This window comes from Nelumbo lutea, chromosome 4, assembly GCF_056320005.1.
Source record: "Nelumbo lutea isolate HS-2025 chromosome 4, American lotus-T2T, whole genome shotgun sequence".
In the NCBI taxonomy this organism is placed as follows: Eukaryota; Viridiplantae; Streptophyta; class Magnoliopsida; order Proteales; family Nelumbonaceae; genus Nelumbo; species Nelumbo lutea.
The window spans coordinates 81,244,234-81,351,595 of NC_142687.1; the positions used below are offsets into that span (position 1 = coordinate 81,244,234).

A 107,362-nucleotide genomic window follows, 5' to 3' on the forward strand; every position below is an offset into this window, starting at 1 on the left:
TTCAAAACCATGACCCCTATTATATATAATTGTATAATAATATCCAAGGTTTTAAATTTCGCAACGTATCAGCCCGTATTGGTTGATGCTATCATTTTGAAAGAGTTTCGATACACAACATTTATAATTAGATGGTTTTGTATTTTTTCGTCTGTATCGACCTCCCAAAATGGGTTGATACAAATTATGTACCAGTCGAATTTAATTTCCCTCACTTTTTTAAATTTAAATTTAATTTATCTCTTCTCTCTCTCTCATTAATATAAGTTTTAATTAAGCCTTAAAGTTTGAGACAATCATTAAATGCTAATATTATTTATATTTGAGTTACCTTTATGTCATTAAATGTTATTTGAGTCAAATAGCTTTTTTAAAATTGCAAATCAAAGGTTAACAAGTTTTGAAGCCAAGCCATTTTCTTACAACAATAATTAATTAACAATTATGCCAACCTTAATTGCTTATTAAAACAACATGTTTTTTAATACTGAAAGTAGTCTTTATTGCCTTGGTGGATGTTTTCCAACAAATGCTAAAATTTGATTATTAATATTTATATAATAATAAGGTGAGTACAAATTATATTTATTTATTAAAAATTAAGGTATATATTAACTTGTATACATAATAAATATTATCTAAATCTATATATAATACATATTAACTAATAAATGATTTCAAAAAAATATTAACTAATAAATATTAGTATATATATACACATACATTTTAGTTCTTCTATTATTTTTCAATGGTTATTAATTATGTCATGATACTTTAAATCATTAAAGAATGGTTTTTATGTTTAAATAAATTAGTTATAATCACATAAAACTCATTTTTATAACTGTTCATATTTTTTAAAGATTTTTTTTGGGATTTTCTAGTGTATCCATGTGTATCTTGATTTTTTGCCTATATCTATGCGTTTCCAAAGCATATCTTGATACATTTCCTAAAATTATCTTTCCGATACACCTTGTGTTTCTAATGCTTTAAACCTTGATAATATCTATAAAAAGAGGGGGGGGGGGCAGCCTAGTGGATGAGGCTCCCACGAATGTTGGGTATAGGGAGGGATATGTATGTGTGTGAAACTTAGGTTTTAATCGAATTAGATGGGTTTAAATCCACATCTAATATGATTATTAATGAAATGTAATTTTAACATTCAAGTCTAGGATAACTAGATTGTGAATCGGATATTGGACTTTTGGAGTTTATTGACAGCCCTAATCATTAGCAGTAAGACAACCCTTATCATTAGTAGTAATCTGATGGGTGCTCATAATCAAGCCCAACCCAATTCATTTAAATTGTCCCAATAGGTGATTTTAACCCAATTCCTTTATGCATAGCATTCTAAAGATATCCAATTTTGTAGATATTTTGCATGGAGTATCTTCACCCACAAAGAATTTGGGTGTTTATAGAAGCGCCAACACAATTTCATAAGTAAGAGATCTATTTCTCTTAGTCAAATCAACCAAACCTAATCCTCCATTATCCTTAGATTTGAGCATGCTCAAGTGCTCAACCATGATTTGAGATATCACCCCTTCTCTCTTTCCAGCTTTCCCCACCAAAACTCACTACTTAGGGGGCGTTCTTTTTTAAGATTTTGAGAGGGGGGAAGTTGGTCAATGGGATTTTGGTTCCCATTGACTAAGAATCTCATATTCTCTTTTCATATTTATGTGGGGACTAAGGAAAGTTTATTTTCTTAGGTATCACTTATCCGGGTAAGTGATACTCATTCCTTATGTGGGTAAATTACTTTTTTCACGTAGAGGGAAAATTGCCAACACTTGAATGGGACAAAAATGCCCCTTTTAATAATGGATGTTTATGGTTAAATGGTCATTGCATTATTTACCTGGGAAATAAAAGAACATGGGTAAATGCACTTACCCGAGTAAATAACTTACTGAAAAGTGATCAAGGCCTTAGAGAATTTATATCACTAGCTACCTGCTTTGGCACTAGGCACATCTACAAGTGATACATCGACACAACTTTAACTGATGATTTGATAAGCACTGTATTGGTAATTTGCAATAGTGTGTTAGATTGTTACCATTTCATCTTGGTTTTGATCTTGTCCACGAGAAATTTCCCGTCAATTGTAGAGGACTTAGTATAGAACATGAGGCCTCCCAAGTAAACGTTGTGTTTTCCTTGAGAGGGCATTCTTTTTTTGGATTTTGAGAGGGGGGGGGGGAAGTTGGTCAATGGGATTTTGGTTCCCATTGACCAAGAATCCCATGTTCTTTTTCCAGATTTATGTGGGGACCAGGTAAAGTTTATTTTCCTGGTGGGTACATAACTATCCCACCTAGGGGGAAAGTTGCCAACACTTGAATGGGACAAAAATGCCCCATTTTAATAATGGATTTTTATGGCTAAAATGGTCATTGCCTTATTTACATGAGAAATAAAAGAGCATGGGTAAATGCACTTACCCGGGTAAGTGTTTCCCAGGAAAAACTTACCCAGGTAATTGCATTTACCTGGGTAAATAACTTACCAAAAAACAAACGGGGCATGAATAGCAACTCCCAATACAGATTGAATTTGTTCATGAGTCCTTTGAGTGTTAGGAGCAAAGCAAATAGCTGATTTTTGGAGTTAATTTCCTACCTTGACAACTTGCAAAAGGACTGAAATTGATCTTTTAAGCACTGAACTTTAGCCATGGAACATTTTCCAATGTTGTCAACAAAGAGCAAGTGATTTATTTTCAGTCCTATCTTGCCAAATTTGACACCATGGACTTCTCTGTTCTCTGTTTGAGCCCCCTTAGAAGGTTTGAAGAAATTCCCAACGCATCCACAAGACATAACAACAATACTAGTGGTGCAATGCAATTATAAATCAAATTGCAAAACTGATTTGAGAATCCCAATGCATGCAAAACTTTGAGCACAAAATCCCATTTAAGTCTATCGTAGTTTTTACTTAGATCTAATTTCAACAAAAAAAAAGCCAGTTTTACCTTTCTGCTTCTTCATGCTATGGATTACTAAGATCCATTCCCTGATTACTAGGGTCTTTATCCACAATTAATTCAACCACTACACTGTTTAACTCAAGTACAAGAATCAGGAAAAGTGAAATTACATAACTTTAGAACTTAGAAGAAGTTCACTTGTTTTACACTTGTGGCTTAGCTCATTTTGGGCTCAATCTCATTTCAATAGAGCCCACCAAAAAGTTTATTAAGGCCCCATTTGATAACTCTTTTTAGATGTCAGAACTTCAAATTATATATTTTCCAGATGGCTAGTGTCGTTTGTATTGCATCTAAATGGGTGATCTGAAATGCTTTTTAAGATCTGAAAGCCATAGACATTGGCTCGACTCTTAATGCGCTCATACACGTTTAAGAGGTGGCCAAAAGACGTAAATACCTCAGCATTTTTTTTGGAAAAGACGTGGAATGCCTCGTTTTAAACCAAACCCTAAACATTTGTGTTCTTCTCCGCCAAAGAAGACGAACAACGAACAACCAACCTTCGAACCATTGATCCGAGTTCCCCTCATCGTTTTTCCTACTCTCTGGTGCTTCTGTCTCTCTTTCTGCTAGTGTCGCTAGGGAGATGACAAGTTCCAATTATCCCTCCTTTACCTTGCCAAGATTCGATTTTCCTATTTCGAGTTCATGAGGAAGAAAGGATGTGGCCTCTTCGATCACATTTAGCAGAACCCAGTTTCCTTAGACCATGATTTCTCCCATAATTTATAAATTTTCTCCACCTGAATCAAATGAGTATCAATTATTTTCTTCTTTGAATGCTTCTCTAGTTGACCCATCTGAAGATACGAGTCTCTCAAATCCAAGGTCGACGACAGAAATTCCCAAACTTGAAGTACGGAGAAGGTGCTTTATTATTGTACTCGTTTATAGTGGTTTCATGCATTAGAATATTCGATTCTCTTTGCACTTTTGGTTTTTCTTGTTCTCAAATTAGATTCAAAATTACTGCTTGATTGTGTATACAATTATACCAATTTGCATTATATTCTGATAGAATTATTTTAAGGAGAATGGGAGAAGAATAATGGACCTGGCACACTGAAAATCAAATTTGTATTCATTAATTTCAATTGTTAATTTACTAGTTTGTTCGAATAGAACTGTGAAATAGAGAATATGAATAGCTTTATTAATTATTAATTAGTAACCACTAATTTTTATTGATTATTTTAATTTTTATTAAATTTTAATCATTTTTGTTATTTTTTAGTAGTGATTAATTACTTTTATTAATTTAATTATGTTATTTATTATTTATTTTTTGTAATTATTATTTATTTTATTAATTTTTTGTATGATTTCAATATTATTTTGAATTTGATAAATTATTTTATATGAAATAGTATAAATTGAGCTCAAATTTACTAAATAGTCTATTTCATGGGTAAAATAGTAAAATCAATACATTTCAGATGTTAAAGGTTTGGTCCAACACAAACAAGCTTAAGTATTCAAAGCCTCTAAAAAGTAGAAAAGCATCAATGCCTCTTTTCAGATTTCAAACACTGAATATCTTTTTAACTTTTCAGATTTCAGATTTCAAATTTATCAAATGCCACCTAAGTAAATGTCTGGTAAAAATTCAGAAAGCCAAATTTTCACGACCGTCAACCTCTTGTGGTGCTGGTTTGGGAGAGCTTTCACATAGCGGCTTCTAGATTTACAAGGTGGGTCCCATATAGAAAGCCTCAGGCCCTATTCATTTTTTCAAGATGCCATTTATTTGAATAAATGCATTCACTGATGTTCTTTTGATTCCTAAATAAGTTATACATTAACCTTTTTACCCATAAAAAATCATTATTAGAATGGGCAAATTTATCCTATTATGTTTTTCCAAATTTCCCTTACCACTTGGGATCAACAAGTGATAGATTTTGATAAAAAATTGGGAAAGCCTCAATGTGTTTTTGTTGAATTATGAAATCGACTATTCGTTGATATGAGTTTCAATAACTTATTCAACATGGTTCAATAAAAGCAACATGATCAAAGTTGAAGCCCTCCCAAATGGCCTCTTAGTTCCAATATCTTCATTGAAATAGCTGAACCAAAGTTAAGAAGCATAAGCCCTCCCAAACATGCCCAAAAGCTCTTGTTGTTTATAGTAGAGATATGGGTGGGTCTTCATCAAAGTTTGGAAGCGGCCTACCCCTTGTATGGCCCATTCTCTTCCCATCTTGGTCGGCATCATTGCTAAGAGTTGTTCCTGAGATGGCAATGGAGCGGGTTTGGGGAGGGTTTGTATATTTTAGACCCTATCCACCTCCCAACCTTACTTACCCCAAAGTCTGTTGTGAATTGGATTTTGAGAATCCAAACCCTCCTTACAAATGAAATTGCAAAACCTTCCCTACATTCAAGGGTAGGGTGGGTTGGGTTTAGAACCCATATCTAATTTCTTATTATTTATTGTTATTTATAAGCAAAGAAATAAGTAAAATAACATGAACAAACAACAAAATTTCTTATTATTTGATTAAGACATATAAAAAACATATAAACTATCAATTATCCTTTACATAAAATTCAAAATATCATTAAATTCAACACCTAATACATAAAGTCCATTTGCTTTCTAATGATATGCGGGTTGGGTTTGCCTAATACCATAATCTACTTATAACCATACAAGTTCTAGAATCCCAAAACATATTCTTGTCCCAAAATTTATCTGTCAAGTAAAAAAAATTAAAAAAAGGGAGTAAGAGGATGTACCCACGCATAGGATAAAAATTGCCATCCCCAATAAATTTAAATTTAGGTTCAAGTGAAAAGATGATTTTGCATAAACTACACCACACGTTTGTAATATTTCTGTAGGTCATCTTTAGTGACAAATGTGGGACCACTTGAATCGACACTACCTTCATGTCTGTTTTACAAGGCGTTTGTAGGTCTTACAAAGGAACATTTTCATATGCTTATTAGCATTGCTTAGAAAACATGAAATAAAATAAAGGATCATTTCATAAAACACCCTTTTATAACTTCATGAATTTATTAAAAGCTATCATATAGTTTGTATTTTACTCAAACACCCCCCGTAATTTGCAATTGATTTACCTGCCCTCCCAGACGATCAGTTCGCTGCGTAGAGCGTAATTCAGTCTGATTCTGGCATTTCTGGTTTAAAGCAAAAGAATTATAGAAGCAGAAGGTTTAGCACGACCAAAGGAGATCACAATGGCGAGTGATATTCCTTTGGACGATAAAGCAAAGAGAATGCGAGATCTGCTTTCGAGTTTCTACTCTCCAGATCCTTTAATGGCTGCCAACGCCGCTTCTGCGAAACAGGGCTCATTAGAGGCTATTAATACCACTGCCTTCGATCCCGATCAATACATGAATCTTCTGGTACGCGCAAGCCTTCGATATTTCCTTGCTGATGTTTATCTATTTGATCTCTCATTTGGATCTAATCTTGAATTCCAACAAGTATGACCTTCTAGGTGGAAGTACGGATTTATCTCCGTTTATTTTGAAACTAATGTAGAAACGTGGATTTTTTTTCTTAAATTTCCGTTAATAGTTGAAATTCTAGTTGTAGTTGATTGCAGCTCTAAGCTTGTAAAGGATCGTAGAATCAACTTATTGCAAAATAATTCGAAATTTCTGTTTCCTTAACGAAAATGAGGTGAATGAGGTTTTTAGTAGCTGATGGACTATTGAAATATGTGGTGATTTTCCATGAGATGTAGTAACCTTTTGAGCTAATTGCAATAGAGCTATTTATGCACATAGCTTCTTTGGACTGCTCTTCACTAAATTGTTAGGCATCGTTGTTGGAAAGCTACGGGAAAGGGCTATACGAAAATTCTTTACTTCATATAACTATCTCACCGAAAGCCATTGATCCGGAGATTCTAGTCTAGCAAAGACCAAGCCTTCGCCTCCCTAGAATTTTCACCTTTCAAAAACATTATCAAAGTTATTTGGCTTTGTCACAATCTAGTCATCGGAGCAGTTGCTCATGCCTCATACATGTCTTTTAACTTAATTATATGCAGTGACTTCGCCAAGATGCCAAACATCTCAGTATTCTCTCTCTCTCTCTCTCTCTCTGATTGGTAACAGAGAAATAAGGGTTCTAAGAACCCAGCCAAGTTCGTCAGACCTCAATGGAGAACCCACAAATACCCTTTCATATTTTCCATAAATCATTGTTCTAATGCTGGAATTCCTTTAACTGAACTAAGTATTATTTTTTTTACATTTTATTCCAAATATTTGTTTAATTTTCCATTGATGTTGTTGCTGCCGTATGCTCTTTTTCTTTCACTTTCTTGGGGGAGGGACTTCTCATGGAAATTAAATATTTACCTATCTTTTAAATTATTCAAATAAAACTTTTCTTGTATATTCTTCACCAGCAATGAGATATAAAGGTGTTCTCCAACACTAATCGAGTTTGTAAGGGATGAAAATGTAATGATTCCTCCTTGGAGCTATTCTTGTATTCTAACCCATTGTCCAAAATGCATAGAATCTTATATCTTGAGCTGAACCTCAAGAGGCAGACTTAAAATTTCATGTTTCCAAGTGCTATATGCAAATAAAATGTGTTTGACATCTTGATGCTTGACTTATTTCACAATTTTTTCTATGCATGCATCTTGAAGCTTAACTTATTTCACCTTGAGGCTTAACCATTGTCATACACTCATTGAATTACCTTTAGCGTCATATGTATTGACTCAATCTTAATGAATTTTGGGTGGCTTGGGATCCAAATAACTTGTTTAATAATTTGATAAGGCCATGGATTCTTACCCAGGAAACTCAACCAAGTCAGCTCAGCTTGATATGTTTTCTTCATTTTATCCATGTTATGTCCACACTTCTATTGTTTTAACTTGTGGCTTTATGTACACTTATTTAGTTCTTGACTCATGAGTTAACTACAAGTCATTGAGTATACTCAACCAAAAGGATCTTTCAAGTGGAATCCAGTTGAGTTCTTGCCTTCAAAACAATGGTTTAGGTGATAACTTAAATTGTTATTGTTTAAACCCTTTTGAGGCTCCATTTCATGTATTTGTTCTTTTGGTATGAATCTAAGTTTTGGGGTTTGGGTTGTAAAGTTTTTCCCCATTATTTGGCAACCATCTATTGGAATTGAATCCTGAAATAGGACTACCTTGTAAGATGAAATGTTGACCAAACATTATGTGCATTTAAATATGTTCATTGAAAAGGAAACCCTAACCGTCTTTTCTCTTGCTTCTATTTATTTATTTATTTACTTCTTTGGTCTATATGATGATTGAATCATTTACATTACCTTTTTTTATATGCACATATGTAGACTGAACATGGTAATTATTCATTGGTTTGTTTTTTTTTACATTTTTTTCATACTTTTTTACCCTTTCATTGATACTACATTTCCTTGTTGGAAATTTTTAGGTTCAAAAGTCAAACTTGGAGGGGCTTCTTAAAAGGCATGTTGAAATGGCAGCTGAAATCAAGAATCTTGATACTGACTTGCAAATGCTAGTATATGAAAATTACAACAAGTTCATTAGTGCAACAGACACAATTAAAAGGTAAAGGTGATGCTTTTTCTTACGTCACATTAACACTTCTTGTTCTAAATTTCTACCCTTTCAAAAGAACAAATAGAATCCTATACCAGAAACAATGAAGAAGTAGAGAGCATGGAATCCTGCATTAAGTTTGTAAAGGGCCAAGAGAAGCAATGAAATATCAACTATGGCAGTTGTTTTGACTGGAATGAACTATAACTGAGCTGTTGGAGATCCATGGTCATAAAAATCAGCTGGAGTTGGGGGTTGTGAATTTAACATATGTATTAGTCAAACATCTGTAATTAGATTTGATTAAGGTCTTTTCTGTGGATTAATACAACAGTTGGAGTTGACAAACCAACCTTTGTTTGATGGTTAGAGATTGGTTTGATTAAGGGCTTTTTTTTTAATGATTTTTTTTTATAACTAAGACAAATCCATAGGTGACCCATAAGATACTCCAACAAGGACTCTAATTACTAAAGCAACTCTAATAATACTTTCCTAATCCTACTAAAACTAACTTACTTTATAGACACCAAAAATTACTCAAAATAGTAATTATGAGAATTACTATAAATAGTCCAAAAGTTATCATATATATTAATTTTGAAACGATAAATTTCTTGAAAACTTATTCCTAAGACTTCCACAATTTTAACTTTGATCAGCAGTCTAGAATGGAAGAGGAAGAAGAGAAGAGAAAAACATAGCAGAAAAGAGAAGAAGATTTGCCAAAAAGTGTTAGGGACAGTGCCCTCCTTGACTTATATATTAAGGTGTTAAAAAATAAAGGGATATTACAAGAATACCCCTGATTACAACTTGTAGAGAGGATGGGTCGAATGGCCCATAGGCTGTTCTTATTTCTTTATGTTTATATTCTTTTTGTTAATGGACCTTTATGTTTCTTTGTGTTAGACAGTTTTGAATGCCCTTAGCTTCAATCAAAATTGATGTACTTTATGAGTTTATTGTAAATGAATAAAAATGCATATTTGATTCATGTTCCCTTGGTATGTTTCTGTGTAATACCCTTAAACTGGACACTTATTGAGACTCGTATTAGTTTAGAATGTTCACAGCCAGTGGTCTGGGGAGACCTATCCCAACAAGGCTGACACTGTGGTGCCACCAAGTCGGTTGGGGTGGCTTGTCTTAGCTACCGGGGTGAGACCCTAGGCACATACAGTGTGGGATTAATTGAATCTTTGAACTGAACCAGATTTCCAGTATTGCCCTGGACCTTGGAGATTGATGGACAAAACTGGAAAGTTACACCCGACCCCTAGACTCGATTATGATACTGCACTAGGTGTCGGATTGGTCTGTCTTTGATGTACCAATCAGTGAGATCCTTAGCGAGGGTCAAAACCTGGGTATGTTGGGACAATCCGAGAATTCATCTGAGTGGGTGATCATAGTGACAGGATCAGCCCCTTTGTCGGACAAAGGTAATGATCGGGGATGCACTCTCACTGTTGGAAACCAAGACTGCCGGCAGCCGATTTCAACCGTTGAAATTTGTTTTGCAAAGTATATTTTATATGAGATATAAAAGTATATACATTATGGTTTCTAAAATGTTTGCAGAAGGTTTTAATTCCCAGGATCCATATAAGTGGAGAGTGCAACACTGTTCCTTGCAGCCGAGGGAGAGGTCCTCTCTTGTCGGGCAGTGTATGATTATTATGGGCTGAGAGGTTAAGTGTAAGACCATTGAGGATAATACCTGATGGGATAATCTTGCATTTGCCCACAGTCCCTGGGTGTTACAAGGTGGCTTGGCTCAGGAACCACTTAGGGTAAGTGTTGGGCCCATAGAGCCCATTTGATGGGTTTCAGGGGGTGCACTGTCTTAACAGTGTATTCGACCAGACCTTGTAACAAAGGTTGGGCCGAACCCATGTGGCTGATGTGTAGATCAATGCTTGGGTCCCACGCCATACAGGAAAGCCCAACTGGGCAGCAGTTAGGAAGGTTAAGTGAGCACATAAGCTTAATGGGCCTAAAGCCCATTTCGAACTGGGCTATTTATTTAGTTAATTAAATGGACAAATTCTGAGATAGATTAGCAGATAGGATAGGGTCTTAACCCTATCCACTTAGAGAGTCCAGATCTGAATGTGATTCAGATCTAGAAACCTCCTAATGGGATTAGGATAAAGCTAATCTAATCTGCAGATAAGATAAGGGTTTATCCTTATCACTAGAAGAGAAGGCTGATCCAAATATGATTTGGATAAGCACCTCCTAATGGGATTAGGAGCTGATCTTTTTCAAGTTAACAAAAAGAAGGAGGGGGCGGCAGCCTTGAGAGAGACCAAGAAACACATTAGATCCTCTTTAGTGCTGAAATCAAGAAGAGAGAATTCTGCACCCTGTGAATACTCTCTTTCCGCCTCCCTGCTCTTGCCGCCCTGTTTGTTAGTTCGATCTCCAGCTGTGGGAGAAGTCAAGATTGGATCTTGACATCAGTTCTTTGAGAAAGGATTGAAAAGGAAGCTGTGCTCACGTTCCATCCTACTGTTTCTTGCAAAGGACAGAGTTTTGGGGGAAGAACACTGCTGATTCTGCTCCATCCTGCACTGCGCCATTTTCAGTGGGAGCAGTCTTTGGATCTTTCCTTGGGCATGAACACCTTCGTTGGGAGATATTACTTCTCCGTATCAGGTATTATTCTCTCCCATTCCTTTTGGTTCAGATCTGGTTCAGTTTAAGGTTTAAGATTGATCATTGAAAATATGATTTTCTAAATAGGGAATGTGATTCCCAGTTGAAGGGAGAGAAAATTTTTTGAAATTTGCCCTTTATTCCGCAATCTTTGGGCGTCCATGGGATGGATCTCTCATCCTTTCACTTTGTTTCTTTATGTTCTCGTTTAATTAGTTAATTGCCCAATTAAGGGCTTGGTTGTAATTATATTTTTAATGAAAAGGTTAGGGAAGGGAGAGAGGTTCGAACAACTCTTCTCATAAACCCTATTACAGCCAAACTCTTCTTCTTCTCTCTTCTTTTTCTTCTTTCTTTGCTGCTGATATCTACCTTGTTTTCATACCTTTTAAATCAGTCCTCTCATTCTTTTGGACTGTTTTTCTTCTTGGTATCAGAGCAGGCTCCTTTTTTTTCCCTTTTTTTTTCCCCATACATAGTGTGTATGGAGAGCTGAATCGAATGAGTGATTGAAGAAAGTATTCAACCCAGTTGGTAGTGGTCTTTTGGAGAAAAGGAAGCTGTCTTGTTCATTATTTTTCAGTCCTTGGAGTTTTTGCCCAAAGCCCTAATCAATTGGAGAATTCTGATTGCGGGCCCCACAAGGAGCTTCACCTTGGTGCTCAGTGACTGAAGGGGTTCTCTTTCTTTATCTTGAAGATCGATCCATGTCTTGTGTAGTTCTATGAAGCCTACAAGGAGCGGCTGCAATTTTCTTATTTATCTCAAGTTCCAAGTGAGACGCAACTGGAAATTAAGACTTCATAGAGGTTGGTACTTGGTGTCTGCCTTTTCATGTCTTCCTTGTTTATCATTTGAGTTGTTTGAAGTTCTTTTGGAGTTGTTTGAGGAAGATGGATGTCTCTGGAATTGAGAATAAGTTTGGTGCAAAGTTCGGACAGGTTCCAGGAGCACCCGTAGACTCTTTATTAGCTGTGACCACAGTCAAGCTTAATGGGACTATCTAGCATGGTCACAATCAGTAAAGATACATATTTGTATCAGAGGCAAGTGGGGGTATCTCTCCGGGAGTAAGAAAGCACCACCAAAAGATGACCCATCTTATGAGGAATGGTTGCAAGAGAATTACACTATTATTGGATGGTTAGTGAATTTGATGCAATTACAAATTAGTCAACACTATTTATGGATGAATTCAGCTAAGAAAATATGGGATAGTGTTGCTGAAACCTATTCCCAAAAATTGAATGTGGCCAAGGCATATAAGTTAAGGAGTGATGTGAATAATCTAAGGTAGGGGGAGAGACCTCTAGCAGTATACTTCTCAATGCTGAAATCCTTGTGGCAAGAGATAGATATAATGGAAACAGTTGTTTGGGAAAGCACAAATGATGCTGAGAGTCTGAGACATACAAAAAATTAGTTGAGAGGAATAGGGTTTTTGAATTCTTGATAGGGCTGAATCCAGAGTTTGATATTACCAGACGAAATATCCTAGCTAAGGATAATGAATCTTGGTCCAGGTTCAAGGGACTATCCCAAGTGACCATTTTGCTAATATGGGGCTGAAACCTAAGATGATTCCAAGTAGTTTAGGCGGTTTAGGGAAGAATGAGGTTATATGTGAGTACTGCAAGAAACCCAAACATACAAAAGATAAATGTTGGAAACTACACTCAGAACTTCTTCCACCTTGTTTTCAAAAGAAGGTTGATAATGGGAAGTTAGGAAGTGTCAATACAGCCACAGTCTTAGATAATGACAGGTGTTTCACAGATGAGATGACTGTAGTGAACAGTTAGCTGTTATGAAGGCAAAAGTATGGGAGGATTATCAACCACCTTGAGAGTGTAGCCGCCTCCAACTCTTCGGGCAATCCAATTACTTCTACATTTTCACATTTAGGCATACATGCTATTGCCACCAATCATGCAACTATCTCAGGTAATCGTAGGATCCCTTGGATTATTGACTCTAGTGCTTCTGATCGTATGACAAGCATTTCCACTATGTTTAGCTCTTATGATTTGCTTCTTGGCCATGATAAGATTACCCTAGCCGATGGCTCACTTGCTCCTATCTCTGGCAAGGGAGTCATCAAGGCTACATACTCTCTTTCTCTTTTTTCTATCCTTCACGTCCCTAGACTAAATATTAATTTGATGTCCGTGAGTAGCCTAACTAAATCCTTAAACTGTAGTGTAACCTGCTTCCCTTCTTATTGTGTTTTTCAGGACACGAAGTCTCAGAAAGTGATTGGGATTGGCCGTGAGGTGAATGGAATATATCTGTTGGATACTCCTGAACAAAGCCAAGGATAACTTGGAAGAGCTGCTTTTGGATCTACTTCTTCAGAGTCTTTTAGTCGTGTTATGTTATGTCATTTTTGTTTGGGTCATTTATCTTTTTCTGCTTCAAGTCATTTATTCCCACAATTGTTTAAGGGAATTAACTTGTCTAGCCTTCATTGTGAGTCCTGTGAGTTATCAAAGCATTGTAGAAACAATTATCATTTGAGTAATAAAAGATCCTCCTTTCCTTTTCATATTGTGCACTCTGATGTGTGGGGGCCATACCACTTACCCTCTATGGGAGGTTATAGATACTTTATCTTGTTCATTGACGATTTCTCTTGGTATACTTGGTTATTTTTTATGAGATCTTGAGATGAAGTTCCTAAGCTTGTGAGGTAGCTCTATGAATCTGTTCTTACCCAGTTTGATACAAGAACCAAAATATTCAGATCCGATAATGCAAAAGAATACTTTGAGACAAACCTAACCTCTTATCTCACTGATTTTGGGGTCATTCACTAGAGTTCTTATGTTCGTACTTTGGAACAAAATGGATTATCTGAGAGGAAGAACTGTCACATAGTTGAAGTTGCAAGAAGCATTTTGTTTGCCTCACATGCTCCTACAAGATCCTAGGGGGATGTTGTTCTCACTGCAACCTACCTAATCAATCGTATGCCATACAGAGTATTGAGCTTTAAGTCCCTTTTTAACCTCCTTTATCCAGATAAGGACCATTTTTCTATTCCCCTTAGTGTCTTTGGTTGCACTTGTTATGCACACATTTCTAGTACCCAAAGACATAAATTTGAACCAAAGGCCCATAAGTGCATCTTCTTTGGTTATGCCTCCACACAGAAAGGTTATTGATGTTTTGATCCTAGCACTGGGACTCGTTATGTTTCAATAGATATTACTTTTGTTGAGTCCACTCCTTTCTATGGTTCATCTCGAGGGGAGCATTGTTCATAGGGGGAGCATTTGTCATAGTTGTTTGGACTCCCCCTTCTTGTCCCTGTTGAGTCTCCACTTGAGTCTCCTTCTATTCCTGATGAGTCAAAGGGAGGAAGGAGGAGAATCTCAAAACAAGGTTTATAATAGGAAAAAGAGACAGCCGTGTCTACTACAAAGTTCAGTCAGGAAGAGGGGAAAGGAAAGGAAAGGAATGAAGTTAACAAAACAAGGAAGGGGGTAGGAGAGGAGGTAACTGTGCACTCCCCTCAAATTGTTCGAACTGATTTAGAGGTAATACGCGATGGGGAGGTTAATATAGAAAAGTTGGTAGAGAGGGAGGTTTAGATTGGGAAATTACTTGGTTAGTCTTCTGGGGTGGGGAAGGTTTTGCCAAAATTGCGTTTGAATAATAACACTTTTAGTGCCTTTATGAAGGCACTTCTTAAACATAAGCTCTCAAACTCTCTCTCTCTCTCTCTAGCATATTCGAGCATGCCTTTATGAAGGAGAAATTGAACCCATCTAGCCCCAGTGCCTTATTTCCATTTAACCCTTTCAGTGCCTCCTTAGTTTCTTCTAACCCAAACTCCCTCTCTAGCCAGCTTATTGATGTATCTTTCAGCTTCTTTGGAACTAACTCTCCAATACCAATCCAGTTCCATCTTCTTGAAGAGTAAAGATTCTTATAGAAGCCCACCACCTTCTCTTGAATTCCTACTCAAGATTCTATCAATTCATCCCACCACCTGAATCCTTGAAATGAGGTTCCTTCTTCTTGCATTACCATAGGAATGAAAAAAAGCTGTGTTTCTATCTCCCACTTTCAGCCATGTCAATCTTGACTTTTGTCTCCAAGACTCTTCCTCTCTTAAAATTAATCTTCTCAGTTCTGAATCTAACCTTTCCCTCTCCAATTTCTCCTCTCTTGTAGTCGTACTTTCCTCTTCTAATTTGTCAAGAATAGCCATTTTCTCTAAGATCTCCTTCTTTCTTCTCCCTACCTCCCCGAAAATTGACAAGCTCTAGCTCTTTATCTCTCCCTTCAACGGCTGCAGTTTTCTGATCAGTCTAAAACCATCTGCCCCTTCTACTCATCCCACTTATCTTCCACCTACTCCAGAAAATTTGGATGATCTAGCCACCTGTTCTCAAACTTAAAAGGTTTAGGTCCCGAGAACTCCACAACTTGCCTAAGTAGAATTGGTTTGTGATCAAACAGGAAAAAAGGAAGAGCTTCTTGACACAGATCTCCCATGTGCTCCTCCCAATCTCCTGAATAAAGGAATCTGTCCAATCTAGTGATTTAAAAGGCACGCCTAGGTGCACAGGCAAGGTGCATTTTAGGGTAGGTACCTCGCCCTAGTCATAGACGTAGCACTTTCAAAAGGTGCATGCCTAGTGTGCCTCGGCATCCGCTTGATGCGCCTTTCGACTTAGACCAGGCATGCGCACCTTTTGAAAATTTTATGCTTTTTTGATTTTTCTGAACCTAGCAGCTGGGAGCCCTCGGCCCCCCGACGACGCCTCTCGAGGCAAGCCCAAACAAGTCCATGTTATTGTCTTAAATTCTTAATTTTCACACAAAAATAATGATTTTATAATTTTAATTTCCTTTTAAGAAGATATTTTATTAAGATGAATGAATGGACAATATTGCTAATGTTGCTAATGAACAACATTAGCAAAAAATAATGATTTTATAATTTTAATTTAAGACCCTAACATGAACTTGTTTGGACTTGCTTTGAGGAAGTGGCACAAAGGCGGTTCGTAGAATCAGGAATGTAATATGTTTTGCATCACATTAGCTACTTGAAGTAATGCAATTGAGGAAAAAAAGAGATTATGGGTTTTACATGCTTGAAAATGTTTTTTATGTTTGTTTTATTTTTAAATTTTCATTTGAATATGCTTTACATGTTATGTTTATGTATTTTAATTTTAGATAATAGTTTTTAAAACATTTATTTTAAATTTTAAGTTTATATTTTTTATTAATATTATGCTTAATATTGTTTTGATTTTTTTTTGCATTTTTCTGACTTTTTTTTAGTTTTTAGCATTTTTTTTTGTATTTTTGTGCCTTGCTTCAAAAAGGCACGTGCCTCGGGTGCAAATTGGCCCCCCTGTACCTTTTTTGCGCCTTGCACTTTTTTTTTTGAAAGAAAGATAACCGGATTTCATTAAAGAAAGAACAGGTGCATGAGAAAATGTACAGAAGAAAAGGGGAGGATCCCCAAGAGATTACAAAGGAGGAAGCTTATCACTATACAAGTGATCCAAAAACACGCCACACTTGGCTAAGCCATCTGCTATTTGATTTTGCTCCCTTGGAATCCAAACTAAAGTAGCATTTAAACAGTCCAGAGAGTTCCTAGCCTCTACCAAATAATGGCTCAATCTCCAAGGTCCCCCCTCCTTGTTTCTAAGCCACTTTATGGTATTTTCTAAGTCACCGGCAATGGTTAAGTTCTGAATTCCCAAATTTTTTATTATTCTGATTCTAGTGAGAGCAGCCATCACCTCAGCCTTTGTGGAGTCAGCCAATCCAATTGGACCACTGAAAGTCCAGCATATGTTGCCCCTTTCATTTCTTACTGTGCCTCCAATGCCAGCTAAACCAGGGCTACCTAGAGCACTTCCATCAAAGTTAAGGGTCTTCTTATCACTGAGAACAACCATTTGTCTCGGGATTGTTTGACGAGGGTGTGAAAGAAAGAGAAAAGAGTGAAGCTCTCTGTTGAGATCATTGATGGAGATTCCTTCGTACAAGTCTGAATTGACTGTCCAGAGGTTACAGAGGTATGGTATATCAGAAATTAATTCTTCAAGGGGCCTATATTTATTTTCAAAAAGAGACGTTTGTTTCTTTCATCCCAAAGTCTCCAAGTCACTGCATGAAAAACAGATTGCCAATAAATTTTTTCCCTTTTGCTTAGTCCTATTCCTCGCCACTGTTGCAAGAAGTCTTGAATGTGCTCTGATATAACCCAATTATAACCTGTCATTCTCAAGAAATGAAGCCAGATGTTTTGGGTGAATTTTCAGTGAAGCAAGATGTATCTGCTGATTCACCATCATTCAGACCTAAGATGCAGACATGAGGTGAGATAGAGAGTCTTCCCAAATGTTTCTTCTGCAGGAGATCAATAGTATTTAATCTCTGAAAGCAAGCTTCCCATACAAAAAAACAGACTCTGGTTGGGATATGGCTGCACCAAATCTTTTTGAAGGGAAAGGAGGAGTTAAGTTCACCTGCAGTCAGAGCCTTGAACATAGACTTAGCGCCTTGCACTTTTAAAACATTAGTCCAATCTCCTCAGAATGGGAGGAGATTGGCCATTTGTCCAAGTGAATCTGCAAACCTTCTCATTAAACCATTTCTTCTGATAAAATCTGCAAACCTTCTCATCCCTACTCTTTCTCTATCATCCCTCCCCCTCCCCCCCGCCTCCTGGTCTTACCTCCTCCAGCTCCTCCCAAAACTCCACTCTTGCTGCCTCTCCATTAGGACCATAAACATTCGAAAGTACCCACTACCAGCCCCCATCTACCAACCTAAAAGTAGATCGATATTGAAAACACTCCCCTTTTTTCTCCAATTTTCTTTAGGCTTCTTGAATCCCATATTACCACCGAACCCCCAGAGAGACACACCGCACTCACCTCTGCCCAATCCCCACTATTATCACCCCATATCTCATTTTTCTTGCAGCAGCACAACTTCAGGCTTAAATTTTCTCAACATATTCCTAACTATTGTTCTTCTCTTACTTTCTCTCAAACCCCTCACATTCCAGGAAACCAATTTCATCTTCTGTATTCTGCTTTGTCCCCTACCCCCCCCCCCCCCCCCACACACACACACACAACTTCCTTGTATTTTCCTCTATACTCCTCGTCAACTAAATCGTCCTCCCTCCCTGCCCCTTCCTCCCAACTGTCTACCTTCCCCAATCTTTTTTTTTTTTTTTATTTCTCCCCTTCTGCTTTCCTCGAATTTGGCTATGGTTTTCCTCAATATTCCTTCTCCACCCAAGAACAACCCAAGGGATTTTCCTATCTTCACCTGTCGCTCCACTAGACTCTCAATATCCACTGTTCTTTTTTCTTTACCAGCTATACTCTTTACTTCTTTTGTTTCACCCTTTGCCATGCTGATTCTCCTCCCCTCCCCCTGCCCTCCATCAACATGCTCTTGTACCACAGACTCCTTTTTTCCAGAAATCCTTCTCCTATTATAAACTCTATTAGCTTCCTCCCTAGATATTTTCCTTTTCGACCCTTCTCCTGTCTCCTCAATCTTTACGGACTCCTTTCCCACACTAACACCAACAAGGCCTACTTTATCTCCAGGAGGGGAAAAGAGAAAAGAGGAGACACTGGTGGATGGAAAGAAGGTTCCGGTCTTACCTCTTCACTTGTAGGAGTAACTTTGAAAGGGATTCTGCTGTCATTTACCACAGGTCCTTCAGGGGGGGTTCACACACTCCCTAATAATTGTTCATCTCTCTCCTCCACCACTGTTGGGCTGCTACTCATCAGCTTCTGTATTTTCTGAAGGAAGGAGGGAGCCCTCCAAACCTGGCTCCTTAAACCTCTATTTACTGCTATTCAGACTCAATTCCTTTTTTTTTTTTTATAAAATTGTGTTTAGGACGCCCTCTTTGTCCTTTGAGCTGGAGTCGAAGCTCTTGCTTCTATCTTCACCTTGAACAACGACCTTTGTCCCCTTTTTGTATCTCGATACCACCCAAACCCATTCACCTTCTTCTTCGAGGATTAGCATTCTCTTTTGATCAATCTTCCCAATGCTACCTGCCCCTTTTTTCGTAGATAAAAGGCAATTCCCGAAAATACGTCTTGTCCCCTGCCTCTTTAAAAATCTCAATCTCTTTTTAAAATTATCGATAACCTTTTAAACCGGCAATTCCTCTCTCCTTTATTCTCTCCCTCGCTTCTATCAACCAAATGCTCCCTGGTTACTCCCGATACTCTCCCACTCCCCTTTGACCTTTGGCCTTCCTCCAGGTCATCTGCCCTACCCCCCACCTGTTTAGTCCGACCTGAACCTTTGAGCTCTGAATTGTTCACCTGTTCTTCCCTACTACAGGATGCTGCCACCTCAGTCTCTTCTGCTGCCTAATCTTCTTCTTCTCTCTCTCTCTCTTGATCGACCCTTTTCTTCTCCGACTCCCCAGTTCTGCATCCTTATCTCTCCCCAACCTTCCTCACTCTAGAGGCTTTTCCTATCTCCCCCTCTTCAGTGAAATCAAAGTTGCTCGAAGTGCCTTTGCTTGATCCGCTGCCAATTTCTACATGCTTGAGAGTGATGTCTGCACCTTCAACAATTAAATGCAATTCATACAACTTGCCTGCAAATTCCAGAAGCATGCTTCCTGAACATCACCAGGACCTTTAACCTCAATCAACAATCTTGCCATGTCGAGCTTCTCCTAGGTCCTATTCCTATCGTGCCCTGAAAAAATCTTCGAACGTCAATATGCTCCAAGCGTGCAGAGGTATTCCTACTACTCCGATCCAACACAAGTATGAACTTCTCTCTGCAATTAGCTCGCTAGCCACCAGATACCACCAGTCTAATCTCTAATCAAATTCCCTCTCCCTTGTCTTCTTGAATTCCAGAACCCATTCTGCCTCTTTACTATGGAACATGAACAAAATAAGTTCGGCGTTTAATCTTCTAACCCCCATCACCTTCTCTTTCCCCCATTCTAATGCCGCCCAATTTCAATTTTATCATTTTCCCAATCTTTCCCCAACATTCTTCCCACCAAGTTTGCATGAAGAACTTTCATCCTTTCCTCCATCTTACTTGTCTCCCTGACGTCAACTGATACCTTCATCTTGAATTCAAACTGAACTCTCCTTTTCAATGTTAGAAGTGTCTTAAAAGAAATCCTCTTGCTTTTAAAGTGGGCTATGGAGTTTGTGTCACCTACTCAGTGAGATAAAATTCCTGCATTCAGTTGAAAAACAGCCCACTTGATGTATGGAACTGTTTGAGATTAGATGCAAACCAGAAAATGAACAAACAAGAGAGGAAGAGAAGAGAGAGCTGGCGGCAATGAGTGTTAGAGAGTAAGAGGTTCGAACATAACCTTTCTCTAACACTCTAAACATCTTATTAATAAGTTAATCTTTGACAAATTACAGAGAGGTCCTTGAGTGAGCAGGAAAATACAAAAAACAGAATATTACAGAGTATGGGCCCAGAATAAGGCCCACAACAGAGAGAAACATAACATAACATGAAATGACAGTCTATGGGCCATTTGGCCCATCTTCTCTACACTCCCCCTCAAGCTGAGCATAGATGTTAATCATGCCCAGCTTGCCAGTGTCATGTTGAAGCCTTGCCTTGGAAATGCCCTTGGTGAGAAAATCTGCCAGTTGTCCTTCAGAAGTAATGAATGGAAGACACACTTCACCGGAGGAGACTCTTTCACGAATAAAGTGTCTATTAACCTCAATATGTTTGGTTCTATCATGTTGTACCGGGTTGTGAGCAATGTTGATGGCAGCCTGATTATCACAGTACAACATCATGGGTTTGTCATGATCTACCCCAAGTTCTTCCATTAAGGACCTTAGCCACAATAATTCCGAGACTCCATGTGCCATGGCTCTATATTCTGCTTCTGCGGAGGATCGAGCCACAACTGTTTGTTTCTTACTCCTCCAAGAGACAACATTACCAGCCACTAGACTGCAATGCCCTGAAGTAGATCTTCTATCATCAATATTTCCAGCCCAATCAGAATCAGTATAGGCTTCAAGTTTCAGATGACCATGTTTGGCAAATAGAATTCCTTTTCCTGGAGAGCCTTTCAGATAGCACAAAATCCGTTCTGCTGCTACCATATGGGTATCTCTAGGAGCATGCATGAACTGGCTAATGCAACTGACAGCATACGCGATATCTGGCCTAGTCATGCACAGGTACAAAAGCTTCCCAAGAAGTCTCTGAAAGACCCCTTTGTCTTCCAACAAAGTTCCATCCGAAGCTGAAAGTTTGTGACTCATATCAATAGGAGTTGCAGCTGGTCTTGCACCCAATTTTCCAGTTTCAGACAACAAATCAAGGACATATTTCCTCTGGGAAATAAGAATCCCATCCCTGGATCTGGCAACTTCTATGCCAAGGAAATATCTCAACTCCCCCAGATCCTTAATCTCAAATTCTGTACGGAGGAAAGACTTAAGGCCCAGAATGCCAGAGGCATCATCACCAGTCACTATAATGTCATCAACATACACAATGAGATACACTGCTAGAGACCCACTTTTCTTCACAAAAAGAGTATGATCTGACTGTGTCTGAACATAGCCGAATTTAACAAGTGCAGCTCTAAATCTCTCAAACCAGGCTCTAGGAGATTGTTTGAGGCCATAAAGAGATTTCTTCAGTTTACATACCTTTCCTTGCATATCTTTCCCATACATTCCTGGAGGAAGACACATGTAGACCTCCTCACGTAAGTCACCATTCAGAAATGCATTCTTTACATCTAACTGATAGAGAGGCCAATCAAAGTGAGCTGCCAGAGATAAAAGAACCCTCACAGATGTCATCTTAGCAACAGGGGCAAAAGTCTCCAGATAGTCAATTCCATATGTCTGTGTGTAGCCCTTTGCAACAAGTCTGGCCTTGTACCTCTCAATAGTCCCATCTGCCCTGTATTTAATGGTAAAAACCCACTTGCATCCAACTGGATCCTTCCCTTCAGGCAAATCCACCACCTCCCAAGTACCATTTTCATGTAGAGCATCCATTTCAGCCTGCATGGCATCTCTCCATTCTGGAATCCCAAGAGCTTCTGATACAGACCTAGGAATGGGGTTAGAAGCAACTGAAGAGAGGTAGGCACAATATGAAGGGGAAAGTAGGTCATAAGAAAGGTGTTTGGAAATGCAGTGTGCAGTACACTTCCGCTTTCCTTTCCTAACAGCAATGGGGACATCAAGATCTGGGAAGGGGGATTCCAAGGGAGCTGAAGCAATACCTGTTATCTCATCTGTGATTGGGAGGGTATGAGCCTCATCTGTTGTAAGGGAAACCACTTGCTCATTTCTGGATCTCTGCCTTTGATACACTTTGGGATTATGGGTAGGACGAGGAGGTAAAGAAATAGGAGCACTAGGACAAGAGGAATGAAGTGGCTGATCCTCCTTTGATTCATTTTGTGAGGATACAGATTTGTCAAGAGACTGAACTGGGACAGAAAGGGGAAGAGCAAAAACTTGTGACAGACTCTCCCCCTGTTGACAATGTCCTTCCTGAGAGGAACCAAAAAAAGGAGAAAGTTCATCAAAGGTAACATCCATAGAGACATGTCTGGTGCCAATCTTTGGATCAAAACAACAATAACCCTTTTGTGTGGGGGAGTAACCGAGGAAGATGCATTTGTGGGCTTTTGGTTCAAACTTGTGTCTCTGCACACTTGGAATGTGAACATAACAGGTACAACCAAACACACGAAGAGGAATTGGGAAGAGATCCTTATCTGGATGAAGAAGACTGAAGGGGGATTTAAACCCTAAAACCCTGGATGGCATACGGTTTATGAGATAGGTAGCAGTAAGTACAGCATCACCCCAAAATCTTGTGGGAACATGTGAGGCAAATAAAAGGCTCCTTGCAACTTCAACAATATGTCTATTTTTTCTCTCAGCAACTCCATTTTGTTCAGGGGTTCTAACACAGGAGCTTTGGTGAATAACCCCCATGTCAGAGAGATACAAGGATAAGCTCTTCTCAAAATACTCTTTTGCATTGTCAGATCTGAAAACCTTAATTTTGGTACCAAATTGAGTCAAAACAAGCTCATGAAATTGCCTCACAAGTCTCGGGACTTCGTCTCGGGATTTCATTAAGTATATCTAAGTGAATCTAGAAAAGTCATCAATGAACAGGATAAAGTATTTGTAGCCCCCCATAGAGGATAAGTGGTAAGGCCCCCACACATCAGAGTGTACAATATAAAAAAGAAAAGAGGATCTTTTATTGCTCACAGGGTAATTTTTTCTACAATGCTTTGACAACTGACATGACTCACAATTGAGACTGGACACACTGACTCCCTTAAACAGTTTGGGAAGCAAATGACTTAAAGCAGAAAAAGGTAAATGACCCAACCGACAATGACAACATAATTTGACTGACTGACTCTGAAGAAGTAGAACCAAAAGCAGCATTCTTGGGATGATCAAAGCATTGGCCAGGGGTGTCGAGCAAGTATATTCCATTCGCTTCATGGCCACTCCCAATCACCTTCCGAGACTTCAGGTCCTGAAACACACAGTGAGAAGGGAAAAAGGTTACACAACAATTCAATGACTTGGTCAAGCTACTTACAGATAACAAGTTGGTATTTAACTTAGGTACATGAAGAGTGGAAGATAAAAGTAAAGAGCCTGTAGGCTTGACAGTTCCCTTGCCAGAAATGGGGGCAAGAGAACCATCAGCTAAGGTGATTTTGTCACGACCAGGAAGCAAATCATATGACACAAACAAAGTGGAAAGGTTGGTCATGTGATCAGAAGCACCTGAGTCAATGATCCAAGGGGTCTTGGGATTACCTGAGGTAGATGCATGGTTAGCAGAAGCCCTTATACCTGAGTGAGCAAATGCAGAGGTGGCTGGACTTCCAGAAGGGTTGGATGATGAAGTTACACCTTCAAGCTGGCTGATCATCCTTCCAAACTTCTCATAATCAGCTTTCATGGCTTCCAATTGTGCACTTGCAGACTCAAACTCTGTATCTGTACTTGTGGCTGTATGTGCACTTCCTGTCTTTCTACTGTCATTCTTCTTCTGGAATCGGATAGGGACAAGACTGGGATGCAATTTCCAGCACTTGTCCATAGTGTGTTTCGGCTTTTTGCAATATTCACACACCACCTCCTTCTTTCCTGTGCCACTGGGGGCTCCTGTAACCCCTTTGGGTTTGATTCCCATATTTGCAAAATGATCATTGATACTGACCCCTTGAACCTGCACTTGCCTCCTGCTTTCTTCACTGCTGACCAAAGCATATGCTTGAGACAATGAAACATCTTCCTTGGACAAGATGTTTTGCTTTGTAATGTCATATTCAGAATTCAGCCCTGTCAAGAACTCAAAGACCCTATTCCTTTCAACCAATTTCCTATATGTTTCAGCATCCTTAGGGGTATCCCATGTCACGGCCTCTATCAAATCAATCTCTTGCCATATAGATTTTAGGGCTGAGAAGTATGCTGCAAGTGACTTCTCCCCCTGTCTTAAATTCTTCACATCACTTCTCAGTTTGTAAGCTCTGGCAACATTCAACTTCTGGGAGTAAGTTTCTGCAACACTATCCCAAATTTCTTTAGTCGAGTTCATCCACAGATAATGCTGACTAATCTGTGGTTGCATTGAGTTCACAAGCCACCCAATCACTGTGTAGTTTTCTTGTACCCATCTCTCATAAGATGGATCATCCTCTGGAGGAGCTTTCTTGCTCCCAGAAATAAAACCCCATTTTCCTTTGCTACAAATGTGGATTTTCACTGATTGTGACCAAGCCAAGTAGTTGGTCCCATCAAGCTTAACTGTAGTTACAGCCAGCATAGAATCAGTTGGGGTTCCCAAAATCTGTCCATATTCAGCAGCATTCTTGTTTTCAAGGCTTGAGAAATCCATCATGTAAAGGCTCCAATTAGGATTTTTAATAGGTTTCTCAAGGTACTGGGGTCTTGATGAGTTTAGTTTGAGCTGAATAGGCAACAACAACTAGCTCACAGAATCAGTTCAGACTTGATAACTGTGACAGTCCAGTTCGGTGGTAGTTTTTTTTTTTTTTTTTTTTTTACTGTTTCACCCTTTAAAGGACACCCAACAACCTCTAATCACAAGGTATTTCAGGTTCTCAACAGCCGTTGTCCCAAAGAGAAGAAAACAGGGCCATAGTCCTTAAGAGTCCTTTTGTCGAACACTCAGTGTGCAGTAGTTAACAGCCTACTGTTAACTAGAAGAAACCACTTCAAGGTGTTCAGTATAGGTCCAAGAAGAGGCTGGGATGAAGATGAGACTAGTGCCACTTAGTTTTAGATCAGTTTCAGCAGTTCGGCAGTCCAATAATCAGCCGAATAGCACTTCCAAAACAACCCAGAAAAACAGTCCAGCAACAGTGGGCCGAATGTATGGGGGCTTTGAATGCTTTAATAGTCCTCCCAAACAACAAAAAATAACTCAGCAAAGGACTGAGAAAAGACTTACAGCAAGAGAGTCTCTGGTTTGAACTATAAACCAGGGCGAACACTTGTTCTCTGAGATAACTTCGAAAGTCCTTTTCTCTGATTTCAAATCAGGCCAAACAACTTGCTCTCTGATTCTTCCTGGTCACCGAACCCTTCTCCAAGTGTATAGAAACTTGGGCACCCTTCAATGACCTCCAAGAACCAGGCGGATGACTGTAAACTTTCAGCCCTAGAACCTCCTCATGTAGTTGGCTGAACTAGAACCACATGAGGGACACGCCAAGCAATGGCCCGCTCTGATACCAAGTTGAAAAACAGCCCACTTGATGTATGGAACTGTTTGAGATTAGATGCAAACCAGAAAATGAACAAACAAGAGAGGAAGAGAAGAGAGAGCTGGCGGCAATGAGTGTTAGAGAGTAAGAGGTTCGAACATAACCTTTCTCTAACACTCTAAACATCTTATTAATAAGTTAATCTTTGACAAATTACAGAGAGGTCCTTGAGTGAGCAGGAAAATATAAAAAACATAATATTACAGAGTATGGGCCCAGAATAAGGCCCACAACAGAGAGAAACATAACATAACATGAAATGACAGTCTATGGGCCATTCGGCCCATCTTCTCTACACATTCCTTTGTCCTTTGTTTTTAAAGTGGATTAATAGTGAGGATAATTCTCTATCTGATAAATTAGCTAGACTTGGTGTTGCAAGGGTAGGGAATGTGTAGTGAATCCCTATTGACAATGTAAAGCTTGTACAGCTTGGAGGATGGGCTTGTGTATTTGTTGCTGGTGTTTTTATATGGCATGTTTTACTTATTCTAATTTTAGTAGAAAAACATTTACCAGCTGAGCTGTATATTTCAGATAAGGCTTTGTTGCAATGATATTAATACAAAGATATTGGCAGTTACTTTTCAAAAAGAGAAAATGGGAAGGAAAGTGATATAAGATTTTTTTTTATTTTTTTTCTGAGAAGAGGTAAAGTAATATAAGATTCTTAGTGGGTGCATCATTACTTGGGGAAACTTGTGTACACATGGGGTACATGATACTAGATTGGGCCTTTACTTTGGAGGAATTTATGAAGTCTATATTGGGAGGTGTGGGTGGTATTTTGCATGTCATGTTTATATGCCTATTTCGTTGTAAAGTGAGGACATTATGTTTCTCTCTCTCATATGTTATGTTGTAGGGTTAAATGTGGTTGACTTAAGTGACAATCGAGAAAAGCAGGTCTTACCTCATGCTTAGCTGTGCTTTAAAGGCAAGCCTAAGTGCAAAGGCAAGGCACATTTTAAGACATACACCTCACTTCAACCTAGGTGTAGCTCCTTTCAAAAGGTGTGTGCCAGGTTTACCTAGATATGTGACTAGGTCACATCAAGCCTTGGCCTAGGGGTGCACCTTCTACAATTTTGCTTTTTGGGTTACTTTTTGTACACATTTTTGTGTGTTTTACACACTGTAATGGTCTATGAACTTCTAAATTACCTTGTATTTTTTGGTATGTTTCTAAGTTACCTTTTATTGGTGATTATGCACTTGTAATAGTTAACTTTTAAAAGAAAAAAGATAAAACATGTTGAATAACTGAAGCCCTAATTGTTGCAGATATGATCTCAGAAAGCACAATTTCCACTGACAAATACAAATGTTTTTTCATCCCTAATCCTAAATAGAATGAACTGCTACCAAAATCATAAAACTAACCCCATTATATATACAGGCCAAAAATTATGGCCAGTGGCACTGCCTCCAAACGCCCAGCATGCACTTGGTTAGATTTGCCTGCCTCAAGGGCCTTAAAGAGATATCAGTGTAGAGGCTTCAATATCATAGGATTAGGAAAGCAAGAAGATTAACATCACACTAACAACTTGAATTAACACAACTTTTTTAAAGAGAGAAATAGAAGGATTTTGAAGAAAAGCTCGAGGAACAGATCAAACTGCAATGTTTTATGGAAGAAGGATTGTGGAATGGATTCTCTTATTTCCAGGATTTGAAGGTGTGTCAAAGGGTCTTGGAGATGGTTTTTGGTCTCTTTTTGAATGGATTAAAGAAGTGTATTGTTTTTATGGATTTTTTTGTTGAATTTGTATTGCTGGAGAAAATTGTGGTGACACTCTTATGGAGTGGTCTGCTATTTGTGTTTTCAAGATGTTATTCAGTAGAAGTAGATTGAGTAATATCAACCTAAAACTGCAGTTTGGTTTCTTATCTCCTTTTTCTGTTACAGGATGAAAAATAATATTGTAGGTATGGAGACAAACATGGAGCAACTCCTTGATAAGGTGGTTAGAGAATTGCTATTTCACTTGTTGATTTCTATAACTAGAAAAAACGTTCACCTTTTCTTGGCCTACCTCTGCAGATTATGTCTGTGCAATCTAGAAGTGATAGGGTTAACACATCCCTTCTGGAAAAGAGAGAACATATAGAGAAATTGCACCGCACCAGGAACCTTCTAAGGAAAGTACAGGTATAAATTGAACCATAAAATTATTTGTGCCATGACTGTTTTGTAGGTCCTGTAATAAGAAATTGTTCGAATGACATAATCCATGTAAGAGTTCACCTAGGACATGCAAAGTGGAGGCTATGTGCCACTATGCAGAAGTTATTGGTATCAAAATCTGGTGTTGCTTTAAGGAAGTTCTGTATTTTTATCCACATGCTGCATCAGGGCTTATCCTTAGATAAGACATCACGCTATGGGGTGTCTTTTTCTCATATCTGATATTTCATGCAAGTTTTGACCTGTTGGCCATGTATGAGTCACTAGAGATTTCATGTTTTGTGGAAAAGAGCAGTTCATTTATGATCTTCCCAGTCGACTTGGAAAGTGTATCAAATCAGAAGCTTATGCAGATGCAGTCAAGTTTTTTACTGGAGCCACACCAATTTTTAAGGTTAATTTTTTTTACTTGTTTTTCCTTTTTCCCCCTTTGCATTCTATTTTTGTTTAACTTAAATTTTCTCGTTCATGAGAAAGATAGTTCTTATTGTTTTCTTCTCTAGGCATATGGGGACTCATCCTTCCATGATTGCAAGAGAGCATCCGAAGAGGCAATTAGTATAGTTACAAAGAAACTTCAGGTACACTCTTTTTTGGGCTTATTTTACCTCTTTATTGGGAAGCAGTCAAAATTTGGATTAGCTTTAATCAGAAGTTATGTTCTTTTCCCCACTATAATTGATTTAACTATTTCCTTTGGATGCAAGGGTTTGCACATCTATCAAGGCTTCTGCCATAGTTGCCAAGGTGACGCCTAGGTGACAAGGCGCCCTTGGAGGCTTGCCTCGCCTCGCCTAATCGCCAAGTAGTTTTTTATAGCGTGTCATAAAAAACTTTTATATTCTTAATTTTTTTGAGGTTATAATTATAAAATAGGCATTTTTAAACTAAAATATTCATTTTTTGTGTTTATATACTAATTTCTTTTTATTATTTTCTTATTTGTTAGGGTTCAAAACCTGAACCAATAAGCAAGGAAGAACATAAAATGTTGTCCAATCAACACATTTTCTTATTTTTCTTTACTAATTTTGTGTGTTTATATACTAAAATGTTGTCCACCTTTTCTTTTATTCTTTTCCTATAACAGAAATAGGGGTTCAGCCCTTATATATATTTTTTAAATTTTCTTTTCTTTCTTCTTTTTCTTCTCATGAATATGTTGGAATATGTTGATTTTCTATACTTTAACATGAAGTTTATACTTTTCTTATGAAAATTATGGATATTTATTAAGGAAATATGGTTATGGAACCTAGGGATCTACTATAGGATACGTGTTTTTACTTAAAAAAAATCCATTGCCTAGGCGACACCTAGGCGCCTAGGCGACTAGGTGACAAGGCACCCCCCTGTCGCCTAGCCTCACCTTGGTGCCTTGAAAACTATGGCTTCTGCTTCTAACACGGTGCAATGAGCAGAATTATCAATATTAAATAACTTGTACAAGAAATTATAGTACTTGGGAATTCAGTTTAGCTTCAGGCATGCAGCTATAAACCCTTGTTTGTTTAGGAGTTATGGGATAAGATGTAAAAATCAGAAGGAAACTTTGATAAGATGGCAATGTGTATAGGAACAGACTCCATTTGATGGTATCCTTTGAACAGTTATTTTTAACATTGGATGTTATAGATGAACTTTTTATTCTCTCAAGGGTTATACTATTGAAGTTCATTCTCTATATTCTTCACCATAACCTCCACACTTTTATTTTAGGATGACCAATAAAACATAAACAGTTGTTAATAAAAAGAACTTTTCTTTTAGGATGAGCACATTACAATTTCATGCCTCCTTTTCCTTTTCTTTTGTTTTTTTCCATCTCAGGAGAAGCTATTCTCAGATTCTGAACCGACAAATGAAAGAGCAGAGGCTGTATTGCTTCTCAAGCAGTTGGACTTTCCGGTTGGTACTGAACATTTTGTATATGTTTCCTGTTAAGATTTTTGGAACACTTAGTTTATATGGACAGCATTCTACTTAGTACAGAATATAAATGGATATATACATGTTAATAGTTAAATAGAATATAGGGTTAATTACTTGCTATACCCTGTGGTTTCACCAAACTACTTAAATATTACCTAATTAAAGCATTTAATTTGTTAAGATTGATGGAAAAAATTGAAGGACAAAATATCCTAAATTAAATTTTCAAAACATGCACTTGACTGACATCATTAATCTTCCTCTTTGTTGTTTCTGGACAAACGAAATCGCATACATTTGATCATTGGACTCAGAGTTTCTCTACCCTGTCAACATCCAATCTCCGGCGCTTTCGATGGTAAAGTTGTAAACAAAATTACATCAAGAGGGGACCCACTCCGTACTTGAGGGGTCAACAAGGATAAAGAAACAGAGGATAACACAGGAAGAATAACATTTGAGGAATAAGGGATAAAACAAAAGGATATCATATTCTGAATGCCTAATATAAATTTCAAATCTTCGATAATACAATTTATCTTCCAAGGCACCACCGCCCTACAGGAACCTTTAATTGCATAGATAACCATTAGACAGTTGCCAAAAATTCAGATCAATGAAGCTTGAATCTTCCTTGCCATTTGAACCGCATGCCAATGAACCCATGCTTCCACCACAATGGCTTCATCCCCATTCACTGGCCCAGCACATGCCTCAATAAAGACTCCAGCTGTACTCATAGCCAAGCATGCTGTACCTGCTTTTATGTCATTACACACACCATCAAAGAAAACAGACACCTCCGCTGAAGGTAATTCAACACCAATAGAGTATCCGCTGCAGCATTCACATTACCCAAGTCTGTGTAAACAATAAACTTGCTTCCACCTGATTTACCATGATGAATGAGAACTTGATAAGCGGAACTGTGGAAGGGCCCCAACAAGGAAAATGTATTTTACATTCCCAAACTCTCCCCACTCTTCTCCCTGCTACTAGAGGTACAACAAGTAGCACTGTGACTTCTACACCCACATCTTGAGCTTTGACTACCACGTGCATGACTAGATCCTTGTGGAGGCAATTCATGATGACAGATGGGACATGAATTGTGCTGAATCATGGGACAATACAACCAGGGTGACAAGTATAGTTGCATGGCAACTGTTGTGTTTTTGAGCCTAACTACAGACAGGGCAATACAAACCAGTACACAAATGCTTATTCAGCATTGCATCGGTGGAGTTCTGAGATGCTGGATGTTTGAAAATGGTTCGATTGAGTTCCCTTTTAAAATCACCAAAACAAAGATCAAACCTGAGCCAGGCAAAAACTAAAGCAAGAAAACTAAGAAATCAAATCGAATACAGAGAAGATGGAAAAATGTGGGGGTTTGCAAGAGCAGCATTGATTTGGTCTATTTGGGAAGAGAGAAATGCAAGAGTTTTTCAGGAAAAGGATAGAAGCATACAAGAAATCAAGGAGTGTGTGGCGCCCAGGGTGATACATTGGTTAAGTGTAGACCAGTCTGACTTTAGCGTGGCAGCCAAGACTGGTCTCTTACTCTACTAGCCCAGATAAACCTAATTTGAGATATAATCGCATGAGGTTAGGTGAGGAGGATTCTGTTTCAGACTGGGTAAGTGTAGATGATGAGTCACTAAAAGAGGAGTTGTATGTTGAAGAGTCCAGCTATGGTAATATACAGAGTAAATGTCCAAGGATTGGGGAGGAAGATGACCCAGGATTAAAGTTACTGTTTGAAGAAGAGGCTTATACACCTCCAGGAGAGTTGGTTCTGCCTATAAAGGAGTTGGAAAGAAAGAAAACAGGTTCGGGTGAGGAGAAAACTGAAACAGGGAGAAAAGGGGATTCGATCCTTTGTAAAGACCAGGGAATGGGTGCTTGTACGCTGTGTGTTGGCAATCTGGTTCCTCTGAGTAGAGCTATAAACCGCCCGTTTCCCACTGCAGTCAATCCAGGTCTTGATTTCAAGGGTCCTATTCCCAGCGAAAGTCAAACAAAGGGGGTTCAGGCTATTCCAGCAACTCATATTGTGTCTTCTTCCTCCCAAGGTTTGGATTGTTTCAGGTTCAGTTTTTGGTTACTAACTCTGTTTCCCCAAGTCTTGCATGTGTCTGGCCTATAGGTGAATCCAACCCAGCTATAAAGTCTACCAATTCATTTGATTAAGGGAAAGTGACAGAGGTAGTGGGGGAGAAATTTTGAAGCAGAAGAGAGAGAACTAGGGGACAAAATTTGGGAGTTGATCTTGGAACTATTTAGAATCAGAATGGAAGAGGAGCTGAATGAGAAAGAGGGTAGGGTTGAGGAGGAGGTTATTCAAAATCCCAATACAGTGGAGAAAAGTGGATACAGTGGAAAACCAAAAGGACAACGGAAAAAGAAGAAGGGGTTAGGTAAGAAACTAGAAGGTGGAAGAGTCTGGTAAGAAGGTAGGAGAGCTTTCTAAGAAGAGGAAGAAAAAGCTGAGTGAGGTGGAGAGGTTAAAGAGTGGGGTGGATTATGATAAAGTAAGTGGGGGTAGGAAGGATAAAAAAGGGAGTAAAGAGGGTGGTTTGGTTGGGGCAACCTGAAATGTTTGTCCATGAAGTTAATAAGCTGGAACGTAAGGGGTTTGGGGAGTTCAAAGAAAAGGCGAGTGATCAGAGACTTCTTGAGAAGAGAAAAGCCAAATGTGGTCTTAATACAAGAATCAAAATTGACTGAGGTGGACAAGAAATGGGTGAGGAGTATCTGGTTAACAAGAAATTTGAGTTGGGCCTTTGCACAGTCGTGGGGATCTTCAAGGAGAATTATTACTTTGTGGAGAAATGAAGACTGGGAGTGTGAAGAAGAATTAATTGGGAATTTCTCGGTGTCAATAAAATTGAAGAGAGAGGAAGATGGGTGGGCTTGGGTGTTAACTGATGTCTATGGCCCCACCTCTTATAGGGAAAGGGAAGGTTTCTGGGAAGAACTAGCAGCTGTCAGGGGTTTGTGAGATGACCCTTGGTGTTTGGGTGGGGATTTCAACGTAATAATATTCTTGAATGAGTCCAATAACCCCAGTCGTAGGATTACATCTAGCATGAGGAAGTTTAATCTCTTTGTGGAGAAATTTGAATTGTGGGACCTCCCCCTTCAGCAAGCAAATTTTACTTGGTCAAACTTCTAAGAAAGGCTTACCTGTTGTTGTTTAGATAGGTTCCTCTTTACAGTGGGTTGGGAAGCTGAATGGGGGATTTTAGGTGTTACAGCATTGTCGAGACCTGTTTCAAGTCATTGCCCAATCAGGTTGTCTCAAGAAAGAGTGGATGGAGGCCCGTGCCATTTAAGGTTTGAAAACATGTGGTTACCTCATCTAGAGTTCTAGCTAATAAAAGAATGGCGGGAAGTGGACCAAGTGGAATTCCGATGGATGGGGTATAGGTTTTACAAGAAACTACAACTCTTGAAAGATAGACTCAAGATTTGGAACAAAGAGGTTTTTGGTAGAATAGAGGAAAGGAAAGTGGAAATCAGTCGGAGAGTGCAGGAGTTAGATGGACTAGAAGTTGAAGGAAGGCTGGGGGAAGAGGGTAGGGTGGAAAGATGGAATTTGAAACAGGAATTGGAAGATCTTCTTAGGAAGGAGGAGATAAGTTGGAGGCAAAAATCTAGATGAAAATGGCTAAAGGAAGGGGACATTTATACAAGGTTTTTTCATTCGTTGGCAAATGGGAGGAGAAGGAAGAATTTTGTTTCAAAATTGGACTGGGATGGGCAATTGTTGACAAGGGAAGAGGATATAGCTCAAGCTTTGGTTAATCACTTCAAATTAGTGTATGACAACCCAGGGAGACCTAGTGAGCGCTTAGAGGACTTGGAGTGGAGGGTGAAAGATAGTGTCTTATTGGAATCTTTGGAAAAAAGATTTGAGGCCCAAGAAGTGAAAAATGCAATCTTCTCCATGGATCGATCTAAAGCTCCTGGGCCTGATGGTTTTTTGATTGCCTCCTATCAAGATTGTTGAGAGATAATTAGAGAGGATTTGTTGGAGGTTTTTGAAGAGTTCTATGAGAGGCAAATTTAACTTGGGAGCAAATGCAACTTTTATTGCCTTGGTTCCTAAGAAGAAGGACGCTCTCTAACCAAAGGATTTCAGACCTATAAGCCTAGTGGGAACCATGTATATGATCATCTCTAAGGTCCTAGCACTAAGATTAAAAAAGATCCTCTCGTCTCTAATTTCACCGTATCAAGGGGCCTTTGTAGAAGGAAGACAAATTGTAGATCAAATACTTATTGCCAATGAATGTGTTGAGATGAAGAGGAGGAGAAAGGAAAAGGGGCTGGTTTGCAAATTGGATCTTGAAAAAGCATATGACATGGTGGACTGGGATTTTTTACTAGAGGTTCTCAAGCAGAGAGGGTTTGGGGAGAGATGGTGCAGATGGATAAAGGAATGCATTTCTTCATGTCATTTCTCAATATTGGTGAATGGTGTAGCTAGGGGTTTCTTCCCTGCAAAGAGGGGTATTAGGCAAGGAGATCCATTGTCCACATTCCTCTTTACCCTAGTAGCTGATGTTTTGAGTGCCATGATTTCGAGGGCTGATGCTAACAATTTGACAAGAGGTTGGAGGATTGGTAGGGAGGAGGTGGTGGTCACACACTTACAATTTGCAGATGACATCATCTTGTTTTGTGACGGGGAGGAAGGGGAATTATGGAACTTAATAGTCTAGTGCTTCAATTTGAAAGGAAGTCCAATCTTAAAGTGAACTAGGGAAAAGTTGTGTGGTAGGGCTCAATTTAGGGGGGGGGGGAGAGGAGGTGGATTCCCTAGCTAGGATTTTGGGGTGTGAAGTGAGGGGTTGGCCTTTACAATATTTGGGGCTACCACTGAGAGGGAACCCAGTGGTTGAGAGTTTTTGGTACCTTGTGATTGAAAGATTCTCCAAGAGGTTAGCAAATTGGAAGAGGAATTACATCTCTTTAGGGGGTAGGATAACCTTAATCAAGTCAACCTTGGCCAACCTGCCAGTTTATTTCCTGTCTACCTTTAGAGTACCAATGAAAGTAGCTAACCAGTTAGAGAAGATAATGAGGGTTTTCTTGTGGGAATCAGGGGATACTAAGAAGGATCACTTAAGAAACACGGCTCGGCTGGGGAAATGGATTTGGAGACTACCGATGGAACATGACAGACTTTGATCTAGAGTGATTGTTAGTATTTATGGATTGGCAGATAACGACTAGGATGCAAGACTCGACCCTGGGGCTTCTCAGTGTTCTCCTTGGAAAGCTATTTAAGGTATTTTGCCTCTTATGCTCCCTTATTTCAAATATGATGTCTACGTTGGAAATGAAGTCTTGTCTTGGAAGGCATTTGGGTTGGTGAAAACTCCCTTAGAGGTAGATTTTACTCCTTGTCTAAAAAAGAAAAGTGATCTCTTCAGTGTTTGTTGATAACTCTTGAGATTTGGGGTCGAGAGGAGGTCTAAAGGATTCTGAAATGGCGATGGTTGATGATTTGATCACTCAATTAGGGGAAGTCTTTCTTGATCAGTCTTGTAGAGATAGCAGAATTTGGAAACCCCATCCCCTTCTGTTTTTTTCTATTTCTCTTCTTTCTATAACATTTTACTTTAGACCTCTAACCTTCTAGGGAACTTTCCTTCAAAGGAGGTGTGGGGTAGCCTTATACCCCCAAAAATTCAGGCCTTTTACTGGGAAGTGGCACTCCAAAAAATCAACACCTTGGGTTTATTGCAGAAAAAGAGGCCAAATATGTGCCTCTCCCCCCATGTTTGTTGTCTCTGTTTGGGTTCTGGTGAGACAATTTTACATTTACTAATCTCATGTCCCTTTGTGTTCTTTATTTGCTCTTGGTTCTCTTCTCTCTTTGGCTGCAGTTGGACTCCCTCCTCGAGCGTGGTGAACCTCTTTGATCCAGCTTTTTGCAGGCAACCAACGGTTCATGGAAGGATTATGTGGAGAGCCACAGCCACAATAGCTGTTGTATTGTGGTCAGTGTGGGAGGAAAGAAATAATAGGATCTTCAAAGGTAGTTGTAGATCCAAGGAAGAGGTTGTGGAAGGAGTAACTACTAAGGTTATCTATTGGTTGAAATCCTGTGATCTTTTTAAGGATTTCTCAGTTGAAGACGTTTATAGAAGTTGGGGTATTGTGGCATCTACTACTACTTCCAAAGCTATGATTCAGGAAGTTTGGTCCCCACTGGCACAACAAAGGGTGAAACTGAACTTTGATGGAAGCTCTATAGGTCATCCAGACCCATCTGGTATAGGAGGTGTTTTCAGGGATAATGAAGGCAAGATAATGGCTTTGTATTCATGTCTAGTAGGAGTTGGAGATTCCTTACGAGTGGAAATTTTGGCACTACATCAAGGTGTAAAACTGGCCAAACAATTGGGGCTACAGCAGATCAGCAGATTGAGATAGAGGGGGACTCCAAATTGGTAATTAGGTGGGTGCAATCAGCGCAGCTGGGAATTTGGCAATATAGACAGCTGATAAGGGAAATTCTTAGCATAACAAGGGAGGTGGATGTTTGTTTCAAGTGGGTAAGGAGATCAGCAAATGGTTTTGCTGATGCCCTAGCAAAACAAGGGACTGTAAGGGAGAGACTTTATTGGGCAGTGCTGTAATGCTTGACGTTTACTGGACCAACCTTTTCTAATAAGGGTTTACTTCTGTATTTCAGTTTAATTTATCTCTAATGAAAGTTATTGTTTCTGATCAAAAAGAAAAAGGAAACCTCCAAGTTCACTGTCTTTTTTCCTTTTCCAGCACAGATCCAGAGTAATCCACTTTTTTATTTCCACCCAGAAAAAAGGAAGGGTCCATGGAAGGGTAAAACTGGAATTATGATAAAGTATAAATCACATGATATCACATGTAAACAGCCCTAAATGTTTCACTAACAGGGGGCCTATTTTTTTCAAGTGGAGCCATCTAACAAGGTATATTTTGGGTAGTTTTAAAAACCGCAGGGTATATTTAAGTAATTAACCCAAGAATATATCAATGAAAAAATAGTTATATAATTACTTTGAATAGATTCATCGTATTCTATCTTACTGACATTATGCACACATGTATAATTAACCACAGGGTTAATTATGTTGAGATGCTTTTACCTGTTGCTAAAATTTCATTTGCTTATGTTATTATTTGCATTGTTTCTACTTTTCATTAGCTTTTACTTTAATGGAATGTAAAAAATGCATTTTTGCATGGTGATTTGAATGAGGAAGTGAGCATGGAGCAACCATATGTAGGTTCTTCATAGTGCATTTATTCAAAGTTTGAGTCTAAAGGTCTACATTATTAGAAAGTGCTTTGATGCTAATTTAGTATGGGAAATGCAGCTTCAATGGTGAATCAAATATCTTGTGGTAGTGAACAGGATAACTGCATAAAAGATGAAGCGATAGTGAATCTCGATGGAGAAATTAGAGATAAACTGAGATTACTGGATCACAACTTGGCTGGTCACTTCGTAAATTCCGACCCAGATATGGAGAAGATTGAGTGGGCTGATGCTGAATGGCTACCTGAAAAACCTTTTCGGGTAAGAAGGCTGAATGTTGGTTTCTTTTTGTTCAATTTCAAAAGTGAGGGGGAGGCAAGCAACATCCTGATGAGAGAACAGAATAAGATTCAAGAGCCTGACCTCAGAATTGGAAGATGGAATCCTTTAATTGGAGCAATTAGAGATATGGGTCCTTTAAATATGGTGTGGATCATGGTCTTCAGGATTCCCCTGCAAGCGTGGAGCTTCCAAACCTTTAAGGCCATGGGAGACATTTGTGGAAGATTCGGATTTGTTGATTCTAGAACAATTTCTTGGAGAAACCTGATTGCTGCTTGTATTTTAATCAAAGTTGAAGAGATTCACCTTGTTCCTACTTCCATGTTTCTTTGAGTTGCTGGTGAAATTTTCAACTTACGACTGGTCGTAGAAGGGTCATACCAAGCAAGATGGATTGAAAATATGGAGATGTGGAGTGAGGAGACTAAGAAGGTCTGGTTGCATTCTGGCGGTTTTGGAGGGAAGACGAATAGTCATGTCGAAGGGGGAGTGTGAGGTTGAAGATGAGGGTATTTTTGGAAGTAAAAATATTATTGGTGTGGCTAGGGACTTTTCCTTGGGCCACATAAAGAATAATGACAGTAGATATCCGAAAAGTTTTAAAAGTTCTACAGCAGAAATCTTTTCTTCCTGAACAAACTTTAGAGGTCACAGGAAAAAGCAAGAATGGTTTGCAGCTGCATTCCTTTTGAAGTGTGCTGGGTTCTATGGAATGAAAGAAACAGTAGACTCTTTGATGACAGATCAAAGAACACTGAAACACTAGTAGCTCTGGTTGGGAAGCTACTAGCGGATTGGGTTTGGGTGCTACCAGATTTTGATCAAATTGGCAGATCAGAGATGGGGGAGAATTTTTGGAATGCTCTTGAAATTCAGTTGTTGTAATTTAGATTAGTTTCTGTACTCAATTAGAGTTGGCCTTGTTGTGTGTGAAGTGGTGACACCTTGTCACCAATTGTGTTGTATTTCACTCTTTTTGAATTAATGAATTTTCATTTCCTCTTCAAAAAAAAAAGTTAGTTTTATTAAATGCTAGTGGTGTTAGGGCAGAGGCTAACTCGGTGGGACACATGGAAGAAGAAAAAAAAGAGAAAGTGGGGGAGTTGAAAGAGAAAGAGGATTCTGGACTTTCAGAAGACCAAGAGGTGTCTCGGGATGGAAAAGGCATTGAAGGTCTGAATGTGGGTCGAGTTTCAAAAGCCAAAATCATCAACAATGCTGGAGAGATTTCGAAGATGCCTCGCTTCAAGTTGAGGGTCTTGAACAAGAGTAAGTTCAAGCAGAATCGAAGAGTTGGGTGTGTGTTTCAGTCTGAAAATCCTGGGAAGTGGATTGTTCATGCGGATCTTGAGGAGATCGATCAAAGTCACGATGAAAGTTTTGATCTAAGGAAGCAATGTGGTGGAGGGAAGAAGGAGAAGACAAGCTCTAGCCAACAAGCAGGTAAGCTTCTTTCTTTTGGTGATTTCGTAGTCGGGATCTCTTCCTTTTTTTCACAACAATGGAGTTTGGAGATGGAGAACCAAGGGGCTGTTTGTTTAGAAGGTCAGAAGGGCAAGGAAAGAATGGTAGGTAGGGCTGTCTGTGGAGGGGGTGGTGACAAGAGGTCAATTGATTCTTGCTGTGTTGAGAATGCAAAAGAGGTTTTGGACAAGGACAACAAATGTGACTCATCTATAGAGTTCGAGGATTTCCAAAAGTTGGAAATTTCAGTCAGTAGGATTGGAGTCCATTTAGGTCGAAGAAGTGTGAACAAGGAAGGAGACGTCGTGAAGAAAGCCAGAGAGACAAACAAGTTTCATTTTGTCCATGTGTCAAAGGTTTTCTCAAGGCTAAAAGATGGATTGATTGAGACGGAAGGACCCTCCAATAAATTAAAAAAGTCTACAAGAGGAAGAGATTAAAAGTCTTAGGATTGAAGAAGAAGGATGATGAAAGGATGGGGGAGGAGCATCAAGCTGTATTAGGGGAGATAACGTCGATCCCGACAAAGGAAGGTCTAGAGGTTAGGCCATGGTCAGGGGATAAGAAGGAGAGAAGTCAAGCTGGTGAAAGTAGTCTCATTTTGTCTCAGCAAGCTGATGATGGGGGATAAAGTTGAGCTTGAGAGCCTGGTGGACAGGGAAGAATTGGCAAGAGTTTAGGGCATTTCTTTTGGGGAGGTGGAGAGTTTGCTAGAAGAGCTATTGAAGCATTTGAAAAGGGTAAAAGGGGAGAGAGAGAGAGAGAGAGAGAGAGAGAGAGAGAGAGAGAATAAGAATTTGCGACGGAAAGAAGAAAAAGTTTGGGACAAGGATGATGACAGAAATGACGAGGTGTTTGAACCTGAAGACTTGCTATTTTTGAAGTGAGGGATTCTCTGTTTTTCTTTTTGTTAGTTTTGGTGTCTTTCTAATCCTTCTGTCATGGTAGTTGGGTCAGGTGTTTTCTTAACACCCCTCTTCAAGTTGTATACTGTTTTTTATTTTATCAATAAAATTTTTATTTTTACTCTTCAAAAAAACGAAAATTTTTCAGTGTCTATGTTGAAATTGCATCTTTTATATGGTTTCTTTCTGTGTTCTGTTAACATATAATTTTATTTCATTGTTACACTCTCGTAAATATAAGTTAATATTTTGTAAACTTTCACCATCTTTCTTTTATGTAATTTGGGATTATGATGTGTATTTGGTAAGGAAGGGGCTATTACTTGATTTAATGGTAAAATCTCAGGCTGACAAGCATGAGAATGTGAGTTTGAGTCTAGGAGTGGCCACTTTATGCAAAAATTGCCAAAGGATAGGATTATATCCAGTCCACCTCAGATAGATGGGACCAGGTAAATGGCCTTTACCTTTTTTATGTGCATACCATAATGGATTTGCCATATATTTACAGGTGGATAGTTTGAAAGCAAAGCTACTTGGGAATTTAGAGCACTTCCTTGTGGACCTTCAGCTTGAATCTAGAGAAGCTGTGACTACTGCACTGAATTCAGATGAGCCTTCTGAACTAGGAAATGCTCCAGCTGTGCCACCTGAGGCTAGTATAAAAAAGGTATAATTGTTATATTCTCCGATGCTTTTGCTTTGGACTACATATGGCTGTGCAATTAAACTTAACATTTTAGCTTATTTGTATATAATCCCTTTACATGTCCCTCCTGTGTTTACATCATTTCTAGAGCAATTATAATTCCAACAACAAACAGTCAATTTGCTTCAATAAATTCTTTCATGTATCACCAACATTTGGGAGAAATCTCATGAATAGCTTTAAATCATCATCATTACATTATGAATCATTCAAGGATTTCCACACTTAATTCTTTTGACTTTAATCCTATAAGTAAACATTATTGGCTAACATTAGTTAATCTTATATCATATCTTTGTTGCATTAAATTTCCATTTAGTTGATAACCATGGTTCGTTAATTTGGTTTTATGCACTTGGGCTTCCATTGGTCAGTTTGGAGAAGCTGTCCATGCTTATCAGACAATATTTCCTGGTTCAGAAAACCAGCTAATCGAACTTGCACAGGAACTATTTACCAGGTACATGTGTATCTTTGGCATTCAGTCCCCATTTTACTTGGAATGCTATTTCGTTGTTACTCCTATCAACACTGGAGCATCTGAAAGAGCACTAGCTTTGTACTTACATTCAATTTCTTCTTGTTGTTGAAGGCATTTTGAAACCATTCAGCAGCATATCAAGAAAAAGGTTTCCTTATCTGATCTTTTGGCAATGCTACGTAAGTAATTTTCAATGATAATGTACTGTCACACCATAACTTAAACTTCATGGTTTTGGCATTGCAAAGTCCTTAAAAATCAGTCTTCTATCATCTATTATCATAACAACTATTAATCTAATAGATATTTAGTTCATAAGTTATTCCCAAATTAGTTCCTATTTTACAAGCAACAAGATCAACAGGATCTGATTAAAGGTATGAATAGAAACTCCCAAGAATGGGAGAACAAGAAACCAGAGCATGCTGACTCTCCCATACCCTATACAAACAGAGCCTTGGCCTCAGCCAATATAGTTCTTTCCTTTTTTTTTTTTCTTTTTGGTTTTTGGTTGCGAACTTGTGACGGTAATTTATTGGCAGTACTAAGACCATATCAGTTGGAGTGCTAACGTGAAATGTTGCACCTAAGGCTATCACAATCGACTTGTCAATTATAACATTTTTTTTATGAATAACAGTACTGAATTTATTAAACAGTATAAAAGTTAGTACAATAGAGAAGGAAACCCAAAAAAGGCTAGCCTCAGCTAACCACCATACAAGAATACATTAACCCCTGGCCCACTTAGCTCCCTGAATATGTACCTCCTGATCTTCCTTTGTCCACCCAATGGCTGCCTTTGAATCCCCTTTCAATTTCAGTCTCTTTCAATTATAACATTTGAACACTTCTTTTCTATACTCAGAAAATTGGGAGGAGTATTTGGGGGGAGATGGTGTAAGAAGCATTACCATTTTTTTGTCAGTTTCAGTTGAAGAAGAGAAGAGACAAGAGAGTCACATGAAAATGGATGGGTGTGTTCAGTCCACACACGCCAAGAAAAAGATATATATAACCAGTAGTGAGAAGTTCTCGAATGAAATGGCAGTCCACCTCTATATGCTTAGTCCATTTATGGAAGACTAGATTTGAGGCAATTTTGATCGCACTCATGTTGTCAGCAAATAAAGGAATGGGAGCGGAGTGATCAATGGTCGAATCATGAAGGGCTTTAAGCCAGACAAGCTCACTGCAAACAGAGGACATGGCACAGTATTCAGCTTCAGTAGATTATTTGGAGATTGTCTGTTGCTTCTTGCACTTCCAAGAGATGAGGGAATCACCTAAGAAAACACACCAGCCAGTGGTGGACCATCTGGTGTTAGGAAAGACGAGAAGAAAAGTCCATGAAATAAGGTGCCTCTAACATATCTGATAATTTGAAGCACGACAGAGAAATAAGGTTGTCAAGGAGCTGATGCAAACTGGCTAATTATCTGCACAACATATGATATGGATATGTTTGGCCAAGTCATAGTAATGTAAATAATGCTTCCGACAAGTTGACAATATAATGTAGCATCAGGAAGGAGTTGTCCATCATTCTTGCTGAGTTTTAGGTTGAGTTCCAATAGGGTATCAACTTGCTTCGAGTCAGAGAGATTGGCCATCTTAATCAAGTCACTAGCCTATTTGTGCTGATTAACAAAATATCCTCGAGCACTTCTGGTGATTTCAAGACCAAGAAAGTAGGTCACAGGACCAAGATCCTTCATTTTGAAGGATTGACTGAGAAGTTGCTTCAACTGAGTGATCCCTTCCAAGTCATCACCAGTAATAAGTATATCGTCAACATACACTAGTAGAAGAGTCACTCCTTGGGGATGGTGAAGAATAAAGAGGAAATAATTTGAGCCACTCTGCCGAAATCTTGCTTCAATAATAACCCCTCTAAACTTTTCAAACTAGGCCCGTGGGGCTTATTTAAGCTCATACAAGGACTTCTTTAGTTTGTAGACTAGAGTAGAATCATCATAGTAGCCTGGAGGAGGCTTCATATACACTGTCTCACGGAGATGCCCATGAAGAAAGGCATTCTTGACGTCCATCAGATGAACAATCCATTGTTTAATAGCAGTGATAACAAGAATAAGCCGAATAGTAGTCAACTTAGCCGCTGGTGCAAACATCTCCTCATAGTCAATGCCATGTTCTTGTTTGTACCCTTGTGCAACAAGGCGAGCTTTATATCCATCCAAGCTCCCATTAGAATTCAATTTGACTAATTACACCCAACAACTGCCAATAATGGAGGCATTTTGTGGAAGAGAAACAAACTCCCAAGTATCATTTTCCAATAGGGCCTGAATTTCCAAGTCCATTGCAGCTTTCCAATTACCAATTGTTGCAACCTATTGGTAAGGCTTGGGGATATCTGTGAAAGACAAAGTAGTAGAAAGGGAACTATGTATAGCAGGATATCCATAGCGATCAGGAGGACGAATAACTCTAGAAGAGCGTCGTAAAGGAGTGGGAATAGGGGGTGAAGGATCGCTTGCATGAGAAGTAGATGTGAATGGTACAGGATCTGAGGATGTTAGAGGAACAAGTATCGGGGTCGATGAAGGAGGAGGAGGCATAGGCGTTGGTGCAGCTGGATACTTCTTGTGATAGACTTGAAGAGGCAAGACCGAATCACCTATAGGAGTAAAGTTATGTAGAATAGAGAAAGACGGTGCATGTAATTTGACAACATATTCAAAAAAGGACAAATTCTCAAGAAAGATAACATTTCGAGATATACAAAGACAACGAACTTTAGGATCATAATAGAGAAATCCTATATGTTCTATACTGTACCCCATAATGGAACACATAGCTAATTGAGCAGTAAGCTTAGTGCGCTCATGGGGAGGAAGATGTACAAGGCAAATGCAACCAAAAACATGAAGTGTAGAGTAGTTTGGAGAACGATGGAAAAGACAATAGAAAGGTGATTGATGACCAAGAACTGAAGATGGAATGATGTTAATGAAATACATAGAAGTGCTGGCTGCCTCCACCCAAAAGGTAACAGGAACATGAGCGTCAAGTAGAAGGGATCTCACCATACTCAAGATGTGTCGGTTCTTGCGTTCAGCAACTCCATTTTGTTGAGGAGTTCCTGGACAAGATCTTTGGGATAGAATACCATATTTCTTTAAATAGGTATGAAATTCTCCATTTTCCCTATCAGAATATTCTCCCCCCGAGTCAGAATGTAGAATACGAATGGTGGCATTGTGTTGGGTCATTATCATGGTGTGAAAGTTCTGAAAGGTGGGAATTACTTCTGATTTCTTCTGGAGGAAATAAATCCAAGTATATCTAGTGCAATCATCAATAAATAAAGCAACACATTTGTATCCAAGTCTAGATATAACAAGAGACGACCAAACATCATTATGTATTACTTGGAAAGGAACAGTAGCATGCACAGATGAAGATGAAAATGATAAAATATGACTTTTACTAAGACCACAAGTTATGCAAGATTTATCAATATTCTTAGAAACAAAATTAACAGTAGGTAAACAACCAGAAGAAATTAAGTGATCCATGTTCTCAGCATGTGTGTGGCCTAAACGTCTATGCCATAAATGCCACACATTATTACAATGAGAATGTAACACGTCACTAGTAGTAGAAAGAAAACAAGAAGATTGGAACAAAGGTCTCTTCTCAAACCCAAGAGCAAACAACCTCCCAAGCCTACTCCCCTTCCCCTTCACTTCCCCAATGCGTTGATCCTATATAATGAAAGAATGGTAGGATCCATTTGATGGATGCCATGAAGGGTGCGGAAAGGGTGGGCGAATTTAAAAAAATTTCCTACCTTCTTCCAACTGGGAATCATATTCCCTAAATTTAGAATACATTATTCAAGGATTCTACTTCAACCATAATCAAACCAGATCTGAACCAAAAGGAAATAGGAAGGATTATACCTGATCCGGAGAAACAATATCTCCCAAAGTTGGTGTTCACGCCCAAAGAAGAAACCAAGATCCGCTCCTGCTGAAGATGACACAGCTGTGGATGGAGCAGAACCAGCAGGGTGCGTCCTACACACTGGATTCTTCGCAAGAATCCTCTGGAAACCTTGAACACCGAATCCTTTTGTCTTTCTTGCAAGACTGTTGTCAAGAACTGATTTCTTTACTTCTTGTTGCTGCAAAGATCCAATCTTCCAACAAGGAATGGCGGTTACTGGAGGAGGAGAAGTCCAGGGATGAAGAGGGCATAACTGTCACTTCTCTCTAGAGCCTGTGAGAGATCAAATCTCAATTCGTAGGAGGTGTCTCTTGCATGCACAAAACCCTAGTTCAAAATCTGATATTTCTGTTAGGGTTTTCTCCTCTTTCTTCTTGATTAAGAAACCTCCCAATATTTTTGGGAGTTATCCCAATCCATATCAATATTTGGATAGGGGATAATCTTAATCCTATCTGCAGATTAAGTTAATTAACTCCTGATCTTATTAGGAGGTTACCAGATTCAAATCTAATTTGAATTTGGTCTCTTAGAGTGGATAAGGTTAAAGACCCAATCCTTTTACTAACACTAATCTCAGATTCGCCCCACGAACAAGTGATCATATCATCCAGTTCGAAATGGACTTATGGCCCATTAAGTGTTCAGTGTTTAACCAGTTTCCAATCTGCTGCCCAGTTGGGCTTCTTTGTATGGCGTGGGACCCAAGCATTGATCTACACACCAGCCACATGGGTTCGGCCCAACCGAATTCACTGAAAGACTCAGTGACCCCCTTGAGCCCATCACATGGACCCTATGGGCCCAACACTTACATTAAGTGGTCCCTGGGCCAAACCATCTTATAAAAACCCAGGGACTGTGGGCAGGTGCAAGATTAGCCCATCAAGTATTATCCTAAATGGTCTTACACTTAACCTCTCAACCCTTAATGATCAAGCACTTCCCGACAAGAGAAGACCTCTCTCTCGACTGCAAGGAACAGTGCCGCACTCTCCACTCACATGGATCCTGAGAATTAAAACCTTTTGCAAATCTTTTGAAACCGTACATATATATATATATATATACATATTAATTTTGCAAAACAAAATTCCAACGATTGAAATCAACTGCCGGCAGTTTGGTTTCCATCAGAGAGAGTGCATTCCCGATCATTACCATTGTTCGACAAAGGGGCTGATCCTGTCACTATGACCACTCACTCAGATGAATTCTCAGACTGCCCCAACATGTCCAGGTTTTGACCCCCACTAAGGATCTCACTGATTGACACATCAAAGACAGCTCGATCCGACACCTAGTGATGTGTCATAATCGAGTCTAGGGGTTAGGTGTAACTTTCCAGTTTTGCCCATTTGTCTCCAAGGTCTAGGGCAATACTGGAAATCTGGTCCGGTTCAAGGGTTCAAGCAATCCCATACTACATGTGCCTTGGGTCTTACCCTGATGGCTGAAACAAGCCATCCCAACACTTGGTGGCACATCAGTATCAGCCTTGGCAGGATAAAGCTCCCCAGACTTATCCAATGGCTGTGAACATTTAAAACTAACACAAGTTTCTATAAGTGTCCAGTTTTAGGGTCTTACACAGAATTATACCAAACAACATGAATCGAACACGCACATTTATTTATTTCCACTAAATAACAAAAGTACATCAAAACCAATTGAAGCTAAGGGCATACAAGACTGTCTAACAGCTCCCACTTGCACTTAGGTCCAATCTGGTATAAGCCGAAGTCTCATACTTTCCACGTGTTTCTCAAACACCTTCTGTGTCAGTGGCTTAGTCAATGGGTCTGCCACATTATCCACTGATGCTACCTTCTGAATTAGGACGTCCCCTCTACCAACGATCTCTCGCAGTACATGGTACTTCCTCTCGATGTGCTTTGACTTCGAGTGGGCTCGAGGCTCTTTAGCCTGGGCGATCGCTCCATTGTTGTCACACAAAAACGGGATGGGTGATGTGCTGGATGGAATCACTCCTAATTCGTGTATGAATTTCTTCATCCACATGGCTTCCTTGGCAGCCTCACTTGCGGCAATGTACTCGGCCTCGGTTGTGGAGTCTGCAGTGGACCCCTGTTTGCTGCTTTTCCAGCAAACAGCACACGATCCTATCGTGAAAACATACCCAGATGTAGACTTTCTATCATCTGGATCCGACTGGAAATCGGCATCGGTATACCCCAGAACTTGTAGTGAACTACCATCGAATACCAGACAAAACTCTTTTGTCCTTTGAAAGTATTTAAGTATGTTCTTCACAGTAGTCCAATGCTCCTGCTCTGGGTTGGCCTGGAATCTTCTTACCACACTCATCACCTGAGCTATGTCCGGGCGAGTGCACAACATGGCATACATTATGCTCCCTACGGATGAGGCATAGGGAACGTCTCTCATGCCCTCAATCTCCTCAGAAGTCTTGGGAGACATCTTCTTGGAGAGAGTTACTCCATGTTTGAAAGGAACATTTCCTTTCTTGGAGTTTTCCATGCTGTACCTTTTGACAATTTTGTCAATGTAAGCAGCCTGGGATAATCCAATTATCCGCTTCGATCTATCTCTATAGAGTCGAAGACCCAGTATATATGAAGCTTCTCCAAGATCTTTCATGGAGAACTACTGTGATAGCCATACCTTGACCGAAGTCAACATTCCTACATCATTCCCAATGAGTAGGATATCGTCCACGTACAATACCAAAAAGGTAATCTTATCCCCACTGGACTTCCTGTAAACACAGGGCTCATCCGGATTCTGCTCAAAGTCAAACGTTTTGACGGCAGAATCAAAACGGATGTTCCAACTCCTAGAAACCTGCTTAAGTCCATATATGGATCTATTGAGTTTACATACCATGTGTTCCTGACCAGCAGCAATGAAGCCTTGCGGCTGCTGCATGTAGATATCTTCACTAAGATCTCCATTTAGGAACGTGGTTTTGACATCCATTTGCCAAATCTCGTAGTTATGGTATGCTGCTACAGCTAGCAGGATCCTAATGGATTTAAGCATGGCCACAGGCGAAAAGGTTTCCTCATAATCGATGCCTTCTTTCTGAGTATACCCTTTCGCCACCAAGCGAGCTTTGTAGGTCTCAATCCTGCCATCGGGTCCCTTCTTCCTCTTGTAGATCCATTTGCAACCAATTGCTTTTACCCCGGAGGGCGGATCTACTAGAGTCCAGACTCCATTGGTCTCCATCGAGTCCATCTCAGCTCTCATGGCCTCCACCCACTTCTGGGAATCTATGTCTAACATAGCTTCCGCGTAAGTCACGGGATCCTCTTCACAAGTCAAGGCTTCCACCAGGTAGGTATCCTGGTCATAACCATATCGGACTGGTGGTCTGGATACCCGGGTGGACCTTCTAGGTTGGTCACTACCTGGAACTTGTGGGACATCTCCCACTGCTCCTGAGCTCTCCTCATCAAGAACTATTTCCTGACGGTGAGTGTCCATGATGTATTCGGATTCTAAGAACTGGGCGTTTCGACTGCAGAACACTTTCTGCTCACTTGGGTCATAGAATAGATAACCCACTGAATCCTTTGGGTAGCCTATAAATAGGCAACGACTGGTTTTGGATTCCAACTTGTCCGCACTTGTTCTTTTAACGTGTGCAGGACAACCCCAAATCTTCAAGTGTCTTACACTTGGCTTCCTTCCGGTCCATAGTTCATATGGAGTTTTCGGAACTGATTTGGTTGGAACCCGATTTAGCATGTAGATAGCAGTCTCTAATGCATATCCCCAAAAGGATGTGGGTAATTCTGAGCGTACGAGAAGTGACCGGATCATGTCCAATAGGGTCCTATTCCTCCTCTCTGAAACACCGTTGAGTTGAGATGTAGCAGGAGGAGCTAGTTGTGACACTATCCCATTGTCCTTTAAGTAGTCCCTGAATTCATCAGAGAGATACTCGCCACCTCGATCTTATCGAAGGGCCTTAACTTCTCTCCCTAACTGTTTCTCCAGTTCCCCGCATGCGATGAATTTGTTATTCCGTTTAACAGTAATCATATTCCTAAAATAAACAGTATATCCATCAGCACACAGTTTAGAAACAGAAATTAAATTTCTTCTCAAGTTCTGTACATAAAGACAATCTTTAAGTACAAGGACTCCTCTAAAAACTAATTCTACGGTTCCTATCGCCGCAGCTATAACACTTGCAGTTGTTCCCAAGAATAGTGTCACTTCGCCATCACTCAATCTTCTGCTAACTTTGAACCCCTGCAGTGAGTTACACGCATGAGTTGAAGCCCCGGAGTCAACACACCAGGACATAGAAGTAACTAACATATTAGTTTCTATGACACAAGTTTCGATGTTACCTTTCTTAGATTCCAGGTAGGCAGGATAGTTCCTCTTCCAGTGGCCGGTCTGTTTGCAGAAGTGACAGACATCAGATGCCTTGTTCTTCTTCTGCTTCTTGGGTTTGGCAACTTTCTTCTGGGGCTTCTTTGCCTTTCTCTTTTTCTTGCCCGATTTGTTAGCTTCAGTAAGCATAACCACAGGCTCATCCTTCTTTAAAAGATCCTCGGCCCTCTGCAACATATTGCTGAGTTCCTAGACGCTGACATTCAGCTTATTCATATTGTAGTTCATAGTGAACGCATTTAAGGAAGAGGGCAAAGAATTCATGATGGCATCCACTTGCGTGCCAAGATCTAGCCCGGATCCAAGAGCTTTGAGTTCGTTAATGTATCCCATCATCCGAAGACAATGGTCATGCACTTTCTGCCCTTTGGACATCTGCGCGGTCATGAACAATTTCAGGACCTTCTGTCGAGTAGAACGGTTCTGCTCTTCATACATTGTTCTTAGACTGTCCAATATGTCCTTGGCTAGTTCGATCTGATCGAACTGCCTCTGTATTGAGTTGTCTAATGAGGCAATGACAAAGCAGCGGGCTAGGGAGTTCTTATCCTCCCAATCTTGGTAGTCCCTCCTACGGGCCTCAGAAGCCCTATCACACAGACGTTCCGGGGTAGGATTTTTCACCACCTTATCTCTAACTTTTCAGAAGTTAGGACCAGCATAAGATTTCTGTATTAGTTGGCATAGTTTGGGCCCTTAAGCTTGTTATCGTCTAGAAGCTTTGCAAATTGGCCGTTTGCCATTTTCTGATAAAACAGCAAAGACGTTAGTGCACAACCTTAGTTTGATTCATGTTACCTACATAGATATGGCTTTTAATCTATATTCCACTCCCATTTATTCATCTTTGAGATTTTCCCTCATTTCTCAGTGACAGAGACAACGGAATGTTTCTGGAAATGTGGGAATTTACATAGCGTGCGTGAAGCCAACAATTTCAGCTGCATAACCCCACCTCCTTTTGTGATGGATCATATCCACTCATCAGATGAGTTTCCCTTTGGCCTCTGTCAGACAAGGTTCAGAGCCGTTTTCAGGTAAACCTTTCTGTCCAGTGAGTGCACACCCATCATATTCAGGTTACGCCAAGGTACCGTGAGAGAATTCCCATTTTCTAGTGAAGCCCCTCCCACATCGGTCTATGACGCCCCTATCATCTAATGAAACACTCTAACAGATCCAACAATAAATGGATAATCCAATTTTATGGTGCGTTTCCTCATTACTGATGGACCCATCATTGTGCTAATGACAGAAGGCCTTTAGAGAGTCCATCATATGGATCTCCCTATCACATGCATTCATATTTGCTGGAGGGAACAAAATTATGCCCTAGTTCTAGTTTAGGTCAAACCAAAGTGGCTCCCACTGACTTTCATAAAGTTAGATTTCTGGTGGGCCTCAATCGGCTAGGGGTTCCGTATGAATCCCTTTTCAGGGTTGTGGGGCCCACCAAGTAGAGAGGGGGTCATCCAATGACCTTAAGGGACACCATGGCAATGATGTGCATTCAGCCATGGTGTGCGCAAGAGCCACTAATGAGTCAACATGGGCCAAGTGCTTATGGCCCATGGTCGCAGCACATCAAACATCCAAACATCACATGTAAAGGAGGAATTGATCCAATCAATTAACTACTGTAAAGCCCATCGAATCGCCCATTTAAAAACCTAAAGCATTAACAATTAATGTTTACTAGGTGTATGGGCTGAATTGCAGTTAGCAGTTCGGCCCATACAGCTTTTCTCACAATAATGGGCTTTTGCAGTTTTAACCCTTTAAAACTGGGCTTTATAGGTGGGCCGAATTAATTCCTGTAATTGAACATCAGATTTGGAATAACAATTGTGAGAAATATGGACTGAAAAACAGCCCCTTTCGAATCTCAGATTCGATCCAAACAGTTTTGGTCCAATCTAGTCCGAAATGGTCCAAAACTGATTTTCAATTCAAGAATTAATTCATGAAAGATCTGAAATTAATAATTTTTTATTTTAGACAATCACAAATCAAATATGGACTGTTCGTACCACCTGCAAAACAGAGGTTAATCACAAATGTTACAGTTTCATAAACTGTAAATCGCAGTAGGCGATTTCTCCATCTGCAAATCTCCAGCGCCGCCATGTTCTTCCTTCTTCTTTAATCAAGAAAATAAATAAAAAACAGAAATCGTATTTCTATTAATTAATTACATTCTTGATCAAATCCTATACATTCAGTCTAGAAAAATTAAAAAAAAAAATTATTTATAGACCGAATTAAATAGAGAAAAAAAAAAGAAAAAGGGTGCGCAGACCATCTGCGCCAAAACTGCACTGCGATATCTAGGTTCGAACAATCCATTAAATAAAAAATAAATAAAGAACAATTCTAAATAAATTTTGGATTTAACAAAATTAATTTCAGATCAATCGCCCTTAACAAGAAACCATTTCTTGAAAAAAAGAAAGCAATCTGCGCAGATCTTGGCAGAACATCTTCTGTCCATCTGCGCAGGGTCAGATCTGATTTTCTTTTGGTTCAAGATTTGAACCTCGCTCTGATACCACTGAAAGAATGGTAGGATCCATCTGATGGACGCCATGAAGGGTGCGAAAAGGGTGGGTGAATTTAAAAAATTTTTCCTACCTTCTTCCTACTGGGAATCATATTCCCTAAATTTAGAATACATTATTCAAGGATTCTACTTGAACCATAATCAAACCAGATCTGAACCAAAAGGAAACAAGAAGGATTATACTTGATCCGGAGAAACAATATCTCCCAAAGTTGGTGTTCACGCCCAAAGAAGAAACCAAGATCCGCTCCTGCTGAAGATGACACAGTTGTGGATGGAACGGAACCAGCAGGGTGTGTCCTACACACTGGATTCTTTGTAAGAATCCTCTGGAAACCTTAAACACTGAATCCTTTTGTCTTTCTTGCAAGACTGTTGTCAAGAACTGATTTCTTTACTTCCTATTGCTGCAAAGATCCAATCTTTCAACAGGGAATGGTGGCTACTGGAGGAGGAGAAATCCAGGGATGAAGAGGGCAGAACTGTCTCTTCTCTCTGGAGTCTGTGAGAGATCAAATCTCAATTCACAGGAGGTGTCTCTTGCATGCACAAAACCCTAGTTCGAAATCTGATGTTTCAGTTAGGGTTTTTTCCTCTTTCTTCTTGATTAAGAAACCTCCCAATATTTTTGGGAGTTATCCCAATCCATATCAGTATTTGGATAGGGGATAATCTTAATCCTATCTGCAGATTAAGTTAGTTAACTCCTGATCTTATCAGGAGGTTACCAGATTCAAATCTAATTTGAATTTGGTCTCTTAGAGTGGATAAGGTTAAAGACCCAATCCTTTTACTAACACTAATCTCATATTCGCCCCATGAACAAGTGATCATATCAGCCCAGTTCGAAATGGGCTTATGGCCCATTAGGTGTTCAGTGTTTAACCAGTTTCCAATCTGCTGCCCAGTTGGGCTTCTTTGTATGGCGTGGGACCCAAGTATTGATCTACACACCAACCACATGGGTTCGGCCTAGCCTTTATTACAAGACCCAGCTGAATTCACTGAAAGACTCAATGACTCCCTTGAGCCCATCACATGGACCCTATGGGCCCAACACTTACATTAAGTGGTCCCTGGGCCAAGCCATCTTATAAAAACCCAGGGACTGTGGGCAGGTGCATGATTATGTTATGGACGCCTTCCTCGGGAAGACGTACCATCGCTGTCGGCAGCAATAGGTCCCGGGCCCACCGCCAGCAGTAGCAAGGATTCAGTGATGCTCATCCTACCCAGTTCGGCAACAACAGCCTTATCTAGATTAGATTACCTCATTTTGCTTGTTCTTATCTTATTGTTCTTATCTCTTATCTTATCTTGTTAATAGCTTATCAGATTAGGATTAGCTTAGCTTATCTTATCTTGTTAGTAGCTTATCAGATTAGGATTAGCTTATCTTATCCTTAGCAAGATAAAACTGGAAGTCTCCCTATTCAGCAAGGAGACTCCCTTTGATTAGGACTCTTGTAATCTCCTATTTAAGGAGACCCCATTATTGAATGAGATATCAAATTATTCAGTCAAGAGTGAGTTAGGAGAGTTGGTGATCTCTTGGACAAATCACCAAAGGTGTCAAGATAGGTTCATCACGAGCAGGAAGGAACAAGGGAAAACAGGAGGTTTTCCCCGTGGACCGACCCGTGACGAGATCCTATTCCCGGGCCTTCAACAACTTGGTATCAGAGCAAGGCGTCATGGGAGATCTGGAGCAGCTACCTTCCAGGGTCCACGACCTCGAGCACCAACTCGTGGAGACCAGCTCCGAAGTTCGTGAGATCAAAGGTGAAGTGCGAGAACTGCAACGACTAATGGAGATGTTTCTTTCTAGCAGGGAAAGGAACTCTGGCGGAGGGACAGCAGTTAACGACCGCCGGCCAGATCTGCAAGAGTCTTCCGGTGAACAGCAGTCTGTCGGCCATGGAGCAACCATCATCCCCAAGTACAGCAGGCTGGAGTTCCCATCGTACAATGGCAACGGAGACCCCCTAGGCTGGCTGTATCGCTGCGAGCAGTTCTTTCGGAATCAACGGACAAATGACCAGGACAAGGTAAGCCTAGCCGCCTTTCATTTAACAGAAGAAGCACAACTTTGGTTTTATCAGTTAGAGCAAGAAGAACCCGGGCTCAGTTGGCCCCAGTTTAAATCCTATTGCCTTCTTCGGTTCGGACCCCCATTGACCAGCAACCCACTGGGCGAGCTAAAATTAACCTTAAACAGACCGAAACAGTTGCTGAATACCAGCGACAGTTCCAAACCCTCCTCGCGAGGGCATCCTCCGTGCGACCAGACCAGCAAGTCGATATGTTCACAGCAGGGTTAGCAGAACCCCTGCGAGTGGATGTCGAGATGCAGAATCCCCCAAATTTGGTCACAGCCATGAACTTAGCCCGCGCATTTCAGCGCAAGCTGCAGCTCAGCCGCGGAATTTTTAATGTGGGTTGTCCACCGAACTCGTGGGTTCCCCCAAGACCAGCAGCAACGACCCCCTCTTATTCTACCAGCCGAGAAATGAAGCCTCCCACGACCACCACCTCTAGAGCAGTGACAAGTACAGGCAGTAACATGGTCACTCCTCCCATCAAGCGCTTGACCAGGGCATAAATGGCAGAGCGCCGAGCGAGAGGTCAATGTTTCAACTGTGATGACCTCTACTCGGCAGGACATAGATGCAAGAGGCTTTTTTGCCTTCTCATAGATGAGCAAGAGGAGGAGGAAGGGAAACCCGTCACATTCGAACCAGAGATCTCTCTCCATGCGATCACCGGTATTAAAACCTCTCAGACCATGCAGTTACAGGCACAGATCGCAGGTCAGCCGGTGCGCATTCTCGTCGATTCAGGGAGCACACACAACTTCATAAGTGAACATGCAGCCTTGCAGTTAAAACTACCAATGGATTTCCGGCCGCGACTACAGGTAGCCGTCGCAAATGGTGAAAAAGTTCACAGTCCAGGGATTTGTAAGGACGTTCCAGTACAGGTCAATTCTGAACTAATTCTTGTTGATTTATTTGTACTCTCATTGGATGGGTTCGATATTGTTCTTGGGGTCAAATGGTTAATTACCCTAGGCTCGATTTTGTGGGACTTCAGCGCACTCACCATGACCTTCCACCTAAATGGCAAGCAAGTTTCATGGCACGGTTGCAGGGTTAAAGAAAAGACACAGCAGGTTCATGCACTATAGACAGAACCGGCAGCCATGGAAAAACTTCTCGCCGAGTTTTCAGATCTGTTCCAAGAACCGAAGGGCCTTCCCCCTTCCCGAGCTTGCGACCATCGTATTCCTTTGGTGGCGGGTTCAGCACCAGTCATTGTCAGACCTTATCGCTACCCTCACTTACAGAAGGATGAGATAGAAAAACAATGTACAACGATGCTGAACCAAGGGATCATACGCAAAAGTAACTCCCCCTTCTCTTCGCCGGTTCTGTTGGTGGCGAAGCACGATGGAATGTGGAGGTTTTGTGTTGACTATAGAGAACTCAATGACCGGACGATCAAAGATAAGTTCCCTATTCCCGTTGTTGACGAACTACTGGACGAGTTGCATGGTGCCCAGTATTTCTCTAAGTTGGACCTCAGGTCCGGATATTTCCAAGTTCGCATGGCTCCCGGTGACGTGAAGAAGACTGCTTTTCGCACACACCATGGCCACTTCGAATTTTTAGTCATGCCATTCGGACTCTCCAATGCACCATCTACATTTCAGTCACTAATGAACGAGGTATTCCAGCCCCATCTGTGCAAATTTGTTTTAGTTTTCTTTGATGATATCCTCGTTTACAGCAAATCATGGGTAGAGCATGTCCACCATCTGAGGACCGTTTTCGTACTCCTACGCCAACACAGCTTATTCCTGAAACGGTCCAAGTGCTCCTTCAGGAAGCGACAGGTTCTTTACCTGGGCCACATCATCCATGGGCAGGGTGTAACAGTTGATAGTTCCAAGATTCAAGCTATAACAGAATGGCCCAAACCTTAGTCCGCCAAGGCCTTACGCGGGTTCCTCGGTTTAACGGGTTACTACTGCAAATTTGTACAGAACTATGGAGTGTTGGCAGCCCCGTTAACCAACCTGTTGAAAAGAAACTCCTTCCGGTGGGACGATGCAGCTGATGAAGCTTTTCTGTCACTGTGAAATGCACTGTCTTCAACCCCTGTCCTGCAATTACCTAATTTCACCCTCGAATTTACAGTCGAGTGCGATGCTTCTGGAGTGGGTATCGGGGCCGTACTACAGCAGCAAGGGCACCCGATCGCTTTCTTCGGCCGCAGATTGGCTGACCGGCATCTGAAGCTTCCAGCCTATGAGCGCGAACTAATCGGCCTTGCCCGAGCCATCCAGCACTGGAGGCCGTATTTGTGGGGGCGGTCATTCATCGTCAAAACTGATCATTACAGCCTCAAATACCTGTTAGAGCAGCGTCTCACCACTTCACCTCAGCAGCATTGGGTTAGCAAACTGCTCGGGTTTGACTTCCGGGTGGAATATAAGGCGGGATCCTCTAATCGCCCAGCTGATGCCTTGTCTAGGCGAGAAGAAGACGTGATGGTTCTATGTAGCATTTCCCAACCTCAGATCTCTCTGTTTGACGACATTAAGAAGGCAGCACCACAGTCCCCAGAATGGTTGCTCTTACTGCAGAAGATCCAGAACAACACGGCCGACCCCGATTGGTCACTTCACGATGGGTTGGTACTGTATAAGGGACGAGTCCATCTTCCAGCAGACTGCCCGTTGATTCCCACCATCATCACTAGCATCCATAACTCCACCCACGAGGGCATTCAAAAAACACTATACCGTGTCCGGTCTGATTTCCATTGGCGAGGTATGAAGACTTCTATTCGAGATTTTGTCCAGAATTGCTCCACATGCCAACAACACAAATGGGAAAACCTACACCCGACAGGCCTCCTTCAGCCCCTTTCCATCCCATCGTAGATCTGGGCCGACATCTCCATGGACTTCATTGAGGGACTTCCCAAGGTAGGGGGCAAATCAGTTCTCTTTGTGGTAGTCGACCGCTTCTCTAAATACGCGCACTTCATTCCTCTATCACACCCGTACAGTGCCACTTCGGTTTCCCTCGCCTTCTTTACACATATCTTTCGCTTACATGGGTTGCCGGAATCCATCGTCAGCGATAGAGACCCGGTCTTCACTACTGCCTTCTGGAAAGAGTTATTTCGACTACACGGCACCACCCTGGCCTACTCATCAGCTTACCGGCCACAAACCGACGGTTAAACGGAAGTGGTTAACCGCACTATCGAGATGTATCTCCGTTGTTTCGTAGGCGATCAACCTCGACGGTGGATGGAATGGCTTCCTTGGGCCGAGTACTACTACAACACAGCCTACCATTCCTCCCTCGACATGACTCCCTTTCGCGTTGTTTATGGCAGGGATCCTCCCCGCTTGCTGTCCTACGAGCCTGGATCTACTCGCTTGGACGCAATCGATCACTCCTTACAGGACCACGACGCCCTCCTCGCCGACGTCCGCATTCGCTTACAGCAGGCCCAGCTCCGCATGAAGCTCCACTATGATAAGCACCACCGGGAACTGTCGTTCGATCCAGGACAATTTGTTTGGTTGAAGCTCCAGCCCTACCGGCAGCGCTCCTTGCGCCACAAGGCTGCCCCGAAGCTGGCCCCTAAGTACTATGGGCCCTACAAGGTTCTGCGACGGATTGGCAGTGTGGCCTACCAGCTGGAATTGCCAGAGACTAGCCGAATTCATGATGTCTTCCACATCTCCTTGCTGAAATCATTTACGGGTGTTCCCCCGGACCAAGTTCCCTCCCTGCCACCCTTGAAAGATGGCAAACTGGTTCCCTAGCCTAAAACTGTCACCCGCTCTCGTTTTAATCGTGGAATCCTTGAAGTCTTGGTGGAATGGTGTGATCTACCACCAACAGAATCCACATGGATCCCATTGGCAGAGTTCCAAGCCACATATCCAGCTTTCGAGCTTGAGGACAAGCTCGTAGTCCAGGAGGGGAGTAATGTTATGGACGCCTTCCTCGGGAAGACGTACCATCGCCGCCGGCAGCAATAGGCCCCGGGCCCACCGCCAGCAGCAGCAAGGATTCAGTGATGCTCATCCTACCCAGTTCGGCAACAACAGCCTTATCTAGATTAGATTACCTCATTTTGCTTGTTCTTATCTTATTGTTCTTATCTCTTATCTTATCTTGTTAATAGCTTATCAGATTAGGATTAGCTTAGCTTATCTTATCTTGTTAGTAGCTTATCAGATTAGGATTAGCTTATCTTATCCTTAGCAAGATAAAACTGGAAGTCTCCCTATTCAACAAGGAGACTCCCTTTGATTAGGACTCTTGTAATCTCCTATTTAAGGAGACCCCATTATTGAATGAGATATCAAATTATTCAGTCAAGAGTGAGTTAGGAGAGTTGGTGATCTCTTGGACAAATCACCGAAGGTGTCAAGATAGGTTCATCGCGAGCAGGAAGGAACAAGGGAAAACAGGAGGTTTTCCCCGTGGACCGACCCGTGACGAGATCCTATTCTCGGGCCCTCAACAGATTAGCACATCAGGTATTATCCTAAATGGTCTTACACTTAACCTCTCAGCCCTTAATGATCAAGCACTGCCCGACAAGAGAAGACCTCTCTCTCGGCTGCAAGGAACAGTGCTGCACTCTCCATTCACATGGATCCCGGGAATTAAAACCTTTTGCAAATCTTTTGAAACCGTACATATACATGTATATATATATATATATATATATATATATATATATATATATATATATATATATATATATATATTAATTTTGCAAAACAAAATTCCAACGATTGAAATCAACTGCCGGCAGTTTGGTTTCTATCAGAGAGAGTGCATTCCCGATCATTACCATTGTCCGACAAAGGGGCTGATCCTGTCACTATGACCACTCACTCAAATGAATTCTCAGACTGCTCCAACATGTCCAGGTTTTGACCCCCACTAAGGATCTCACTGATTGACACATCAAAGACAACCCGATCCGACACCTAGTGATGTGTCATAATCGAGTCTAGGGGTCAGGTGTAACTTTCCAATTTTGCTCATCTGTCTCCAAGGTCTAGGGCAATACTGGAAATCAGGTCCAATTCAAGGGTTCAAGCAATCCCATACTGCATGTGCCTTGGGTCTTACCCTGATGGCCGAAACAAGCCATCCCAACACTTGGTGGCACATCAGTATCAGCCTTGGTAGGATAAAGCTCCCCAGACTTATCCAATGGCTGTGAACATTTAAAACTAACACAAGTTTCTATAAGTGTCCAGTTTTAGGGTCTTACACAGAATTATACCAAATAACATGAATCAAACATGCACTTTAATTTATTTCCACTAAATAACAAAAGTACATCAAAACCAATTGAAGCTAAGGGCATACAAGACTGTCTAACATATAACACAACCATCATGAGAAAATAGAACCAAGTTACCATCATCAACAAGTTGACCCACAAAAATAAGATTGGTAGTTAACTAAGGAATAAAGTAGGTTTTTGGGAGATGAAAGGAAGATGATTGAGAGGTAGAAAGAAATAAATCATCACAACAAGCAATTTTTAATGACTCACCACTAGCAGTAATAATCTGGTTATTAGAAGAGTAGGACTTAGGAGTCTGACCAAAGGAGGCCCTAGTCATATGATTTGAGGCTCTAGAATCTATATTCCGCATATGGCTAGGAGAGGAGCAAGTGGTAGAAGACTAACAGACAGGCCAATTGCAGAGAAGGCAGATGAAATAGCTAAAGACACAACTTGTCGTATCTTATCCTCAGTCTGAGTACTAGAAGGCTCCCCCTTTGAGTTTGAGTTGGAGGAGACAATAATTTTAAATGAAGACTCTGTAATTGTCTAAAGTGCCTTGTATTGACCCTTCTTGGGAGGTCGGGTGGGGCATTCAGTAACGATGTGACCCTGTTGTTTGCAATAGGTACAAAAATTCATTTTCTTACAGTGAGAGGCCACATGTCCAAACTCCTTGCACTCATAGCACTACATCTTGGAAAAGTCCTTTTTGCCCTTTGGCTTGGTGGCTAGAAAAACTGTATCATGTCCATGTTCTTTCTTGCTGTCAAGGGAGGACTGTATGTATAGTCTAGTTGAAGGGATGAGAGATCCATCATATGGATGACCGAACCCTGTAGGAAGGTTGGGTGAAATTTCAAAAGTTTCTTTCTCTCCCGTGTGGGAATCACATTCCCTATTTTAGAAAACTGCATTTTCAAGGATCAATCTTGAACCTAAACCAGACCAGATCTGAAACCAAAAGGGAGTGGAGGTTATACCTGATACGAAGTAACAATAACCTCCAATGAAGGTGTTCACGCCCAAGGAAAGATCCAAAGACTGCTTCCATCGAAGATGACACGGTGCAGGATGAAGCAGAATCAGCAGGATGGCTCTTCAGCAAGAACTTGATTCTTCAGCAAGAATCTGATGGAGGGCAAGTGAGCACGACTTCAGATTACCTTTTTTGCCAAAAGGTAATATCAAGAACCCTTCTTGATTGCTCCCACAGTGGAGATCGAACAGGTTTGGCGGCAATAGCAGGAGAGAGCAAGAGCAGAAGATAAAAGCAGTTAAACTGTATGTTGTCTTCTCTCTTAAATCAATAGATTGATGGATGAACTAGAGGTTCTCCTTGCTCCTCTATTTATAGCCTTAAAGAGAGGTTCTCCTAATCCCATTAGGAGTTTCCTAATCCAAATCTTGTATTTGGATCTGGACTCTCTTTAAGAGATAAGGATAATCCCTTATCTTATCTATAGATAAAGATCAGCCCTCCTAATCTGATTAGGAGTTTCTTGATCCAAATCTTTATTTGGATCTGGACTCTCTGAGTGGATAGGGATAATCCCTTATCCTATCTGCTGATCTAAATCCCAGAACCACCCCTATTTAATTAATCTCATTAAGCCAATTCGAATTGGGCTTTAGGCCCATTAAGTCTATGTGCTCACTTATCCTCCAATTTGCTGCCCAGTTGGTCATCCTTGTATGGCGTGGAACCTAAACATTGATCTACACATCAACAACATGGGTTCAGCCCTGCCTCTGTTACAAGGCCTGGCCGAATTCACTGTAGGAGACAGTGAACCCCTGAGTTCATCACCATGGGCTCTTAATGGGCCCAACATTTACACTAAATGGCCCCTGGGTCAAGCCACCTTATAAAAACCCAGGGACTGTGGGCAGAGATGCAAGATTAGCCCATCAGGTATTACCCTCAATGGTCTTACACTTAACCTCTCAGCCCATAATGATCAAAGACTGCCCGACAAGAGATGACCTCTCCCTCAGCTGCAAGATACAGTGTTGCACCACACTCTACTCACATGGATCCTAGGAATTAAAACCTTTTGCAAACATTTTGATATATATATATATATATATATATATATATATATATATACATATACATATATATATGTATATCTCTATATAAATATATTTTGCAAAAACAAATTTCAACGGTTGAAATCGACTGTCGGCAGTTTTGGTTTCCATCAGAGAGAGTGCATCCCCAATCATTCACTTTGTTCGACAAAGGGGTTGATCCTGTCACTATGATCACCCACTCAAATGAACTCTCGCTCTGTCCCAACATACCCAGGTTTTGACCCCCTCTAAGGATCTCACTGGTTGGCATATCAAAGACAGCCCAATCCGACACCTAGTGCAATATCATAATCGAGTCTAGGGGTTAGGTGTAACATTCCAGTTTTGCCCATCTATCTCCAAGGTCCAGGGCAATACTGGAATTCTGGTCCGGTTCAGGGTCTCAAGAAAACCCACACTGCATGTACCTCAGGTAACCCTGGCAGCTGAGACAAGCCACCCAACCAACTTGGCGGCACATCAATGTCAGCCTTGGCAGGATAAATCTCCCCAGGTCTATCCAACGGCTGTGAAGATTCTAAACTAACACGAGTCTCATATGTGTCCAGTTTAAGGGTATTACACAGAAACACACCATAATAACATGAATCAAATATGTACTTTATTCATTTACATTAAATGTCATAATGTACATCATTCTTATTGGAGCTAAGGGCATACACTGTCTAACACTAGTCTCCTCCCTTAATAGTTCACCCAATACGGTGTCCAAGTCAAGCACATTTTCCCTACTGAGTATGCTGGATCTTATCAACTCATAGTCGGGTCTAAGATGCATAAGAAAGTGCATAATCTTCACAAACAGGGTGTGATCAGATTGGCATTGCTTGTAGCCAATCTGTCGAATTGCTATGAAACCTGCTAAACTAGGCTCTTGGTGATTGCTTTGGGCCATACAAGGACTTCTTCAGTTTGCACACCTTTTGTTCACTGCCTTAAGCATGGAAGTTAGGAGTTTGTACCATGTACACCTCTTCTTCAATATCACCATTAAGGAATGCATTTTTTATATCCTACTGGTGAAACTCCCATTCAAAATTAGCAGCAAGGGAGAAAAGGACCCTGATAGAGTTCATCTTTGCTACCGGAGCAAATGTTTCTACATGGTCTACTCCATACACCTGAGTAAATCCTTTTGCTACTAACCAAGCTTTATATCTTTGTTTAGGATTAAAAATATATAATATATATGATGGGCCAGATTTGATAGCTGGACATATATTTAAATTTTAAATTGTTCTAGTTATGGGGAGAGTTAAGCAACCACCTCACGTATGAAGAGTGGGGAGGTTGCTCTAGCCTCCCTACCCATAACTACCTCCTCTATATAAGGGAGAGAGGAGAGGAAAAAGGAGCGGCAGATGAAAAAAAGGGAAGAGATAGAGAAAATAGAGAAGAGAAAGAGAAAAAGGAGAGAAGAGAGAGGAAGAGAGTAAATAGAGGAGGGAACTTGAAGTGGTTAAGGATAAGTGTACACAGGTACAAATCTTATTTTTCTTTCATCTCTTGTGTTCTATCCCTTTAAATTTTATTTACTTTCAATCCTTATCTTATCCTCTCCCTTTCTCTCTCTCTATAGTTCTGTTAGAACTCAAAATCTCATCTCAATTTATAATATCTAGTGGATTCTATGTGATAAAATAGATAAATAAAAGAGACTAATACTTGGGAACTATTGTTATGTTCAGTGGATCCTATCCACCTCAAAAGAACTTTCAATAGTTTAATTCAATGTTATAATGGATAAAAAAAATCAGTTGACAAATCTCTGGGTCCCCCTTTCAGTGGATTTTATCCATTTAAAAAGGGGACAAATGTATTACTGTTGTAGCCTATATTGCCATTTGTAAATGGCAAACCTCTGAGACCCACTGACAGTGGGTCTTATCCACCATTAAAACTGGTTGACTAGTGGACCATATCCAATGTCACAACAGATGCCACCTATCTGATTTGGTGGGTCCTACCCACTGTAAAATTTAATCATCTTTGGGGATAATTCGGTGGCTCTTATCCACCAGTTAAATAGGCTGGTTAGTGGGCCATACCCACTGTTACAGCAGACACCACTTATCTTAATTGATTTAATTTGGGATAAGTTGGTGGCTCTTATCCACCATTAAAACAGGATGACTAGTGGGCTATATCCAATGTCACAACTGATGCCACCTATCTGATTTGGTGGGTCCTATCCACTGTAAAATTTAATCATCTTTGGGGATAATTCGGTGGCTCTTATCCACCAGTTAAATAGGTTGATTAGTGGGCCATACCCACTGTTACAGCAGACATCACTTATCTTAATTGATTTAATTTGGGATAATTTGGTGGCTCCTATCCACCATTAAAACAAGCTAAATTGTGGGCCATACCCACTGTTTACAACAGGTATCACTTATTCTGATTTAGTGGGTCCTGCCCACTAATTAATTTAATCATCTTTGGGCTAGTCCAGTGGCCCTTATCCACCATTAAAACAAGGTAATTAATGGGCCATATCTACTATCATAACAAATATCAATTATATTGATTTCGTGGACCCCATTTATTGTTAGAAGTGCAGAATTTAATGATTAAATTTGAATAATATTTAGAACCTTCCACCACCAAATTAGCATAATGGGTCCCACTTATCAGTAGAACCGTATGTTAATTTTTTTTTTAAGTTTAAAATATTCAAGTGAGCTACACTCACATTCAAATCAACAAAGTGGGTCCCCCTTGTCAGCGGGCCTACTGTTAAAATATTAAAGTTTAAAACATTAAGGTGGGCCACACTCACTATCAAGTCATCATAGTGGTCCCACCTATCAATAGGGCTCACTATTAAAATAATTAAATTTAAATTATAAAAGTGAGTCATGCCCACTATTGGATTAGTATAGTGGGTCCCATTTATTTGTGGGGGCCCACTGTTAAAATATTCAAGTCTAAAATGTCAAAGTGGGCCATGCCCACTATCAAGTCATCATAGTGGGACTCACCCAGTGGGTGAGTCCCACTATTAAAATATTCAAGTTTAAAACATTAAGGTGGGCCATACCTACTATCAAGTCATCATAGTCCCATCCATTAGTGGGGCCCATTGTTAAAATAATTAAATTAAAAATATCAAAGTGGGTCATGTCCACTATCAAATTAGTGTAGTGGGTCCCATTTATTAGTGGGCCTTACTGTCAAAATATTAAAGTGGGCCATGCTGGGTTCCACTTTTTACTGATTAACGGGACTCACTATTAAGATATGTAAGTTTAAAATACATAAGTGTCCGATGGTGTGTGGGTCCCATGACCTATTTACTAATTGTGGAGCCCGCTCATGGGTATAACCCACTAAGAGTCCAAGGTGATGGGACTGTTTATACCTACTATTGGGTTTAACCCTTACAAAGTAACTCTTTCACATAAAATCAAAGTCAAAGGGTATTTCCTCTAAGGAATATAATTAAGGGGTTAGCAAACACTGTGCATACTTATTCATCCTGAATAGGGAAACCCTAGTTCTGTTTTTTTTTTTTTTTTGTGAGTTATGATCAAAAGATGATTAAATTTTACAATGGCTAGGACCCACCAAATCAGATTGGTGGCATCTGTTGTGACATTGGATACGGCCCACTAGTCAGCCTGTTTTAATGGTGGATAAGAGCCACTGAATTATCCCCAAAGATGATTAAATTTTACAGTGGGTAGGACCGACCAAATCAGATAGGTGGCATCTGTTGTGACATTGGATATGGCCCACTAGTCAGCCTGTTTTAATGGTGGATAAGACCCACTGACAGTGGGCCCCAAAGGTTTACCATATACAAATGGCAATATAGGCTGCAACAGTAATACATTTGTCCCCTTTTTAAATGAATAAAATCCACTGATAGTGGGACCCAGAGATTTGCCAATTGACTTTTTTATCCATTATAACAATGAATTAATCCATTGAAAGTTCTATTGAGGTGGATAGGATCCACCAAACATAACAATGGTTCCCAAGTATTAGTCTCTTTTTTTTATCTGTTTTATCACATAGAATCCACCGGATATTATAAATTGAGATGAGATTTTGAGTTCCAACAGAACTCTAGAGAGAGGATAAGATAAGGATTGAAAGTAAATAAAATTTAAAGGGATAGAAGACAAGAGATAAAAGAAAAATAAGACATGTACCTATGTACACTTATCCTTAACCACTTCAATCAGCAGAACTACAAGTTCCCTCTATTTTCTCTCTCCTCTCCTTTTTCTCTTTCTCTTCTCTTTTCTCTATCTCTTCCCTTTTTTTTTCATCTGCCGCCCCTTTTTCCTCTCCTCTCTCCCTTATATGGAGGAGGTAGTTATTGGTTGGGAGGTTAGAGCAACCTTCCCACTCTTCGTACGTGGGGTGGTTGCTTAACTCCCCCCATAACTAGAATAATTTAAATTTTAAATTTATGTCCAGCTGTCAAATCTGGCCCATCATATATATTATATATTTTTAATCCTAAACAAACTTTCTATTGTACCATCAGCTCTATGCTTTACTGTCAAAACCCACTTACATCCTACTGGTTCTTTTCCTTTAGGAAGATCTTCCAATTCCAATGTGTTGTTTTTGTGTAAGGCATTGGTTTCCTCTTTCATTACATCTATCCATTCAGGAACTTGTGACTTACTTCAAAGAAAAAGGCCGTTTTGGTGCTTGTCTCCTAATTGACGCATTCTTTGCAAGGCTAATGGTGAAAACTCCTACCACTTATTAATTTCTTGCCCCTTTGCTACTGATCTTTGGGATTGGTTTCTCTCTTTATTTGGTTGTAGATGGACTCCACCGCCAAATATTCAAAGCTTGTCTAGCCCTTCGTTCCTTCGATGGCCAAACAAAAAGGGAAGAATTATGTGGACATTTGTGAGGGCTGCTATTTGCTAGACCCTATGGGAGGAAAGGAATGCCAAAACTTTTTCTAAAGTAATAACAGTTAGGGTGGTGCACTGGCTTAAATCCTTGGACTTGTTTGTTGATTTTTCTACAAACATGTTGCTGAATAGCTGGATGGAGGTGGCAAATTCTACTCATGCTCGTTCTTCTGTTAGTCCTGTGTGGTCACCACTAGCCTGTGGCTTTACAAAGCTAAACTTTGATGGTCGTAGTGAAGGTAATCTAGGTCCATCAGGAGTAGGAGGGGTCTTTAGAGATGAGGATGGGAGGGTGCTTGCAATGTATTCAGGTCCCGTTGGGGTTGGGGACTCTCTTAAAGTGAGATCTATGCTATTGGAGGGGATAAGGCAGACTAAGGAACTAAATACACAAAAGTTAGTTGTTGAAGGGGATGCAAAGCTGGTGTTAAGCTGGCTACAGAAAAAGAGTGGACTAATGAGAGGAGGGAGATTAAGTGGCTAACTAGAGGGCTAGAAATCCATTTTTAGTTGGTTAAGAGAACAACAAATGCTTTTGTTGGTTCCTTGGCAAAGCAGGGGTGGGAAGGGATCAAATGTTTTGGGTTATTCTGTAATTTTTCCTTTGTTGTCCTTCTGGAGAGAGTTAAGCCTTTTTATCTCTCTCTAGAGTGCTGCTATAACTGCATTTTTTTATTAATCTAATGGGTTCCCATTATTGATTAAAAAAAACTAAGAGGGCTTCTGCCACACTTTTGGGAATAGGAAAATTGTCAATAGAAGAGAGGAAAGCACAAAAAGTGGGCGAGATGTTCTCATAAGAGGAAAAATGGGAAATAGGGTGTTTAGTAGTACAAGACCTAACACCCTTCCTTTGAGCAATGGGAATGTTTAGGTCATCAACAGAAAAGGTTTCAATCTAAATGTTTGTGTGTTAGCTGGGTTGTTCCAGCATTGATGCGGAATCAAGTCCCGCAACCAGGACTTTGGGGAAAAAAGAGGGTAAAGGGGAAAGTTATGGGTGATTAACCAAAAAAAAGTATCAATCTCAATGGGATCAATCATATCAATGGGAACAAGAGTACCTGGCTGAATAGGATCTGTCCCTTGGGAGTCCAATGGCACTGGTGGTATAGCATCTGGACGCTCTGCATTTCTTGAACTTGGCTGGCTCTTGTGTCGACGAAAGTAAACACAAAATGAGGGAGGATTAGGAATAGAAGGAAGATGAACTTGAGCATGTCTCTCCTTAACTACACTCCCCTTGAGGAGAAATAGAGAAGGGTCACCCTTAAAAAATGACACATCCATGGAAACATAGTATTTCCTGGAGACTGGATCAAAGCATCGATAACCCTTTTGGGAAGAGGGATACCCTAAGAAGACACAAGGAATGGTATGAGGATCAAGTTTACCATGAGTGGGGAACAGGTTTTGGATGAAACAACACCCCAAAACACAAAGTGGAATAGGGAACAAGGGAGTTTTTGGAAAAAGAAGTTGATGTGGGGCCATATACTTCAACCACCGACAAACCACTATTGATGAGATAAGTAGCACGTAGAACAGCTTCAAGCTACCATTTTGGGACATCCATATGTATAAGTAACCCACGAGTAACTTCAAGAAGATAGCGATTTTTTGTTTTCGCAACACCATTTTGTTGAGGTGTTTGAGCACAAGAGCTACGGTGAAGGGATCCATGTGAAACAAAAAATTCTATGAGGTCACTATGGAAATATTCTCTGGCATTGTCAAATTGGATGATTTGGATCTCAGTTTGAAATTGAGAAAAAACCATTCGTAGAATTCTTTTACAACTTTGGGTACTTCTTCTCTTGATCGTATTGGATACACCCATGAATACCTGGAATAGTCATCAATGAGTGTAATAAAGTATTTATAGCCGGTCTTAAACGGCAAAGTAACAGGGCCCCAAACCTCAAAATAAACAATATGAAAAGGAAACTCAGATCTGTTACTTCTCAAAAGAGAATGAGTTCTACATTGTTTGCTCAACTGACAAGTTTGACACATAAAATCCGACACTGACCCTGACTTGAATAGTTCAAGAAGCAACACTTTAAACAACTCAAAAGACAAATGACCAAGGTGACTGTGCCACAAAATAACTTGACTCTTACTATACTGATTCTTAGACTCTATGACTGCAAGACCAACCTAATTCTCCAGTATGTAAAGCCTGTCTACCATACTTTAAAGGGTTGCTTTGATCTTTTGTCAACTAGGGGTGTCGAATTTAATCTAGATCATTTATGTGTTAGCTTTTCTATTCATCATTGTTGGGTCCAGGAATCTGTAAACTTAGTTTAAGTCACTCCAAGAGTAGAGTCAATTCATAAAGTACTGGACACAAATGTTAGTTAAAAATCTAATTTAGGGAATTGAGAATTTGTAGTTAGGATAGCATTATGTGAAAGTGACTCAGAATGTGGTAATCCCTATCTAATGAAATGTGTATGCAGATCTAAGTACAAGAGAGTTAATGGTAATCTAGAATATTTCTAGATAATCTATAGATTGGTATCAGAATCCATTGTCATTCACTCTTTTCTTTTGATTAAATATATTACTTTTGAATTTATTAAATCTCTTCTCTTATTTGATTCACTCAACTATAATTGGTTATTGACTCTTTTCTTTTTTTTTTGATCAGCAATCGGATCATTATCTAATGTTTCACTTTATTCATATATTCTTTGTTCTTGCTAAGATATGGTTTAGTGCTGCTCTAATTATTCTTGGGTTTATTTGGTTCTTCTGTTCCTCTTGAAGCTAGTAACCTCAGTCACTTAAGGATAGGGGACCTTTCAAGGACTTGGAAGGGGAGATCAGGAGATTCCATGTGTATGTGTTGGGGGGGGGGGAGATAAAGGGCACCCTTCAAATCACCTTTGGTGCTTAGTTCTTCAACAATTGGAGGTGGAAGTGGAGGGCGACTGACATACACATATTAGTTGGTTTGGAGTAAATATCTGTATGCAATTTGGGCTGGTAGGATTCTATTGAGCTATGATTGCATCTTTTGTTGCTAAGAGTCTGCTACCCAACTCCATCCTCTAGAAATTTCATCCATTAGTAAAAACAGCAAAAATATTTGTATGTTGGTTATCCTCAGGCATAGCCGGAATGGTCAGAGATGAGCAAGGCACCATTACTAGCAATCTACTTGGGCCTGATAGGGGGGTTTTAGATTCCACAGGGGCAGAATTGATGGCTTATAAGGTCTTAGGTTGGTTAGATCACTTGATCTAAAGAATAATATTGGTAAAAGGTGATTCCAAGGTGGCGGTGTAATAGTTGTGGAAGAAAAATGAAGATGGAGACACTGTCATATGAGGATATATATATATGATGAATAACTTAAATTTTATTAACAAACTTAATGTAACATCTTTTCAAGCATCCCTTAGAGGCATGAGATGCTACCTCTCAAATGATAAAACAAATTGCAACTGTGCTCAGCAACAGAATTAATGTTTAATGGTTTGTTTAGTTCCTATCTTTGGGATGCTTGGCATGATGTAAATATCCCATTCTTTCATGATTCAATAAAATTGAATGTGTTATTTATCAAAAAAAAGTTAGTTGGTTTGGAGATGGTTGCAATGAGCCTTGGAATATTAGGCATTATGTGAGGTCAGATGGATGAGGTCTGTGAACTCTCTAGAGTACTAAGATCTGAGTTTTATTCAGGAACAGCCATCACTCGATTTTTTCCCCTTATTTTTCTTTCATGGATATACTGCCTACAATTCCAAACTCATTTGAGAGGCTTTCTTGTGTCTGTTTCTTCCCCAATTTGGTATAATAGAGAATTTTTGTTACCTTTTACGTATAATAATAATAATAATAACAACAAGAATAGTGAAACTGTTGATGGAGTGTCTTTCTCGCATGTTCTGGACTGATGTGAGGCTTCAGTTGTCAGTTTTTATGGGTTTCAGGGAACTTATCTTGGTGGAAAACTTACATGTGATCATTGATTGGAGAGTTGCACAGGACTGGATGATTAGTCCATTTGCCACAAAATTTAGAGGCTAAGACTGAAATTATATCAAGTTGCCAGAGGGTACTTTACAGACAATCCCAGTAACCATCATTTGCTTAATGAATGAAAGGGCTATTTCTGGAATATGAAGAACCCTTCTCTCTTGTAGAAATCGTAATATAGTAGGCATAAGGGATTCCTCAATTCCATTTCATCACCTCTAAACAAGCAGAGTAATAGTGGTTGGAAAGCTCTAAAAGTTGCCCTGATGTTTCAAAGATAGACTACAGTTTAGGACATTATGGTTTATTGAAGACGTTGAAGAGTGTCACAACATCTTTATGAGATGTTTGTTGCCAACAAGATTGTTTTGATACTTGGTGGTATTAATGCTTCCCCTCTTCATACATGTTTGCACAAGAATATCAGATCTTTACTTCATGTATATATGAGGTTTCTACCGGGCAGTTTAATAGTCTAAGAGCAGCCACTTTGTGCAAAAATGCCAAAATTTAGGTCCATTTCCAGTCCACCCCTCCCATGACCCCAGATAGCTGAGACCAGTATTGGGTAATGACCTTTCTTGTTCTGGGCAGTTTGACCCTTGATTGTATATAACATCTTATCCTGATATGTCAAAATTGATGGAACTAGACCCCAAACGTTCTTTTGTTGTAATTTATAAAGATGTAAAGTAACTTATAAAGCATATGACATGTTCAACTAGCTTCTTGAAACCTTCCAATCGGATTTCTTAGAAATATAATATCTCCTATTGGATGATCGCAGGAACCATCTGGATAGATGTGACAGAAATGGATAAAGTGTTGCCTGAAGCTGCTCTCCCTGATTTTTCTTTAAAGGTCTCCTTTTTTTATTTCTATACTACTAAGGGCCACTGGGAATAACCGGCCCCATATCCTCTTCCCATCTTGCGTCTTTTTTTCACCCAAAATTTAATATTTAGGGTATTCATGTCAGGAATTGAAATTTGATAGTGCTATACTAACAAGCTTTGATTCCAGGCTGCGCAAAATGCTGTCAAGCAATATGTTAGTAGCATCTTCTCTCATCTTCTGAACAGTGTTTCAGGTGATTATTCTAGTTGTTCAGACCAATGTGTCCATGCATCTATTGGATGCATTTTAGTGCATATTCATCTTATTAGTTGTATGTGTTTTTATTCTTTGAATGGTTCAATGTCCTGAGGTACAAATTTATGTAAATTTGCAGAAGCCCTCTCTGTGGTCCACATTACACCAAAAGGAAGAATGGAGGAAGAATGTTTTCTGCAGGCTGTACTGGAAGCTGGCAAAAAAGCAGTGATCCAAGGCAGTATGGATGCCTTACTGGTAATTCTTTGACAATAGTTAGAATTATTCCCTGCTTCGTTTTCCTTTTGTAATGCTTTTTGTCTAGGGAATTCATTTATGCCATATTGGGGGAACCTAAATCCACTGAACCAGAACTGAAGAATCTATGCACATTTGATGGTGATTCAATTGGCATGCCTTGCAGAGAGCAGATAGAATATTTGATATTTCTATAACATGGAAATGAGTATGAAGTTTTTTTCTGAACTGGGCAGCCCAGTGCACGAGGCTCCCACCAATGTGGGGTCTGGGGTGGGACAGATATATGCAGTTTTAACCCTGTAGATACAGAGAGAAGCTGTTTCCAAGATTTGAACCCTGGTCACTCAGGTCGCAATGGAGCAATCCAACCATTGTGTCAAGGCCTACCCTCAGAAAATCCTATCTAGCTATGTTATTATATCCCATTTGAAAAAATGCTATACCTTCTAGATATATGATTTTTTCTGTGGGCTATTAATGTTTGTAAAGAGTTAAAGATCAATATCAGCATATCTTGTCAGCACAAAAGACACAAATGCTAAGGAAACAGACTTCATAGGGATGTCAAATGGTGTTACATGGTTTCACAAATCTTAGGGAATCTTAATGATCGGAGGGTTCCATGTCTTGTTTGTTTACTTTACAGAGCTGTTTGTTATTTAACAAGATATGGAGGGTTATCTGTATAATTCCAACATTTTCATGTTTAGAGGTACGGGCAAAAAAGAATATTTACCTCTCAAGTATTTATTTGCCTTGCTAGCCTCAAGCTTGCAACCCATACATCATGCTTTTTCTCTAGAATAGCAGAGAATAATAGCAGAAGAGAGAGAGAGAGAGAGAGAGAGAGAGAGAGAGAGGGAGAGGGAGAAGATGCAACAATTAAAATTACCTTTATTTTTCATTAAGAAAAGTTTCAGTACTTGTTTCTACAGTTGGGAGTGGGTTTGCTGATTGGGTTGTTTATTGTGGTTCCTTAAATGACCAAGAAATCTTACACATGGAAAATTAGCTCAAAACTCAACATGAGCATCTAAGTTCCTCTCGTCACCCTTTATGCATGGAAAAGATCTTGGCCCAAAACGCCTCACTATGTGCAAAATAAGCCCACTTTACAGGTTAGTTCTAGATTAAAAAGTAAAACTCTGAACAGCTAGTCTTAGTAAGACAGGGCGTGTGGCTGATATGGACTCTGGGATTGAACATGCGGCAAATCCAGTCATCCACAGCCAGGAATGTTTAACCTCATGATATGTACATTTTCAAAAACATTATATTGTCCTGCTGCAAGTTCATTTTTTAACTGTTGATGTTATAGCTCACTGTTGCATTATTTTGTTGTTGATATTTCTCGGATATTAATAAGCATCTAAACTATTAAACATGCAATGCTTGCATGATTGGGAGTTAAATATTTATCAATCATTTAATATGCCCCGTGTATTCTTCCTATAATAACATAATTGACTGAAAGAAAAGTGCTTATATATTCATACATCATACCAATTCAAGAACAGATTTAGCCAGGTCCTCATATCTCAAAATTTTATGCAACCAAATGTTTAACCTCATGACCTGATTCCTAGGCTTGTCATTTAGCTCTCTCTTTTGAGACAGCCATGTTGGATAATATGTCGATGGTTGACCATTTCATTACTGGAGGCAGATGTATACTAATATGTACACATTATATGTAATGGAATTATAGAATCGGAGGCCATCCTTTTTGTCAATATTGCTTTCTGTTCAGGGTTTCTTGGAGTTTTTCCATTGAACCACCCAGAGATCACCTTGGCATTGTCCATTAAGGGAAAACTTTCGCTGTCCACAGCCTCTTCCATGTGATATGTTTAGTCCATACAGCATACCTTCAGCACTGTTATTGTTGCATGAAGTTCATATGGACTAACGTGTCATGCAGGGATAGCCCTGTGGTCAGCACAGGCTGCTGAACATAGACAGCCAAAATTTTTCTGTCCATTAAAGTTCTTAATACTGCAAGCAGAATCTTTTGGATTCTTGCTGCTAATGGACAGTTGGAGCTTGTGAATACAAAGAAATAATCATCTATGGGTGCTTGTGAAGTCAAAGACTCAATTAGTGGGCTTTGCAATCCATGGGAGTCATCATGAATCATCAACTAAGCATTGTCCCAACTATATGAATCCTGCTTCACCATTCCATTATGTTCAGTGCTATATCTGTTGTTAAATTATGAACGTTTAAATCATTTCATGTTACTTCAACCTATTCAGTCTGCCCCTAGCTCTTCCAGCCCCATGAACTTGTAAGAGATCACTTCTTATGGGTGTCATAAGATGGTCTTCTCTGCATCTGACCAAACCATCTTAGTCAACTTTCTTTCATTTTATCACCTAGTAGAGCTACTCCTAGATTCCTTTGAATGGCTTCATTTCTGACCCCATCCTTTCTAGTTTTTCCACTCATCCATTTCAGCATTTTTTTTTCTGCAAACATATATTTTATAACATCTTGTTTCTTGACTATCGAACACTCTACTTCATACAAGGTTGTTGGCCTTGCAACTGTTTAATAGAATTTTCCTTTTAGCCTAAGTGGTGCTCACTTATCACATTAGGCTTCGGATGCATCCCTTGAATTTTTGCCCATCCTTGTTCTAATTCTGTGGACAACATCCTCAATCTTTCCCTTGATGGTTTGTAATTTCGATATCTGTACATGGTGAAATGTTCGCCATGTACAGTTGGAGAAATTTCGGAGATATTTTGCTATCTGGAAAATCTAAAAAATCAGGAAAGTTTTTTAGTAACATAGAATTAGTTAATAAACCTTCAAGAGATCATTAGAAGAAATATAATTGCAAATTTAAGGCTCAAAACCATAGCAAAGAACTATATAAATCAAATAAGAAAAATTAAGAGACTGTAATAGGTATGTTTCCCTTTGTCTCCATTTGGGTCTTTAGCCATCTTCTCTTCTTTATATATGTCAATTATTTGCCATTTTAACTTTTGTCTTTATTGTTATTATATGTTTTGTTTAGATTGAGAATACTCTTCTGTAGTAATATCCATTTTTCTTATTGTGACTTAGTGAATCATATCATAGTAATCCAATTATCTAATCACCAATTCTTTCCTGCTTCTTTTAGAAAAACATTTTTAAAAAATTATGATTGTTTTAATGAAATATTAAAAATATGTTTAATAATATTGTAAGATTTTAAATTTTAAACATATAGTCTATCAATGAAATCTGAAATATCATTGGCATAGGAAGACGATGATGTGTCCAACCAGCTCCCAAGTGGAAGAAGAGGAGAGGGAGGGGGAGGAGCTCGAGGTCAAGGAAGTGGAACGGACTCTGAGCGTCAGATGCCTTCAAACAAGGACTGCTTTTTTCAAAACGTTAATAAGGAAGATGAAAGGGTAGTGATGCCTTTAAATGGGTGGGACGGGCTGAGACATTTGGATTGTTGGATTGGGCCGAATGGATTAGGTGACCCAAAAGAAATGATCACTGTAAAAAACCAGACTTTTGCCCACGTGACTTCTAAAGCCTCATGTTTTAAGGATGCTTTTTCTAGTCTACCATCTTCTTCGTCTTTGAAACCTGCTCGTGTTTCGCATATGAACCGTGGGGGATCAGATTTTAAGGGAGATAGAATGGTGAGGAAGGATATATCTTCGCAGTTGAGGGCAAAAAAGAGAATAGGATTTAAACAAATTACATCGAGGTTTGCTGGCTTCCAGGGCAAGAAGAATTATCCCGATCAAGAGGAGAGAGGAGAAGAAGAAGAAGAAGAAAGAGAAAGAGAGAGAGAGAGACAAGAGGCGAGAAGAATTTTGACCAAAAACTCAAACTGGCGATGCTAGTAATTTTGTATTTATATAGAGTTATAAATATAGAGTTACATCACTCCCCCTCAAGTTGGGGTGTAGATATCAATCATCCCCAACTTGTCACAAAGATTATAGTGTTGTATGGAGTTTAATCCTTTAGTAAGGGCATCTGCAAGTTGATCCTCAGAACTGATGTAGGGAGTGCAAACTTCTCCTTTTTCCAATTTTTCCCCGATGAAGCGTTTGTCAACCTCTATATGTTTGGTTCTATCATGGAGAACAGGATTGGCTGCAATGTTGATGGCAGCCTTATTCTCACAATAGAGCGACATAGGATCACTGAGAGGAAAGCCTAGTTCACCCAAGAGATTCTTTATCCATAGAAGTTCTGCCACACCATGAGACATGCCCTTGTATTCAGCTTCTACACTTGATCTAGCCACCACACTCTGTTTCTTATTCCTCCAAGTAACAAGATTTCCCCCAACAAAGGCACAATAGCCACTAGTAGATTTTCTGTCATCCACAGAACCAGCCCAATCTGCATCAGTGTAAACCTCAACTCTCATATGCCCATGTTTTCCAAACAGGAGTCCTATCCCAGGGATTTTCTTCAAATATCTAAGAACTCTGTATGCTGCCTCCAAGTGTGTGGCCTTAGGAGCATTCATAAACGGACTAAGAACTCCCACTGCATATCTAATGTCAGGTCTTGTCATAGATAGGTAGAGAAGTCTACCCACTAGCCTTTGGTACTGCTCTATGTATGCTATGGGCTCATCACTGCAATCCTCGAGCCTGTGGTTTACATCTATAGGAGTGTCAGCAGGTTTTGCTCCAAGCTTCCCCATGTCCTTCAATAGATCTAGAACATATTTCCTCTAGGAGATGAAGATACCCTGATTGGAGCGAGCAACTTCAATTCCAAGGAAACAATGTAAAGGCCCTAAATCCTTCACTTCAAACTAAGTGGCCAAAAATCTCTTCAATTTCTGTATTTTTGAGTCTCAATCACTGATGATAATAATGTCATTGGCATACACAATTAAAGTTGCCATTCTCCCTTGCTCTCTCTTCACAAAGAGTGTGATTAGACTGGCACTGCTTAAAACCCATATGTTGAACTGCCTTGTGGAACCTACTGAACCAAGACCTTGGAGACTATTTTAATCCATACAGAGATTTCTTTAGTCTACATACTTTCTGCTCATTTCCTTTAGCACAAAAACCTGGAGGTTGGGTCATATACCCTTCTTCTTCTAAGTTACTATTCAAAAAGGCATTTTTAATGTCCAGTTGATGAAGCTCCCAATCTAGATTTGCTGCTAAAGAGAGGAGAACTCGAATAGAATTCATTTTTGCTACAAGTGCAAAGGTTTCTGCATAATCAACTCCATACACCTGTGAAAAACCTTTTGCAACTAGCCAGGCCTTGTACCTCTCCACTGTGCCATCTGCCTTATGTTTCACAGAGAATACCCATTTGCACCCCACAAGTTCCTTTCTCTCGGGAATATCTACCAGCACCCACGTGCCATTTTTATGAAGGGCATTGATCTCCTCCTTCATTGCATTTGTCCATTCAGGAACAAGTAAAGCTTTTGCAACACTCTTAGGAAGGGAAACACTATCAATAGAAGAGAGAAAAGCACGAAAAGAGGGTGAAACATTCTCATAGGAGAAGGAAAGAGCTATTGGGTGGTGAGTGGTGCATGATCTGACACCTTTCCTCTTAGCAATAGGAAGATCCAGATCACAATTAGAAGTATCAATATCAATGGGTTTTGGGTCATTAACTGGAACAATAGTACTTGGATGCAGTGATTGATTCAACCCCTGAGGGTCCGATGGCGCTGGTTGCACAGCTTTAGGATGCTTTATGTCTATTGAACTTTGTTGATCCCGGCCTTGACTTTTATATCGTTGTCTACGAAAGACCCGAAATGGAGGAGGGTCAGGAGGAGAAGGCAACAAAACATGCCTCTATTTCTCCTCACTTGGACTCTCTCCCTGAGGAGAAGCAGGGAAGAAAGGCACATCTTCAAAGAAAGAAACATCAATGGATACAAAGTACCTTTTGGGAATGGGGATAGCCAAGGAAAACACAAAAAATGGCTTTGGGATCTAGCTTACCACGGGTAGGAGATAGGTCATGGACAAAACACTTACACCCAAATACACGCATAGGGATAGGAAACAATGGAGCTGTAGGGAAGATGAGTTGATGAGGGGACTTGTACTCCAAGAGACGAGATGGCATCCGATTGATAAGATAAGTCGTAGTCATAACGGCATCCACCCAAAACCTTTTTGAAACATTCATGTGTATCGGCAACCCTCGAGCAACCTCTAGGAGATGACAATTCTCTCTTTGCGACCTCATTCTGTTGAGGGGTTCTAGCACAAGAACTACAATGAATAGAGCCACAAGTTTCAAAAAATCCTGTGAGGTCACCATGAAAATACTCTTTGGCATTGTCTGATTGGAAAGTTCAAATCTCTGTTTGAAATTGTGTATACCATACATTGGAAGGCTTTCACAAGTTTAGGAACTTCATCTTGAGAGTGCATAGGATACACCCACGTATATCGAGAGAAGTCATCGATGAAAGATATGAAGTATCTGTAGCCATGCTCCATTGGAATATTTATAGGTCCCCAAACATCAAAATACACAACGGAAAAAGAAACACCTGATCTTTTATTACGTAAAGAAAATGAAGTTCTACAATGTTTGCTTAGCTGACACACTTGACACTGAAAATCATGAATTGACACAGACTTAAACAATTCTAGAAACAAATACTTCAAAGACTCAAAAGACAGATGACCCAAACGGTTGTGCCACAAAGTAACTTGACTCTTATTTGACTGATTCAAAGACTCCGAGGCCACAAGACCAACTTTATTCTCCAACACATAGAGACCATTCACCATGTTCTCTTTACCAATTGTCCTCCCGGAGGCCAAATCCTGAAAGACACAAGATTGAGGAAAAAAGATTACTGAGCAATTCAAAGAGTGTGTAATGCTGTTAATAGATAGTAAATTAATAGGCAGTTTTGGAACATGTAAAACATTTGATAAAGGTAAGCCAAATGGCAAAGATATAGATCCTCGACCAGCAATGGAGGAGAAGGATCCATCAGTTAACCTCACTTTATTCTTGCCAGAAAGGAGGGTGTATGATTGGAAAAAGGTGGACTTACTAGTCATGTGATTGGAAACACCAGAGTCGATAATCCATGGAGATTCAGAGGTATCAGTAGACACATGGAACGCAGAAGCTAAGTTACCTGAGGAAGAAGCAAAGGAGGTTGAAGGAGTGGGTCCCGAATCTATTTGTGTGAAAGCCCTACCATATTGCTCCAAATGGTCACGAAAGGCAGTGACCGATGTGAAAGCCCTACCATATTCTCCACTCTGCATCTCATGAGAGACCAAGTTGACCGATGTGAACCTCTTCTGATTTGGTTTCTTGTTCTGTTCTTGTGCTGATTTCTTATTTAGGTCCTGTGCCCACTTCAGCTTACCATGCAATTCCCAACATGTTTCCCATGTGTGCCGAGATTTCTGATAATGAGTGCACCACAGTTTATCCTTATTTACCCTTGTTTACATGCTGCAGACTCGGCTTGCAATTGATAGATTCTAGCATAGTGTCTCTACTCGAAGTAAGTTGACCTTGCTTGTTCCCATATTTCCTTCGCTGTTTCGGCCCACATAAAGTTCTGCTTAACTGATGGTAGCATAGTAGTCAAAAGCCATGACATAATCATACAATTTTCCTGGTCCCACTTATCATATTCAGCAGTACCAGTCCTAGGTTCTTTCACTTTTCCATTGGTATACCCTGCCTTACCTCGGGCAGTGATGTACAGCCGCATCTCCTTAGACCATGTCAAATAATTTCTGCCATCTAAGGGAGTAATGGTTGCTGGAAAGCTCATAGAGTCAAGATTGCTGTTCATTCCTCCTTGGTTGAAAGAAGTTCCAAAGATCGCAAAGTCTTCAGAGGCCATAACAAAGGCTGTTATCAGAAGATTCAGACCTACAACCCTTCTCCCACAGTCCACACACTCACAAGCACACACAACCCTTACTGTAGGGTTTAAAAACAACTGCAGTCACAGCAACACAGCACTTGCTGTCACAAATCTACAGGTCTATCTGACCTTACAAGGGCTGGTTTAAGTTACACACAACCTCTACGGTTCTGCTGATGTATTTCTCCATATGAATAAGGTCATACATGACCTAGACAAGTTCTTCACCCACACAGTTTTGGGTCACAGACCCACAAGAGGTATTAAACCAGTCTACACCATTCGGCTAGAGCAGATTTCAAGGTGTTCTTGGTAACAATACCAAGAACCAATGAAAACAATCACTTCAGTATAGGTTCCTGATCAGTTTGATGAGTTCTGAGAAACAGTCCACAGACGAATGGGAGAGAAGAGAAAAAAAACTACTGACCTCAATAGAACTCAGTCAATCATCTGTTGAACTTGTTTTCTTTTCCGTTTCTGTTAGAAAAAGAGAGAACAGGATCCACCAGTGAATCTCAATGCAGGGTCGAACTTGTTTTCTCCACTTTCAGTCCAGATGTGTTTTGCAAAACCTTTGATCAGATAAGATGCCTCTTACAGAGCAATGTCCTGCTCTGATACCATGATCTCGATCAAGAGGAGAGAGGAGAAGAAGAAGAAGAAGAAAGAGAGGAGAGAGAGAGAGAGAGAATAGGCGAGAAGAATTTTGACCAAAAACTCAAACTGGTGATGCCAGTAATTTTGTATTTATAAGATAGGGTGACTATAAAAAATAGAAGGTAAAAAGACAAGAGTGCCCCTGGGCACATAACTATAAAGTTACATCCAGGAAGAAGGAGCTTTGGGAGTGAGTGATTACGAAGTTCATGAGACTAGAGGAGTCGAGCTTTTCCGAGCAGTTGGAAGTTGAAACAACCGCAGAGGTGTGTTTCCCAAGCACTTCCATGAGGATACATCTTAGCGGTTGAGGGCAAAGAAGAGAATAGGATTTAAACAAATTGCTTCGAGGTCTGCTGGCTTCCAGGGCAAGAGGAAGGAGCTTTGGGAGTGGGTGATTACGAAGTTCATGAGACTGGAGGAATTGAGCTTTTCCGAGCAGTTGGAAGTTGAAACAACTGCAGAGAGGTGTGTTTCCAAAGCACTTCCATGGTTTTCTAAAGACAGCGATGCACAAGAAAATGTTTCCACCAAGGAATTTGGTGTTCATCCAGTGAAAGAAATTTCCAAAGTTCCTTATGGGGCAAAGGAGGGCAACGGAGTGGCGGAAAGAGTTGAAATGAGTGGAAACCAGAATAAAGAAGAATTTCCAAATAAAATGTGAGTTTCAACTCATCAAACAGTACGGTTCCCTCTTGTGACTTCAGTAGTAAAGGCTTGGTCCAGGAATTAGGGGGAGTCACAAGTGACGAGTTTGCTAAGAGGGTGGGTGAAGAAGTTTTGAGTTCTTTAGTTTTCATTGGAAAGTTGGGGAGGGATCTGGGGAGGAAGAGAGTTGAAGAAGTGTCGAAGTTGACCAATCATGATTCATGAAAACCCCAAGGCAGGGGAGCTGAGAAAAAAGAAAGGATCCAGGCATCCAGCAATGGGCTGCTCATTCATGTCACAAAGGTTTTTCATTGCCTCAAGGAAGGACTGGTTGGGGATGGTCCATGTGGCAGATTCAAGAGAAAATACAAAAGGAAAGGATGTAAGCTCAAGCTAGAAATCAGAGCTGTCTCACAAACAAAGGTGATAAGACAGTTTAGCTGTAGATTCAGATAAGAAGGCTCAGAGCACTGACATAAAGGATTTTGAGAGGAATCTGGAGGAAGAGAGAGAGAGAGAGAGCAGGAAGAAAGCTGAGGAGAAAAATATTGAAAAAGGGGGAAGTAGTGAGGGGGGAAAGGAAATAAGAAGGAATAAAGCTAAAGAAACTCCCAAGGCAAATACAATGGAAAGAGGAAAAGTTGGCATTGATCAACTAGTAGATAGACAGTTGGCAGTGGGGAATCTCTTGGTCTTTTCTTTTTGGGGGGAGAAGCGGTGGTGAGGAAGGCAATCGAACAATTTGAACAGGATAGAAGGCAGAAAAGTAATAAGAAGACTGTAGTTGATGGGGGGGTGGGAAATGGGAGGAAGGCAAAGGAGATGAGACTGGCATCATTGATGAAGAGTAAAGTGTTTTCTGGTATGATGCAGGTGAAAAGGTGAGGCTTATGTTTCTGTGGCTGTTCTGCTTTTGGTTCCCGGGCTTAGCTTGTGTGCTCTTGCGGTTGTTGCAATTTTGGGTTTTGTCTTTATGTTTCTTTTGGGGTGGTTGGTTCTTGTAAGATTTTTGGAGGGGTATTGGGTTGGGATTTGGGTGAAAAAGTCTTTCATAGGAAAATGTTTGGGAAGTTGTTGTTCCTTAGCTTTATGTGGAGGTGTTCTCTCAACACCTATCTAGGTTTTTATTTGCTTTTTCTTTTTAATGAAGTTTCTTTTTACTTATCAAAAAAATATCTGGGATATTTGGAAAAAAAAAATATTACCAGAAGATTTGGTATCACCACCTAGCATATAGGAATATTTTGGGGATATATTGCCAAATATCATGTTATGGGCCCGGGCGTAGGATCTCGTCACGGGTCGGTCCACGGGGAGAACCTCTTGCTTCCCCTTGCGCCTTCCCTTGTGTGCAGACCCTATTGTGGAAAATCAAATGGGTGATTTGTCCAAGAGACCACCCGAACTCTCCTCACTCTTCTCTTGGCTGGAAACTGAATACTTTATTCCCAAATCACAGCTCCTTAAATAGGAGATTACAAGAGGAGACTCCTTACTCCATTCGACTAAGCTAGGACAATCCAACTTTAAATCAAACTCCTACTTTTAACAGACTTCTAATAGAACTCTGTTCTTATCTCTAATAGATAAGAACATAACTAGATAAGTAAGAACAAAACTCCTACTTCTAACAGACTTCTAACAGAACTCAGTCTCTAATAGATAAGTAAGAACAGAACTGGAATAAGTAAACTATTGGCGAGCTGGCAAGAAGAGCTGACGTGGCAAGATAAGCTGCTGTGTGGGCCCCCCTCACTGCTGCTGCCGGCGGCGGTAATTCTTCCCACAAATGCATCCATAGCATTACTCCCTTCTTGGACTACGAGCTTGTCCTCAAGCTCGAATTCAGGATGGGTGTTGGGAAACCCCGTCAAAGGAATCCCGGATAGGTGGAATGATTTTGCCCTCCTGGATCGGGTTCCAATGAAGGGGGTTCATCCTTATCTTCCTCTTGTTTCGCCAGGAGGCAGAAAAGTCTCTTGCACTTGTGCCCTGCTGAGTAGAGTTCATCGCAATTAAAACATTGCCGCCTCGCCGAGGTTGCTCTGGCGAGAAGGGTTTGGAACTGGCGTTGGTATTCTGCCACGGTTCCAGTTTGCTTGAGGTTGATTAACTCACCCAGCGGGTTGCTTGTCAACGGTGGTCCGAACCTAAGGAGACAATATGATTTAAACTGCCCCCAACTGAGCCTAGGTTCTTCTTGCTCCAGTCGGTAGAACCAGAGCTGCGCCTCTTCTGATAGGTGGAAGGTGGCCAAACTGACCTTATCTTTGTCATCAGTGCGCTGATTACGAAAGAACTGTTCGCAGCGATACAGCCATCCTAACGAGTTTCCGATGCCGTTGTAAGATGGGAATTCCAGCCGGCTATACTTGGGAATAACTGCGGCTGTCGGGGCAGCGATCTGCTGTTCGCTGGACGTCTCTGCCCAGCCCGGACGACGAATGTTTGTGGTGGCGGTTCCCTCAGAACTTCTGTCCTTGTTGGAGAGAAATGCTTCCAGCAGGTGTCGCAGCTCCCGGACATCATCCTTGACTTCACGAACCTCCATGCTGGTTTCTGCGAGCCTATGTTCTAGTTCGTGGACCCTGGAAGACAGCGGCTCCCGTTCCCCCATGACGGTAGGCTCTGATACCAAGTTGTTATGGGCCCGGGCGTAGGATCTTGTCACGGGTCGGTCCACGGGAAGAACCTCTTGCTTCCCCTTGCGCCTTCCCTTGCGTGCAAACCCTATTGTGGAATCAAATGGGTGATTTGTCCAAGAGACCACCCGAACTCTCCTCACTCTTCTCTTGACTGGAAATTGAATACTTTATTCCCAAATCATAGCTCCTTAAATAGGAGATTACAAGAGGAGACTCCTTACTCCATTCGACTAAGCTAGGACAATCCAACTTTAAATCAAACTCCTACTTTTAACAGACTTCTAATAGAACTCTGTTCTTATCTCTAATAGATAAGAACATAACTAGATAAGTAAGAACAGAACTCCTACTTCTAACAGACTTCTAACAGAACTCAGTTCCTATCTCTAATAGATAAGTAAGAACAGAACTGGAATAAGTAAACTATTGGCGAGCTGGCAAGAAGAGCTGATGTGGCAAGATAAGCTGCTGTGTGGGCCCCCCTCACTGCTGCTGCCGGCGGCGGTAATTCTTCCCACGAATGCATCCATAGCATTACTCCCTTCTTGGACTACGAGCTTGTCCTCAAGCTCGAATTCAGGATGGGTGTTGGGAAACCCCGTCAAAGGAATCCCGGATAGGTGGAATGACTTTGCCCTCCTGGATCGGGTTCCAATGAAGGGGGTTCATCCTCATCTTCCTCTTGTTTCGCCAGGAGGCAGAAAAGTCTCTTGCACTTGTGCCCTGCTGAGTAGAGTTCATCGCAATTAAAACATTGCCGCCTTGCCCTGCGTTCTGCCATCTCAGCCCTAGACAAGTGCTTAATAGGGGGTGTACCGATGCTGCTCCCCACGATGGATGCTGATCTGGAATTGGTGCTCATCCGTGGCTTCCGTTCTTGGCTGGCTTCTGGATATGGAGCCATTCCGAGTGGTTCCGGGGATGCCCATGCTGATGGAGGCCGCCCCATACTGAAGGTTCTGTGGCTGAGTTGTAGTTTGCATTCGAAGGCGCATGTTAGGTTCATGGTTGTGACCAGGTTGGGAGGGTGTTGCATCTCCACGTCCACTCTTAGGGGTTCTGCTAGCCCCGCGGTGAACGTTGACTTGCTGATCTGCGCGAACTGAGGTTGCTCTGGCGAGAAGGGTTTGGAACTGGCGTTGGTATTCTGCCACGGTTCCAGTTTGCTTGAGGTTGATTAACTCACCCAGCGGGTTGCTTGTCAACGGTGGTCCGAACCTAAGGAGACAATTTGATTTAAACTGCCCCCAACTGAGCCTAGGTTCTTCTTGCTCCAGTCGGTAGAACCAGAGCTGCGCCTCTTCTGATAGGTGGAAGGCGGCCAAACTGACCTTATCTTTGTCATCAGTGTGCTGATTACGAAAGAACTGTTCACAGCGATACAGCCATCCTAACGAGTCTCCGGTGCCGTTGTAAGATGGGAATTCCAGCCGGCTATACTTGGGAATAACTGCGGCTGTCGGGGCAGCGATCTGCTGTTCGCTGGACGTCTCTGCCCAGTCCGGACAACGAATGTTTGTGGTGGCGGTTCCCTCAGAACTTCTGTCCTTGTTGGAGAGAAATGCTTCCAGCAGGCGTCGCAGCTCCTAGACATCATCCTTGACTTCACGAACCTCCATGCTGGTTTCTGCGAGCCTATGTTCCAGTTCGTGGACCCTGGAAGACAGCGACTCCTGTTCCCCCATGACGGTAGGCTCTGATACCAAGTTGTTATGGGCCCGGGCGTAGGATCTTGTCACGGGTCGGTCCACGGGAAGAACCTCTTGCTTCCCCTTGCGCCTTCCCTTGCGTGCAGACCCTATTGTGGAAAATCAAATGGGTGATTTGTCCAAGAGACCACCTGAACTCTCCTCACTCTTCTCTTGACTGGAAATTGAATACTTTATTCCCAAATCACAGCTCCTTAAATAGGAGATTACAAGAGGAGACTCCTTACTCCATTCGACTAAGCTAGGACAATCCAACTTTAAATCAAACTCCTACTTCTAACAGACTTCTAATAGAACTCTGTTCTTATCTCTAATAGATAGGAACAGAACTAGATAAGTAAGAACAGAACTCCTACTTCTAACAGACTTCTAACAGAACTCAGTTCCTATCTCTAATAGATAAGTAAGAACAGAACTGGAATAAGTAAACTATTGGCGAGCTGGCAAGAAGAGCTGACGTGGCAAGATAAGCTGCTGTGTGCACCCCCCTCACTGCTGCTCCGGCGGCGGTAATTCTTCCCACGAATGCATCCACAACATATCACCGATATTGTGAACCATGTTATGACTTATTGAGCCAAAGTATGAAAGAGGCTACATACTCACATTGAGTTATCTCTGTCTCAAATCCTAAGTGCACCCTGTTTTGTACTCTTATTATTATTAAGTTTATATTACATATGTTTTATTTTAGTCCTACTTATTTAAAACCTTTTGTTTCAAAGGTATTTGTCCACAAACTTAATTTTGCATTTAATCTTCTGTTGGTTTTATCAATTAATACTATGTCATCATCAAACAAGAAGCACCATGGGACACCTTCCTGAATATGTTTGGTCAATTTATCCATAACTATCGCAAATAAATAAGGACTAAGTGCTAAGCCTTGGTGCAAACCCATCGTAATCCATAGGATTCAGGATTCATTAAACCATTACCCTCTACAACTGAATACTAGGATTTCATAAGTGATAGATCCAGTGATCTATAGGATTCATGATTTATTGAAGTGTTATCCTTGAGAACTCAATTTAAGGACCTGAGTTTTTTCTAACATCAAGTATAGGCAATACTTCATAATTCAAAATGAGTTTGTTTCCTTTATGTTTATTATATAAAATAATATATGAATGCAATATAGTTATGCTATATATTTTATAAAAATGTTAATTGATTAAGATATATTATAGGGTAAATTACAAAGACCCCCCTTGTACTATGGGGTCAGTGACAAAGTCCCCCCTGTACTTTTTTTTTGCAACAAAAACCCCCCTGAACTTTAGCCGTTAGACAAAGACCCCCCTTGGCCGTTAAGTTAGATGACGGAAAGCGTTAAATTACCAAAATACCCCACTAAACTTTTTCTATTTTCTTTTTCTTGCCCTTTTTTTCTTAAAACCTATTTAACCTATTGTTTTCCTTCTTTTTGAGTTTCACTTCACATACCATGATTATGGCCTTGATGTTTTCCTCCTGACTGAAGCTGCCTGGACTGAAGCCGGATTCCTCTCTCCTCTATTTTTTTCGCAAGAAGAGCACTGACAGGAAAAAAAGAATTGAAAAAGAGGGAAAGAGTCCAAAAAGAAGGAAAACAATAGATTAAATAGGTTTTAAGAGAAAAAGGGAAAGAAAAAGAAAATAGAAAAAGTTTAATGGGGTATTTTGGTAATTTAATGCTTTCTATCATCTGACTTAACGGCCAAGGGGGGTCTTTGTCTAACGGCTAAAGTTCAGGGGGGACTTTGTCACTGACCCCATAGTACAAGGGGGGTCTTTGTAATTTACCCTATATTATATATCATATAATAGTATATTATAATATAAATATGTTATACAGCATTATATTGAACATGCATATTATTGTATAGTATAGTACAATATAAAAAAATATATGGTTTAATATATGATTTTTCTCAAACCAAATGTACTCTTTATTCTTTTTTATTTCTCTTTCAGAGAACTTTCATTTTTTGGGAAAATGAACCTATTCTCTATTTGTTTTCCCACCATTCCTGGCCATTCTTTTTCCATAATTCCTTTCTAGCAAGAAACAGCAAGAAATGGCAGAATGAGAACTGAAACAAAAACATGGCCTTAGTATGCTAACATGCAGCTAAGAATGTCTGTCCTGTTACTAAGAAAACAGAGCATTAGGTAAGGGTGCTGGATGCCATTGCTGGCCCCCAGGAGACCCTCTTCTACTTCAGGTCAATGGACTATTTTTACACCAGATAAGGGAAACCAGTATAGCACAAACCATTGCCAGAAGATCAGTTTTGCTAGGAAAGTTGACAGAATACCTTTATAAAGAGGATTAGACCACCAATTGGCTTTAGAGTCTCATGGATCAACCTCATCCAATTCACATGAGTGGACCAAATAACTCCTTTCAACTTTACTTTTAAGGTAATGCCAGTAGTTCCTGATTGCTATTGGTGGTCAGACATTATGTCAAAATGATCACATGGAGCAATGCTGATTCTAGCAATAGCAATCAAATAGGAGTCCTAGTTTTATGCAATCACTGATAGAATTCTCTGAACCTAATTTCTGTTACAGTTCTTACTCATCTTTCAAGCCAGCTCAACCATTTTTTTGTTAGGTCCCAGTTACCCTGATTTATCCTTTGCTATACAATTTTCCTTAGCTTATGGTACTGTCAATTGGACATGCATGTGCTGTGTTTGAAAAGTGATTGGAAGGATAAATTACTAACCTTTAGGAAGTTAAGATAAATTGGCATGTCATTGCTATTCTTTTTCCCTCATGTTACAATGCAAATTTAAATAAAGATTACAAGCTCATGCCTGGAAAACATGAATGGTAGTGTTAATTCCCTGAATCTAAATTAGTACAGTTGTTTACTGATTTAATGAAATAAAGTATAGATTGTGAGAAGAGCATGAACTTACAAGTTTTTAAGCTTTGCAAGTTTAATCACTTTGCCAATTCTTGATTAAATATGGTCAGCATAAACCACTCATGGGCCAACTACTGATTCAACTAAATAAAGCCCTACCGAAACCCAAGGTTTTAGATCATGGATTTTATTTAATCAATTTAGAAACTATGTAATTCTCTTTTTCATCAATGGTTATAACTTTTTCATTTCTCACTGACTTTCATTTGGTAACCTATGCTTGTTATATTGTTCATGGCATGGTCTAATTGCTCTCCTGTATTTTGATCTCTGCCCATTCCAGAACTTCCGCCAGATGCTTGATGATAATCTGGAACTTCTAGTGAAGCTAAGAGACTTAATCATCGATTGGGTACAAGAAGGGTTCCATGAGTTCTTCAGATCACTTGAAAATCACTTCCTTTTGCTTTCGGGAAGAAATAATTTAACCAGTCAAGATCAAGGTTCAATGGATGGAACACAAGGAGACAAAATGCTCATGGGACTTGTGCTTGTGCTGGCCCAGCTTTCGATTTTCGTAGAACAAAATGCAATTCCTAGAATTACCGAGGCAAGGATCTGCAAAAATTTTATTCTTCTGTCTTAGTGGCATCATATAGCATTGATTTGGTTTTGAAGAAATGGCCTTCTAGTTCCACACTCTGACAGGCATCTCACCATAGTTCCATCTTCTATTTGTCAGGAAATAGCAGCTTCTTTTTCTGGTGGTGGTGTTCGAGGTTATGAACATGGACCTCCATTTGTTCCTGGAGAAATCTGCAGGATGTTTCGGGCAGTTGGTGAAAAGTTTCTGCAACTTGTATGAATAAAAGCTTCTCTAGATTTTATTATGTGATTTTTAGATCATTTAATTGTATGAATATAGATATTTCTTGTCATTAAACTGATTTCTTAGTTTTTGTATTAAGAATTTTCTTTTGACAATGACATTAGTTTGTCACACTATCATTATTCTTAACCAAAATCATGGGAAATCATTTAGAAAAAAATGCAATGTAGTTGATATATGAAAAATTAGTTTCTATTTTATGAGGACTTCTGGCTCATTTCATACTCATTTCTTACCTGATGAATCTAAATGTTAGAAGAGGTTTGTGTCAATCGCACCAGTCCCACACCCAGATAAAGCAGGGTAATGTCAGGTTGGCAGCATACATTAAATTTTTTGCCAAACTCTTATGGCTATGAATCCAGTTGTTAGAAGAGGGAAATTTTTCCTTCACCAATTTGGAATTTATATCCTAATCTTGTTCCCTTATCAGCTTACATTGTTATAGAACAAATTACAAAATAAATTTGCTGTGGTTAAGTTTATTCTGAACACTCAAAATTTTCCCCTTACTTCAGTAGAAACCAAACTTTGCTTTTCTAATTGAACATAAGATCTATAAAACAGTAAAACCTCTTTAAGAAGCAATTTAGAGAGCATAGGCAGGCCTTTTCTTTATCAATGCAAGTCAATTATCATCTACTCAAATTCCATCTTTAAATCTAAGCTTTAGAACAGTTAAAAACAGTTATTACATTTTCTCACTGGAAACTATAAAGAGTACTTGTTGCATGATGGTCAATATTAGATAGGTACTAACCCAGCATGAGATAGAATAATCCTAATACTGAAATCAAACAGAATCTCATCCTTGTTATTTAGCCTAGCTGATTTACAAAATTGAGTATAGTATTATCACCTAAATTCATTGAAGAAATGCTTCTTCCCCAAATTCATTTACTGTGTCAAAAAATATTCTGGAAACTTATCCAAGAACCTAATTTCGAGTTTATTTTTGTTTTCAGTATATCAATATCAAAACCCAGAAAATATCAGTTCTTCTGAAAAAAAGGTTTACAACACCTAATTGGATAAAGGTCAGTGCATTTTGTAAGTCAACTCTTCTGCTTCTTGATTTATAATATAATTCAATTACCTTCTTTCAGAGAGAACATTGAGATAGCAGTTTGAAATTGGCATGCCTAACTTTTTCCATAAATGACATTACAGCACAAGGAGCCCAGAGAAGTTCATATGTTTGTTGATTTATTTCTTCAAGAGGTTTGTTCATTTTAATCTCTCTTCACTCTATTCCCATAGGTTTATTACATTATACACTGTAACTATAATAACATTAAACATTGATTTTATTGGTGATCTACATGAAGAATGTGACAGTGTGTTTGAATTTCTCATTGCCTTAGATGGAAGCAATAGGAACTGAAGTAAAGCAGATTTTACCTCAAGGACTCATCCGTAAACACCGTCGATCTGACAGCAATGGTAGCACCACTTCCTCTCGTAGCAATCCATTGAGGGAAGATAAAATGACTAGGTCAAATACCCAACGTGCCAGGAGCCAACTTCTGGAAACACATCTTGCGAAGTTGTTTAAGCAAAAAATGGAGATTTTCACAAAAGTTGAATTCACACAGGTATGAGTTAAACTTGATGCAAAGAGTCACAAGTGGAACAACGTATAACATGTTTTGCTTCTAAATTTTCAGGAGTCAGTTTTATCAACAATAGTGAAACTATGCCTTAAGAGCTTGCAAGAATTCATCCGGATGCAGACCTTCAACCGGAGTGGATTCCAACAAATTCAATTGGATATCCAGTTCCTGCGGGCTCCTTTAAAAGAAATTGGCGAGGATGAAGCTGCCATCGACTTCCTATTAGATGAGGTAAGTTTTCTCAGGAGATAACTCAGAAGATTTCAGTGAAAGAAAGCATAAAGGAGAAATTGCTTGGTGCAATGGTAAAATCTCAGTCTGACATGTGTCAGAACATGTGTTTGAATCTGAGAGTGGCCACTTTCTGCAAAAATATGCCTAAGGTTAGGTCCATATCCAGTCTACCCATCCCAAGATCCCAGATAGCTGGGACCAACATGGAGTAATGACCTTTTTCTATTAGAGCAAGGAGGCCTTGATTAGGGTGAGTCTACCTGCTTTGGAAATAAAATTCTTCCTCCAAGTTTCTTGTCTCTCACATTTTTCTAAGATGGAAGCTCAAAATTCTACCTTCTTAGGGTTGTCTCCCAAAGGTAAACTAAGACACTTTAAAGGCCAATTTTCCACTTTACACCCCAAAGCAGTGCTATATCAACAATCTTCTGATGGGGAACATTAATACCAATAATACTACTCTTCCCTAAGTTGGTTTTTACCCCCGTTACTGCTTCATAACAATTGAACACCCTCTTCAAGTTGAGAAGGAACTCTAGCTTGCCCTCAGTAAAGAAGATAGTGTCATACTGGGAAAAGTAGTGTTATCAGTGAGCTGAATATTCTCCCTACCTTCCCCAAAACCTTTGACTAATCCCATGCCACTTGCTTTCTGCATGAAGGCATCTAGAATATACAACCAAAGATAAGAGGAGCAGAGAGAAGGGACAGGCTAGGCGCAATTCCCTTGTAGCCTTAAAGAACCCTTGGGGGAGCCATTAATGAGATCTGAGAACTAGCTCCCCCTGAACACAGCCCTTCATCCAACTAATCCATTTCAAACCTTGGGGAGCCATTAATGAGAAAACAGCTCTTTCAAAATCTATTTTGAATACCAAACCTCCAAGGTTGATCCTCTTCCTTAACACCTTCATTAGCAAGTGGAATGCTGTTAACTATTTGCCTTCCTTGTATAAAAGCACTTTGCACAGGAGCCACAACTTCTCCGATCACCCTTTTTAATATGTTTGCTAGAATTTTTGCTGCTATCTTTTAGAGAGGCTGCCAGTAAGGCTGATAGGCTGAAAATTTTTCACTCCTAACACCTCCATTTTTTGGAATCAATTTAATAAAATTTGAATTGTTGCCCTTATTTATTTTGGCTGACCTGAAAAAGTCATCGAAGGCTTCAAAAATATCAAACTTGATAGTGTCCTATCACTCCTGATAGAAAGCCAACAAGAAGCCATTCAGGCCTGGGGCTTTATTCTCATCCAGAGAGAAAACTGCTTCATTAGTGTTAGAGTGAGCCGAATAAGGGTAATTTAGTAATCTTATGTCAGTTAAGTACTTTGCTTATGTGGCTGTTTTATTAGAGTACTCTGCCCCACACTTAAGTGAGGGCAGTTTAGTCATTGTAAGTGTAATTAGAACCTAATAAATACAAGGGGGTCGACTGAATGTGAGTCTAATCAGTTCGACTAAACCCTCCTGTTCTCTCTTTCTCTTGTCTTCTTCCTCATCTTCTTCTTCCTTCTTCACTGGTTCGGACTACTGTAGCTGCTCCAAAACATGGTATCAGAGCAAGGTTTCTGACCTGCTTCCGCTTGCAAAGCATCTCAGCTGTGTTCGTGACACCCTCCTCTTCGTTTCTAGTTGGTTAATGGAGAGAGCTGGTTCGCCCTAGGTCTGAGACATCACAGTTCGTTGCTCTCTGCTGCGCACAGTTTTCTTCATCAAGGAAGGTGATTTCAGCAGTGAATGGTTGGCTGATACTCTCAAAGGAAGGTTGGTTATTTAGTCCTCTTGTGTTGCTGGTATTTCTGGGTAGAAACCCTTCAAGAATCAGTTAGTACTGATTAGAACCTAGAGAACTAGGTTCATTGTTGCCCTAAAAAGGGCTGTGTGTGCAGTAGCCGAATGGTGTAGGGCTGCTGTGAGTTGTTGAGTGGTGTTAGGGCTGCTGTAGGTGGCCGAGTGGTGTAAGGTGGAATGCAGTGACCTTGCCAAGCTCCTTGTGGTCGTGTAATGCCCTCTTAAGTGTGTTAAACAAATCTGAACTGGGTGTAGCAGTTTGACTGTGTTGTGGTGCTTGTGATGCGCAATTTTTTTTATTGAGTGGTTGTAAGAGGGCCTACTGTTGTGTTGTGGTGCTTGTGATGCTTATGTGGGTCATAGGTGTGTGAAGTCAGCAGTAGTGTAAAGAAGAACAAGTGTGTGCTCCCACTGTTGTGTTTAGGGGCTGCAATAGGTGCTAAAGTATCAAACTGTGAACAACATCAATCAGCTTGTAGCTGAGAAGTAAGGTTAGAGGCAACTGTGAAAGAGTACAATGGCAGCAATAGGAGATGGCTACAATGATCAGAAACCTAATGTGGTAATTTCCTTCGACTACCTAGGGGTACAAATGACCTCAATTAAGCTGAATGGGGAGAACTATGTTCCATGGGCCAAATCAGTGGAAGTGTTTCTCAAGGCAAAGAAGAAAGTAAAGCATGTAAGAGATGAAAAGCCATCGGAGGACTCTCCAGGGTTTGATGATTGGGAGCAAGAAGATGCTCAAATCATGACTTGGCTGTGGAATAGTATGGAACCTAAAATTAGTGCCAACTTCATGTTTCTTGATACGGCTAAGGATATATGGGAGCATGCTAAGAAGCTATATTCTGGACAAGATAACACAACAAGAGTGTATCAGCTTTATCAGGAGTATTTTGATTTACAACAAGGAACCAAAACACTAGAAGAGTACTATGCCAACATGAAGAATATAAGGAATGAACTCAATGTCTATCACCCCCTTACTCCAGATATTAAAGTTCAGCAACAGCAAAGGGAGCAACTAGATGTTACAAGATTTTTGGTGGGGCTGAAGTCGGAATATGAACCAGTTAGAGCCCAAATATTGGGGGGCTCTACTCTTCCTACACTTGAGGAAGTATTCTCAAGGCTTCGTAGAATCTCTTTGGGACAGACAGAGAACTCCACACAGTCTGATAGATCAGCACTTGTGACAGCTCGAGGGGTTGGATATAGTACAAGAGGGGGAGGTCATGCTCCCCGAGGAGGCCGTGGAAGTTCCATGATTAGTCGGGGTGGTCGTGACTCAGGGGGAGGTCGTGGCAGAGGGAAGAATAACTCTACAAGGAAATGCACTCATTGTGGTAGAGAGGGACACACAGTGAATTTCTGTTATGATCTACATGGCCCTCCCTCTAAATGGGCTAATCATGCTGTAGCGGGTGAGGTTGATATCAGTGACAGTAAACCGGCAAACCGAACTCATCCCACATCTACATCTACCTCTGGGAGGGAAATGGTGAGCGTAGTATGAACGGTTCCTTCAAACTACTTCACAGCATACCACTGCCACACTTGCCCAATCAGGTATTGCTTGCATGTCATCTAAAACCCCTCCTTGGATTATTGACTCTGGAGCCTCAGATCATATGACCGGGACTCCAGGTGTGTTCTCTTCTCTCTCTGAAACCTCCACATCACAAACTGTTACACTTGCCAATGGGCCCTCATCTCCCATATGTGGTGTTGGTAATATTGACATGGCTTCTGTGCCCTTATCATCTGTTTTATATGTCCCTAAGTTTCCATTCAATCTTATGTCTGTTAGTAAAATAACCAAAGCTCTTAACTGTTCCGTTACCTTCTTTCCTTCCACCTGTGTTTTTCAGGATCTCAAGACGGGGAAGAAGATTGGTGGGGGGCATGAAGCTGGTGGACTGTACTATCTTGACGGTGGTGGATCTTCAATTGCTCTTCAGACTTCGCTTACTCCTCTACAATGGCATTGCCGACTGGGACATCCATCTCTCAAGGCTCTCAAGATTTTGGTCCCGTCATTGAGTCATTTGTCAGTTTTGCAATGTGAGTCATGTCAGTTTGGGAAACATCGTCGTGTGTCCTTCAGTCCAAGAGTTGAGAGTCGTATGTTGAGTCCTTTTTCTTTGGTTCATTCAGATGTTTGGGGTCCAATCAAAATAGAGTCTTATAATGGGTACAAGTATTTTGTCTCCTTTATTGATGATTGTTCAAGAATGACATGGATTTACTTAATGAAAGAAAGAAGTGAATTGTTTTCTATTTTTCAAAAATTCCATGCTGAAATACGCACACAATTTGGTGTTCCAATCAAAATTCTCCGTTCAGATAATGGTCGTGAATACTTTCTTACTTCATTTCAACAGTATTTAGAACAGCATGGCATTATTTATCAAACATCATGTGCATACACCCCTCAACAAAATGGGGTAGCTGAACGGAAGAACCGTCAGCTTCTTGAAACTGCTCGGTCTATTCTTCACCACATGAATGTTCCTAAACGTTTTTGGAGTGATGCTGTACTCGCTGCATGTTTTCTCATTAATCGGATGCCCTCCTTCATTCTTCATGGTCGGTCCCCCTTCTCTATCTCGTTTCCCACTTTATCTCCATTCCCATTAATTCCTCGTGTCTTTGGTTGTGTGTGCTTTATCCACAATCTGAGCCCTGGAATAGACAAGCTAGATGCACGCTCAATTAAATGTGTCTTCCTTGGCTACTCACGGACTCAGAAAGGGTACAAGTGTTATAATCCCATTACCCGGAAGTGCTATGTCTGTCCTGATGTCACCTTTTTTGAGTCAGTCCCCTTCTTCTCAAGTCCTGAAGCACCCTCGTCTCCACCCGCACTTCCTCTTCCTCTCCCTGTCAGTGATCCAGTTCCAGATGTTGTTGTTGGAGTAGACTCATCACCTCATCCCATGCAGATCACCACCAAACGTCCACCAATCCGGCAAGTGTATACACGTCGAACGGCACTGGCCCCTCCTCCAGCTTCTACCTCATCTGCGGATCCTCTCATGGCTCCTATTGTTGAACCCTCAAACCTTGATCTACCCATTGCCTTACGGAAAGGTAAACGCAGTTCTACCCTCCATCCCATTTCCAATTTCGTTTCATTATCTCGTCTTTCTACATCACATCGCCAGTTTGTTTCCCTTTTATCCTCTATTTCCATACCTAACAATGTCCAAGAAGCTCTCAGTTCACCTGATTGGCGGCAGGCAATGGAGGAGGAACTTTCTGCTCTTCAACATACTCAAACGTGGGAACTTACTACTCTCCCACCTGGTAAGCATGTTGTGGGATGTAAATGGGTGTATACTGTGAAATACTTGCCAGATGGTAGTGTAGAGCGTCTGAAGGCCAGACTTGTTGCTAAAGGTTACTCCCAGTTGTATGGAGTAGACTACATGGAGACATTCTCTCCGGTGGCTAAGATTGGTTCTGTTCGTGTACTAATTTCCCTGGCAGTTATGTATGATTGGCCTCTGTTTCAGCTTGATATCAAGAATGCCTTTCTCCATGGTGATCTTGTGGAGGAGGTATATATGGAGCAACCACCTGGGTTTGTTGCTCAGGGGGAGGATGGTAAGGTATGCAGATTGAAAAAGGCAATTTATGGGTTGAAACAATCGCCGCGTGCTTGGTTTGGGAAGTTCAGTGAAGTGGTGAAGAGTTTTGGAATGAAGCAGTGCCAGGTAGATCACTCAGTGTTCAGCTATGACTCAGAAGCTGGGAAGATTCTATTAGTGGTCTATGTGGATGATATTGTCATTACTGGCAGTGATAAATTGGGGATTGGCAAATTAAAGGTATTTTTGCAAAACCATTTCCAAACAAAAGATCTTGGAACATTGAAATATTTCTTGGGAATAGAGGTTGCCAGGTCAAAACAAGGTGTAAATCTGTGCCAAAGAAAATATGTTCTTGATCTATTGGAAGAAACAGGACTGTTAGGTGCAAAACCGGCTGAGACCCCTATGGAACCAAATGTTAAGTTGAGCAGTGATACAGGAGAAATATTTGAAGATCCTGGAAGGTATAGACGACTAGTGGGGAAGCTGAACTATCTAACTATCACGAGACCCGACATATCCTTTGCAGTCAGTGTGGTGAGCCAATTCATGCAGGACCCTCGTATACCTCACTGGGATGCAATTCTTAGAATTGTGAGGTATCTGAAAGGAGTTCCAGGCCGTGGACTATTGTATAAACCAGGAGGAAAACTTGAAGTAGTGGGGTATACAGATGCAGACTGGGCAGGCTCAGTGAATGATAGAAGATCTACTATGGGCTATTACACATTTCTTGGAGGAAATCTTGTGACGTGGAAGAGTAAAAAGCAGACGGTTGTGGCCAGAAGTAGTGCTGAAGCTGAGTATAGGGCCATGGCACATACTACCTGTGAGTTAGTGTGGTTGAGGAATCTTCTACAAGAAATTGGGTTTCACATGGATAAACCTATGAGACTGTATTGTGACAACCAAGGTGCACTCCATATCTCATCCAATCCTGTATTTCATGAGAGAACAAAGCACATAGAGGTTGATTGCCACTTTGTGAGGGAGAAGGTCCTTGCTGGAGAGATAAACACAGAACATGTGGGCTCGAATGATCAATGGGCAGATTTGTTTACAAAAGCTCTAAACTTAGGGAAAGTGAATCATCTATGTAACAAGCTGGGATTATATGACATATATTCTCCAGCTTGAGGGGGAGTGTTAGAGTGAGCCGAATAAGGGTAATTTAGTAATCTTATGTCAGTTAAGTACTTTGCTTATGTGGCTGTTTTATTAGAGTACTCTGCCCCACACTTAAGTGAGGGCAGTTTAGTCTTTGTAAGTGTAATTAGAACCTAATAAACACAAGGGGGTCGACTGAATGTGAGTCTAATCAGTTCGACTAAACCCTCCTGTTCTCTCTTTCTCTTGTCTTCTTCCTCATCTTCTTCTTCCTTCTTCACTGGTTCGGACTACTGTAGCTGCTCCAAAACAATTAGTTTCATCCTCACTGAAATTTCCAGCCAGTTACTAGTCTCAAAAGAGAGGATTGGACTTTACCATGTGACCAAAGGTCTCCAACATCTATCAAAAGGAAACAGCTCTGTAAAAAAATTAACAATCTCTTCCCTGATTCTGGAAGGCTCCTCAATCAACTGAACACTCACCTGCAACTTAGAAATAAAATTGTTCTCTTACAAGAAAAGAGGAAGAAGAGAGAGGAGAGAAGAGAGAAGAGAAGAGAAGAGGAAGAAAAAAATGAGTCAAAAGATCAGTTCTGGCGGTGCCCAGCTTCTATTTTATATTAATGTGATGTAACAAATAAGATACAAAGAAATTACAAGTAGATCCCTGGCGGCACACCCTAAAAATAAAGAAAAGAACATACTGACAGCAGCCTAGGCTGACAGCATTCTAACAGCAGAAGTAAAAAACTTAAACCTAACAGCAAAAATTCTTCCTTCTCCCATTTGCATACTTATGGAAAAACTGAGTGTCGTTGTCTCCCTCTTTGATCCACTAGAATCTAGATATTTGTCTCCAGTAGATCTGTTTTCTGAAGACCCCCTGCTCCCATTTTGATTGCAAGTTAGTTCTGACTTGTAAATCATTAGTCTTTCTCATCGAGCTCCCTCAACTCGGTCCAAATACTATTCTTTTCAACAGAGATTGGGGGAAATATAACCTTACTCCACGATTTCAAATTTTGTTTAACATACTGCAATTTCTTCAAAAACCTGAAACCAGCCCACCTTCAACTTGACACTCAGCCACCATACTGCAATTTCTTCAATGCTGCCTGGAACAAAGTTCTTAGTGAAATAAACTTTATCCAAAGTTCTTGAAGCCACCATACTGCAACCCTCTTAACAAAGTTTATTTCACTAAGCTTCTCTTAAGATCGCTTCCCAACCCTCTCACAAGGTACCTATCTGTATTTTACCCTAATATTAAATATTCTCTAGTGTTGACACATTTTGAGAACCACTTTGCAATTGCTCTTGGGAAATCATTTGCTTACTTTGCCAAATGGACTGAATAAACATCATTTGATGTTGATGAATAGGTGATTGTTGCAACTGCTGAGCGGTCTATTGATCCAGTTCCTCTTGAGCCTGCAATCTTGGAGAGACTAATACAAGTAAAGTTGGCTAAGAGCCGGGAACAAAACCCAAGTTCTTAATAACATAAGAAGTATAATTATCAGAGCTGATCAGCTCTCCATTTGGTGCTGCTTGAAGTACATACATGCCTTGATTCTTTTTTGCCAAGGAAGTAGTTCTTGCTGACCAGCCAAGAACAGGATGGTCTTGCCACACAAGAATGCTAAAACTGGTTTTTGCAGCTGTAACGGTCCTTGAGCATTGTTTTTGTTAGGACAAGTTGGGCAATTCCAAGCTTTCCCAGCCATTGGTTTTACAGTTTCTTTGAGATACAAAGATGGTATTGATCAGCACAATGATATTTCTTCTTGAAGCAGGTATCAATGGTAAGTCTTTGGGCATATGCAAATTGACTACTTCGTAATATTAATGCTCTGAATGAAAGGGTGGAGAATTTTTATGTACCCTCTTGTAAGATTTGAGAGATGAATAAAGGGTTTTTCTTTTATGCATTGATGTAAATAAGTGATCAATCTTGCAGCTTCTCGCTTCTAAGTTTTTCTTGATGATATTGGGAATTGGAATTTTCGTATATTATATTTTTCGTGGTTCACTGATGCATCAGTCAGAAATGCTAGTTAGTATTCTGGCTTTTTATCCTTCTCATGTTTCTCAAAGTCAGGGTTGATGTCTGACTTTTAGATGTCTATATTATAAAACCTGGACACTTAGGTAAACCACATAGATACAGAATTCAGAATGTTGAATACAGTTCAGTTGGTGGGACGGAGTGTATCAAGCATATCGTGGTTTTTGGGTTACAATAGGCCAAATCCTGGCAGTTAGGACATTTGGCCACCTTTGAAGAGTAATACCCCTCCTAATTTCCTGTCTCAATTTTCAAAACTTAATTATTTTATTTTATAAGTATATTCCCCTTTGAATCGGATGTCCTGATACTAAAATCCTAGGGTGGGTGAATAGGACTTGGTTGGATCAGCAAGTGCGTACGCAGTGGCTCTCTACTCTTGAACACCTCAAGTTTACCTTGCTCTACTACATCCTGCTTCCATGCCTGAATACCTCAATATTCACATCTCATTCCTCAGACTCCTCGCTAAGGTATACAATCAAATGGAGCTTTTGGTGGAAAATTCACTGTCTTAAGTGCACTTCTCAGTTTGGGTTCTCTATTAAAGCCGGTTGCCTTGTCCAACTTGTCCACTGGAGTCAGAAAATTCAATTCCGTCTGTATGTAATGATTTGTTGGGTTCTAGTACTGGCCCTGTAGTGGGGGTCTTATTATATGAGCAGCATATGTTTTGGCACCGTCTAGTGTTTTTTAGTTTTCCAAATATATTTGCAAGACTTTAGGCGCAAATTATTTAACATTAATAGAATAAAGTGCCACATATTCTTTCTTGTCGTCATATGTGTTAGTGTCACTGAGGGAGATTAGAGAGTAAGTCATGAGTAGAGTTTAGGTGCTGTTTAGATAGGTTTTTCAAAATACTTTCATACTTTTGAAAGTACAAAAACACATGTTTATGCTTGTTTCATGTGTTTTTTTTTTTTTTTCAAGTAAAAGCATGAAAAACATGGAGACAACTTTTCATACTTGTGCTTTTGAACCTCTAAAATATTTGAAGTTTTCTAAAACTTGTGCATCAATACTCCCCACCATGTGGCAATATACATGGATCCCATGTGGCATTTGGCATATCAATGTATTCAACTGCATGTGTCATCAAATAAATAAATAAATAAATAAATAATATATATATATATAGATGTGTGTCATGTGTCACATGTCAGTATGTATGGATGATGGATGGCATTTCAATATATTTAATGACACATTTATAACACGTAATAGGATATATAGATGGCACATGGCATTTCAATGCATTTGGTGACGTGTCACATGGAAATTATATATGGATGTTGCATGGCATCAAGGACACGTGCCATATGGCAATATATATTGATGATGCACAGCACTCGATATATTCAGGGAAATTATGGGTCACATGGCATCATACATAGATGACACATGGCATTAGAATGCATTAGGCTAGGGGTGTCTACGGTTCGGTTAATCGAATCATGGACATTTTTTTGCAAACCTAACTGGTCCTACCAGTTTTTTAATATCTCAAAACCAAAAATGAACTAGTACTACCGGTTAATTGGTCTATCGGTTTTGGTTTTTGACTGGTTTGGTTTCTTGGTTTTTCAGATTTTTATATTCATAATACATATTATATAAATATATGTATAATATCATATTATAAATAATAAATGATATATAATATATTATAAAAATTATAAAAATATATAATATATAATATATTTATATATAATGCATATATTTATATAATATATAAAAAATATGTGACATATTTAAAATATATATAAAATATACATATAAATATATATACCGGTCGGTTCGGTTAACCATCGATTTTTTCTAGGATAACCAAAAATTGAACTGGTCCTTCAATTTTTCAAAAATACCAAACCGATCAATTCAATTAACCGCATTTTTCGGTTCGATTTTCACAGTTCAGTTTTTTGGTTTTTCATGAAAACCCTTACATTAGACAACATGTGTGTGTCAAATGATTGAATGTATAAATGTCATGTGCCACATGGAAATTGGATATATTATATAACAACATATATAGATGTCACGTGATTGATAATGTAAAAATTAAAAAAAAAAAAAAACACGATTTTTGAAGTACAAAAGTAGAATCCTAATGCATGCTTTGTATTCACTTCATTCATCAAGGCCTTAGCTTATGATGTATGTTGTCCTTTGGACTCGATGCATTCATTAACCATGACTTCATTCATCATGGCCTTATTCACCAATTATTGATATGTGAATCATCATTGTCACTATAATCCAGTCCATATCCCAACCATTTTGTCTTTGTTACATGAATCTTGTTTCACCGCTCTCATTAATGTCACATCCATTGTTAAAACTATTAGCACTTAAATCATTACCCATGTCCTTCTTGGTCTACCCCTACCCCTTCTAATCCCTTCAACTTGCATCAAAGTGTTGTCAAAGTTCTTTTATGCATTCCATAATTATATGAGTACACTTGAAATATCATAGTATTCGAGAATAACTGATCAAGTTAAGTGAAAATACCATATCTTACAGATAAAGTAACAGATGATTTATTGCACCATATCATGACCATTAGGTTATGGAGATGGATTCCCCAATCAATGTTCAAAGGATTATTGATTGATATGGATTGAATGTACAAAATACCTATATTTAGATGGAGATATTGGTGGACACTTGGCAAATTATTCTTTGTATATGTTGTGCATCTCAATATGACTAAGATTTATCTATATGACTTCCCTTTTATGTTTTTCTTTTCACGAATAATTCCAACTTATATCCCTATATTCTACATTGTTGTTCAATGAATTCTCTCAAAGAGACTTTAATATGTAATTACGAATTATACAATTTTTTGAGTTAAGAATTTCTACATGCAAAAACAAGGAGTGCAACATGAAATATTTAGCTCCTACCAAACATAGAAATATGAGTAATGGAATCATTACAAGAGCAATGCTAAATCTAAGAACTTTGATTAATGGGGGCAAGCATTACCATAATATCAACTTAACCATAACAGGGTGGGTTCAGGGTGGAGACTATATTCCCTATTCCCAACCCTGATCCACGTCAAGGAGAAAGATTAACCTCCATTTTTTAGTTCTGATGAAGACAGGTTCACCATCCGGGACCCAAATCCCCATTTTTTTTTAAACTAAAAGTTTTCTAAGCGTAAAACATAGTTGTGTATGTGTGTGTTGGGGTCAGGGCAAGGTGGGGACTTCACTCCCCATCTCCATCGTTTTCCTCAATCAATTATCCCTATTAATCACAAAAAACAATCTCCATCCCCAACCCAATCATATTGGATACCTAATGGCAACGCAAAAATTTGCCATCTTTAGGTTTGAAGAGACAAATTAGAGTTGATAAGATTGAGTTGTTTGAGAGATGTGATATGAAGAAAAAAACAAAATGAATTAAAGAAAAATAGAAAAAACATAAAAAGTTATAACCCTAAGTCCCAAATCTCATAACTTGGTATGGGATAGGGATATGATGTCATTCCTGTATTTTTTTTTTCTTTATTTCTTACCTTTTCATCTCTAAAAAAATGTATCCCATTTAAGTAGCTAAAGTTTGCATGGTCCTTACTATTTTATTTGAATAAAGGCAAATGTGAAAATTTTTAAATTTATTCACAAATTTTGCATATACATATTTTTTTTCAAATCTGGGTGGAGGCAATTGCCCACACTGACTTCAACATAGATCTAGCAGTGATGGGAAAATTGACAGATAGTGACCATTTTCTAAATATAAAGATTATAGAATATTATGGTAAAAACTTCAAGTTATAATGTCCTTTAAAACCTTTGGATTGCAATCCTTAATAAGGGCCACCAATATGTTTATCCACATACACATTCTAGATTCCATTTCACGTGGAGTCCTCCCCTCGCTGTTGTATTTTTCAAACCCAAAATTACTATTACTTCCAATTACTTGTACTTTGCAACGTTAAAAGAACTAAACCTAACCTAGAAAAGGGAGAGGTTTAAATGTCAAAAGTTCTACCAGGGTTGAACCGTGGTGATGTATATGTATATATGATGCTATAATATATATCTTTTTATTTTAGTTCCAAAATTTTTATATTAAAAGTTAAGATTTCAGGTAAAAAAATGGCAAAAACAGTGAGGTAAGATGCCTTTAACTAATTAGCTCCTTGGAAACATGTAAATCTCAAAAAGTTATCACTAATAGAAAAAAAAGCCACCCCAATCAAACATATGAGCATAGAGTTATGGCTTTCAAAAATTTGCATTTATATCAAACAGTGTAAAAGAAGGCTCATTTACTGAAACACCCCCTGTAGTTTCATGAATATACTAAGACCTACCTTATAATTTATGTTTTACTAAAACATAAAATCAAATAAATTTAACCAAAATCAACTAAAAATAAAAATTCTATTTTTGCCCCTAGTAAAACATGGACAACCACTCCATTTTTCTCAATTTGGTCAATTTTGTTTTCTATACAAAAAAAATGTTAAGGGTACTTTTGGAATAAACAACCATGGATCCATGCCCTTAAACATTTTCCACTTGATTTATGGGTACTTTTGGAATAAACAACCATGGGTCCACGCCCTTAAATATTTTCCACCTAGTTTAGGTGATCATGTTATTATTTTCTAATAGCAAAACAAATAGTTCTTAATGAAAGGTTGATAAAGTAAATATATTGCAAACTATAAGGGGTGTTTTAGTAAAATTCAAACTATAGGGTAGGTTTAAGTAAATCTGTAAAACTATAGGGGGTGTTCTAGTAAAATAACCTAACAAACGACCAATTTTCTAAATCTGAGACCGATCCACCAGTTTTTAGTTGGATTAACTTTTTTAGGGGCTATTTAACCATCAATTGGAGTGATTGTGGGGAATATGTAATTAATGGTTGGGGCATTATAACTTTACTAGCGGGAACCTGTGCGATGCATGGGATTTATCAAGGAAAGTGAAATAATCAATACTTGTAACTAAAGAAAGAATGCAATGTTGTTTAAAATAATTAAATCTTTATTTTAATAATTTATTACAAAAATGATTTAGTAATTTAGTAATTTGGATTAATTATATTAATATTTTTAGCAAAAATAATAATTATTATTTCTAATTACTTAATAAAACAATTATTTTTTTCAAATTATTTGTCAGTGTTCTATTTTATTAATTATTTCATTTTTTTGTAAATATCACTTAAATATTTAAAATAATTAAATATCAATAAATATATAAAATTAAGCTATAGTCGTAATTAAATTAATCTATAGTTATCTTTTTTTTGTCATTAACTAAATTAATCTAAGCTCAATTTTAAGACTTTGGATTAGGCTTGGATTGATCCTCATCTTGACCCAACCGACCCAAGTTGCATGCATCGTAACATTCATAATTGGACTGGACCAAAGTCACCAAACCAAGTGCGCCCATGCATGCATTATTTTTAGATTTTTTTAACTATTTTTAGATAATATTGAAGCCAAAGGAACCAAAAAATTAAAAATTTTGGGCTAAATTATGATAGTGTATTAGCAGTTTTTAAGATTTATTGGCCTAACCCAGCCCACACCTTAAGTGTAATAATATTTGTATAGGCTTACAGGATTGTCCATGTGCATATAACTTCCAAATTCAACTTATTAGGGGTTGTTTAGCTTGGGCCCTATCCACTAAAGCCATCATTGGACTCCAAAAGTTTGATACCTAATTAAATTTTGAATCTAATTATCCCTGACAATGTGTAGGCTTGGTGCATATCTCAGTTAGACTTAATTCAAATAATATATAAAATATAAATAAATAATATATATGGGTCATGTTGGGTTGTGTCACGGGCCGGGCTGCGAGCTGGACTGTGCTAGTCCGTGGGTCATAGGTGGCACGGCCCGCTCGATCAAGTCATGCCATGCCGGCCTGTGGACCTAAAACCCCATGCCCAACACAACCCACATGATCATGTCGAGCCTGGCATGGCCCATGGACCATCGCGTCGGGTCATGCCGGTCCAGTCCAAGTTTGTGCCAAGCCGCGGGCGGCACGACCCGATTTACACCTCTAGATATGGAGAAGGCTTATGATAGGTTGGAATGAGACTTTATTGAAAGAGTCTTAAACAAGTTTGGTTTTCACAATAAATGGATAAATTGGGCTATGGAATGCATTAAATTAGTTTCTTTTCAAATTCTTATTATTGGTTCTCCTTCTAATAAGGTGAGAACCAGTAGGGGAGTCAGGCAAGGGGACCCCCTATCTCTCTACATTTTTGTGCTTTGTGTTGAAGCCCTCACCAGTATGCTGGTGAAAGAATCCACGAGTGGGGATAAGCTTGTTGGTTGTAAGGCATCAAGAAACGGCCCCACCATCCCTATTTTACAGTTTTTTTATGATTGTATGATTTTTGTGAAAACTTCAATTAATGCTTGTCTTAAGGTGAAAAATATCCTTGATAGTTTCGCTTTGGCTTCTGATCAACTGCAAACTACTCTAAGTCTTCTATTTCCTTTTCCAAGAATAGCTTCTGATCAACTGCAAACTACTCTAAGTCTTCTATTTCCTTTTCCAAGAATATTCCTGGTAGGCTTCAAAAGATTATGGCAAGAATTCTTAAAATTCCTTTGGAGAAAAAGATAAAAGTTACTTGGGTATTCCTGTTATTAATTGGAGAGTCTCAAAAGGGGTTTTTAGATCTCTTAGCGAGAAAATGGCTAGTAAACTTGCCAATTGGGAGAAAAATACTCTCTCCCTTGCTGGCAAGTTGATCCTAACTAATTTTGCTGCCTCTATGATCCCCCAATTGGCAATGCAATCTTTCAAAATCCCAAATAATGTCATTAGCGAGTAGGAAAAGGCCCAAAGGGATTTTATTTGCTCCAATTCTAGAAGTCAAAATCCTATACATCTTGTTAACTAGAAGAGAATGTGTACGGCCAAGAAAATGGGGGGTCTTGGATTGAAAAACCTGAAATGGGTTAAGGTGGTCAAAGCCAAGTATTTAAATAACTTAGACTTTATGGAGGTGGAGTCTAAGAGTGGTATCTCTTGGGCTTGGAGAGGTGTTATTGCCTCTAGAGATATTCTTAGGAGTGGTATCAGTTGGAAGATTGGTAATGGCAACTGTGCCAACTTCTAGAGGGACACTTAGGCTAGTAACTCCCATTTCCTTGAGATTATTAATCCAGAGGTAGTGTCAAACTTGGATTTTCTTGTTTGCAATGTTATTGACCATGATAGAAAGATTTGGAAGGAGGATCTTATTAAGACTCTTATTCATAATAGTGTTTGGCATTGCATAAAACTAATCTTGATTCCCTCTAAGCTATCTGAGGATAGAATTGTTTGGAGACTCAATCCAGATGGAATTTTTTTTTTTATAAATTTGGCCTACAATGAAGAGTATAGTCAGAATAGTGGAAGTGGTGTTGGTGCTAGTTGTCAAAGGTCTTTCTGGAATCTTAAGATTACTCAAAAAATTAAAGTATTCTTATTCTTCCTATTCAATGACAAGCTTCCAACTAAAAGTAAGCTCATTACTAGAGGCATGAATTTGAATTCAAAATGTGAATTTTGCAATGAAAATGAAACATTTGAGCATTTATTTATTGTGTGCCCCTTTACTAAGCATATTTGGGTAAGGGTGGGATCATTGCTATAGATCCCAAGTTCTAATGATAATTCAATAAATGACCGGTGGTCTAGTGCTTTGA

General features: G+C 39.8%; 1 protein-coding gene across 1 annotated transcript; it reads left to right on the forward strand.

Moving 5' to 3' along the window:
* The first annotated feature begins 6,069 nt into the window (after positions 1-6,069).
* LOC148861306 (Vps51/Vps67 family (components of vesicular transport) protein) lies at positions 6,070-99,591 on the forward strand. Its single transcript, XM_088985665.1, has 20 exons — positions 6,070-6,391; positions 8,444-8,583; positions 27,981-28,035; positions 28,116-28,223; positions 28,555-28,653; positions 28,763-28,840; positions 30,090-30,167; positions 40,675-40,833; positions 41,247-41,332; positions 41,465-41,532; positions 71,385-71,458; positions 71,621-71,687; positions 71,829-71,947; positions 88,686-88,952; positions 89,085-89,201; positions 90,197-90,268; positions 90,402-90,452; positions 90,596-90,826; positions 90,899-91,075; positions 98,963-99,591. The coding sequence occupies exons 1-20, from the start codon at positions 6,221-6,223 to the stop codon at positions 99,077-99,079; spliced, it is 2,334 nt and encodes a 777-aa protein (XP_088841791.1). The 5' UTR covers positions 6,070-6,220; the 3' UTR covers positions 99,080-99,591.
* The last annotated feature ends 7,771 nt before the right edge of the window (positions 99,592-107,362 follow it).

What these genes read in the sequence shown, in the direction of transcription:
- LOC148861306 (XM_088985665.1), top strand. Translation starts at nt 6,221, where the DNA reads ATGGCGAGTGATATTCCTTTGGACGATAAAGCAAAGAGAATGCGAGAT. An exon ending in GCAGTATGGATGCCTTACTG is followed by an intron (nt 71,948 to 88,685) that starts GTAATTCTTTGA and finishes TGCCCATTCCAG; the next exon opens with AACTTCCGCCAGATGCTTGA. An exon ending in TTGATTTATTTCTTCAAGAG is followed by an intron (nt 90,453 to 90,595) that starts GTTTGTTCATTT and finishes TCATTGCCTTAG; the next exon opens with ATGGAAGCAATAGGAACTGA.